General features: G+C 42.3%; 8 long non-coding RNA genes and 5 gene segments (V, D, J or C); 8 read left to right on the plus strand and 5 right to left on the minus strand.

Annotated features, from left to right (window-relative positions):
* The first annotated feature begins 3,643 nt into the window (after positions 1–3,643).
* LOC128321079 (immunoglobulin kappa constant-like) lies at positions 3,644–9,701 on the plus strand. The segment is given in 2 exon segments: positions 3,644–3,767; positions 9,246–9,701. Coding segments are annotated over 2 exon segments (429 nt in total).
* On the minus strand, positions 5,133–8,510 carry LOC117599550 (Ig kappa chain V region K29-213-like). The segment is given in 2 exon segments: positions 5,133–8,195; positions 8,294–8,510. Coding segments are annotated over 2 exon segments (420 nt in total).
* An 8,915-nt stretch (positions 9,702–18,616) lies between the features above and the next one.
* LOC128321097 (uncharacterized) lies at positions 18,617–20,029 on the plus strand. Its single transcript, XR_008304678.1, has 2 exons — positions 18,617–18,882; positions 19,562–20,029. It is a non-coding gene; the product is annotated as an uncharacterized LOC128321097 (long non-coding RNA).
* Positions 20,030–27,056: 7,027 nt separating this feature from the next.
* Positions 27,057–29,371, minus strand: LOC117599583 (Ig kappa chain V-III region MOPC 63-like). The segment is given in 4 exon segments: positions 27,057–27,377; positions 27,538–27,587; positions 28,875–29,198; positions 29,297–29,371. Coding segments are annotated over 4 exon segments (744 nt in total).
* A 27,122-nt stretch (positions 29,372–56,493) lies between these two features.
* Positions 56,494–57,687, plus strand: LOC128321191 (uncharacterized). The gene is made up of 2 exons (XR_008304784.1): positions 56,494–56,532; positions 57,220–57,687. It is a non-coding gene; the product is annotated as an uncharacterized LOC128321191 (long non-coding RNA).
* Positions 57,688–64,182: 6,495 nt separating this feature from the next.
* Positions 64,183–66,040, minus strand: LOC128321095 (uncharacterized). The gene is made up of 2 exons (XR_008304675.1): positions 65,838–66,040; positions 64,183–64,905 (listed from the first exon to the last, which is right to left on the minus strand). It is a non-coding gene; the product is annotated as an uncharacterized LOC128321095 (long non-coding RNA).
* A 141-nt stretch (positions 66,041–66,181) lies between these two features.
* Positions 66,182–67,614, plus strand: LOC117599562 (uncharacterized). Its single transcript, XR_004579962.2, has 2 exons — positions 66,182–66,475; positions 67,147–67,614. It is a non-coding gene; the product is annotated as an uncharacterized LOC117599562 (long non-coding RNA).
* A 9,298-nt stretch (positions 67,615–76,912) lies between these two features.
* On the plus strand, positions 76,913–106,534 carry LOC117599588 (uncharacterized). Of its 2 annotated transcripts, none has more exons than XR_008304821.1 (2): positions 76,913–77,043; positions 106,064–106,534. It is a non-coding gene; the product is annotated as an uncharacterized LOC117599588 (long non-coding RNA). The 2 variants fall into 2 exon arrangements; XR_008304820.1 differs by lacking the exon at positions 76,913–77,043 and adding an exon at positions 105,270–105,383.
* Positions 84,443–85,879, plus strand: LOC128321226 (uncharacterized). Its single transcript, XR_008304823.1, has 2 exons — positions 84,443–84,728; positions 85,412–85,879. It is a non-coding gene; the product is annotated as an uncharacterized LOC128321226 (long non-coding RNA).
* Positions 94,765–96,175, plus strand: LOC128321227 (uncharacterized). Its single transcript, XR_008304824.1, has 2 exons — positions 94,765–95,044; positions 95,708–96,175. It is a non-coding gene; the product is annotated as an uncharacterized LOC128321227 (long non-coding RNA).
* Positions 104,572–105,171, minus strand: LOC117599585 (Ig kappa chain V region 3381-like). The segment is given in 2 exon segments: positions 104,572–104,982; positions 105,081–105,171. Coding segments are annotated over 2 exon segments (420 nt in total).
* Positions 106,535–113,665: 7,131 nt separating the features above from the next.
* Positions 113,666–115,010, minus strand: LOC128321225 (uncharacterized). The gene is made up of 2 exons (XR_008304819.1): positions 114,808–115,010; positions 113,666–113,881 (listed from the first exon to the last, which is right to left on the minus strand). It is a non-coding gene; the product is annotated as an uncharacterized LOC128321225 (long non-coding RNA).
* An 8,206-nt stretch (positions 115,011–123,216) lies between these two features.
* On the plus strand, positions 123,217–124,975 carry LOC128321080 (immunoglobulin kappa constant-like). The segment is given in 2 exon segments: positions 123,217–123,274; positions 124,608–124,975. Coding segments are annotated over 2 exon segments (378 nt in total).
* The last annotated feature ends 19,025 nt before the right edge of the window (positions 124,976–144,000 follow it).

Raw genomic sequence — 144,000 nt, forward strand, 5'->3', positions numbered from 1 at the left:
CTACAGCAAGGGACTTCTGTATGTAGGTCACCATGGCCTCCTGCTCAGGACCAGTGAGATGATAAAGCCGACCGTGTAACTCCTGAGTAGTGAACAGGGGAGGCTGGTACCTGTAGGCCGCTTGGAAGGGTGAGAGACCCATGGCGGCTGACGGCAGAGAGTTGTGTGCGTACTCCACCCAGACCAGGTTCGAGGACCAAGATGCAGGTTCCTAGGAGCACAGGATGCATAGACCAGTCTCGTGTTCCTGGTTCAAACGCTCTGTATGGCCATTGGTCTGAGGGTGGAAGCCGGATGATAGATAATTGACATCCCCAGAAGCTGGCAGAACTCTTTCCAGGAGAGTGAGGTGAACTGGGGTCCCCGATCAGACACGATGCTGCGCGGTAGGCTGTGGAGACGGACGACATGCTGAACCAAGAGCTGGGCTGTCTCCTTGGCTGAGGGCAGCTTGGGCAGGGGAATGAAGTGCGCCAACTTCAAGAACCAGTCCACCACGGTGAGTATGGCAGTGTTTTCTGTGGATCGAGGTAAGCCCGTGATGAAGTCCATGGCTAGGCAAGACCAGGGCCTCTTGGGTGCAGGCAGAGGTCGGAGGAACCCAGCCGGCAGGGCATTGGAGAACTTCTGCTGGGCACAGACGGGACAGGCGGTTATGAACTCCCGAATGTACCTCCTCAGCGTGGGCCACCAGATGTGTTGCTGGACCAGGGCTTGAGTATGGGCGGTGCCAGGATGGCAGATCAACCTGGCAGCGTGGGTCCATTGCAGGACTTGAGAACGCATGTGATCGGGGACAAAGAGCTTACTCTCAGGGCAACCCTCCGGGATGGACTGGTTGGCAGCAGCCTGCTGCACCTTCCTTTCAATGTCCAGCCAGTGAGTTCGTACCAGGATGGAGGACAGGAGGATTCGTTCCTCTATAAGAGGGTGTTGGGCTTGCCATTCTTCGAGCCTGGGTGATACGATAGTGAAAAGTTGAAGCGTCCGAAGAAGAGTGGGCAACAGGCCTGTGTGGGATCCAGTCTCTTGGCGGCCCGGAGGTACTCGAGGTTCTTATGGTCCGTCCAGATGATGAACGGCTGCTTGGAGCCCTCCAACCAATGCAGCCATTCCTCAAGGACCAGGTTGACGGCAAGGAGCTCCCGTTCACCTGCTGCGTAGTTCCGCTAGGCCGGGGAGAGGCGGTGAGAGAAGGCACAGGGATGCAGGCAGTTGTCCTTGGTCGACCTCCAGGAAAGGAGGTTTCACATACAGATGGTTCTGCAGGAGCCTTTGAAAGACGGCCCGGACGTGGCGCTCGTGTTCCTCCATGGAGCGGGAGAAGATCAGGATGTCGTTGAGGTACACAAAGACAAACATGTTGAGCATATCCCGGAGAACATCGTTGACCGGGGCTTGGAAGACCGTGGGAGCGTTGGTCAGGCCGAACGGCATCACCAAGTATTTGTAGTGCCCCGTTGGGGTGTTTAACGCCATCTTCCATTCGTGCCCCTTTCGGATACAAACTAGATGATAGGCATTTCTGACGTCGAGCTTGATGAATATGGAGGCTCCCTGGAGAAGTTCGAAAGTGGAGGCCATCGGATGTAGGGGATACTGGTTCTATATTGTCATGGCGTTGAAGCCATGATAGTCAATGCATGGGCGGAGCGACTTGTCCTTCTTCTCAACAAAGAAAAAGCCAGCGCCGGCAGGTGAGGTGAAGGGGCGGATAATGCCTGCAGCAAGGGACTCCTGTATGTAGGTCACCATGGCCTCCCGCTCGGGACCAGTGGATGATAAAGCCGACCACGTGGCGGCATGATTCCAGGTAGGAGCTCAATTGCACAGTCGTAGGGTTGGTGTGGGGGCAACCAAGATACCTTGGCCTTGACAAGTCCCAGGTCATGATAAGCTGGCAGAATAGAACTGAGTTCTGGCGCTGGATCCTCCTTGGCAGGAGCTCGGGCCAGAAACAAGGAACCGAGGCAACTAGTGTGACAGTAGGTCCCCCAGTCCAATATTCTCCCACTTATCCAGTACACACGGGGGTTGTGCTTGCTTAACCAGGTGTAACCAAAGGTGATCAGGGCTTGGGGAGACAGGATTATGTAGAATGATAGCCATTCACAGTGGTGTGGCGACACGATGACTTGCAGCGGCTTCGTCCGGTGTCGGGCTCAGTGGAGGACATGGCCGTCTAGCACCTGAACCAGGAAGGCAGAAGAGAAAGACTCCATCTCAAGTTCTAGTCACCCGGCCAGCTCCTCTTCCATGAATTCAGAGTCGGCACCAGAGTCAAATGGCCAAATGGTGGTCTTGGTCGCCCACCCAAATCTGTGCCTTTGGCAGGGGTCTGGAGGGTGCAGGAATGGGCCGGCTCACCACTGGACTCTCCTTCAGTGCCGAGCCTTCTCTTTTCCCGGGCAGGTCCGAACCACATGTCCTGGGCCACTGCAGTAGAGACACAGGCCAGCAGAAGGCCAGGCCAATCTGCATGGGTTTGGGTGATGGGGATGGAGATGCCATGTCAGAGGGAGTCTGGATGGCCGCTTGAGTCTGGGTGTGCTGACTCGCCCTGCATGGTCTCTCGTGGCGACATTCTTTGAGTCAGTGGTCAATTCGTGTGGCCAGGTTGACGAGGCCGTTGAGGTGTTTGGGCAGCTCTCAGGCAGCGAGCTCATCCTTGACATCCACCGAGAGGCCTCTATAGAAGGTGTCGTAGAGCACCGCCAGGTTCCACTCGCTGTCTGCCGTCACCATTCTGAAGTCCACTGCATACTCTGTGACCGGGCAATCCCCTTGCACCATCTCAAACAAAGCCAGCGAGGCCTTGCTCTTGGAAGGGGTAGTGTCGAACACGTTATGAAGTTCCCGGGCAGAAGTGGTGATAGACAGTGAATGCAGCAGGTCCTGTAAATTCTGTGTGCCTGCTGGGTCCATGTCTTGCCAGATGGTACTGTCAGAGTGACTGAGTTGGACCCAAATGCAGGACATGGACAGGAGTACTAGTTTGAAAGTCTTCAATGAATTTAAGCAGTTCTCCAAAACAAAAGGTAGGGGCGTGCGCAACAGCAGTAGAGCAGTGAGTGGAAGGACAATGAGCTCAAAATAAAAAAACAGTTCACACTTACTGGTAGCAAGCACAGTGTCCATATAAGGGTTAATTCCAAAAGGAAAGCACAGTTCACCAGCTGGTTAAAGTCCACAAACTAATCCAAAGGGCAGGCTGAAATCCAGGTCGAGAACAGTATGAATGGTCAAATCCAGCAAACAACAAACAACAGCAGTACAAAGCAGACTTACACAAAAACAGGCAACAGGCAGGGTAAAAACCGGGAGAACAGACGAAAAAACAGGCGGGATAGCAACTCTAATATGCAAGGTAAACAGAGAAGACATGAGCACATGTTCTTAGAGTCCTTTTATAGTGCCGGGACACAAAATGGCTGCCACAGGAAGCATTTCTCCCAAAATGGCCGCTGACCCAGAAGTGCAATCGTGACAGTTTTAGCTGACAGAGGTTTTGATATCAGTGATAGTGTTGGATTTAGCTTTCAGCGTACTGTGTAGAGAACACAAGAAAAATAGCACATGTTCGTATTCACGTAGAACTTGTGATAGGACTTATTTGAAATAAATACAGATTCTGTCAGGCACCATGCCGATTAACTTTCTTCTGTTTCTTCTGTTAACTTTTGCTAATAGAGAGATCCCTGTGGTAGATAAAATCGCAACTGTGTCAGGTTCACTGACAAACTTGTTAATTGAGCATGAACTTGTATGTTGTCTATTCACAAGTGACAGTCCACTGATTGTAAAGATAGTCAGTGATGCATACATGTAATTACATACAGTACAACTATGGAGAACTGTAATTTCTCCACTCTACTTGGTGGAGTCTCCCCTTTGCTTCATCATAATGTTTATGAAAATATTTCATTATATACTGTATAAATGTATATACACAATATGTTTGGTTAATTGCAGGAAAGGTGGTAGTTATTCTGGTTTTGCTGATTACAACATTGTGTTTCCAACCAGAACTGTTAAGGCCTGGCCGATGGTGTACATATTCCTTCACCATTAAGTATTCACCTCCACCAGGGAGAGAGGAGAATTTAAAAATCACCATCACTGTACTGTATGTTAAGGGTCAGCCTCACCTACATTTTGCACTTGAGTGGCTCAGGATAAGTTGAGTTTTACCAACACATTGTCCTTTTATAGTAGCACAGACTAACAGAAGTTTGAACATGATCTACATTTTACGAGTGGCTTTACTTTTGTGTTCATGTTCTTTTCTCATGCAACTGTGTCATGTTTACTGAAGACGAGCTCGTGTGAATCTGTAATACCATTCAATACCTGTACATTGTTCATTTTACACAGTGGCCTGAGTAATAATCCAAGGATTTAGATTAATGTATATAAATTACATACATAACTTAAGTGAAGTACATATCAATGTTTTTACACTGTGTACATTTTCAGCAGTTTTAATTATTTGACTACAGATGAATTAACTACATTGTATTGTGAAAAACCTGCACAAATTCATCAAATATCATATCTGAGGGATCAAACAGCGCTGTTTCACTTGGGCCTAGACATAACTACTTAAACTTACAAGGCAAGTGTAATTCACCTGTTACAAGGGAAGTTTATGATTTTTCCCAAACCAAGCAGTTTAAAACAGTTCTTAAAGAAGCTTACAACAAGAATGTTCATAGAGTAAAGTGTAGCTTTTATTCATATAATATACAGTACATTCAGCATTTGAGGTGCAAAGTTACATTTTTATAAGATGAATAAATAAAAAAACCTTAGCAGTAAGGAGATGAAGAAATGTCAGTTGTTAAGTTCTGTGTGTTGAACATCTCTAACCAATCCACAAATAAACTCATTTTATGATTCGAGTGACTTGTATGCTTTCATTTGTTCCAAGGTATAAGCATTTTTCCCATTTACCAGGAGATTCATGATGTCTGGGTGTGTCAACAGTGGGAAAGATTCCATATCAGTTGACCAGTCCTTCATAGCAGTGTCTTCATATGGGTCTTTTCCACCTATTAATGCTAGTTAACTAGTTTTATTAAGTATCTTGCCTTTGAAACATCATATAAAGTGTCATTATATCTCACTTTCTCTTTCCTTTGTGTTTGCGATGCCATGTTTACACAGATTGACCCACAAAATGCCTCAGTGACACCCCTAGTGACCCGGAAGTAAACAAGTCTATAGCTAAAGGGAGACGCTTTTGAAAATATTACATTTTCTGACATTTTTTTTTAACCATCATCCCAGTGTCATATGATCTAACATTATACCTTTGTAGGGAGTGAAATTTAAGGTTAAAATTAATGTTCTGTAACTTTAAATAAGATCGTGAGAGCAGAGACCTGCGATTAGGATCGCGGGAGAGAATGGTTTTGCGCGCAGTGGTGGGAGCGTAGAGAGAGAGAGATGACGTGCACTGTGTAATCGGATGTGGCTAATTCATGATGTTCACCTCCTTATGTTTAATAAATCAAGTGTTATGATCTCCCGAGCTCCCTGTCGGTGTCCTCCTTGCAACAAAGCCAAGAACCCACGAGCCAGCGCTCGGTACGAACTGTGAAGCTTGCATATAGAAACTACGCGCGTTACACCTTCATACACAGCTTAACATCTCTCTTACACTATTCAGAAGCAAAAATTTAGAAATCCCAAACACAGGTAAAATGGTACCTCTTAGAGTCTCTGCTTATTGGAGCCTCTGCTTTTTCATGTGACACTGTCAAAGGGGGACACTTAATTTCTTTACCCTAAAAATCAGGAGTGATGGTTGGAATTTCATGTACATAGATTTCAGCATTATTTTGCTTGTAGTCTGCATGAATATTTAAAAAAAATCTTTTTATGTCATACAGGTGTGAAATATTTATCACAGCCCTTGACCCTCCTCTGTAGGATGGTTTAGACATTCCATGCTCTCACTATCATCCTAAGATGTTATTCCTCTCTCGTCCTCCTGTTTTCTACAGCTCCACTCCTCCTCTCACTTCACTGATTTAAACTTCTCTTTCTCACTGCACTTTTCTTCCCTGTCTGTTTTCTCATATCTCCCACTGTCTTTTCTTGTTTTTTATTATTTGATTCTAGAGTACACTTCAACTGTTATGCATTATGATGATAAGAAGAATATTCCCATTAGTAGTTGAAGAACCCGGTGTGCGTGTGTGTGTGCGTGTGTGTGTGTCTCTTTCTGTTTCTTTCTCTCTGGATCACCACAGACAAACAAAGCACACATGAGTAGACTGGCAGTAATCACACACAGGTGAGAATCATCATCGTTACCTGGGGGTTCGACCCGCCTCCTCTCTGTCTGCAGCATTGATTGTTACGTTGATTCCCATGAATCTCCTAGTTTTGAAATGATGTATGTCACTCTGCTGAAAGGGACATCACAGACACAGTGCTTGATTAATTTAAGCCTTTACTTCCCAAGCATGAACTCAGTAAGGAAGTTAGATCAGTGACGTGTATACACAGTAAGATACAGAGGTTCAAGCTTAATACACTTTACACTTTGTGCCACTTTAGCCATATTCACCCTACATAAGATACACAGGCGAGTGTGTAAACAATGTCGCTCGTGTTTCTGCTGCTTCTGCACGCGCACACAAAGTCATGTGTCAAGTATAAACCAGGCTCCTCTGCTTCATGACGAGTCGTATCACACCACCCCACCGTGGATTATTTTCCTATGTCAACATGCCCATTGTGTTTTATTCCCTCTATATGTATGTGACAGTGGAAAGAGATGCACCCTTTCAAACACACCTCCTGACTTTTTAAAAAGCTGTGTCAAGACATGCAAGTTCACTCCTCCCACTAGACTGGTAAACCAGTGCAAGGAATATTCCATTGGTTTTTATTCACTTACTTTACCCAAATGTAACTGATATAATAATATGTTCAAATTTTCCTGTAGTCCCAAATTGTAAATCTGGAATTTAAAAAATGTAGGTGGTGAAGGTTTGGGATTGCAGAAAATTCATAAAGGCCATTTGGGGTCGTTTACCAAAAAGTTTAGGAACCGGTCAGGAACTACTGGCCTAACTTCTCTGCAAACACAATCAGCTTTGCAAGTCGTAAGGAATGTTGTAAGGTAACATGGGTATTTTCAATATGTGTTGCTGTACTAAGCTAGTGTGCAAACCTGATTGTGTTTGCAGAGAAGTTTGATGATCTTGGTAAGTCTGATCATATCCATAATCAAATATGGAGGATAAAGGTGGCAAAAACACTGGCATGTTTGTTTGTTTATTTATTTATCTATTTATTTATTTATTTGTTAGATTTTACAGCTTTTAGAAATTTAATGTTTGTTTATTATATTAATTTATAAATTTTGTCATGCTTTTACATAATTCTCTGATTTATGCTGATTTGAGAATGCTAGACTGAATTAATCATTATCGAATGGTTTGTTAATAAGTAAAGAATTGTTCAGTTAAATGTCAGTCTCAGCTCCATAATGTGGATCTATTTAAGGAATATTATCATTAATATAGTAGAATATAGTAAAATATTAACTCTAATATAATAATAATATAAAGTAATATTAAAATACATGTAAAAATTATAAAAAATAATATAAAGAACTCTTTTGGTAAATCATATATTCAGGAAAATAAATATAAAAATACATAATAAATACTTTCTTAATTGTTTCAAATGGGATAAAGATGTGAGTGAGTTAGTGTGGTGTGTTTTCTCTCGTCCACAGTGTGTGTCATTGTGCTGTATCACATCCTCCCCCTCAGCACCTGCAGTCGCTCCCAGCTGCAGCAGTGCTTCTCTGTGCACTCTCACTGACCGAGGTTTTTGTACCACGCTCTAACACTGTGTGAACACCCTGCTACTACTGATAGAATGTACACTCTGACAGTAGTAATCTCCTGCATCTTCAGTCTGGACTCCACTGATGGTTAGAGTGAAGTCAGTATTAGATCCACTGCCTCTGAAACGAGCTGGAGTCCCTGACTGTAAGCTAGTAGCACTGTAGATCAGGAGTTTAGGAACTTCTCCAGGTTTCTGCAGGTACCAGGCTAGGTAGTTACCATTATACACACTGCTACTGGTTCTACAGTTGATGGTGACTGTGTTTCCTGGAACAACAGTTTGCACTGAAGGAGTCTGAGTCACAGTCACCTGACCTCTGGATCCTGAAGAGAAACATAGATTGTGTTTGTATGCTGTAATGTGGTGTAGAATTAGTATGAAATGAAGTGTGTGAGGCTGTGAGTTGATGTTAAAGTCTCACCTTGAGTCCAGAGGGCCAGTGTGCAGATGAAGACGCTGATCAAAGTCATGGTTGCTGTGGGTGAAGTTGCTGAGCAGCAGCTCTCAGTCATGAAGTGTTAAAGTCACAGGGCTATAAACACTCGCAGAGCACTGAAGCATGGACTGCCAATGCAAAGTGTGTGTGTGTGTGTGTGTGTGTGTGTGCACTGCAGTGTGATAGAGGTTTTTGTACGATGGTTTAATTAGAATGTATCACTGTGGTGCACTTTTGGTGGAGGCACCAAACTCATCGTGAACAGTAAGTGTGTTTTCTTCTTTTAAAACAAAATCCATTTAGTTCATTACTAATTACATGAATAAATAAACTTAATCTAAACAGATTATTTATGTTTTTAATTGATTTTTATTGTGTATTATTATGCTCTGATGAGGAATACATTTCAGTATCAGAACAGATCCCATATCAATGTTCTTGAACATTCAACAAATATACAATTATTTTTGTCAAATATGTAATAATTACACACTTGCTATATATTCGACATGCAATAACTCTGCAGTTACTCTATAATAAACATTTAATAAATATAGTTACTCTGTAAAATCCAGATGAAAGCTACTGTGTGTGTGTTAAACAATTAATATTTCTGTAATCAGCTACACTTGTATTTAGTGCAGTTAAATATGCTGAAGGTTTGAACTATAAAGTAATAAAACTTGTTATGAAAAATGATTTTTCTCAGATAAATTACAGTGTGGAACTTGTTTGTTTTGTCTATGAACTGAAACTGATGTCAAATAATAAAGTACTCAGTGAAACTCAGTCATGAAGTCAGACTTTATTAGACTTAATTACTCTGTAAGATCAGTCAGTTCCACAAAGTTACAGAAATATTTCATAATCATTTCTAATTGCGTGTGAATGACGTGTGTATGATGTGTGTGTTTCTCCTCTCCAGCGGGTCCCGCAGCTCCCTCCGTGTCTCTGCTCTCTCCGTCCCCTCTGCAGCTGTCTGAGGGATCGGCCTCGCTGCTCTGCCTGCTGTCTGGCTACTCTCCACAGGGGGCGCTGGTTAGCTGGACAGTGGACGGCTCAGAGGTGAAGAACGGGGTTCTGACCAGCGCAGAAGAAGAGAAGAACGGCCGTTACAGCCGCAGCAGCACCCTGACCCTCAGCAAAGACCTCTGGGAAAAGGGGGAGGAGTTCAGCTGTAAGGTCTCCCATAACAACGGCAATCATCCAGTCACGTTCAGAAAGAGTCAGTGTGAAGGCTAGTGGATCCAAGATAGAGTTTAACATAGAGCTGCTTCTGATCCATGTACAATAGAGTTTCAATTCTACACAATGCTTACATTTCTGTCTTTACTCTGTTCACTGTCCTGTTGCTCTTCCTGTAGTTTCTGCTGAAATAAATCTGAATTTTGGACGTTGTCTGTTCTTTTATTAGAGTTAATAGTGATGATCAGTGTGATGAGAGAGTGTGATTAGCTGTAGATTCAGTGCTGTGTGTTGTGCTTCAGTGAGTTTGACTGAAGGAAGTTGAACATCTGGTGAAGTTTCTGCTCTATTCTGGGAGAAATTAAACTATTCCGTCCTGCTAATGCAAATCTCACTTACACCTCACTGCTCTCTCTCTCTCTCTCTGTTTCAGTCTCTCTCTCTCTCTCTCTCTCTCTCTCTCTCTCTCTCTGCTAACAATGAGCCATAGTTAGAATAGTTTTAAAATGTGACAATCCTCTTCTCCTGGGTTCATTGTAATCTGGGTTCTGGAACTGGACACGGCCCTGAGCGTGCTACAGTTTCAATAATAAAATTATCATCAGGTGTGAGTTGACTCAAAGGGCATAAAATTTGTATATTTCCTTTGTATCTTGGCATCTTATTCCCCCCAGTGCTGAATGATTTGATACCACTTAAGTTTGACTCGTTATTTCAAACAATCGCATGTGCTGTCAGTAGATGGTTCATGTTTTACTCGTCTGAGTCTCAAGATTTATCCGTTTCAGTCGCTTCCCTTTCAAATTCCTCAAACTGTTTGCAGGATTTGCTAAAGGTCAGGAAGCCTCAGTGTATTATACAATGCTGACACAAACTATCAGTAATGAAGCCCTCTCAGCCCTTAAAAGGGTGTGGGGAAGAGATTTAAACTGAACACTGAAGGAGGAAGTATGGGATAGAGTATGTGAGAGCTCTGAAGAGGCAGGACAATTATCCTTAGGGGATGTAGGAGAGCAGGAACAGCATCATTTCCGGAATGGACTGCAGAGATGGACAAAGTAGCACCATATGAAAATCTGTCATATAAAATGTTTACCAGATTAGCCACATTGTATTTGTTAAAATACAGAAACATTTAATGACAAACAAATAATTATTTTTAATTAATTAAATATTAGGAATGTTTATAATTTGCTTGTATTGAACAAGAATACTAAGAACAAATACATAAAAGTGGATCACTGGACCCATTCATATTTTTCTTACTTAACCAATATTAAAACATCACAATTCATTATAAACACACGCCTCCGGGGCTGGGGGTCAATTCCCACTTCTGCCCTGTGTGCATGGAGTTTGCATTTTCTCCCTGCACTTCAGGGGTTTCCTCAGGGTACTCCGGGTTCCTCCCCCATGGGTTAACATGGATGATAAGCAGTTCAACAAACCTGTCGTTACATCATGCATTAAGAAACTCCACCTTTAATTTACTGACTTTTTACCTCAGTTAAGAAGTCAGTCTGCAGTCAGGAGAAGACTGTGAGCAGAGGAGGTGTGATATGAGCAGGGTACGAGACTAAGAAGAGGCTTACCTTAGAGAAATCATTTTTTTTAGATAAAATATAAATATAGACGTACAACCCTGAATGAAATAGTTTATCCATTCCATAACAACAAATAAAACTTTACTTAAAACATATTTGTGTGTGATGGTGCTACGGGGCTCACCACTTCGTGTGTATAAAAGTGCCGTATAGGGGGTGCTTGTCCGAGCGGACAATATATAACACTTAGCGGAACCAAGTGTGGGAGTGGGGAGGACGAGGAAGTGCACGCTAGCTGTCAAACAGCTCGGCCAAAACCGAACGCTTCAGCTGGGGCACAGACTGAGTAGCTTGAGTACACCACGCTGTAGCACTAGCCACCAAGCTAACTCTGGGGATAGTAGATGTGAGGGTAGTAGTGCTTATGTTACACTGTGAAGGATCAGAAATGTGGGAAGACAAGAGCCTACGGCTCAACACAAAAGCACCGCGGTGAGGAAGGGAACAACTCAAAATGGCCTTATCATTGGCTGAACTTAAAGGAACTAAATGATAAAGGAGCAATTCCTTCCTAGCTTAAAAGCTGAAGATTTATCTCAGAAACAGATTCCTCTTTCTAGCCTCCTCTTAGATCTCTTCCTTAATGGACTTTCTCTTTAGTTCTGTATTCCTTTCTTTCCATCAATGTTTTCTCTCTACCCAACGATTCCTTTTTTCTCCTTTCTCAATAAACTCTTCTGATTTTGAGTTCCTTTTCTTGCTAAACCTCAATATTCTCTTCTCTAATTCTAAACCTCAAATTACCAACCAGTGTAGCGTGAAGCTGCTCTGTTACCTGGCACAGATCTATGTCAGCACACGGAGTGAGGAATTCAGTGGATTATAAAGAGACGCGGCCAGGTGCAGCACGTTTAGACTGATTACCTGCACGAGGGCGTCACATTATAAAAGCCCGTGCAGGTGGCCGTGGATTTGCCTGAAACAGCACCTGCAGTGTCACTGATGTATTTCCATTCTTGTAGCTTATTTCAGACAGATGAAGCAGTGAGGTTGATGGCAGTCAGGCAGGACAGCAGCTTTCAGCAGCTAATCCATATTTAAAACCAGGTTATTGGTAAATGTGTTTATATTTTAATCTACAGACTGTTGTACTGTTTCAGCATTAACAGAGGAAATAATTTGATTCATGTACTTATTAGTGTAAGGATACAAAACTACTACCAGTTTTTCCAAAGCAAGGTTACACTTGGATGATCTGTCAAAGTAATCTGACAGCCACTGAGGTATATGTTTTCCATTAAAAATAAAGTATTTTATTTATTAAGCCATTCCATCAATCCCAGGGGCATTGTTTGAGCAACTTGGCTGTTTAAAGAGCACACTTTAAGGGAAGGTAGGAGGGTTGTAGGGAAGGTGGTAGCTGAGCAGACCTTTCCTCTCAGCGTAGCTGACTGTAGAAACATCAGTCTGAAGAAAACCTGCACTTGTACCCATCTGTCCACTTCATGACCAAGGTTTTATCTATGACACCAGTGTTAGTTGTTTTATTTTGCAGGGACATCATTTATTCATTCCTCTTTCTGTATTTTGATGAGACTCCTGTGCATTGTATGTTCTGTTTCTAGCACCTATAGAATAGGGCCTTTCGCACTGCTTTAGTTCCAGAACTAAATTTACAGTACTAAAGTACTGGGTGATTTTGCGCGAACTATTTCCCAGTACCATTGAAAGGGTTGCATTCGCACTGACAGTGGGCACTAGGAAGTGACGTAAGCCGGTTGACAGCCAAGTCATTTGTGTGCGGCGTTCAACAACGGAAACAAAGAAGAACAACGCAAACAACCGGAGGATGGAGTACGCTGTGATCGGAGCTGTGTTTTTGTTGTGTCTCACGGGTTTCACAATAATGGACATGGAATGTCGACGTATACGTAAAGCGATTGAAAGAACTGTATGTTTACATAGATAGTACCAGTTGTGCTGGTTAGACCCTGCTCTGGAGTAGGAGCTAATTTGGTTGTCGAAAAAGGCAGTGCGGTACTAAAATCGCACCCAGTTCCGGAGGTGCGAAAACGCCAAAAAGTGGGTAGTTCCACAATTAGTTCAAGTACTATGAAAAGGTTCCCGCGGTGCGAAAGGCCCTAATGATGTAACACTGTTTGGATCTTTATCAGGGCTGGATTATACAATGAGATGTAGATGCCACTGGCTGAGTCAGGGATTAGTGTTTACAGTGCAGTACAGGTGGGATTGATGTCAAATTATTTATTACTTATCAATTTTATTAAATTAGTGATAAAGGTGGCCGTGGTTAAATTATGTTGGTGTAGAACATGACATACAGTGCAGTCAAGTGAAAGATTGATACATTGCTATGCAACATATTCTTGTGCGAGAACATTGATATTCAACATATAGAAGGTGTTCCAAATAAGTTGCATGTAAACGTTTGTTCTGTGAGACTGGGTGAGGCGGGATTGGTCAGAGTTTGATCAGGAGCAGGTGGAATTATTCAGACTTTCTACATGGTTGTAGTATCACCCAGGTTGTTGACCATGCTGCTGATTTTTTTTTTGTTTTTGACGACTCTATACAGAAAATCATTATCTAATGGTTTATTAATAACTAAAGAAATCATATGTGCAACAAAAAATAAATATAATAAATATTAGCTTAATTATTTAAAATGAGATAAAAAATAATTACAAAGCAGTTAATGAGAATGATCAGGAATTGTTTGTATGTCCACAGCTGAGAAAGGTGGACTCCTCTCACAGATGTGTGTGTGTACATTAGTGAGTTAGTGTGGTGTGTTTTCTCTCATCCACAGTGTGTGTCATTGTGCTGTACCACATCCTCCCCCTCAGCACCTGCAGTCGCTCCCAGCTGCAGCAGTGCTTCTCTGTGGACTCTCACTGACCGAGGTTTTTGTACCACGCTCTAACACTGTGTGAACACATAGCTACTACTGATCTCATGGTAACTCTGACAGTAGTAATCTCCTGCATCTTCAGTCTGGACTCCACTGATGGTCAGAGTGAAGTCAGTATTAGATCCACTGCCTCTGAAACGAGCTGGAGTCCCTGAGTATAAGCTAGTAGCATAGTAGATCAAGAGTTTAGGAGCTTCTCCAGGTTTCTGCAGGTACCAGGCGAGGTAGCTACCAGCATACACCCTGCTACTGGTTCTACAGTTGATGGTGACTGTGTTTCCTGGAACAACAGTTTGCACTGAAGGAGTCTGAGTCACAGTCACCTGACCTCTGGATCCTGAAGAGAAACATAGATTGTGTTTGTATGCTGTAAAGTGGTGTAGAATTAGTATGAAATGAAGTGTGTGAGGCTGTGAGTTGATGTTAAAGTCTCACCTTGAGTCCAGAGGGCCAGTGTGCAGATGAAGACGCTGATCAAAGTCATGGTTGCTGTGGGTGAAGTTGCTGAGCAGCAGCTCTCAGTCATGAAGTGTTAAAGTCAGAGGGCTATAAACACTCGCAGAGCACTGAAGCATGGGCTGCCAATTGCTATTCTGGGAGAAATGAAACTATTCAGTCCTCTTAATGCAAATCTTACTTACACCTCACTGCTCTCTCTCTCTCTCTCTCTCTCTCTCTCTCTCTCACTGTTTAAACACTAAAACAGTCTGTTTGTGTGATGGTAAGTCTGTCTTGTACTTTACTTGAGTGCTTCATTTTTCCTACATTCAAGTTTGAGCTCCTTCACTGTCTGTGTGTCATAGTCACAGTTTCATAGTCAGACATAATCATAATCTTCTTGAGACATTTTAATCTGGTTTCAGAACTGGACCCTGCATTAAACAGCTCTGGATTTAATACCAAATTATCTTCTGATGTCTGACTCACATGAAATTACCTTTTCGTAAACCATATCATGTAGCGTATTCTGAGTTAATAATAACACTGACACAGGCAGTCATGAAATCAAGCAGAATTCATCACATTCTTTTAAATGTGGAACACAGACCAGGTCTTCAACACTACTACAGAAACACTCTCTGAAACTTTATAAGCAGACGGATTTACACTTTATTCACTTTATTTAGTCTGAGACATAGGAGCATCAGTACTAGGATGACAATCCCACAGATAGAGAGTATTCCTAATTTTGTGAAATTATAGCAAAATCGTCCAAACAAGCCCTGAGTCCAAGTGTCCATTGTGCATCATTAATCAATTTAATGGGCTACCTGGAGACACCTGAGAGGGTACGCCTGCAAGAAGTACCTGATGACTCCATAAATACTGCCACTGCCTGGACCTCAGGGTTGATATAAGTAGATCATGCAAAAACTAGGATCAGGATAGAAATGACCTTTGGGATTCTCAAGTCACAATTCAATTGTTAAAGACTGTAAAGTCTAAACCCAGTCAAGGCATGTGACATAACAGTACTGCACAGTATAAGCATGATTAGGAAGGAGAAACTCCCTGATTTGGTGCGTCCTGTACAGTAAATTTATGTTACTGTTGAAACACCACACATTAAACAGTGGACACAATCTTTATTTGTCCATTCATTATTTTTTTTTATTCAGTGATTTGTCTTTTCTGCAAAGGAGAAAAAAAATGCTACATTAAGGCATTAAGAATATTTGAGAAGTACATTAAAGCACATTTCAACATGGCAATACTATACCATTTATAAATCTGTTCAATTTACAGTTTAATTTATTTAATATGCAGGGGTTTATATTCCATGTCTAGTTCTAGGGTTCTTTTCTACAGCACCCTTACATTAAAAACCCCACACCTTGGACATGTTGAGTGTTGGATAATTCAGATTTTTTTTTAAATACTGATTTACCTCTGAGGTCACCCTGGTATGCCTACAGGTGGAGGTGCTAGGTTGGGAGTAAGGCTGTTACCCCATGGATTAAGCAGGAAAACATATTGCTAGTAGATAAATTTGAACATACAAGAATTTGTGTAGACCACTGTGGTAATTTAATATGAAAGCAGTGAGTGAGTTTACTCCCAAAGACCTCTCAGAGCACACAGAGATCATCTGTATATCAGGATTATGTTCAAAATCAGCTACAGTTAATGTATTGAATACACTAAAGTCACTTGTGCCCAGTACACAATAATCACCTCATGTGCAGTGCTGCCAGGCTCTAGCAGTCTTATTGAACAAAGAGGAAACACACAGCTTATTAATGCTTACACATCTATTTCAATTACATTTTATTTTAGTCCACTTTTACTCAATTTCTACAAAAGACTTTGATATGCTGGAGCCACCTGGGTCAGAAGAGGTATTTCAGAGCTATGGTCCTCCATTAAAGGGTCAATTCTTCAGCCAGTGTATAATCTGGAGGTGGAGGACCCCCGGCAGGGTTTTATTTTTTTTTCATTATTTCTCCTATTAGCTGTAAAAATATCATCAGAGCACTTTGTCAGAGGCAAAGCAATCAGACAATGAAGAGAGGAAACACATCAACTTTTAGACAAGTGGCCTACTTACCACGTTGTATAATATTTTTATATTTGGTCTTTTCTGCTGCCAAGATCGCCTAACACTGTTTGGATTGCAACTTAAGAGATTAATAATTACTAATAATTTATTGCTAATTATTTCATTTGTGATTACTTTTACATAAAGTACCATGTAAATTTAAATAAAATGATCTATTACAACTTATGCATTTACACAGTCAAGCACTTGAACCAGTGTGAGATCTGCTCTTTTTAAAGTGAACGTGCACAGGACTTGATGAGGAAAGCCTGGCTCAACTTAACGAGTTGTTAACCCACATCATGATACTAATGAACCCAGCTTATGAATGTTTGGTTAAGTGAAGTCGGCTATCATACTGAGATCACAAGTTTGTTGAGCTTGCTTGGTGGTACAGTCCTCAGGTGGGATTGATCAAACTTTGAACAGGAACAGGTGGAATTGGTCAGAATGTCTGTAGAAATGGATGTGATTGGTCAAGCTTTTTTCAAGAGTGGATGGGATTGGTAAAACTTTGCAGGAGTTGGTATGGTTTCTCAAATGTTCTGCTTAAGTGGACGGGATTGGTCAATTATTCTGCGGGAGCCTGTAAGATTGGTGAACTTTCTGCAGCAGTGGGTGGGAATGGCTAACAATTATGTGGGAGTGGGTGGGATTAGTCAAACATTCTGCAGAAGTGGGCGAGATTGGAGATCCTTTGAGCAGAAGTAGTTTGGGACTGGTCAGGAACAGGCAAGACTCATCAGACCTTCTGAGTGGTTGTTGTAGTGCTCAGGATGTTGACGATGCTGCTGATGTTGCAGTGATTTTGAAGAATTTCTACAGAAAATCAGGTTGTTACATTTTACATTGCAATAAAATCAGGAAACTGCAAAACAATGGTGTTGATAATGTAAAAATGAAACCTAATGCCTTACAGCTAATTAATGTCATCCAAGTAATTAAAAATAAAGAATAATACTGAATAATAATATATTATAATATAACTCAGTATCTTTGGGGCATATTTGAAATTAATGTATTGATTTTAAAAGCATTATTTAAATATTGAGGATTAAGCAAAACATTTACATGTTCATTTATGTATTACGTTTTACATGTTTTAGACATTTAAAATTTCTTTATTATATTAATTTATAAATATTTTCTTTCATTCTTTTAAATAATTCTCTGGTTTATACTGATTTGAGAATGCTAGACTGAATTATTGATTATCTCATGGTTTATTAATAATTAAAGAAATGTCCAGTTAAATTTCAGTCTCAGCTCCATAATGTGGATCTATTTAATGAATATTAATATTAAAATTATTATAATAAAAAATTAACTCTATAATAGTGTTTGATATTAACCATAAATACGTTTTTTGGTTAGAAATATATGTAACAAAATGCAAATAAATTCTTTCTTAAATTTTTAAAATGGGATAAAGATAATTACTAAGCAGTTAATCAGAATGATCAGGAATTGTTTGTATGTCCACAGCTGAGAAAGGTGGACTCCTCTAACAGATGTGTGTGTGTGTGCATTAGTGAGTTAGTGTGGTGTGTTTTCTCTCGTCCACAGTGTGTTTCATTGTGCTGTATCACATCCTCCCCCTCAGCACCTGCAGTCGCTCCCAGCTGCAGCAGTGCTTCTCTGTGCACTCTCACTGACCGAGGTTTTTGTACCACGCTCTAACAGTGTGTGAACACATAGCTACTACTGATAGAATGTACACTCTGACAGTAGTAATCTCCTGCATCTTCAGTCTGGACTCCACTGATGGTCAGAGTGAAGTCAGTATTAGATCCACTGCCTCTGAAACGAGCTGGAGTCCCTGACTGTAAGCTAGTAGCCCTGTAGATCAGGAGTTTAGGAGCTTCTCCAGATTTCTGCAGGTACCAGGCTAGGTAGTTACCACTATACACACTGCTACTGGTTCTACAGTTGATGGTGACTGTGTTTCCTGGAACAACAGTTTGCACTGAAGGAGTCTGAGTCACAGTCACCTGACCTCTGGATCCTGAAGAGAAACACAGATTGTGATTGTATGCTGTAAAGTGGTGTAGAATTAGTATGAAATGAAGTGTGTGAGGCTGTGAGTTGATGTTAAAGTCTCACCTTGAGTCCAGAGGGCCAGTGTGCAGATGAAGACGCTGATCAAAGTCATGGTTGCTGTGGGTGAAGTTGCTGAGCAGCAGCTCTCAGTCATGAAGTGTTAAAGTCACAGGGCTATAAACACTCGCAGAGCACTGAAGCATGGACTGCCAATGCAAAGTGTGTGTGTGTGTGTGTGTGCACTGCAGTGTGATGGAGGTTTTTGTACGATGGTTTCATTAGAATGTATCACTGTGGTGGACTTTTGGTGGAGGCTCCAAACTCATTGTGAACAGTAAGTGTGTTTTCTTCTTTTAACACAAAATCCATTTAGTTCATTACTAATTACATGAATGAATAAACTAAAAATATTATTTATGTTTTTAATTGCATAATTGATTTTTATTGTGTATGATTATGCTCTGATGAGGAATATATTTCAGTATCAGAACAGATCCCATATAAATGTTCTTGAACATTCAACAAATATACAGTTATTTATGTTAAATATGTAATAATTACACACTTGCTATATATTCGACATGCAATAACTCTGCAGTTACTGTATAATAAACATTTAATAAACATAGTTACTTTGTGCTGATGTAAAATCCAGATGAAAGCTTCTGTTTGTGTTTGTGTTAAACAATGAATATTTCTGTAATCAGCTACATTTGTATTTGCTGCAGTTAAATATACTAAAGGTTTGAACTACAAAGTAATAAAATGTCTTATGAAAAATAATTTTTCTCAGATAAATTACAGTGTGGAACTTGTTTGTTTTGTCTATGAACTGAAACTGATGTCAAATAATAAAGTACTCAGTGAAACTCAGTCATGAAGTCAGACTTTATTAGACTTAATTACTCTGTAAGATCAGTCAGTTCCACTAAGTTACAGAAATATTTCATAATCATTTCTAATTGTGTGTGAATGACGTGTGTATGATGTGTGTGTGTGTTTCTCCTCTCCAGCGGGTCCCGCAGCTCCCTCCGTGTCTCTGCTCTCTCCGTCCCCTCTGCAGCTGTCTGAGGGATCGGCCTCGCTGCTCTGCCTGCTGTCTGGCTACTCTCCACAGGGGGCGCTGGTGAGCTGGACAGTGGACGGCTCAGAGGTCAAGAACGGGGTTCTGACCAGTGCAGAAGAAGAGAAGAACGGCCGTTACAGCCGCAGCAGCACCCTGACCCTCAGCAAAGACCTCTGGGAAAAGGGGGAGGAGTTCAGCTGTAAGGTCTCCCATAACAACGTCAATCATCCAGTCACGTTCAGAAAGAGTCAGTGTGAAGGCTAGTGGATCCAAGATAGAGTTTAACATAGAGCTGCTTCTCATCCATGTACAATAGAGTTTCAATTCTACACAATGCTGACATTTCTGTCTTTACTCTGTTCACTGTCCTGTTGCTCTTCCTGTAGTTTTTGCTGAAATAAAGCTGAATTTTGGACGTTGTCTGTTCTTTTATTAGAGTTAATAGTGATGATCAGTGTGATGAGAGAGTGTGATTAGCTGTAGATTCAGTGCTGTGTGTTGTGCTTCAGTGAGTTTGACTGAAGGAAGTTGAACATCTGGTGAAGTTTCTGCTCTATTCTGGGAGAAATGAAACTATTCAGTCCTGCTAATGCAAATCTCACTTACACCTCACTTCTCACTCTCTCTCTCTTACATGAAATTACCTTTTCATAAACCATATCATGAACCTTATTCTGACTTAATAATAACACTGACACAGGCATCATGAAATTCTACCTGACTGTATGTCAAAACTCTTGAAGAAACACAGTTATTAGTTGGTTTAATTATTTCTGTCTGAACCACATTTTCCTTTCGGATCCAGCTGGATTACAGACTACAAACATGGCGTTCCACAAGGTTCACTTTTAGGGCCACTGTTTCTTTTATAATTGAAATGATTCTGTTCTGGCAGTTTATTAGGAGATATGAATCTGCACCAATGCAGGAGAAGTGGAAGAGTGGAAGATACTAACTGAAGTCTTCTTATTGATCCCTTTTACAGTATTAGTCGTGTGTAACAGAGTAAAATCATCCATTAAATAAACCATCAAACTTCATAATCTTCATTTTATTCTCCCTAATAGAGAAACAATACATCAAGCATAATTCCTCACATTCTTTTAAATGTGGAACACTGGCCAGGTCTCCAGCACTACTACTGAAAAACTGTCTATAACTTCATAAGCCGACAGATTTACACTTTACTTAGTCTCACTCCAAAAAATATCCATGTAATTGTACAGTGAAATACTGTTAAATAGCAACAGTGTAAAACTGTAAATGGAAAAATGGGGGTGGGAGGGAGCATGTCGAAACACCGGAAATAATAATACAAACCAATCCTGTTATTTTTACTGTAACAATTTATAAATCTAAACCAGTTCTGCTGTTTAAAATACTTTACCTTGAGTTTTACACTTAATCAATGGACTGTACATGACTAAATACTGTATTATAGAAACAAACCCAACTATATATCACTAATATTGTTAGTTGGTAGTTAAACACTATTATGTTAGAGTAGAAAGCTGCCCTTTGTTCAAATGACTGTTCATTTTATTTCATAATGTAGTTCTATTTCATTACTTGATTATTTTTAGAAGTTAATGGAAAGTTCCATTAGTGTGCTCTCTCTCTCTCTATCTCTCTCTCTCTGTGTGTGTGTGTGTGTGTGTGTGTGTGTGTGTGTGTAGGTTTTCATTCTAACCCAGCAGGACACACACCTGATTCCACCTGATTTAATCAGCTGATCTTGTGTTTCAAGGGAATATCTCATGTGACTCCTGCAGGCCGTTTTGAATATTTGTTAGAGTATTTTTTCATGTTTTCGTGTTTTTTTTTTTCTTTTTCCTTCCAAATCCTTAACAGCTACATAAGCTGATATTTGTTCTTTGTATCTTGATGAACCTTCACTACTGGAAATAAATGATGTATTTGTCATGCAGAAATGGTTGCTTTATTGGAGTCATAAGGACTCAACTTTATATTTTTAACACTACAAACTAATACTAATGAGGAAGAACTCTTATTACCAAGTAAACAGGAATTGTTGTGTAAATATTGTTGTTCTTGTACAGCTTCCTTTTGCACAGTTAGTTCTGGGTGTTTTTGTGTTATTTTGGCCTGGGCCAGCCTCAAGCAATACAGGTGACTGTAAAGAGTTTTTCTAAAGTATATCTCAGAAAAAGATAATTTGTGCCATTGTTCTCATTTTCACCCATATTTCATTTCTCATCTTTCTGTTATCAGCCCCAACCCTAGACTGGGGTGTAACCGCTGGTTATCTTTCTTTTTAGCAATTATATTTTGTTTCATTTCTCTTTATTCTCCATTGCTGTGATCCAGCAATAACCAATTCCATGTGACAGATTATCTACTGTCATGTACTGGAGGCGTAGATGGAAGCATTTGCAGGTAAGGCCGTTTAATGAAAAAACAAATCCAAATCAGCAATCAAGATCAAAGTCAGGAAACAGGCACAGGTCGATAGATCAGCAAACAGACTGAACTAGGCGAGGCAAAAATCAGAAACAATAAACAGGCTGAGTCAAAAACCAAGAAAAACAACAATAAACAAAGGCTTGGTAATGTCAGGTGTACGAGGAAAGCTGAGCATATACTTGAATGTGACTGAGAGTCTCTATATAAAGTGTTCTCTGTGTGTGTGTGTGTGTGTGTGTGTGTGTGTGTAATTGTGAACAGGTGTGCTCAATCAGAAGCTGGGTGACTGTGAACGAATGAGCATGTAAGTGATCTGGGAAGTGTAGTCCGAAGCAGCCATGTTTGTAGGCCGTGGTGTCTGATGGGAGTTGGAGTCCGTGATTTTCTGTGATATGACATCTACCTGCTCTGATAAATGACCTTGTAAGCAGTTGAGGTCATCCAGCCTCTCTATCTATATCCTGATCTTTCTTTCATTATATTTAAGGTGGGTTTTGTCTTGTTTGATTAAAAAATATATGTATACGAAATACAAACTGTACTTTGTCTTCCCTGGACACTTCTATTTAGTCTCAGATGCTCCAGCTTTGTTACAGGTGTGTGTACGACCCATATTGTTTAACCCAGTTGGCTACATGGTGCTATGTGAAGTTGGATAGATGGAGTGTGTCTGTATGCCTCCTTCTTCCCACAGACTGTTGAGACTCGATGTTTAGGTTATCAGACCACTCTCACCTCTACCATCAAGTCAGCATCGAATTTCTTCTAGTCTCAGCTCCGTATTAATCCAGAGACATGGACATCATCACTTTCATCATGATTAGTTTGTTTCATACTGTTTGTGTTTTGTACAGGATCGGTGCTGTTCTGTAATGACCTGTAATTTACCATTTCTGATCTGCTCATTCATGCTGTATGTCTAATATGAAACACTCTTCTTGGTATAGGCACAAGAAGAGCTGAACTGTATTATATTTATTATAATTTGTATATGATATCTGTTTAGGGTTTTATTTTTGTATATGCCAAATTTTAAAGAAAACCCCCATTCATATTTGCACATTTACATTTATGACATTTGGTAGATGTCCTTACCCAGAGCGACTTACAAAAGTGCTTTGAAGTCTCTACCAATAAATACATTCTGATACTGTTTCACAACATCAGGGACTAAGAATAGGTTCAAGGTTCAAGGTTCTTTATTTGTCACATACATTACATACATGTGTTGTATTAATGTAGTGAAATGTTTTTCCTTAGTGCCTCGTCCCACATTGCAACAGTGATACATAATAAAACAGAATATAATAACAGCAGAATATAATGAATAGAATAGAATAGAATCTGTTAGACAAAATATAGATGTTATATGTAAAAATATGTAAAAAAAAAAGTGTTTACCAGGTTGAAAAGAGGAATCTTAGCAGCTTTTTGAGGACGTAGTGTGCAAAAGATGCAAGAGTTTTTGTTTGTTCATAGTGCAACCATTTGTATATGTGTGTCTGTGTGTGAGGTAGTAATATGCAGACTTCTCAAGTATCCTCATTCAGTAGCCAGATTGCCTGAGAGTAGAAACTCCTCCTGAGTCTCCCTGTCTTGGTCCTCAGGATCCAGTATCGCTTCCCTGATGGGAGCACTGAGAAGAGACTGTTTCCGGGGTGGTGAGAGTCTTTTATGATCCTCCTGGCCCTGGTCTTGCATCACTGGTTGTAGATGTATGTGATGCAGGGGAGAGATGTCCTGATGGTCTTCTCCACTGCCCTCACCACTCTGGACAGTACATTCCGGTCCTTGGCCGTCATGCCTCCGAAACAGGTGGTAACGTTTCCGGTGAGAAGACTCTCCACAGCCCCAGTGTAGAAAGCCTTTAGCATGCTGGTGCGCTCTTGTCGCCAAGCTGTATTTGTGTGTAGTCCATGTCAGGTCTTCTGTGATGAGATGGACCCCAAGGTATTTGAAGCTGCTCACCCTCTCGACCATGGCCCCATTGATCAACAGGGGGCTGTAGTTCCTCACCTGCTTCTTCCTGTAGTCTGGAGTGAATACATAGACTGAATACCACCAGTCTATAAACTCTGTTGGGGAGGTAATATAGTAAAAAACACACAGAGAACACAAAGTGATTTTTTTCTTTTAAAGTGATAATTTAAGTACTTGAGGAAGAAGTAGGTCTTTAGACATCGTTTGAAGACTGCCAGTGACTCAGCTGTTCAGACATCTCGGGGAGGTTCATTCCACCACCTATGTACCAGAACAGAGAAGAGTCTTGATGCATGCCTTCCTTGTACCCTGAGAGATGGTGGGACCATTCGAGCAGTGCTAGAGAATTGGAGGGAGCGTGGTGCAGTGCGGGATGTGATAAGTGCTTTCAGTGTTTCAAATCTGATGCAGGCAGCTGCAGGAAGCCAGTGGAGGAAGTATAGCATTGGGGTGGTGTGGGAGAACTTAGGAAGGTTGAAAACCTGTGGTGAAGCTGCATTCTGGATCAGTTACAGAGGTCGAATGGCACTCAGAGGCAGACCTTCCAGGAGCGAGTTGCAGTAGTCCAGTCTCGAAAAGGCACCGAACAAGCACCTGTGTGACCTGAGTGGAAAGAAATGGATGAATCCTTCTGATGTTATAAAGAAGAAATCAGTATGAGTGTGTCAGATTAGCAATGTGAGAGGGAAAGGAGAGTTGATTGTCCATGGTTACCCCAAGGTTGCTTGCAGTAACTGAAGGTGAGATCAGAGAGTTGTCCAGGGAGATCGCAAGATCCTGACATGGCGTCTAGGATCCCGCTCATACATGCTGCCATACCGCGGGAACACAACTCTGCTCACCAAAAGCTGCCACCTGAGTCTGCAACGCCAAGCCCCTTCTTCTGGTGCCTGGCAATGCCGCACCCCGAAGACTAAATTCCCGCGCCTCCTCCTGCACTCTCACTCCACTTAAGTTACGTTTATTTACACACATACACACACACACCATCCACTTTCACTTTGTAAATAAAAGCACTGCTGTTTCCCTAACGTCATGCTGGTCTGTGTCTGTGTTCTGCCCATCACAGCTGCGAGTTGCTATACCTTTGCTCTATTAAATGCAGTTGGTACATGACCAGATGTTATGGAGCCATTGATGATAGTAGTGATGAAGGGGAGGAGGTCTTGTGAGATGGTCTGGAGTATTGTGGAAGGGATTGGATCCAATGACCAGGTGGTAGGTTTGCAGGACAAGATGACTTGCAGGATCTCTTCTGTTGCTAGTTTAGAAAAATGTGCCAGTGAAGGAGAAGGGGAATCTTGGATGCGTAGTGTAAGAGTTGGGTTAGAAATGAAGGTCTGGCAGATATTTTTTTAATATTCTCATCATAAAATGTGGCAAAGTGTTCAGCAGTCAAGTTGGACAGAGAAGGAGCTAGTAGGTTGTGTAGTGAAGAAAAGATATTGTGGAGCTTGCGTGGATCTTGTGCAGATGTTTCCAGCTTTTCTTTGTAGAAGGGAGTCTTAGCAGAAGTCACTTCAGATTAGAATTTGGACAGGAGAGCGCAGTAAGAGGCAAGATCTGTGTCAAGTTGTGATTTCTTCCACTTTCTCTCTGATGTTCTTAATTCTCTCCAACTGCTGTGTAACACATCCGATTGCCAAGGAACAGGGCAAGAAATCTTCTTGGATTTAGAAGATAGAGGGCAGAGGAGGGCCATGGATGTGGACAGTGAGAAGAGGAAAGTGTCTGTAGCTAACACCAATGGTAGGGGGGAAAAGGAGTCAGGGTCTGGAAGGGATGATAGGGTGCAGGAAGCTGTGGAGAAAGGGGAGACAGAGTGGATGTTTTGACTAGTGGGAGAGAAGTATTGATAGTTGGTTTTTGAGAACATGGTTGGTTACCTGGGTGAAGGGTCGCCCAGCCAGGTAATTTTTGAGCTCGTCCATGGCCCACTTGATGGCTATAGCCTCTCTCCATGGCAGCATAGTTCCTTTCCACGGGGGTCAGCTTTCGGCTCACGAAAAGGCCCGGGTGCTCCTCCCCGTTGAACACTTGTGAGAGGACAGCCCCCAGCCCTGTCTCTGATGCGTCTGTTTGGACGATGAAGTCGGGGTTTCGCAGTAACGCGGAGCTCGTCAGGGCCTGTTTCAACTCATCGAATGCCCACTCGGCCTCCCGATTCCATTGCACCCGGTCCGGTTGTCCTTTCCTGGTGAAATCTGAGAGGGGCAAGGCAATCGAGGAAGATTTGGGCACGAATTGTCTATAAGATCCAGCCAACCCCAAAAAGGCATGTACCTGTTTCTTGGTGGTAGGTTTTGGATACTCACACATGGCTTCTACCTTCTTTTCCTGCAGCATGAGGAGGCCCTGGCCGATGCGGTATCCCAGGCACTGTGCCTCGGTTAATCCCAGGTGGAACTTCCCAGTTGGCTGTCAGCCCAGACTTCCGGAGCTCCCCTAGGACCTCCCTGAGATGGTGCAGGTGGTCGGACCAGGTGGAGGAATGTATCACCATGTCGTCTAACTGGGCCACAGCATAGTGGCGGTGGGGCCATAGGACGACATCCATCACTTTGAAAGGTGGCTGGGGCCCCATGCAGCCCAAAGGGGAGGACTTGGTACTGCCAGTGGCCACTGGAGGTCGAGATGCCTGTCTTGGGTTTAGCTGCCAGACTCAGGGCCACCTGCCAGTACCCTTTGGTCAGGTCTAGCATGGATATGAAGCAGGCCCTCCCCAATAGCTCTTGGATGACTCTTGACTCTTCGATGGTGCCATCCCGGAGCATCCAGCTGACCTCCTCCTCGATTGCCTTGCGACGGGCCCCTGGGACGTGGTAGGGCCGCAGTCGGCCCATGACATGTGCTTACCTGGCTGCTGCAGGCAGTAGTTGATGGGGCCCATACTCTCGAAGACCGTGAACGAGCCCTGCCAGCGGGCCAGGAATTTGCAGGTGGTATCCGGGAGGAGGAGAAGGACCTTGTCACCTGGGTGAAACTCCCGGTTCTGAGCAGGTTGATTGTAAGCCCTGCTTCGTTCCTGCTGAGCAGCCTCAATTTGATCCCTGACGATCGACCTTGTCGATATGTTCCTGCATTTCCTGGACGTAGTCCACCAGGGTGCAATAGGGGGGAGGGCTGCTCTTCCCAGACCTCTCGGGCCACATCCAGCAGTCCTCGAGGCCACCGTCTGAAGAGCAGTTCGAAGGGGGTGAAACCGGTTGATGCTTGAGGGGTTTCTTGGACGGCGAAGAGGATGAGTTCCTTCCTTCCTCATCTACCACCCTCCAGAGCATCCTCTTCAGTGTTTGATTGAACCTCTCCACCAGCCCGTCTGTCTGGGGGTGGTAGATGGACGTCCTCAGGTGGGTCACCTGCAAAAACCAACACAGATCCGTCATTAATTTAGATGTAAATGGCATACCTTGGTCAGGGAGGATGTCCTTGGTGATCCCCACATGGCTGAAGAGGACAAGGAGCTCTCGAGCGATGTTTTGGGAGGTGGCCTTCCAAAGGGGGACAACCTTGGGGTACCGAGTGGTGTAATCCACGATGACCAAGATGTACTCGTGACCCCGAGCCAACTTTGGCAGCGGCCCTACCAGATCCATGGCGATCCTCTCGAAGGGGACGCTGAAAATGGAGAGAAGGATGAGTGGTGTGGGAGCAGGTTTGTAGGGGGTCATCCTCTGGCGTGGAGGGCACTGCTGGCAGAAGACCCGGACCTCAGCTTTTCGAGGGTGTTCCATGGCCCCAGGTGCCACCCCAGTGGGTGCGCATGGGCCAGGTGCATAAAGGCCTGGGGCGGCTGCGTGGCACCACCAGAAATTCGCAGGGCTGGTTCCAGTGTGCCATCTTGAGATATAGCAGGCTCCCTCGCACCAGAGAGTAGGTGGATCACAGCCGCTGGTCGGGTTGCTGGTGTACGCCCTCAATGACTTGCACCTGAGCCCAGCAGTTCTTCAGTTTAGCATCCTTCTTCTGCTCCCGGCCGAAATTTCCCTCTTGAGCGACCTGGGAATACACAGAGGACATGGGATTTGTCAGTGGGTGGTTTGGGCTCACCTGCGGAGGTCGCTGTGGCGTCTCCTTTGTCTTGGGCAAGGCACACCAGCTGGACACTTGCTCGCCTCGTCTTGGTCCTCCTCTTCTTCATGGTGCATGGGACTCTGGCTGTAGAGAATCCTTACCAGTCTCAGCCCAAAAGCAGAGGCACAGGGAGCTTAAGAATGAGGCCCACCAGGAGGTGACCTTCTCCAGTCACTTCCATTTAGTCTCAGGTGCTCCAGCTTTGTTACAGGCGTGTGTACAACCCATATTGTATCACCCTGTTGGCTACATGGTGCTTTGTGAAGTTGATGCTTAGGTTATCGGACCACTCTCCCCTCTACCATCAAATCAGCATCGACTTCCTCCTAGTCTCAGCTCCATGTTAATCCAGAGACATGGACATCATCAGTTTCATCTTGATTAGTTTGTTTCATACTGGTTGTGTTTTGTACAGGATCAGTGCTGTTCTGTAATGACCTTATGTCTTATATGAAACACTCTTCTTGGTACAGGCACAAGAAGAGCTGAACTGTATTATATATGCTATAATATGTATATGATACCTTTGTAGGGTTTTAATTTCGAATGTGCCAAATTTGAAAGAAAACCCCCATTCAAATTTCTGTTGTACAAGTTTCTTGTCAGAATCTCACAAGAATTTGTGTGTGCATTAGTGAGTTAGTGTGGTGTGTTTTCTCTCATCCACAGTGTGTCATTGTGCTGTATCACATCCTCCTCTTCAGCACCTGCAGTCGCTCGCAGCTGCAGCAGTGCTTCTCTGTGCACTCTCACTGACCGAGGTTTTTGTACCACGCTCTAACACTGTGTAAACACATAGCTACTACTGATCTCATGGAAACTCTGACAGTAGTAATCTCCTGCATCTTCAGTCTGGACTCCACTGATGGTCAGAGTGAAGTCAGTATTAGATCCACTGCCACTGAAACGAGCTGGAGTCCCTGAGTGTAAGCTATCAGCCAAGTAGATCAGGAGTTTAGGAGCTTCTCCAGGTTTCTGCAGGTACCAGGCGAGACGGTTACCACTATACACTCTGCTACTGGTTCTACAGTTGATGGTGACTGTGTTTCCCGGAACAAGAGTTTGCACTGAAGGAGTCTGAGTCACAGTCACCTGACCTCTGGATCCTGAAGAGAAACATAGATTGTGTTTGTATGCTGTAAAGCGGTGTAGAATTAGTATGAAAAGAAGTGTGTGAGGCCGTGAGTTGATGTTAAGCTCTCACCTTGAGTCCAGAGGGCCAGTGTGCAGATGAAGACGCTGATCAAAGTCATGGTTGCTGTGGGTGAAGTTGCTGAGCAGCAGCTCTCAGTCATGAAGTGTTAAAGTCACAGGGCTATAAACACTCGCAGAGCACTGAAGCATGGGCTACCAATGCAAAGTGTGTGTGTGTGTGTGTGTGTGTGCACTGCAGTGTGATGGAGGTTTTTGTGCGATGGTTTCATTAGAATGTATCACTGTGCACAGGGGGAGGGGTGGAGGGCCAGGTCCATGTGGAAGTGGAGGAACAGGGGACTGAGGCAGAGTCGGTGGAGCAGAGTCGGTGGAGCAGAGAGCCAGGGCGGAGCAGATGGAGCTGAAGGGCACCAGCGTGGAGCAGACGGAGCTGACGGGTACCAGGGCAGAGCTGGCGGAGCTGACGGGCACCAGGGCGGAGATGAAGGGCACCAGGGCAGAGCAGACGACCAACACAGCTGAGCAGATGGGTCCAAAGATCCTCACGGTGGAGCAGACGATCAAAACAGCAAAGCAGAGGAGAGCAAAGATCCCCACAGCGGAGCCGACAGCCACCACAGCAGAGCAGATGTCCACCAATGTAGATCTAACAAGGCAGGTACCCACCAAGGCTGATCAGGCTGGACTGGAACAGAGAGCACAGAGAGGTTGATAACGGCCTCTGCGGTCGAGACAGGACAGGCTGAGAGTTCAAAGACGGCCTCCTTGGCCGGGACAGGGCAGGCGAAGAGCTCGGAGACGGCCTCCTTGGCCATGACAGGGCAGTCAGAGGGTTCAGAAGTGGACACTGCCGACTCGGGAGGTTCTGCAGTGGAAACTGCCACCTCGGGAGGAGCTGGAGTGGATGCCGCCGATTTGAGAGGTTCTGCAGCAGGAGCTGCCACCTCAGGAGAAGCTGGAGCAGACGCAGACGACTTCGGAGGTTCTGCAGGGGGAGCTGCCACCTCAGGAGCTGATGCAGAGGCCGTCGACCTGGGAGGTTCTGCAGTGGGAGCTGCCACCTCAGGAGCTGATGCAGAGGCCGTCGACCTGGGAGGTTCTGCAGTGGGAGCTGCCACCTCCGGAGCTGGAGCGGGCTCTGGAGAGGATTCGAGGACTGGAGCGGGCTCTCGAGCGGATTCGAGGACTGGAGTGGACTCTGGAGCAGGCTCAGGAACAGATTCACCAACTGGATCAGACTCAGGGGTAGATTCACTTGCTTACATCCTACAGTTAACTCAAATTTTAGACCAATTTCCAATCTTCCGTTTCTATCGAAAATTTTAGAAAAAATAGTATTTTTGCAATTGCAAAACCATTTGAGTATTGGTAGTATTTCTGATGTTTTTCAGTCTGGTTTTAAAAGTTTGCACAGTACAGAGTCTGCCCTTCTGAAGGTTTTTAATGATATATTAATTACTACTGATGCGGGCTTTAGTGCTTTTAGACCTTAGCTCAGCATTTGATTTTGTTGACCACGGTATCCTGTTGTCTAGGTTGGAGCATTGCATAGGTATTAGGGGCACTGTATTTAACTGGTTTCGATCTTTTCTGTCCAACAGAAGATTTTCAGTTAGCATTGGTAAGTACTCCTCTTCTGTAGCGCAGTCTACATGTGGTGTTCCTCAGGGATCAATCTTGGCACCGATATTGTTTTCACTGTATATGTTACCCAAGGGATCTATATTTAGGAGATTTGGTGTATCATATCATTGCTACGCTGACGATACTCAGCTCTACTTACCACTTAAACGTGATGATAATTCTGCTGTAAATCAATTAACTGCCTGTCTCCTTGAACTGAAAACGTGGCTAGCAAATAATTCTCTACATCTAAATAATAAAACACAAGTTGTTTTGTTTGGATTAAATGGCAAAACTAATTTGAGCACAATTGATTTGGGGTCTCTTACCCCATATCAAGTCCACGACACTAAAAATCTGGGTTTTATAGTTGACTGCGAACTAAAGCTAGATAAACAAATTAATGCCACTGTGAGTTCCGGCTTCTACCATCTTCACAGATTAGCGAAGGTTAAACCCTTCCTGAGCAGGAAGAGTTTTGAGACTGTAATACATGCTTTCATCTCTTCGCGACTCGATTATTGTAACTCGCTTCATTATGGCTTGCCGGTCTCATCCATACAACGACTTCAGTTGGTTCAAAATGCGGCTGCCTGTTTGCTCACGGTCAGTCGCAAATGGGTACATATTACACCTATCTTACGCTCGCTGTACTATTTACCGTTGAAGTACCATATTGAGTTTAAAATTTTGCTTTTTGTGTACAAGGCTGTTAATTGTCTTGTTCCTCAATATCTTTCAGAGTTGCTCACTGTCCACAATCCTGTCAGATCACTCAGATCTCAGACTACACATATGTTGTGGATTCCCAGAACAAGATTAAAATGTAGGGGAGATAGAGCCTCCTCTGTTGCTGGTTCCAAACTATAGAACACTTTGCCTCTATCTATCAGAACTGCTTCTACAGTGTCTGAATTTAAATGTCTGTTAAAAACTCATCTTTTCTCCTGTGCTTTTAATGATAGGTGATTGGGTTGTTTTAAGGTTATATGGATTTTACTGCTGTATACAAGACTATGCAATACTAATGCAGCGATTAGGTCTGTGCATTTTTTAAATGCTGTAATTAGGTCTATGCTTTATGTACAGCACTTTGGTCAATGAAAGTTGTTTTAAATGTGCTTTATAAATAAATTGAAAATTGAAATCGAAGACCACTTTTCTTGTTGATTGTGACAGGAAGTGAATTTGAGACATTACTGCATCTACTCCTAATGCAGCTACGTCTACTTGAACAATGAAAGACTATGTAGGACCAGAGTGTTTGAGAATATGGGCAGTGGTGAAATCTGCTTGTTGCACTTTAGGATGCGAGGACTCCATTAAACAGAGCTCTCTCTCTCTTTCTCTCTCTTGATACACATGTTACTTCTGCTATCTGATGCACCTGACCCTGACTCCTTCTGCCCTCTGGACTCTCCTGGACCATTGTGATGCTCTACTTCTGCTTGGATCTTTCTTCACCTGAGAATAACACACTGCTGCTGAGGATGACCCACATGGATCACCTAAAGATTTCACTTCAGTCTCATTCTTTAAAGGGAAACTTCACTTGGTTACTAAAGATTTAAAGCTTACATCACTACAGAAATCACAAAAACCCTGATGTACATACTGTTTGACCTTATAGCATCCAGTTGGGGAAGAGTTGGAAGACACATAACCCCACTATCCGCTGTCAATCATTAGAAGATGGTTCCTTTTTGAGTCTGTTTCCTCTCAAGGTTTCCTCCTCATGTTGTTTCAGGGAATTTCTTTAGCTACTGTCACCTCTGGCTTGCTCGTTAGGGATTTAAATCTATGTCCGTATGTCTAGAAAAACAGGCTAGTGAAAGGTGAAAGAATAAGAGGTGAAATGATGACCAGTCTGACAGAATCAAAAGAGACAAACAGAAAGAGCAACACACTGAAAAACATTCCAAGATAATACATATCAAAAACAAACTGATGAGCAAAACAACACAGGTTTAGAAAAGACTCTAACAAGACTTAGCAAAGAGACTAACTACCAGAGGGGTGCACATACTATATTAAATGTGATGAACTGTAAACAGGTGAGAAGATCAGAAGGTGGGGAGCTGGAATGGGTATAATTGGTGGAAACTGGGGATGTGGGCGTGGCTACAGAATGAATCAGTTATGACATCATTACAAACAGTGACTACTAAATCTGAGTGTGTGTATTGCAGTGTTGTATAAAGAAGTGTGTCTTGTTCCGAAGATTATGAGCAGTGACATTAAATGATCTAGTGCTCATGGAGGACAACTGTGTGTGTGTGTGTGTGTGTGTGTGTGTGGGATGGTAAGTAGACCTGGAGAAGAACACAAAGATAAGCTAGGCCCAGTCCATTATTGTGTTCGATGTAATGGTGAGGAGTTTAAAAGACATTATTGGACATCAGTGTAATCCTAACTCTAACTGTATTAGATAGAGAATTTATATGTTTGTTTTAGAAAGTGTGAGATCAAAAGGAACAAAAATAAGTGCTTATGGAATCAGTGGTCAAATGAAGATCAGCAACCCTGCTATGAGCAGCTTTTGACCACACCAGCATGAGTTCTGTCTGACAGTACTGATGTCCTGCATATTCAAGTCAGTTATATAAATTCTGTCCCATAATCCACTACCACTGAAATGAGGTGGAATCCCATACTGATGCTGAGATACCTGGTGTATCAGGACTTTAGGAGCTTCTCCAGGTTTCTGTAAACAGCACTGAGCAAGACTATATAATCTATCCACAGCTGAGAAAGGTGGACTCCTCTAACAGATGTGTGTGTGCATTAGTGAGTTAGTGTGGTGTGTTTTCTCTCGTCCACAGTGTGTGTCATTGTGCTGTATCACATCTTCCCCCTCAGCACCTGCAGTTGCTCCCAGCTGCAGCAGTGCTTCTCTGTGCACTCTCACTGACGCTCTAACACTGTGTGAACACCGAGCTACTACTGATCACATGGAAACTCTGACAGTAGTAATCTCCTGCATCTTCAGTCTGGACTCCACTGATGGTCAGAGTGAAGTCAGTATTAGATCCACTGCCTCTGAAACGAGCTGGAGTTCCTGACTGTAAGCTAGTAGCAGTATAGATCAGGAGTTTAGGAGCTTCTCCAGGTTTCTGCAGATACCAGTCTAGTTCGTTACCATCATACACACTGCTACTGGTTCTACAGTTGATGGTGACTGTGTTTCCTGGAACAACAGTTTGCACTGAAGGAGTCACAGTCACCTGACCTCTGGACCCTGAAGAGAAACATAGATTGTGTTTGTATGCTGTAAAGTGGTGTAGAATTAGTATGAAATGAAGTGTGTGAGGCCGTGAGTTGATGTTAAAGTCTCACCTTGAGTCCAGAGGGCCAGTGTGCAGATGAAGACGCTGATCAAAGTCATGGTTGCTGTGGGTGAAGTTGCTGAGCAGCAGCTCTCAGTCATGAAGTGTTAAAGTCACAGGGCTATAAACACTCGCAGAGCACTGAAGCATGGGCTGCCAATGCAAAGTGTGTGTGTGTGTGTCTGTATTTGTGTGTGTGTGTCTCTCTCTCTCTTTGTGTGTGTGTGTAAGTTTTTATTCTAACCCAGCAGGACACACACCTGATTTAATAAGTTGATCTTGTGTTTCAAGGGAATATCTCATGTGACTCCTGCAGGCCATTTTGAGTATTTGTTAAAGTATTTTTTCATGTTTTGGTGTTTTTTTTTCTTTTTCCTTCCAAATCCTTAACAGCTACATAAACTGATATTTGTTCTTTGTATCTTGATGAACCTTCACTACTGGAAATAAATGATATATTTTTCATACAGAAATGGTTGCTTTATTGGAGTCATAAGGACTCAACTTTATATTTTTAACACTACAAACTAATACTAATGAGGAAGAACTCTTATTACCAAGTAAACAGGAATTGTTGTGTTGTGTAAATATTGTTGTTCTTGTACAGCTTCCTTTTGCACAGTTAGTTCTGGGTGTTTTTGTGTTATTTTGGCCTGGGCCGGCCTCAAGCAATACAGGTGACTGTAAAGAGTTTTTCTACAGTATATCTCAGAAAAAGATAATTTGTGCCAGTGTTCTCATTTTCACCCATATTTCTTTCTTTCTGATCTTTCTTTCATTATATTTAAGTTGAGTTTTGTCTTGTTTGATCAATATATATATATATATATATATATATATATATATATATATATATATATATATATATATATATATATATATATATATATACATATATGAAATACAAACTGTACTTTGTCTTCCCTGGTCACTTCCATTTAGTCTCAGATGCTACAGCTTTGTTACAGGTGTGTGTATAACCCATATTGTTTAACCCTGTTGGCTACATGGTGCTATGTGAATATGGAAAGAGGGAGTGTGTCTGTATGCCTGCTCCTTCCCACAGACTGTTGAGACTCGGTGTTTAGGTTATCGGACCACTCTCACCTCTACCATCAAATCAGCATCGACTTTCTCCTAGTCTCAGCTCCCTATTAATCCAGAGACATGGACATCATCAGCTTCATCTTGATTAGTTTGTTTCATACTGTTTGTGTTTTGTACAGGATCGGTGCTGTTCTGTAATGACCTGTAATTTACCATTTCTGATCTGCTCATTCATGCTGTATGTCTAATATGAAACACTCTTCTTGGTATAGGCACAAGAAGAGCTGAACTGTATTATATTTGTTATAATATGTATATGATATCTGTTTAGGGTTTTATTTTTGTATATGCCAAATTTTAAAGAAAACCCCCATTCATATTTGCACATTTACATTTATGACATTTGGTAGATGTCCTTATCCAGAGCGACTTACAAAAGTGCTTTGAAGTCTCTATCAATAAATACATTCTGATACTGTTTCACAACATCAGCGACTAAGAATAGGTTCAGGGTTCAAGGTTCTTTATTTGTCACATACATTACATACATGTGATGTATTGATGTAGTGAAATATTTTTCCTTAGTGCCTCGTCCCACATTGCAACAGTGATACATAATAAAACAGAATATAATAACAGCAGAATATAATGAATAGAATAGAATAGAATCTGTTAGACAAAATATAGATGTTATATGTAAAAATATGTAATAAAAATATGCTTAGCCGGTTGAAAAGAGGAATCTTAGCAGCTTTTTGAGGACTTAGTGTGCAAAAGATGCAAGAGTTTTTGTTTGTTCATAGTGCAACCATTTGTGTATGTGTGTCTGTGTGTCAGGTAGTAATATGCAGACTTCTCAAGTGTTCTCATTCAGTAGCCAGATTGTCTGAGGGTAGAAACTCCTTCTGAGTCTCTCTGTGTTGGTCCTCAGGATCCAGTAGCACTTCCCTGATGGGAGCACTGAGAAGAGACTGTTTCCAGGGTTGTGAGAGTCTTTTACGATCCTCCTGGCCCTGGTCTTGCATGGCTGGTTGTAGATGTATGTGATGCAGGGGAGAGATGTCCTGATGGTCTTCTCCACTGCCCTCACCACTCTGGACAGTACATTCCGGTCCTTGGCTGTGGTGCCTCCGAAACGGGTAGTAATATTTCCGGTTAGAAGACTCTCCACAGCCCCAGTGTAGAAAGCCTTCGGCACCCTGTGAGAGACCCTGAACCGGGCCAGACATTGTAGATGGTAGAGATGCTGTTGCACTCTTGTCGCCAAGCTGTATGTGTGTGTAGCCCATGACAGATCTTCTGTGAGATGGACCCCAAGGTATTTGAAGCTGCTCACCCTCTCAACCATGGCCCATTGATCAACAGGGGGCTGTAGTTCCTCACCTGCTTCTTTCCGTAGTGTAGACTGAATACATAGACTGAATACCACCAGTCTATAAACTCTGTTGGGGAGGTAATATAGTAAAAAACACACAGAGAACACAAAGTGATTTTTTTCTTTTAAAGTGCTAATTTAAGTACTTTAGGAAGAGGTAGGTCTTTAGACATCATTTGAAGACTGCCAGTGACTCACCTGTTCAGACATCTAGGGGAAGTTCATTCCACCACCTATGTACCAGAACAGAAAAGAGTCTTGATGCATGCCAGGAGGGAGTTGCAGTAGTCCAGTCTCGAAAAGGCACCGAACAAGCACCTGTGTGGCCTGAGTGGGAAGAAATGGATGAATCCTTCTAATTTTATAAAGGAGATATCAGTATGAGTGTGTCAGATTAGCAATGTGAGAGGAAAATGACAGTTGATTGTCCATGGTTACCCCAAGGTTGCTTGCAGTAACTGAAGGTGAGATCAGAGAGTTATCCAGGGAGATCGCAAGATCCTGACATGGGGATGAATCACCTTGGATGAACAACAGTTCAGTTTTGCTGGGATTAAGTTTGAGGTGATGAGCTGAAATCCTTGATGAGATGTCTGCCAGACATACTGAGATCTTAGTGAAAACATGAGTGTCTTAGAGAGGGAAGGAGTGGATGAGTTGAGTGTTATCCGCAGAGCAATGGTCTGAAAACGTCTCCAGGTTACGTATGTAACCATGGTTCCCCGAGGGAACGAGACACTGCGTCACGAAACGCTATGGGAACGCCCCCTCATGACCGCGCTCTGAATCATGTGTCTAATCCATCCAATGGATGGGCGAGACGTCACGCGGGGTGGCGTAGCGACCCGGAAGCATAAAAGCCCGAACGGCGAGCCCCGCGTTAGCTTACTGGAAAATGAAGCAAGCGCCGCAGGGACACCGGAAGTGTGGCACCAAGACGCAGCGTCTCGTTCCCTCGGGGAACCATGGTTACATACGTAACCTGGAGACGTTCCCCTTCAGGAACTCAAGCTGCATCACGAAATGCTATGGGAACGAGTATACCCACGCCGCCAGACTTACAAGTCCCTGCCTCCAGGAGGAGGCAAGCCTAAGGCACAAGGACAGAGGAGCCGGGAGTGGCTCGCGTATCCATGTCATAAAACCTGGCAAAGGTCAGGGGCGTGGACCATCCCGCAGCGTTGCAGATGTCCTGTAAGGACACACCTGCCAGAAAGGCCTTAGAGGCTGCCACCGCACGGGTAGAGTGAGCCTTGACCCCTAGGAGACTGGGGAGACCAGAGGACTCGAAAGCCAGAGAAATGGATTCTACAATCCACCGGCTGAGGGTCTGCTTAGAAGCAGGAAAACCCCTCTTAGGGGGACCAAAGCACACAAGTAATTGGTCCGCCTTTCTCCACAGGGCAGTTCCGTGGACGTACGCATCCAGTGCTCGCACTGGACACGTACAATTGAGCTTCCGATGGTCGGGCTCCCTGAAGGGAGGAGGACAGAAAGCCTGCAGCACGACCGGCCGTGGTGCTGAGGAGGGGACTTTCGGTACGTACCCCGCTCGGGGGTACAAGAACGCTTTGGCCAACCCAGGTGCAAAATCTAAATAGGAAGGGGCCACAGAGAGGGTCTGAAGATCCCCCACTCTCCTAAGAGAGGAAATTGCCAAGAGAAAGGCAGTTTTCGACGTCAGAAGATGGTCCGAAATCTCCTCAATGGGCTCAAAGGGGGGTTTGCAGAGAGCCTCTAAAACCACGGCCAGGTCCCACGAGGGGACCCGAGATCGAGCTGGAGGTCTGATCCTCAGCGCACTGCGGAGGAAACGTGTCACCCAGGGGTGTCTGCCCACTGATCGGCCATCGAGAGGGGCGTGGTAGGCCGCAATAGCCGCCACGTACACCTTCAGGGTGGAGTGGGTCAGCCCCGCGGAGAGGTGGGCCTGCAAGAACTCCAGCACTGTACCAACTGGGCAGTGAACAGGGTCAAGCCGGCGGTCTCCGCACCAGGAAGTGAAAAGTAGAGGGAGCTCTGGACTGGAGGATGGTCTCCACAACCTCGGTTGAGAGACTGGAAGCGCGGAGTTGTGAGAGGAGATCCCTCCTGATCGGAATCTCCCATGGGGAGCCGTCTAGGAGGGAAATCAGGTCCGAGAACCATACTCGGCCCGGCCAGAATGGGGCTACTAACAGTAGGCGAATTCTGTCTTGGCACACTCTCTCCAGAACTCCCGGGAGCAGAGCGACCGGAGGAAAGGCGTACAGATGCAGCCTCGGCCACGGCTTTACCATGGCATCCAGTCCAAGAGGAGCTGGATGAGTCAGAGAGAACCAAAGGGGACAGTGCAACGTCCCCTGCGTCGCAAACAGATCCACCTGGGCTCTGCCGAACATACGCCATATGAGCTCCACCACCTCGGGGTGGAGTCTCCATTCCCCGGGCACCGGCCCCTGCCTCGACAGGGCGTCCGCTCCCACGTTGAGATAACCAGGGATGTAGGCTGCTCTCAATGAGAGGAGCTTCCCCTGGGACCACACAAGGATCTGGCGTGCCAGCCTGTAAAGGGGGCGCGAACGCAGACCTCCTTGGCGGTTGATGTAAGAGACCACCGTCGTGTTGTCGGTGCGCACCAACACGTGGCAGCCTCTTAGGTCTGGGAGAAAGTGTTTCAGAGCCAGAAACATGGCCAGCATCTCCAGGCAGTTGATGTGCCAAGTGAGATGGCGGCCGCTCCACAGACCACGGGCAGGACGGCCACTCATGACCGCACCCCATCCGGTGAGGGATGCATCCGTCGCTAGCACTACACGGCGACCAGGAGCTCCCAGGACCGGGCCCTGAGACAAGAACCCAGGTTCTTTCCACACAGTTAAGGCACGGCGGCATCGATCATGCGGAGCGGGTTTCCTCTGTTTCGGAAAAACCCCCTGGTCTTGAGCCACCACTGTAGGGGTCTCATGTGCAGCAGGCCAAAAGGTATCACGTTGGACGCAGCTGCCAATAGGCCCAGCAGTCTCTGAAACTGCTTTAAAGTGAGTGACTGGCCTACTTTCACTCTCGCGACTGCTGTGAGGACCAACTCGATCCAAGCAGGAGACAAACGTGCCTGCATCGTGGTCGAATCCCACACGACGCCTAGATAAGCGGTTCTCTGAGATGGAGAAAGCACGCTTTTCTCGGTGTTTAGTCTTAACCCCAATTCCTTCATATGGGCGAGAACGACATCTCGATGCCGAGCCGCCATCTGCTCTGAATGAGCTAAAATCAACCAGTCGTCGATGTAATTCAGTATGCGGATGCCCTGGAGCCAAGGGAGCATCCACGCACTTCATGAAGGTGCGGGGTGAGAGTGCTAGGCCGAAGGGAAGAACCCGATACTGGTAGGCTTCGCCCCCGAAAGCGAACCTCAGGAACTTCCTGTGTGGGGGAAGGATGGAGATGTGGAAATACGCATTTTTTAGGTCGATCGTGACAAACCAGTCCTCGGACCTGATCTGAGACACTACCTGAGTGACCGTGAGCATCCTGAACTTCAGTTGTGCAACTGAGAGGTTCAATTGCCACAAGTCCAAAATGGGACGCAGCCCTCCCCCCCTTCTTGGGAACAATGAAGTACCGGCTATAGAACTGCTCTCTGTCGTGAGGAGGGACCACCTCGATGGCCTCCTTCCTCAGGAGAGTGTGTACTTCCTGCTCCAATACCAGAGCCTGCTCGGGACCCACCACAGTTGGAAGAACCCCAGAAAAATGAGGCGGAGGCGAGCCGAACTGAATTCGGTAGCCTCTTTCTACAGTATGCAGGACCCAATGAGACACATTCGGCAGAAGTTTCCACGCTGCCAGAAAGCTCACTAAGGGAATCAGTCTCTCGAGACTGACCTCTGGTGCAATAGAAGCGGTTAGCTGGGTGCCCTGAGGCGGCGAACCGACAGGAGGTAAATGAACTAACCTCTGCGAAGACCTCAGAAGAGGCCGCAAGCCTCCCAGACCCGCTACGTTGCCGGGCGAGAACTGGGAGAGGCGCTCGCCGGAGACCGCTGTGTCCTGAAGCACCATAGGTGGCAGGGTTGGCAGATCGACCTCCTGAGGACACTGGGGGGACCCGGGCACCGTGAGATGAGGTGTACGCCGCGTCGCCCCAGAGGGGCCCGCCCTCGGAAGCCCTGGGCCAAAACCGTCAGGGCTTCTTAGCTGCGGCCCTTCTGGACATGAGGACGGTCCTCAGATCCGCCTTAGCGCCCGAAGGGCCGGTGCCAGAGCGTCGTCGCGACTCCTGCTCCCGCCTCGGGGGAGCACGGGAGGCGACGCTCTGTTATTGGGCCTCCCTGTAGGAGGGGGCCGTACACGGAGGGGCCCCACGCAGCCCCACGAGCTAGAGAGCGACGGGGGAGGAACCGCTGGAACGCCGCCTGAGCACAGGCCTGCTGGTATCTCTTGACGACGGAGTCTACAGCGTCGCCAAACAGGCCCGAGGGAGTAAGCGGGGCGTCCATGAGCACGACCCTGTCCTTCTCTTTCATATCGGACAGGGTCAGCCAGAGATGCCTCTCCGCTGCCACCAGGACTGCCATAGACCGACCGATAGCACGGGCGGTCTCCTTGGTGGCGCGGAGGGACAGATCAGCAGCCCGCCTGAGCTCCACTACCTGCTCAGACGTCATCTCCCCGTGCTCATCCAGCTCTTTAAGCAGGTTGGCCTGGTATGCCTGTAACACCACCATGGTGTGCAGACACGCACCAGCCTGACCTGCTGCCGTGTACACCTTGCCTACCAGTGCTGAGGTGGTCTGCAGCGGCTTGGTAGGCAACGCCGGAGCCTTCAGGGACGATGCAGCAGCAGGGGACAGATAGCTGGCTAGCGTCTGTTCAACCCTGGGCATCGCCCTGTAACCGGAGTAGTCCAGCCCCGCTACATTAGCATAATGGGAGGAAGTGGGACTGAACAACCGAGCTGAAAAGGGCCTATTCCAGGACCTCGACACCTCAGTGTGGAGGTCTGGAAAAAAGGGCAGGCTCCAGGGCGGAGGTGGCGGCCTACTGCGCAACAAGCGCTCATCTAGCTTGGAGCACTGAGGCTCAGGCCGTGTCTCAGCGGGCCAGTCAATGCTCAGCTTAGCGACTGCCCGCGTAACCACCTCGAGCAGCTCCTCGTATTGAGGAGACTGCGGCTCTGGGTCGACGCTCTCCACATCGACCTCCTCGGAGGACGATAGGCGGAGCGCCGAGTCCGCTCCCCGGGGGGAAGAAACCGCAGAGCGTGCTTCCGAACCCAGGGAGGGGACAGTGGACCTGGAGGGTGAGGAAGGAGAAAGGGACGGGCCCGTCTCCATTCCCTCCGCCAGGTCCATCTGCGAGCCCCACGAGCGCAACCGCCGCTCTGCCTCGGCAGAAGCGGGGCCGGCACCGCGAGGCACGCTAGTGAGGGCTCCCTCCTCAAAGACAGCCCAACGGGAGTGGAGAATACGCAGCGGTAAATGCTCACAGTGTGCGCAGCCGGCTCCCTCAAGAGCCGACTGAGCGTGCTCCACTCCCAAACAGGCAACGCACAGAAGCGCTGCCCGCTCTCGCCCTTAGATTTGTCTTTGGCTTTTGGCATGCCGCCGACAAAACACAAAATAGACAGACAATAGACAAACGATAGACATAGAGCGCTTGCTGGAAAAAGGAAGCTAACGCAGGGCTCGCCGCTCGGGCTTTTATGCTTCCGGGTCGTTACGTCACCCCGCCTGTGACGTCTCGCCCATCCATTGGACGGATTAGACACGTGATTCAGAGCGTGGTCACGCGGGGGCGTTCCCATAGCGTTTTGTGACGCAGCTCGAGTTCTTGAAGGGGAACCCAGGGGATGATATGACTGCACTAAGAGTTAAAGTATAGAGGGAGAACAGAAGAGGACCGAACCCTGTGGGACACCAGCGTAGAGTCTGCAGGGAGCAGACTTCAGTATGGGAATAACCCTTCTTTACGGCACTCTCCCGTGCACGTGGAAGTGCACAGCTGGCAATTAATTACACCAAGCGCAGCTCTTCTCCTTCCCCAAGGTCACAGGAGAGTATAAGAGGGCACAGTGAAAGCAGGTGAGCCAGTTGTCTCCATTCCAAAACGCTGAGCTCCCTTTCTGTAATTTCAGACACAGATGCCAGCATTGAGGATCCCGCTCATACATGCTTCCAAGCCAATGGAACACAACTCAGCTCACCAAAAGCTACTGCCTGAGTCTGCAACTCCAAGCCCCTTCTGCTGCTGCCTGGCAATGCCATACTACATTCCCACGCCACCTCCTGCACTCTCACTCCACTTAAGTTACGTTTATTTCTCACTCCCACATACATACACACACACACACACCATCCACTTTCACTTTGTAAATAAAAGCACTGCTGTTTCCCTAACTTCATGCTGGTCTGTGTCTGTGTTCTGCCCATCACAGCTGCGAGTTGCTATACCTTTGCTCTCTTAAATGCAGTTTGTACATGACCAGATGCTATGGAGTCATTGATGATAGTAGTGATGAAGGGGAAGAGGTCTTGTGAGATGCTCTGGAGCATTATGGAAGGAATTGGATCCAATGAGCAGGTGGTAGGTTTGCAGGACAAGATGACTTGCAGGATCTCTTCTGTTGCTAGTTTAGAAAAATGTGCCAGTGAAGGAGAAGGGGAATCCTGCATGTGTAGTGTAGGAGTTGGGTTAGAAATGAAGGTCTGGCAGATTTTTTTTTTAATCTTCTCATCATAAAGGTGGCAAAGTCTTCAGCAGTCAAGTTGGATGGAGGAGCCAGTGGGTTGAGTAGTGAAGAAAAGATGTTGTAGAGCTTGCGAGGATCTTGTGCAGATGTTTCCAGCTTTTCTTTGTAGAAGACAATCTTAACACAAATCAGTTAAAGATGAGAATTCGGACAGGAGAGCGCGGTAGGAGGCAAGATCTGTGTAGAGTTGTGATTTCTTCCACTTTCTCTCTGCTGTTCTTAATTCTGTCCGACTGCTGCGTAACACATCCAATAGCCAAGGAACAGGGCAAGAAATCTTCCTGGGTTTAGAAGATCCAGGGCAGAGGAGGGCCATGGATGAGGAAAGTTAGGAGAGGAAAATGTCTGTAGCTAACCCCAATGGTAGGGAGGAAAATGAGTCAGGGTCTGGAAGTTGTGGAGGAAGGGGAGATAGAGTGGAGGTATCGACGAGTGGGAGAGAAGTGTTGATAGCTGGTTTCAGACAGGATAGAGAGAGTGATGGTGAAGGATACCAAGTGATGATCGGAGATGTGCAGTGGGGTAGCACTGATGTCTGTAGCTAGAGAGGGGATTTCTGTTGTACAAGTTTCTTTTCATTGAAGTGTGGGAGTCAAATTAGGAAAATAGTCTACCGTAAGTCTAAGTAACTTGTGTTGTGACTATATTTAATATTTGCCACTGTAGTAATTTGTTTTTAATTTGTTTTGCTGTTTCTTTACAGAAAATACGTTTAAAGGTTTTTCAATCACACTAAAATGGCTGTAGTTATAGAAAAATGCTGATATATAGAGTACGGCAATACTGTTTTTTATCCAGTACATCTCTGGCAACCACAGCTGCCAGCATTTTACTGTAAAATACACAGAAAAATTATGTTTAATGTACAGCAATACCACATATTTAACAGTAATACTATAAAGCAAAGACAAGGTTTTAATTTTACAGAAAAATCTGACCTTCAATTTATAGCAGTGTCTTTCGTGTTATTCTACACTGTAAATAAACAACAGTTTTAAGTGTAAAATACACAGACCGGGAACGATTTAATCACAATGCAATTAATGTTTCTACCAAACTTTTTACAGTAATGTTCTGGCAACCACAGCTGCCAGTTTTTACTGTAGATTTAACAGAATTCTTTACAGTGTAGGAGCATCAGTACTAAGATGATAATACCAGACATACAGATTATTCCTAACTTTGTGAAATTCTACCAAAATAGTCGAAACAAGCCCTGGATTTAGCTGGAATCATGAACCCTATTTTACATGGAATTTCCAGCTGTTTAGGAGCTGCCTGATTTCAGCACTGAATGTATTTATGGTGTCTCACTGCACCCTGGTGCTGAATGAATCGTGGAAATGTAGACACTATGGGCAAAATATTCAGGAGAAAAAAGCTTGATTATTTATTCCAAGCCTTTATATCTTTAGAGTAAATGTTGGTATCAATTCAGTTCTGTTTAAAGAGATGGAGCAACTGCTCACAATCAGGCAAAGTTTGAAGGCTTTATATATAATAAATATTCTGTGTATGAGTAAACAAACACAGATAAAAACATCTGATGGAATAAAAATGGCATAAAGCTTTTACAGATGGCAAAAAATTATCGGTAAATGCAACAAATCCTCTGTGAATGAAACCCCCCTCCACTGTCACAACACTTTCTGCAACCCCCAAAGTTTCAGACTACAACTCCCATGATCCTGAGCCTGTGACCTCATCACATCACCTCCAGTCAAGCTTCTGTCCACATTCAGTAGCACTTTGGTTTGTCTGCTACACTGGGTTTAATGAAAACAGGAAACCTGCACTTGTATCCATCTGTCCACTTCATGACCAAGGTTTTATTTATGACACCAGTGTTAGTCAGAGTTTGTTTTATTTTGCAGGGACATCATTTATTCATTCCTCTTTCCCACTGTATTTTGATGTGAGACTCCTGTGCATTGTATGTTCTGTTTCTAGCAGCTATAGAATAATGTAACACTGCTTGGATCTTTATCAGGGCTGGATTATACAATGAGATGTAGCACAGCGCTGCCACTGGCTGGGTCAGGGATTAGTGTTTACAGTGCAGTACAGGTGGGATTGATGTCAAATTATTTATTACATATCAATTTTATTAAAATAGTGGTAGAGGTGGGCGTGGTTAAATTATGTTTGTGTAGAACGTGACATAGAGACCAGTCAAGTGAAAGATTGATACATTGCTATGGAACATATTCTTGTGCCAGAACATTGATATTCAACATATAGAAGGTGCTGCAAATAAGTTGCATGCAAACGTTTGTTCTGTGAGACTGGGTGAGGCGGGATTGGTCAGAGTTTGATCAGGAGCACATGGGATTATTCAGACTTTCTGCAAGACCTTGGGGGATTATTCAGACTTTTTGTTTTTGACGACAGTGTACAGAAAATCATTATCTAATGGATTATTAATAATTAAAGATATGTTCAGTTAAATTTCAGTCTCAGCTCTATAATGTGGGTCTATTTAATGAATATTAAAGTTATTTTTAAAAATAAAAAATCTTTAAAAATGTTTCATATAATGAATAATAATGAATGACAGTTTTGGTAAAATTAATATGCAACAAAATATCAATATAATAAATACTTTCTTAATAATTTAAAATGGGATAAAGATAATTACTAAGCAGTTAATCAGAATGATCAGGAATTGTTTGTATGTCCACAGCTGAGAAAGGTGGACTCCTCTAACAGATGTGTGTGTGTGTGTGTGTGCATTAGTGAGTTAGTGTGGTGTGTTTTCTCTCATCCACAGTGTGTCATTGTGCTGTATCACATCCTCCCCCTCAGCACCTGCAGTCGCTCCCAGCTGCAGCAGTGCTTCTCTGTGCACTCTCACTGACCGAGGTTTTTGTACCACACTCTAACACTGTGTGAACACATAGCTACTACTGATCTCATGGTAACTCTGACAGTAGTAATCTCCTGCATCTTCAGTCTGGACTCCACTGATGGTCAGAGTGAAGTCAGTATTAGATCCACTGCCTCTGAAACGAGCTGGAGTCCCTGAGTATAAGCTAGTAGCCCAGTAGATCAGGAGTTTAGGAGCTTCTCCGGGTTTCTGCAGGTACCAGGCGAGATGGTTACCATACTCCACCCTGCTACTGGTTCTACAGTTGATGGTGACTGTGTTTCCTGGAACAACAGTTTGCACTGAAGGAGTCTGAGTCACAGTCACCTGACCTCTGGATCCTGAAGAGAAACATAGATTGTGTTTGTATGCTGTAAAGTGGTGTAGAATTAGTATGAAAAGAAGTGTGTGAGGCTGTGAGTTGATGTTAAAGTCTCACCTTGAGTCCAGAGGGCCAGTGTGCAGATGAAGACGCTGATCAAAGTCATGGTTGCTGTGGGTGAAGTTGCTGAGCAGCAGCTCTCAGTCATGAAGTGTTAAAGTCACAGGGCTATAAACACTCACAGAGCACTGAAGCATGGGCTGCCAATTGCTATTCTGGGAGAAATGAAACTATTCAGTCCTCTTAATGCAAATCTCACTTACACCTCACTGCTCTCTCTCTCTTTCTCTCTCTCTCTCTCTCTCTCTGTTTTACTGGTTAAACACTAAAACAGTCAGTTTGTGTGAAGGTAAGTGTGTATTGTACTTTGCTTGAGTGCTTCATTTTTCCAGTCTGAGCTCCTTCACTGTCTGTGTTTCATAGTCACAGATTCATAGCGAGACATAATCATAATCTTCTTGAGACATTTTAATCTGGCTTCAGAACTGGACCCTGCACTTAAACAGCTCTGGATTTAATACCAAATTATCTTGTGATGTCTGACTCACATGAAATTACCTTTTCATTAACCATATCATGTACCTTATTCTGAGTTAATAATAACAGTGACACAGGCAGTCATGAAATCAAGCAGAATTCATCACATTCTTTTAAATTTGGAACACTGACCAGGTCTTCAACACTACTACAGAAACACTCTCCGAAACTTTATAATCAGACAGATTTATACTTTATTCACTTTATTTAGTCTGAGACATAGGAGCATCAGTACTAGGATGACAATCCCACAGATACAGAGTATTCCTAATTTTGTGAAATTATACTAAAATACTCCAAACAATCCCTGGATCCCAGATTTCAAACATTTTTATAGTTTTTTTTTAATTATTATTATTATTTCATAGCATATAAGTCAATTAACAGAACAATCATTTTATTATTATATGTTTTATAAAGTGTCTGTAGACTATTAGGATTTCTCAGAGTAATCACTGCATTACACTGCATACACATCACTATTAGAGCATCCCTGTGAGTGCAGGAATCTGACTATATTAAAAGCAAGTGAGTGCATAGCATCAGTGTTCAGGTAGACTATTAATTTTCACACTTCCTGAAATATCTAGTAGTAACTGGGATTTAACAGAACATGAATATAGAACTCATTAAGCCCTTTTTCCTGTTTACACGACCTGTGATCAGTCTCTGACTACCAGCATTAAGGCAAATGGCCTGGGTCAGTTCATGACTCGTATTCTCAGGGAGTGTACAGTATATCACCATGTAGAGCTTGGTATGAATGCTGACTACATTACTGTATATGGTTTTGCTCTGAATTTTTTTTTTCTTCTGAAATGCTAGTACCCATTGTGCATCATTAATCAATTTAATGGGCTACCTGGAGACACCTGAGAGGGTACGCCTGCAAGAAGTACCTGATGACTCGATATCCACTGCCACTGCCTGGACCTCAGGGTCGATTTAAGTAGATCATGCAAAAACTAGGGTCAGAATAGAAATGACTTTTGGGATTCTCAAGTCACAATTCAATTGTTTAAGACTGTAAAGTGTAAACCCAGTCAAGGCATGTGACATAACAGTGCTGCACAGTATAAGCATGATTAGGAAGGAGAAACTCCCTGATTTGGTGTGTCCTGTCACCATGGACCAATCAGAGGGCAGGGCTGTGAGCCACGCCTTTACTGAACAATTACTTTGTTACTTAATAAATTTATGTTACTGTTGAAACACCACACATTAAAGAGTGGACACAATCTTTATTTGTCCATTTATTATTTTTTAACTCAGTGATTTGTCTTTTCTGTAAAGGAGAAAAAATGCTACATTAAGGCATTAAGAATATTCGAGAAGTACATTAAAGCAGATTTCAACATGGCAATACTATACCATTTATAAATCTGTTCAATTTACAGTTTAATTTATTTAATATGCAGGGGTTTATATTCCATGTCTAGTTCTAGGGTTCTTTTGTACAGCACCCTTACATTATAAACCCCACACCTTGGACGTGTTAGAGTGTTGGATAATTCAGATTTTTTTTAAAATACTGATTTACCTCTGAAGTCACCGTGGTATGCCTACAGGTGGAGGTGCTAGGTTGGGAGGAAGGCTGTTACCCAGTGGATTAAGCAGGAAAACATATTGCTAGTAGATAAATTTGAACATACAAGACTTTGTGTAGACCACTGTGGTAATTTAATATGAAAGCAGTGAGTGAGTTTACTCCCAAAGACCTCTCAGAGCACACAGAGATCATCTGTATATCAGGATTATGTTCAAAATCAGCTACAATTAATGTATTGAATACACTAAAGTCACTTGTGCCCAGTACACAATAATCACCTCATGTGTAGTGCTGCCAGGCTCTAGCAGTCTTATTGAACAAAGAGGAAACACACAGCTTATTAATGCTTACACATCTATTCAATTCAATTCAATTCAATTTTATTTGTATAGCGCTTTTAACAATGGACATTGTCACAAAGCAGCTTTACAGAAATAAATGGATTCACAAAAATATATTGTAAATATTTAAATTTATCACTGTGAATTTATCCCTAATGAGCAAGCCAGTGGCGACTGTGGCAAGGAAAAACTCCCCGAGATGATATGAGGAAGAAACCTTGAGAGGGACCAGGCTCAAAAGGGAACCCATCCTCATCTGGGTGCAACGGATAGTGCAATTATAAATAAATCCCTTCTATTGTGTACTATATGGACAAATAGTGCAATTGTGCAACCAATAAATTCATCACAGTATTTGCAAGAGGTCCGGCTGGTTAAAATCTATCCACTGTCCACTGATGGAGTCCTGAGTACGAAGCTGCTCGTGGCAACTGCAGCCCCAAAGCCACTACAGCAATCGCAGTCCCAAGCCATTACAGTACAGCTCCCCATATGTGATCCCCAAGCCATCTCCACAGCCCCCAGGTGGCACCATCCCCAGCAATCCAAACAGTTCTTCAGGCAGTCCATATGGGGCTACCCCCAGCAGCAGCGAGCGAACTCAACCGATGAGAACTCCAACCAGAAGTAGGGCATCAGGATGGGTCAGGCAGCGAGGAGGAGCAGAAGGGGTCAGGATCACTGGCATCACTGGCATCTCAGAAGTAGCATGTGTAGCTCGACAGAGAGTGAGGAAGAGAGAGAGATGGAGAGAAAGGAAGAGATTGTTAGGTGAGCTTTTGTCCTCTAATGGTTAAGCACGATGTACTTTGCATGCAGAGTGCAAGCAGGGACTCCAGCAAGACTAGCTATGACAGCATAACTGAAAGGGAGAGCCAGAAGCTAACACAGACATGAGGGCACCCTGGGACATAAGGCAGCCAGCCACTCCACCGTCGACAAACCTGAGTGAACGCGTGAGAGTGGGGGGGCGACAGCATCCAAACATCTATTTCAATTACATTTTATTTTAGTCCACTTTTACTCAACTTCTACAAAAGACTTTGATATGCTGGAGCCACCTGGGTCAGAAGAGGTATTTCAGAGCTATGGTCCTCCATTAAAGGGTCAATTCTTCAGCCAGTGTATAATCTGGAGGTGGAGGACCACCGGCAGGGTTTTATTTTTTTTTCATTATTTCTCCTATTAGCTGTAAAAATATGGGCGACATCTAGTGGGAAAAAAAAAATAACACAACAAAAAACACAGAAAAAGGACCAAAACTCTGACAGGACCCCCCCCCCAGGAACGGCTGATCCCAAGAACTGGACCTGGGTTACGTGCAAAATCGCATTTCTCCGGCTTTACGTACAGGTGGTTGTCCAGAAGGCATCTGAGGACTTTGCTGACATGGGTGACATGCTCCTGCAGAGAGCTCGAGAAAATGAGGATGTCATCCAGCTACACGAAGACGAATGTGTTGAGCATGTCCCTAAGTACGTCGTTGACCAGGGTTTGAAAAACCGCAGGAGCATTAGTGAGGCCAAAAGGCATAACCAGGTATTCATAGTGCCCCGTCGGCGTGTTGAAGGCCGTCTTCCATTCGTCACCCGGTCGGATACGCACCAGGTGGTAAGCATTACGCAAGTCCAGTTTGGTAAAAATCAAGGCCTCTTGAAGGACCTCAAAAGCGGTGGCCATGAGAGGTAGGGGATAGCGGTTGCGCACAGTGATCTTGTTGAGCCCCCTGTAATCAATACACGGCCAAAGGCCCCCGTCCTTCTTCCCAACGAAAAAGAACCCCGCCCCAGCCGGGGAAGTGGAAGGACGAATAATCCCGGCTGCAAAGGACTCTTCAGTGCTTCGAGAGGCTCGTCATGAGGCACATCAAGACCCTGCTGCCTCCCTCACTGGACCCCCTGCAATTCGCTTACCGCCCCAACCGCTCAACAGATGACGCCATCACCACCACCCTCCATCTGGCCCTCACCCACCTGGACAATAAAGACACTTATGTTAGAATGCTGTTCATAGACTTCAGTTCAGCATTCAATACAATCATTCCTCAGCACCTGATTGGAAAGCTGAACCTGCTGGGCCTGAACACCTCCCTCTGAAACTGGATCCTGGACTTCCTGACTGGGAGACCTCAGTCAGTCCGGATCGGGAACAGCATCTCCAACACCACCACACTGAGCACTGGAGCCCCACAGGGCTGTGTGCTCAGTCCATTGCTGTTCACTCTGCTGACTTACGACTGTATAGCAATGCACAGCTCAAATCACATCATCAAGTTCGCCGATGACACGACCATGGTGGGTCTTATCAGCAAGAACGACGAGTCAGCATACAGAGATGAGGTGCAGCGGCTAACGGACTGGTGCAGAGCCACAACCTGTCCCTGAATGTGGACAAAACTAAAGAGATGGTTGGACCACTCTCCGCTGAACATTGGCGGCTCCTCCATGGAGATCGTCAAGAGCACCAAGTTTCTTGGTGTTCACCTGGCGGAGAACCTCACCTGGTTGCTCAACACCAGTTCCATAATGAAGAAAGCCCAGCAGCGCCTGTACTTTCTGTGAAGGCTGAGGAAAGAACATCTCCCACCCTCCATCCTCACCATGTTCTACAGAGGAACTATCGAGAGCATCCTGTGCAGCTGCATCACTGCCTGGTTTGGGAATTGCACTGTCTCAGATTGCAAGACCCTGCAGCGGATAGTGAGTACAGCTGAGAAGATCATCGGGGGCTCTCTTCCCTCCATCTCTGACATTTACACCTCTCGCTGCATCCGCAAAGCCACCAGCATTGTGGATGACCCCACACACCCCTCTCACACACTCTTCACCCTCCTGCCGTCTGGTAAACGGTACCGGAGCATTTGGGCCCTCACAACCAGACTGTGCAATAGTTTCTTCCCTCATGCCATCAGACTCCTCAATACCTAGAACTGGACTGAAGGAAGGAACACACACACACACACACATACATATACACACATACACACAACTGAACATCCTCCATGCACGTGTTACACGTTTTGCACATGTTTTATGCTGCTGCTGATACTATTATATTTACATATAATACAATACCATTATGTTTACATTACTTCAGCTATTTATATCAAACTCTGTATTATTTGCACTACTGTCACTTGGCCACTTTCAAACAGAACTCTGTGAAACTCTGTAAACTCTGTAGAACTCTGTAAAACTCTGTATTATTTGCACTATTGTCACTTGGCCACTTTCAAACAGAACTGCGTACTGGTTGGCGTTGTAGTTATTGTACTGTCTTGTTCTGTCTTGTGCATCCGCACGTTTGCACTTGTGCACTTTATGTTTAATTTATGTAGTCCCTGTAGCTCTGTGTTGTTCTGTGTTGTCTTATGTAGCACCTTGGTCCTGGAGAAACGTTGTTTCGTTTCACTATGTACTTGTATATGGCTGAAATGACAATAAACTCCACTTGACTTGACGCAATGTACTCGTTCATGGCGGCCCTTTCAGGAGGGGACAACGAGAAGATGCAACCTCTAGGGACTGGAGTCTGGGACGAGGTCTATAGTGCAGTCGTAGGGGCGATGAGGAGGCAATGAGGTGGATTTCCTCTTACTAAAAACTGTCTTGAGGTGGTGGTACTGTGGGGGAATACGAGACAGATCAGGGTCAGGGTCTCTCTGGCCCAAGCAGGTAGTCTGGCACGACGCACCCCAACTGAGAATTGCCCCCGTGGACCAGTCGACGCGTGGGTTGTGCTGGAGGAGCCTGGGGTACCCAAGGATGATGGGAATCTCGGGAGACTCGATAAGGTAAAAACAGACCTCCTCCTGGTGCTGGTGGACGGCAAGCTGAAGGGATGAGGTAAGATGGGTTATTTCCCCAGGGGCTAGCGGCCTTCCATCCAACGCTGTGGCAGTCATGGGAGCAGGAAGAGAGTTCCTGGGGATCTGGAGTCTCTGGGCTAGGGGAATGTCCATAAAGTTCCCAGCAGCGCCGGAGTCAATTAAGGCCTGGAGTGGGTGTTGCTGGTGACTCCAGGTGAGAGTGATGGGAAGGACCAGCCCGGAGTCAGAGGGAGCGGCAGTGCGAGTTACTCCCGTGACAGTCCTGCCTCGCCTGTACGGGACTGGGCGTTTCCCGAAAGCTCGGGGCAAGAGGTACGGAACTGGCCAGACCGACCACAATATACAGTAGGACTTGGGGATCAGAGCGCCCCTGAACCGCAATAGGGCTGGCCGGCTGGGTGGGAGCAGGGGAACGGCTCTGGTCTCTCTCTCCGGCGATTATCCAGCTGGACAGCCTGGTCAATGAGGACCTCAAGGTCCCAGGCAGGCTCTCTAGTAGCCAGGTCGTCCTTGATTGCCACAGATAGCCCGTTCAAGAAGCAAACCATGAGGGCTTCGTCGTTCCAGCCACTGCCAGCGGCTGTGGTCCGGAACTTGATGGCATATTCAGCAGCACTGCTGAATATGCCATCATATTGCCTTGCCTGGTAGAGGTTTGCCAGCCACTCAGAGGGTGGTCAAACACTCGCTTGAATTCCTCTACAAACGCAGAGTAGCTTGCACAGAACGGGGCTTGCACCTTCCAGACAGCCGTAGCCCACGAGAGAGCCTTTCCAGAGAGAAGGGTAATCACATAGGCGATCTTGGCCCAATCAGACGGGAAGGAGGAGGGCTGCAGCTCGAACAGATGGGAACACTGGCAGAATGAATTATAGGCCTTTGTACAATTCCAGCCCGGGAAAGGAACAAGACCACTTTTCCTGTTGATTGTGACAGGAAGTGAATTTGAGACATCTACTCCTAATGCAGCTACATCTACTTGAACAATGAAAGACTATGTAGGACCAGCGTGTTTGAGAATATGGGCAGTGGTGAAATCTTCTGTAATGGGGTGAAAAGCCTGATCTGCTTCTTTCTTCCACTTGATGGTACAAAATCTCCATTAAGTAGAGCTTTTTCTCTCTCTGTCTCTCTCTCTCTATCTGTCTCTTTCTCTTTCTCGCTACATGTTACTCCTGCTGTCTGATGTCGGTACCTGACCCTGACTCATTCTGCCCTCTGGACTCTCCTGGATCATCGTGATGCTCTACTTCTGCTTGGATCTTTCTTCACCTGAGAATCGCTCGCTGCTGCTGAGGATGACCCACATGGATCACCTAAAGATTTCACTTAGTGAAAGCTATTTTGGTGCAAGTCTCATCAATTCTTTGAAGGGAAACTTCACTTGGTTACTAAAGATTTAAAGCTTACATCACTACAGAAATCACAAAAACCCTGATGTACATACTGTCTGACCTTATAGCATCCAGTTGCGGAAGAGTAATGACTCCTAATCCCACTATCTGCTGTCAATCATTAGAAGATAGGTTTCTGTTTGAGACTGGTTCCTCTCAAGGTTTCCTCCTCATTTTGTCTCAGGGAGGTTTTTTTTTTTTTTTTTTTTTTTTTTGCTACTATCACCTCTGGCTTGCTCTTTAGGGGTCTAGTAAAACAGGCTAGGGAAAAGGTGAAAGAAAAAGAGGTGAAATGATGACCAGTCTGACAGACTCAAAAGAGACAAACAGAAAGCACAACACACTGAAAAACAGAGCAAAGATAATACATATTAAAAACAAACTGATGAGCAAAACAACACAGGTTTAGAAAAGACTCTAACAAAATTTAGCAATGAGACTAACTACCAGAGGGGTGCACATACTATATTAAATGTGATGAACTGGAAACAGGTGAGAAGATCAGAAAGTGGGGAGCTGGAATGGGTGTAATTGGTGGAAACTGGGGATGTGGGCGTGGCTACAGAATGAATCAGTTATGACATCACCACAAACAGTGCCTACTAAATCTGAGTGTGTGTATTGCAGTGTTGTGTAAAGAATTGTGTGTTGTTCCAAAAAATATGAGCAGTGGCATTAAATGATCTAGTGCTCATGGAGGACAACTGTGTGTGTGGGTGTGTGTGTGTGTGTGTGTGGGATGGTAAGTAGAACTGGAGAAGTACACAAAGGTAAGCTAGGCCCAGTCCATTATTATGTTCGATGTAATGGTGAGGAATTTAAAAAACATTATTGGGCGTCAGTGTAATCCTAACTCTAACTGTATTAGATACAGAATTTATATATTTGTTTTAGAAAGAATGAGATCAAAGTGAACAAAAATCAGTGATTATGGAATCAGTGGTCAAATGAAGATCAGCAACCCTGCTATAAGCAGCATTTGACCACACCAGCATGAGTTCTGTCTGACAGTACTGATGTCCTACATATGCAAGTCAGTTATCTAAATTCTGTCCCATAATCCACTACCACTGAAATGAGGTGGAATCCCATGCTGAGATACCTGGTGTATCAGGACTTTAGGAGCTTCTCCAGGTTTCTGTAGGTTCAGACAATATGCACACTGGTCCACACACTGGCAGCTGATAATAACAGTCTCTTCTGGAGAAACACACAGAGACTCTGGAGACTGAGGGAGAATGAGAGAGGAGTCTCAGTGTCTCAGCAGTAGAGTCAGTACTTTATGGTTTTATCTAACTGCATTATGTGGCCATCAGTGTCACTGTGCCATAAGCATGGAGAGCTGAGTAAAGAGCACTGAGCAAGACTAAAATATAATCTATCCACAGCTGAGAAAGGTGGACTCCTCTAACAGATGTGTGTGTGCATGTGTGGTGTGTTTTCTCTCATCCACAGTGTGTGTGATTGTGCTGTATCACATCCTCCCCCTCAGTACCTGCAGTCGCTCCCAGCTGCAGCAGTGCTTCTCTGTGCACTCTCACTGACCGAGGTTTTTGTACCACGCTCTAACACTGTGTGAACACCCAGCTACTACTGATCACATGTGCACTCTGACAGTAGTAATCTCCTGCATCTTCAGTCTGGACTCCACTGATGGTCAGAGTGAAGTCAGTATTAGATCCACTGCCTCTGAAACGAGCTGGAGTCCCTGACTGTAAGGTAGTAGCATGGTAGATCAGGAGTTTAGGAACTTCTCCAGGTTTCTGCAGGTACCAGGCGAGACGGTAACCATCATCCACTCTGCTACTGGTTCTACAGTTGATGGTGACTGTGTTTCCTGGAACAACAGTTTGCACTGAAGGAGTCTGAGTCACAGTCACCTGACCTCTGGATCCTGAAGAGAAACATAGATTGTGTTTGTATGCTCTAAAGTGGTGTAGAATTAGTATGAAATGAAGTGTGTGAGGCTGTGAGTTGATGTTAAAGTCTCACCTTGAGTCCAGAGGGCCAGTGTGCAGATGAAGACGCTGATCAAAGTCATGGTTGCTGTGGGTGAAGTTGCTGAACAGCAGCTCTCTGTCATGAAGTGTTAAAGTCACAGGGCTATAAACACTCGCAGAGCACTGAAGCATGGGCTGCCAATGCAAAGTGTGTGTGTGTGTGTGTGTGTGTGTGTGAGTGTGTGTGTGCACTGCAGTGTGATGAAGGTTTTTGTACGATGGTTTCATTAGAATGTATCACTGTGGTGGCCTTTTGGTGGAGGCACCAAACTCATCGTGAACAGTAAGTGTGTTTTCTTCTTTTAAAACAAAATCCATTTAGTTCATTACTAATTACATGAATAAATAAACTTAAACTAAACAGATTATTTATGTTTTTAATTGCACAATTGATTTTTATTGTATATTATTATGCTCTGATGAGGAATATATTTCAGTATCAGAACAGATCCCATATCAATGTTCTTGAACATTCAAGAAATATACAATTATTTTTGTTAAATATGTAATAATTACACACTTGCTATATATTCGACATGCAATAACTCTGCAGTTACTCTATAATAAACATTTAATAAATATAGTTACTTTGTGCTGATGTCAAATCCAGATGAAAGCTTCTGTGTGTGTGTGTGTGTTAAACAATTAATATTTCTGTAATCAGCTACATTTGTATTTGCTGCAGTTAAATATGCTGAATGTTTGAACTATAAAGTAATAACACTTGTTATGAAAAAATATTTTTCTCAGATAAATTACAGTGTGGAACTTGTTTGTTTTGTCTATGGACTGAAACTGATGTCAAATAATAAAGTACTCAGTGAAACTCAGTCATGAAGTCAGACTTTATTAGACTTAATTACTCTGTAAGATCAGTCGGTTCCACTAAGTTACAGAAATATTTCATAATCATTTCTAATTGTTTGTGAATGACGTGTGTATGATGTGTGTGTGTGTTTCTCCTCTCCAGCGGGTCCCGCAGCTCCCTCCGTGTCTCTGCTCTCTCCGTCCCCTCTGCAGCTGTCTGAGGGATCGGCCTCGCTGCTCTGCCTGCTGTCTGGCTACTCTCCACAGGGGGCGCTGGTTAGCTGGACAGTGGACGGCTCAGAGGTGAAGAACGGGGTTCTGACCAGCGCAGAAGAAGAGAAGAACGGCCGTTACAGCCGCAGCAGCACCCTGACCCTCAGCAAAGACCTCTGGGAAAAGGGGGAGGAGTTCAGCTGTAAGGTCTCCCATAACAACGTCAATCATCCAGTCACGTTCAGAAAGAGTCAGTGTGAAGGCTAGTGGATCCAAGATAGAGTTTAACATAGAGCTGCTTCTGATCCATCTACAATAGAGTTTCAATTCTACACAATGCTTACATTTCTGTCTTTACCCTGTTCACTGTCCTGTTGCTCTTCCTGTAGTTTTTGCTGAAATAAAGCTGAATTTTGGACGTTGTCTGTTCTTTTATTAGAGTTAATAGTGATGATCAGTGTGATGAGAGAGTGGGATTAGCTGTAGATTCAGTGCTGTGTGTTGTGCTTCAGTGAGTTTGACTGAAGGAAGTTGAACATCTGGTGAAGTTTCTGCTCTATTCTGGGAGAAATGAAACTATTCAGTCCTGTTAATGCAAATCTCACTTACACCTCACTGCTCTCTCTCTCTCTCTCTCTCTCTCTCTCTCTCTCTCTCTCTGCTAACAATGAGCCATAGTTAGAATAGTTTTAAAATGTGACAATCCTCTTCTCCTGGGTTCATTGTAATCTGGGCTCGGAACTGGACACGGCCCTGAGAGTGCTGCAGTTTCAATAATAAAATTATCAGTTGAATCAAATGGCATAAAAACCTATATTTATTATATTAAATGCAGTATTTGACCATTTCATATTTTTACGAACTGTCTTCACCTTTTCCTAACATTGCAGTAACGCCTACATCTCTTCACATGTTAGACAGAGTAACAACATGAAAGCTCAGGGTTTTAACACAAAAATCAACACATGACTTTTAAAAATTGACTGTTGGCAGATCATGTATCGGAAGTCGTCTATGTGTAAGCTGTTCTTCATTCAATTCATTAGATTTGGCCATAGTGATAGACAGAGGTGTGCATCAGGACTGGACTCCCACACAACTCAACAAAATGTTCCAGGAGCAGTTTTTACTCTCATGCAGGCAGGAGACATGAAGCTTTAAACGTTCTGCAGGAGCAGGCAGGATTGATCAAACTTTCAGGAGAAGCAGGTGGGATTAGTAAACTTTCTGCAGGAGCAGGAGGAATTGGTCAAACCTTCCTCTGTATCTTGGCATCTTATTCCTCCCAGTGCTGAATGATTTGATACCACTTAAGTTTGACTCGTCATTTCAAACAATCACATGTGCTGTCAGTAGATGGTTCATGTTTTACTCGTCTGAGTCTCAGAGAAGGTGAACACTCTGAAACTGAATTGTATTCCCAAGATTTATCCGTTTCAGGCGCTTCCCTTTCAAATTCCTCAAACAGTTTGCAGGATTTGCTAAAGGTCATGAAGCCTCAGTGTATTATACAATGCTGACACAAACTATCAGTAATGAAGCGCTCTCAGCCCTTAAAAGGGTGTGGGAAAGAGATTTAAACTGAACACTGAAGGAGGAAGTATGGGATAGAATATGTGAGAGCTCTGAAGAGGCAGGACAATTATCCTTAGGGGATGTAGGAGAGCAGGAACAGCATCATTTCCGGAATGGACTGCAGAGATGGACAAAGTTGCACCATATGAAAATCTGTCATATAAAATGTTTACCACTGGACCCATTCATATTTTTCTTTCTTAACCAATATTAAAACATCACAATTCATTATAAACACATGCCTCCGGGGCTGGGGGTCAATTCCCACTTCTGCCCTGTGTGCATGGAGTTTGCATGTTCTCCCTGCACTTCAGGGGTTTCCTCAGGGTACTCCGGGTTCCTCTCCATGGGTTAACATGGATGATAAGCAGTTCAACAAACCTGTAGGTACATCATGCATTAAGAAACTCCACCTTTAATTTACTGACTTTTTACCTCAGTTAAGAAGTCAGTCAGCAGTCAGGAGAAGACTGTGAGCAGAGGAGGTGTGATATGAGCAGGGTACGAGACAAAGAAGAGGCTTACCTTAGAGAAATCATTTTTTTTTAGATAAAATATAAATAAAGATGTACAACCCTGAATGAAATAGTTTATCCATGCCATAACAACAAATAAAACTTTACTTAAAACATATTTGTGTGTGATGGTGCTACGGGGCTCACCGCTTCGTGTGTATAAAAGTGCTGTATAGGGCCCGCTTGTCCGAGCAGACAATATATAACACTTAGTTGAACCAAGTGTGGGAGTGGGGAGGACGAGGAAGTGCACGCTAGCCGTCAAACAGCTCGGCCAAAACCGAACGCTTCAGCTGGGGCACAGACTGAGTAGCTCGAGTATACTACGCTGTAGCACTAGCCACCAAGCTAACTCTGGGGATAGTAGATGTGAGGGTAGTAGTGCTTATGTTACACTGTGAAGGATCAGAAATGTGGGAACACAAGAGCCTACGGCTCAACACAAAAGCACCGCAGTGAGGAAGGGAACAACTCAAAATGGCCTTATCATTGGCTGAACTTAAGGGAACTAAATGATAAAGGAGCAATTCCTTCCTAGCTTAAAAGCTGAATATTTATCTCAGAGAAAGATTCCTCTTTCTAGCCTCCTCTTAGATCTCTTCCTTAATGGACGTTCGGTTTAGTTCTGTATTCCTTTCTTACCATCAATGTTTTCTCTCTACACTACGATTGCTATTTTTCTCAATAAACTCTTCTGATTTTGAGTTCCTTTTCTTGCTAAACCTCAATATTCTCTTCTCTAATTCTAAACCTCAAATTACCAACCAGTGTAGCGTGAAGCTGCTCTGTTACCTGGCACAGATCTATGTCAGCACACGGAGTGAGGAATTCGGTGGATTATAAAGAGACGCGGCCAGGTGCAGCACGTTTAGACTGATTACCTGCACGAGGGCGTCACATTATAAAAGCCCGTGCAGGTGGCCGCGGATTTGCCTGAAACGGCACCTGCGGTGTCACAGATGTATTTCCATTCTTGTAGTTTATTTCAGACAGATGAAGCAGTGAGGTTGATGGCAGTCAGGCAGGACAGCAGCTTTCAGCAGCTAATCCATATTTAAAACCAGGTTATTGGTAAATGTGTTTATATTTTAATCTACAGACTGTTGTACTGTTTCAGCATTAACAGAGGAAATAATTTGATTCATGTACTTATTAGTGTAAGGGTACAAAACTACTAGCGGTGTTTCCCACACGAGGTTACACTTGGATGATCTGTCAAAGTAATCTGACAGCCACTGAGGTATATGTTTTCCATTAAAAATAAAGTATTTTATTTATTAAGCTATTCCATCAATCCCAGGGGCATTGTTTGAGCAACTTGGCTGTTTAAAGAGCACACTTTAAGGGAAGGTAGGAGGGTTGTAGGGAAGGTGGTAGCTGAGCAGACCTTTCCTCTCAGCATAGCTGACTGTAGAAACATCAGTCTGAAGAAAACCAGCATGTGGAGGGGAGAAACCCAATGAACTCACTTGATGAATTCACACTGTTGTTCTTACACATCAGTTAATCCTGATATTTACTCGTAAGGGTTTGCCATGATTAAACCATGAATAAATCAATATGGAAATATTTTAAGGCATTTTAGACAGCTTGAGAAAAGTCAGCTAAGTCCTCTGGGGGCTGATCCCCTCATACCTTAAAGTTCTAGAAACGCCCTTGTCTGATACACTGAGTTTAATTAACACAGAAAACCTGGACTTGTATCCATCTGTCCACTTCATGACCGAGGTTTTATTTATGACACCAGTGTTAGTCAGAGTTTGTTTTATTTTGCAGGGACATCATTTATTCATTCCTCTTTCCCTCTGTATTTTGATGTGAGACTCCTGTGCATTGTATGTTCTGTTTCTAGCAGCTATAGAATGATGTAACACTGCTTGGATCTTTATCAGGGCTGGATTATACAATGAGATGTAGAACAGCGCTGCCACTGGCTGAGTCAGGGATTAGTGTTTACAGTGCAGGACAGGTGGGATTGATGTCCAATAACTTGTTACATAAAAATTTTATTCAATATATATAGAAGGTGCTGCAAATAAGTTGCATGCAAACGTTTGTTCTGTGAGACTGGGTGAGGCGGGATTGGTCAGAGTTTGATCAGGAGCAGGTGGGATTATTCAGACTTTCTGCAAGACCTTGTGGGATTGATCAGAGTTTCTGCATGGTTGTTGTAGCACTCAGGTTGTTGAACGTGCTGCTGATTTTTTGTTTTTGACGACTCTATACAGAAAATCATTATCTAATCGTTTATGAATAACTAAAGAAATGTTCAGTTAAATGTCAGTCTCAGCTCTATAATGTGGGTCTATTTAATGAATATTAAAGTTCTTATAATAAAATATTAACTCAATAATAGTGATTGATATTAACAATGAAGAACTGTTTTGGTAAATAATATATCCAACAAAATATAATAAATACTTTCTTAATAATTTAAAATGAGATAAAGATAATTACTAAGCAGTTAATCAGAACGATCAGGAATTGTTTGTATGTCCACAGCTGAGAAAGGTGGACTCTTCTCACAGATGTGTGTGTGCATCATTGAGTTAGTGTGGTGTGTTTTCTCTCGTCCACAGTGTGTGTCATTGTGCTGTATCACATCCTCCCCCTCAGCACCTGCAGTCGCTCCCAGCTGCAGCAGTGCTTCTCTGTGCACTCTCACTGACCGAGGTTTTTGTACCACGCTCTAACACTGTGTGAACACATAGCTACTACTGATCTGATGTAAACTCTGACAGTAGTAATCTCCTGCATCTTCAGTCTGGACTCCACTGATGGTCAGAGTGAAGTCAGTATCAGATCCACTGCCTCTGAAACGAGCTGGAGTCCCTGAGTATAAGCTAGTAGCCCAGTAGATCAGGGGTTTAGGAGCTTCTCCAGGTTTCTGCAGGTACCAGGCTAGTTCATTACCATCATACACCCTGCTACTGGTTCTACAGTTGATGGTGACTGTGTTTCCTGGAACAACAGTTTGCACTGAAGGAGTCTGAGTCACAGTCACCTGACCTCTGGATCCTGAAGAGAAACATAGATTGTGTTTGTATGCTGTAATGTGGTGTAGAATTAGTATGAAATGAAGTGTGTGAGGCTGTGAGTTGATGTTAAACTCTCACCTTGAGTCCAGAGGGCCAGTGTGCAGATGAAGACGCTGATCAAAGTCATGGTTGCTGTGGGTGAAGTTTCTGAGCAGCAGCTCTCAGTCATGAAGTGTTAAAGTCACAGGGCTATAAACACTCGCAGAGCACTGAAGCATGGGCTGCCAATTGCTATTCTGGGAGAAATGAAACTATTCAGTCCTCTTAATGCAAATCTCACTTACACCTCACTGCTCTCTCTCTCTCTTACTTGTTAAACACTAAAACAGTCTGTTTGTGTGATGGTAAGTCTGTCTTGTACTTTACTTGAGTGCTTCATTTTTCCAACATTCAAGTTTGAGCTCCTTCACTGTCTGTGTGTCATAGTCACAGTTTCATAGTCAGACATAATCATAATCTTCTTGAGACATTTTAATCTGGTTTCAGAACTGGACCCTGCACTTAAACAGCTCTGGATTTAATACCAAATTATCTTCTGATGTCTGACTCACATGAAATTACCTTTTCATAAACCATATCATGTACCTTATTCTGAGTTAATAATAACAGTGACACAGGCAGTCATGAAATCAAGCAGAATTCATCACATTCTTTTAAATGTTGAACACTGACCAGGTCTTCAACACTACTACAGAAACACTCTCTGAAACTTTATAAGCAAACGGATTTACACTTTATTCACTTTATTTAGTCTGAGACATAGGAGCATCAGTAATAGGATGACAATCCCACAGATACAGGGTATTCCTAATTTTGTGAAATTATACTAAAATACTCCAAACAATCCCTGAATCCCAGATTTCAAACATTTTTATAGTTTTTTTTAAAAATTATTATTATTATTTCATAGCAAGTAAGTGAATTAACAGAACAATCATTATATCATTATATGTTTTATAAAGTGTCTGTAGACTATTAGGATTTCTCAGAGTAATCACTGCATTACAATGCATACACATCACTATTAGAGCATCCCTGTGAGTGAAGGAATCTGACTATATTAAAAGCAAGTCAGTGCATAGCATCCGTGTTCAGGTAGACTATTAATTTTCACACTTCCTGAAATATCTAGTAGTAACTGGGATTTAACAGAACATGAATATAGAACTCATTAAGCCCTTTTTCCTGTTTACACGACCTGTGATCAGTCTCTTACTACCAGCATTAAGGCAAATGGCCTGGGTCAGTTCATGACTCGTATTCTCAGGGAGTGTACAGCATATCACCATGTAGAGCTTGGTATGAATGCTGACTACATTACTGTATATGGTTTTGTGCTGAATTTTTTTTTCTTCTGAAATGCTAGTGCCCATTGTGCATCATTAATCAATTTAATGGGCTACCTGGAGACACCTGAGAGGGTACGCCTGCAAGAAGTACCTGATGACTCCATATCCACTGCCACTGCCTGGACCTCAGGGTCGATTTAAGTAGATCATGCAAAAACTAGGATCAGAATAGAAATTACCTTTGGGATTTTCAAGTCACAATTCAATTGTTTAAGACTGTAAAGTGTAAACCCAGCCAAGGCGTGTGACATAACAGTGCTGCACAGTATAAGCATGATTAGGAAGGAGAAACTCCCTGATTTGGTGTGTCCTGTCACCATGGACCAATCAGAGGGCAGGGCTGTGAGACAGGCCTTTGCTGAACAATTACTTTGTTACTTAATAAATTTATGTTACTGTTGAAACACCACACATTAAAGAGTGGATACAAACTTTATTTGTCCATTTATTCTTTTTTAATTCAGTGATTTGTCTTTTCTGCAAAGGAGAAAAAATGCTACATTAAGGCATTAAGAATATTTGAGAAGTACGTTAAAGCACATTTCAACATGGCAATACTATACCATTCATACAGATTTTTTTAAAATACTGATTTACCTCTGAGGTCACCCTGGTATGCCTACAGGTGGAGGTGCTAGGTTGGGAGTAAGGCTGTTACCCCATGGATTAAGCAGGAAAACATATTGCTAGTAGATAAATTTGAACATACAAGACTTTGTGTAGACCACTGAAGTAATTTACTATGAAAGCAGTGAGTGAGTTTACTCCCAAAGACCTCTCAGAGCACACAGAGATCATCTGTATATCAGGATTATGTTCAAAATTGACTACAATTAATGTATTGAATACACTAAAGTCACTTGTGCCCAGTACACAATAATCACCTCATGTGTAGTGCTGCCAGGCTCTAGCAGTCTTACTGAACAAAGAGGAAACACACAGCTTATTAATTCCTACACATCTATTTCAATTACATTTTATTTTAGTCCACTTTTACTCAACGTCTACAAAAGGCTTTGATATGCTGGAGCCACCTGGGTCAGAAGAGGCATTTCAGAGCTATGGTCCTCCATTAAAGGGCCAATTCTTCAGCCAGTGTATAATCTGGAGGTGGAGGACCACCGGCAGGGTTTTATTTTTTCACTCTTTCTCCTATTACCTGTAAAAATATCATCAGAGCACTTTGTCAGAGGCAAAGCAATCAGACAATTAAGAGAGGAAACACATCAACATAGTTAAAAGAATAATACTGACACATTTCACACAAACTCCTGTACAACTCAGTATCTTTGGGGCATATTTGAAATTAATGTATTGATTTTAAAAACATTGTTTAAATATTGAGGATTAAGTTGACAAAAACATTTACATGTTCATTTATGTATTACATTTTACATGTTTTATACAATTAAAATTTGTTTATTATATTAATTTATGAATTAATTTCGTCATGCTTTTAAATAATTCTCTGGTTTGTACTGATTTGAGAATGCTAGACTGAATTAATCATTATCTAATAGTTTGTTAATAATTGAAGAAACGTTCAGTTAAATGTCAGTCTCAGATCTATAATATGGCTCTATTTAAGGAATATTAAAGTTATTTTTAAAAATATTAACTCTATAACTAATGTTTCCTACTAATAATGAGCAACTGTTATGGTAAATCATATATTCAACAAAATATAAATATTATGAATACGTTCTTAATAATTTAAAATGGGTTAAAGATAATTACTAAGCAGTTAATCAGAATGATCAGGAATTGTTTGTATGTCCACAGCTGAGAAAGGTGGACTCCTCTAACAGATGTGTGTGTGCATTATTGAGTTAGTGTGGTGTGTTTTCTCTCGTCCACAGTGTGTGTCATTGTGCTGTATCACATCCTCCCCCTCAGCACCTGCAGTCGCTCCCAGCTGCAGCAGTGCTTCTCTGTGCACTCTCACTGACCGAGGTTTTTGTACCACGCTCTAACACTGTGTGAACACATAGCTACTACTGATATAATGTCGACTCTGACAGTAGTAATCTCCTGCATCTTCAGTCTGGACTCCACTGATGGTCAGAGTGAAGTCAGTATTAGATCCACTACCTCTGAAACGAGCTGGAGTCCCTGAGTTTAAGTTAGTAGCCTCATAGATCAGGAGTTTAGGAACTTCTCCAGGTTTCTGCAGGTACCAGTGTAGTTCGTTACCATAATACACCCTGCTACTGGTTCTACAGTTGATGGTGACTGTGTTTCCTGGAACAACAGTTTGCACTGAAGGAGTCTGAGTCACAGTCACCTGACCTCTGGATCCTGAAGAGAAACATAGATTGTGTTTGTATGCTGTAAAGTGTTGAAGAATTAGTATGAAATGAAGTGTGTGAGGCTGTGAGTTGATGTTAAAGTCTCACCTTGAGTCCAGAGGGCCAGTGTGCAGATGAAGACGCTGATCAAAGTCATGGTTGCTGTGGGTGAAGTTTCTGAGCAGCAGCTCTCAGTCATGAAGTGTTAAAGTCACAGGGCTATAAACACTCGCAGAGCACTGAAGCATGGGCTGCCAATGCAAAGTGTGTGTGTGTGTGTATGTGTGTATGTGTGTTTGTGTGTGTGCATGTGTGTGTGTGTGTGTGTGTGTGTGTGTGTGTGTGTGCACTGCAGTGTGATAGAGGTTTTTGTACGATGGTTTCATTAGAATGTATCACTGTGGTACACTTTTGGTGGAGGCTCCAAACTCATCGTGAACAGTAAGTGTGTTTTCTTCTTTTAACACAAAATCCATTTAGTTCATTACTAATTACATGAACAAATAAACTTTAACTAAGCAGATTATTTACATTTATAATTGCATAATTGATTTTTATTGTGTATTATTATGCTCTGATGAGGAATACATTTCAGTATCAGAACAGATCCCATATCAATGTTCTTGAACATTCAAGAAATATACAATTATTTTTGTTAAATATGTAATAATTACACACTTGCTATATATTCGACATGCAATAACTCTGCAGTTACTCTATAATAAACATTTAATAAATATAGTTACTTTGTGCTGATGTAAAATCCAGATGAAAGCTGCTGTGTGTGTGTTAAACAATTAATATTTCTGTAATCAGCTACATTTGTATTTGCTGCAGTTAAATATGCTGAAGGTTTGAACTACAAAGTAATAAAACTTGTTAGGAAAATGATTTTTCTCAGATAAATTACAGTGTGGAACTTTTGTCTATGAACTGAAACTGATGTCAAATAATAAAGTACTCAGTGAAACTCAGTCATGAAGTCAGACTTTATTAGACTTAATTACTCTGTAAGATCAGTCAGTTCCACAAAGTTACAGAAATATTTCATAATCATTTCTAATTGTGTGTGAATGACGTGTGTATGACATGTGTGTGTTTCTCCTCTCCAGCGGGTCCCGCAGCTCCCTCCGTGTCTCTGCTCTCTCCGTCCCCTCTGCAGCTGTCTGAGGGATCGGCCTCGCTGCTCTGCCTGCTGTCTGGCTACTCTCCACAGGGGGCGCTGGTTAGCTGGACAGTGGACGGCTCAGAGGTTAAGAACGGGGTTCTGACCAGCGCAGAAGAAGAGAAGAACGGCCGTTACAGCCGCAGCAGCACCCTGACCCTCAGCAAAGACCTCTGGGAAAAGGGGGAGGAGTTCAGCTGTAAGGTCTCCCATAACAACGTCAATCATCCAGTCACGTTCAGAAAGAGTCAGTGTGAAGGCTAGTGGATCCAAGATAGAGTTTAACATAGAGCTGCTTCTGATCCATCTACAATAGAGTTTCAATTCTACACAATGCTGACATTTCTGTCTTTACTCTGTTCACTGTCCTGTTGCTCTTCCTGTAGTTTTTGTTGAAATAAAGCTGAATTTTGGACGTTGTCTGTTCTTTTATTAGAGTTAATAGTGATGATCAGTGTGATGAGAGAGTGTGATTAGCTGTAGATTCAGTGCTGTGTGTTGTGCTTCAGTGAGTCTGACTGAAGGAAGTTGAACATCTGGTGAAGTTTCTGCTCTATTCTGGGAGAAATGAAACTATTCAGTCCTGTTAATGCAAAACTCACTTACACCTCACTGCTCTCTCTCTCTATCTATATACATATATATATTTAACAAGAAATTACCTTTTTATAAACCACATCATGAACCTTATTCTGACTTAATGATAACACTGACACAGGCATCATGAAATTCTACCTGACTGTATGTTAAAACTCTTGTAGAAACACAGTTATTAGTTGGTTTAAATTATTTCTGTCTGAACCACATTTTCCTTTCGGGTCCAGCTGGATTACAGACTACAAACATGGCGTTCCACAAGGTTCACTTTTAGGGCCACTGTTTCTTTTATAATTGAAATGATTCTGTTCTGGCAGTTTATTAGGAGATATGAATCTGCACCAGTGCAGGAGAAGTGGAAGAGTGGAAGAGACTAATTGAAGGCTTCTTATTGATCCCTTTTATTTACCATGTGGAACAAAGATCCACAAATCCACAAAAATCCATAAAATAAATTTTAAATACAAATAAATACAAATAATTTATTTTTAATTAAAAATAAATGCAATCATTGAATGTATGAAAACTAATAAAAATAATTCTGTGTAAGATTAAACACAGGTTAAAAAAACTTTTATAAATGACACAACCATTTGACAGATCACAGCACAAACTACGTGAACTTAATAAATTCCAGAAATCTATTATTGTGCTTATGCAGTTGAGGTTGAATTTCCCAATTCAGGACATTGCATAGAGATTTATTGCTGGTACATCAACTATATCAAGGATAATTTGGATGTAATGTGTATAAGAATGAAGATTTAATCTACTGGCCAGTGAGAGAAGAAGTGAGTAAGACAATGCCAGTGGATTTTCACAGAAACTTTGAACTGAAGTTTGCATTCATAATTGATTGGTTTGAAATCTTTACTGAAAGAACATCAAATTTATTTCCACATGCTCAGACCTGGTCCTCTCATAAACACAGCAATAATGTAAAGTATGTAATGTGCTTAACACCTCAAGGCTGTATTTCTTTTTTGTCGACTGACTGTGTAGGTTGAACAAGTGCTACATTCATTACTGAAAACTGTGGTTTCCTCGACAAACTTTTACCAGGTGACATTGTGTAACCCTCCTGAGAGGTATAATGGCACTCAGCTAAACAGCAAGACCTGGAGTCCCAGCAGTTGAATGGTGAACAGGCTAGATTTTATATAACGCACTGCCTCCAATTAGGAAAACTATACTCAAATTTGCTTAGGTACTTTGTTGTTCCTAATAAAATGAAAAAGGTTGTGAACTGGTTTCTTTCCCTTTGTATTACCAGTGTTTGTAAAAATTCACTTATGAGCACGAGGTAGCAAGTAAAAGGAGAACAAATATTTATTTTTAACTTAATTAAACTTATCCAAACTAAATAAATATTTGCTTTTAGATTAAACAAAACAATAAAATACTTAAACCTCCTGTTGTCTTCTACAGAAAAAAATAAAATAAGAAACAAGGAAAGGGGGGGAAAGAATAGAAATAAAGAATTCAAAAGATTCAAAAACGGTAAAAGAAGTCAATTAAAAAAAAACAGATTTGGCTCACTAAGGCATTAACAATAACAAGCTCACCTTATGTACCTCAACAATCAAATGGTTCAGATGCTCAGTAACTAAATGTTCACCCTCTGATTAATTATAAAATGTTCATGAACCAAGAGCTTGGATTTCCGTTGGGGCCCATACGCGTTGGTGCACATACGATTCATCAATACAATCGGGTATTAAGTGTTTATCACCTCTCAGGACCGAATGATTACTCACGCAACCCAGAACTCTGTCCAAGCGCTGATCCTCTGAACACACCCAGGGTGAGGAAAACCAGGAATGATCATCCAGAGTAGGGATGAGTCGTGAACAAGAAAATGGCAGATGCGGTGCAGCAGGGAGTCCGACTAGCCGAAAGCCTAGCCTAGTCTCCCGAGGCTTCTCTCTGGCAGACGGCACCCCATCAGTGTCCCTTGTAGGAAACGAATGCCTATCCGTTTCCTTTACTGAACTTCTTGGCACTAAAGCCATAAAAGTTGACTTTGCTAAGACAAAGTAAGAAAGTTCCCTTCATCTGACACAATGTTAACCTTGAATGTCCAACAGTTTTAATCCAAAAACACACTCACTTAGCAATAACAGGATGCGCTGAGTATTGTCCCAGACCTCGGTACAGTCACCAAAAATAGTCCTAACCATGAATAACTCAGTTTTTCTTCCTTTTTCTCAGCAGTTAACGGAATAAGCCCTGCATGCTCAACCACCACCTTTGCGTGCTCTCCCATTTTTTTTTTACTCCCTGCGGAGCCTCCCTCACTCCTGATTGGGTGATGACATTCCAATTAACCCAAACTGAAACATCTTATTGGTTAATTTGAAACAAGTTGAGAACACAATCACATACAATATTCCAGTTTTAACGTATGCATGAAACACACTCCAATACATTAAACCATTTTATGAACAACCATAAAAAAAATAAAAACAGAAATATTGAGTGGTTTACAATTGTTTTTGTCAGACTGTCTGAGTTGGACCCAAATGCAGGACATGGACAGGAGTACTAGTTTGAAAGTCTTTAATGAATTTAAGCAGTTCTCCAAAACAGATGGTAGGGGTGTGCGCAACGGCAGTAGAGCAGGGAGTGGAAAGACAATGAGCTTTGATATGAAAAAAAAAAAACAGTTCACACTCACTGGTAGCAAGCACAAAGTCCATACTAGGCTTAATTCCAAAAGGAAAGCACAGCTCACCAGCTGGTTAAAGACCACTAAGCAAAATCTGAAACAAACTAATCCAAAGGGCAGGCTGAAATCCAGGTTGAGAACAGTCCGAATGGTCAAATCCAACAAACAACAAACAACAGCAGAACAAAGCAGACTTACACAAAAACAGGGAACAGGCAGGGTCAAAACCTGGAGAACAGACAAAAAAACAGGTGGGATAGCAACTCTAATACGCAAGGTAAACAGAGAAGACCATCTGGCGATGAGCACATGTTCTTAGAGTCCTTTTATAGTGCCGGGACACTAATGAGCAGGGCTTGGACGGGCTTGAGCTTGGACACGTGGAAGGTCGGGTGGATCCGCAGGGTTCTGGGGAGCTTCAGATGTACAGCCACTGGGTTGAGCACCTTGGATATCGGGAAGGGTCCCACAAAGTGGGGGGACAGCTTCCGGCAGGCCATCTTGACAGGCAGGTCTTTGGTGGCCAGCCACACTCTCTGGCCGACGTGGTAGGGTGGAGTGCTGTGCCGTTTGCGGTTAGCCCACCTGACGTAACTCCTGGAGCTTCTTAGCAGGGCGAGGCGAGCTTTCCTCCAGGTGCAGCAACACCGCTTCACGAAGGCCAGGGCTGACAGAACAGAGGCCTCTAACTCCTGAGTAGTGAACATGGGAGGATGGTACCCGTAGGCAGCTGATGGCAGGGAATTGTGTTCGTACTCCACCCAGACCAGGTTCGAGGACCAAGATGCAGGTTCCTGGGAGCACAGGATGCGTAGACTGGTCTCGAGTTCCTGGTTCAAACCCTCTGTCTGGCCATTGGTCTGAGGGTGGAAGCCAGATGATAGGCTAATTGAGATCCCCAGAAGCAGGGCAGAGCTCTTTCCAGAAGATTGAGGTGAACTGGGGTCCCAGATCAGACACGATGCTGCGCGGTAGGCCGTGGAGACAGAAGACATGCTGAACCAAGAGCTGGGCTGTCTCCTTGGCCGAGGGCAGCTTGGGTAGGGGAATGAAGTGCGCCAGCTTTGAGAACCGGTCCACCACGGTGAGTATGGCGGTGTTTCCTGCGGATCGAGGTAACCCCGTGACGAAGTCCATGGCCAGGCAAGACCAGGGCCTCTTGGGTGCAGGTCGAGGTCGAAGGAACCCGAGCAGCCGAACTCCCGAACGTCCCTCCTCAGCGTGGGCCACCAGAAGCGTTGCTGGACCAGGGCTTGAGTACGGGTGGTGCCGGGATGGCAGAACAACCTGGATGTGTGGGACCATTGCAGGACTTGAGAACGCATGTGATGAAGAGCTTACTATCAGGGCAACGCTCCAGGATGGACTGGTTGGCAGAGGTCTGCTGCACCTTCCTTTCAATGTCCTGCTGGAGAGCTCATACCAGGATGGAGGATGGGAGGATTCGTTCCTCTATGGGTTCTTCTCCTGGGGGCGTGAACTGGTGTGAGAGGGCATTGGGCTTGCCATTCTTTGAGCCAGGGTGATACGATAGTGAAAAGCTGAAGCGCCCGAAGAAGAGTGGCCAACAGGCCTGTCTGGGGTTCAGTACCTTGGCCGACCGGAGGTACTTGAGGTTCTTATGGTCCGTCCAGACGATGAACAGCTGCTTGGAGCCCTCCAACCAGTGCTCCCAATCCTAACGGACCATCTTGATGGTGAGGAGCTCCCGTTCAATCACAGCGTAGTTCCGCTCGTGTTCCTCCAAGGAGCTGGAGAAGACCAGGATGTCGTCAAGGTACACAAAGACAAACAATCTGAGCATATCCCGGAGGACGTCGTTGACCAGGGAGCATTGATCAGGCCGAACGGCATCACCAAGTATTCGTACTGCTCAGTTGGGGTGTTGAATGCCGTCTTCCATTTGTCCCCCTCTCGGATACGAACCAGATGATAGGCAGTTCTGAGGTCGATCTTGGTGAGTATAGTGGCTCCCAGGAGAATGTGGAGGCCATCAGGAGTAGGGGATGCAGGTTCTTTGTGATGGCGTTGAGTCCACGATAATCAACGCATGGGTGGAGCGACTTGTTCTTCTTCTCAACAAAGAACAAGCCAGCGCCGGCAGGTGAGGTGGACGGGTGGACAATGCCTACAGCAAGGGACTTCTGTATGTAGGTCACCATGGCCTCCTGCTCAGGACCAGTGAGATGATAAAGCCGACCGTGTGGCTGTCAATCGCACATGCGTAGGGTCGGTGTCGGGGCAACGAAGACGCCTTTGCCTTGCTGAATACAAGTCCCAGGTTGTGATAAGCTGGCGGAACAGAACCGAGGTCGGCTGCTGGTTCCTCCTTGGCAGGAGCTCGGGCCAGAAACAAGGAGCCAAGGCAACTAGTGTGACAGTAGGTCCCCCAGTCCAATATTGTGACACAATGACTTGCAGTGGCTTCGTCCGTCGTTGGGCTCTGTGGAGGATATGGCCGTCTAGCACCAGAACCAGGAGGGCAGAAGGAAGAGGCTCCATCTCAACACCTAGTTGCCTGGCCAGCTCCTCATCCATGAATTTGGAGTCGGCACCAGAGTCAAGGAGGATGGCCAAATGGTGGTCTTGGTCGCCCACCCGAATCTGTGCCTTCAGCAGGGGTCTGGAGGGTACAGAAACCGGCCGGATCGCCACTGGACCCTTCTTCAGTGCCGGGCCTTCTCTTTTGCCGGGCAGGTCCGAACCACATGTCCTGGACCACTGCAGTAGAGACACAGGCCAGCAGAAGGCCAGGCCAATCTACATGGGTTAGGGTGATGTGGATGGAGATGCCTTGTCAGAGGGAGTCTGGCCGCTTGAGTCCAGGTACGCTCACTCGTGGTGACGCTTTTTGAGTCAGCGGTCAATTTGTGTGACCAGGTTGACAAGGCTCTTGAGGTGTTCGGGCAGCTCTCGGGTGGCTAGCTCATCCTTGACTTCCGCCGAGAGGCCTCTGTAGAAGGCATCGTAGAGCACCGTCGGGTTCCACTCGCTGTCCGCAGCCACTGTTCTGAAGTCCACTGCATACTCCGTGACTAGGCGATCCCCTTGCGCCATCACAAACAAAGCCAGAGAGACCTCATGCTTGGAAGGGGTAGTGTCGAACAGGTTATGAAGTTCCCGGGCCGCAGTGGTGATAGACAGTGAGTGCAGCAGGTCCTGTAAATTCTGTGCCCCTGCTGGGTCCATGTCTGGCCAGATGTTACTATCAGAGTGACTGAGTTGGACCCAAATGCAGGACACTGACAGGAGTACTAGTTTGAAAGTCTTCAATGAATTTAAGCAGTTCTCCAAAACAAAAGGTAGGGGCGTGCGCAACGGCAGTAGAGCAGGGAGTGGAAGGACAATGAGCTCAAAATAAAAAAACAGTTGACACTCACTGGTAACAAGCACAAAGTCCATACAAGGGTTAATTCCAAAAGGAAAGCACAGTTCACCAGCTGGTTAAAGTCCACAAACTAATCCAAAGGGCAGGCTGAAATCCAGGTCGAGAACAGTATGAATGGTCAAATCCAGCAAGCAACAAACGACAGCAGAACAAAGCAGACTTACACAAAAACGGGCAACAGGCAGGGTCAAAACCGGGAGAACAGACGAAAAACAGGTGGGATAGCAACTCTAATACGCAAGGTAAACAGAGAAGTCCATCTGGCGATGAGCACACGTTCTTAGAGTCCTTTTATAGTGCTGAGACACAAAATGGCTGCCGCAGGAAGCGCTCCTCCCAAAATGGCCGCTGACCCAGAAGTGCAATCATGACAGTTTTAGCTGACAGAGGTTTTGATATCAGTGATAGTGTTGGATTTAGCTTTCAGCGTACTGTGTAGAGAACACAAGAAAAAAAGCACATATTCGTATTCATGTAGAACGTGTGATAGGACTTCTTCAAAATAAATACCAGATTCTGTCAGACACCATGCCAATTGACTTTCTTCTGGTTCTTCTGTTCATTTTTGCTAATAGTGAGACCCCTGTGGTAGATAAAATTGCAACTGAGTCAATTTCACTGACAAACTTGTTAATTGAGCATGAACTTGTATGTTCTCTAATCACAAGTGACAGTGCACTGATTGTAAAGATAGTCAGTGATGCATACATGTAATTACATACAGTACAATTATGGAGAACTGTAATTTCTCCACTCTGCTTGGTGGAGTCTCCCCTTTGCTTCATCATAATGTTTATCAAAATATTTTGTTATATACTGTATAAATGTATGTACACAATATGTTTGGTTAATTGCAGGAAAGGTGGTAGTTGTTCTGGTTTTGCTGATTACAACATTGTGTTTCCAACCAGAACTGTTAAGGCCTGGCCCGTGGTGTACATATTCCTTCACCATTACGTATTCACCCCCACCAGGGAGAGAGAAGAATTTAAAAATCACCATCACTGTACTGTATGTAAAGGGTCAGCATCACCTAAATTTTGCACTTGAATGGCTCAGGATAAGTTGAGTTTTACCAACACAGTAGCACAGACTAACAGAAGTTTTAGGTGAACATGATCTACATTTTACATGAGTGGCTTTACTTTTGTGTTCAGGTTCTTTTCTCATGCAACTATGTACATTTACACTGTGTATATTTTCAGCAGTTTTAATTATTTGACTACAGATGAATTAACTACATTCCATCATGAAAAACCTGCACAAATTCATCAAATACCATATCTGCAGGATCAAACAGCGCTATTTCACTTGGGTCTAGATATAACTACTTAAACTTACAAGGCAAGTGTAATTCACCTGTTACAAGGAAACTTTATGATTTTTCCCAAACCAAGCAGTTTAAAACAGTTCTTAAAGAAGCTTACAACAAGAATGTTCATAGAGTAAAGTGTAGCTTTTATTCATATAATATACAGTACATTCAGCATTTGAGGTGCAAAGTTACATTTTTATAAGATGAATAAAAAAAAACCTTAGCAGTAAGGAGATGAGGAGATGTCAGTTGTTATGTTCGGTGTGTTGAACCTATTAACTCAAGTTTTGTTAAGTATCTTGCCTTTGAAACACCATCTAAAGTCTCAATATATCTCACTTTCTCTTTCTTTTGTGTTTAAAGTGCCATGTTTACACAGATTGACCCACAAAATGCCCCAGTGACACCCCTAGTGACCCGGAAGTAAACAAATTTATTGCTAAAGGGGGACACCACTTCACCATGGATTATTTTCCTATATCAACATGCCCAATGTGTTTTATTCCCTCTATATGTATGTCACAGTGGAAAGAGATGCACCCTTTATAGGGATATTGGCATGTTTATTTATTTATTTATTAGATTTTAGAGCTTTTAGAAATTTATTATATATATATTATATTAAATTATAAATTAATTTTGTTATACTTTTAAATAATTCTCTGGATTATTTGATTTGAACATGCTAGACTGAATTAATCATTATCTAATTGTTTGTTAATAAGTAAAGAAATGTTCAGTTAAATGTCAGTCTCAGCTTTATAATGTGGGTCTATTTAAGGAATATTAATATTATAATTATTATAATAAAATATTAACTCTATAATAGTGTTTGATATTAACCATAAAGATGTTTTTTGGTTAGAAATATATGCAACAAAATGTAAATATAATAAATACTTTCTTAAATATTTAAAATGGGATAAAGGTAATTACTAAGCAGTTAATGAGAATGATCAGGAATTGTTTGTATGTCCACAGCTGAGAAAGGTGAACTCCTCTAACAGATGTGTGTGTGCATTAGTGAGTTAGTGTGGTGTGTTTTCTCTCATCCACAGTGTGTGTCATTGTGCTGTATCACATCCTCCCCCTCAGCACCTGCAGTCGCTCCCAGCTGCAGCAGTGCTTCTCTGTGCACTCTCACTGACCAAGGTTTTTGTACCACGCTCTAACACTGTGTGAACACCCAGCTACTACTGATCTCATGTCCACTCTGACAGTAGTAATCTCCTGCATCTTCAGTCTGGACTCCACTGATGGTCAGAGTGAAGTCAGTATCAGATCCACTGCCTCTGAAACGAGCTGGAGTTCCTGACTGTAAGCTAGTAGCCCAGTAGATCAGGAGTTTAGGAGCTTCTCCAGGTTTCAGCAGGTACCACTGTATATTGCCACCACCGTGCACTCTGCTACTGGTTCTACAGTTGATGGTGACTGTGTTTCCTGGAACAACAGTTTGCACTGAAGGAGTCTGAGTCACAGTCACCTGACCTCTGGATCCTGAAGAGAAACATAGATTGTGTTTGTATGCTGTAAAGTGGTGTAGAATTAGTATGAAATGAAGTGTGTGAGGCTGTGAGTTGATGTTAAAGTCTCACCTTGAGTCCAGAGGGCCAGTGTGCAGATGAAGACGCTGATCAAAGTCATGGTTGCTGTGGGTGAAGTTGCTGAGCAGCAGCTCTCAGTCATGAAGTGTTAAAGTCACAGGGCTATAAACACTCGCAGAGCACTGAAGCATGGGCTGCCAATGCAAAGTGTGTGTGTATGTGTGTGTGTGTGTGTGCGCACTGCAGTGTGATGGAGGTTTTTGTACGATGGTTTCATTAGAATGTATCACTGTGGTGGACTTTTGGTGGAGGCTCCAAACTCATTGTGAACAGTAAGTGTGTTTTCTTCTTTTAACACAAAATCCATTTAGTTCATTACTAATTACATGAATAAATAAACTTAATCTAAGCAGATTACTTATGTTTATAATTGCATAATTGATTTTTATTGTGTATGATTATGCTCTGATGAGGAATACATTTCAGTATCAGAACAGATCCCATATAAATGTTCTTGAACATTCAACAAATATACAGTTATTTATGTTAAATATGTAATAATTACACACTTGCTATATATTCGACATGCAATAACTCTGAAGTTACTCTATAATAAACATTTAATAAATATAGTTACTTTGTGCTGATGTAAAATCCAGATGAAAGCTACTGTGTGTGTTTGTGTTAAACAATGAATATTTCTGTAATCAGCTACATTTGTATTTGCTGCAGTTAAATATGCTGAAGTTTTGAACTACAAAGTAATAAAATGTCTTATGAAAAATGATTTTTCTCAGATAAATTACAGTGTGGAACTTGTTTGTTTTGTCTATGAACTGAAACTGATGTCAAATAATAAAGTACTCAATGAAACTCAGTCATGAAGTCAGACTTTATTAGACTTAATTACTCTGTAAGATCAGTCAGTTCCACAAAGTTACAGAAATATTTCATAATCATTTCTAATTGTGTGTGAATGACGTGTGTATGATGTGTGTGTGTTTCTCCTCTCCAGCGGGTCCCGCAGCTCCCTCCGTGTCTCTGCTCTCTCCGTCCCCTCTGCAGCTGTCTGAGGAATCGGCCTCGCTGCTCTGCCTGCTGTCTGGCTACTCTCCACAGGGGGCGCTGGTTAGCTGGACAGTGGACGGCTCAGAGGTGAAGAACGGGGTTCTGACCAGCGCAGAAGAAGAGAAGAACGGCCGTTACAGCCGCAGCAGCACCCTGACCCTCAGCAAAGACCTCTGGGAAAAGGGGGAGGAGTTCAGCTGTAAGGTCTCCCATAACAATGTCAATCATCCAGTCACGTTCAGAAAGAGTCAGTGTGAAGGCTAGTGGATCCAAGATAGAGTTTAACATAGAGCTGCTTCTGATCCATCTACAGTAGAGTTTCAATTCTACACAATGCTGACATTTCTGTCTTTACTCTGTTCACTGTCCTGTTGCTCTTCCTGTAGTTTTTGCTGAAATAAAGCTGAATTTTGGACGTTGTCTGTTCTTTTATTAGAGTTAATAGTGATGATCAGTGTGATGAGAGAGTGTGATTAGCTGTAGATTCAGTGCTGTGTGTTGTGCTTCAGTGAGTTTGACTGAAGGAAGTTGAACATCTGGTGAAGTTTCTGCTCTATTCTGGGAGAAATTAAACTATTCAGTCCCTTTAATGCAAATCTGATTTACATCTCACTGCTCTCTCTCTCTCTCTCTCTCTGTTACATGAAATTACCTTTTCATAAAAACCTTATTCTGACTTAATAATAACACTGACACAGTCATCATGAAATTCTACCTGACTGTATGTCAAAACTCTTGTAGAAACACAGTTATTAGTTGGTTTAATTATTTCTGTCTGAACAACATTTTCCTTTCGGGTCCAGCTGGATTGCAGTCTACAAACATGGCGTTCCACAAGGTTCACTTTTAGGGCCACTGTTTCTTTTATAATTGAAATGATTCTGTTCTGGCAGTTTATTAGGAGATATGAATCTGCACCAATGCAGGAGAAGTGGAAGAGTGGAAGATACTAACTGAAGGCTTCTTATTGATCCCTTTTACAGTATTAGTCGTTTTTAACAGAGTAAAATCATCCATTAAATAAACCATCAAACTTAATAATCTTCATTTTATTCTCCCTAATAGAGAAACAATACATCAAGCATAATTCCTCACATTCTTTTAAATGTGGAACACTGGCCAGGTCTTCAGCACTACTACTGAAAAACTGTCTATAACTTCATAAGCAGACAGATTTACACTTTATTTAGTCTCACTGCAAAAAATATCCATGTAATTGTACAGTGAAATACTGTTAAATAGCAACAGTATAAACTGTAAATGGAAAAATGGGGGTGGGAGGGAGCATGTCGAAACACCGGAAATAATAATACAAACCAATTCTGTTATTTTTACTGTAACAATTTATAAACCTAAACCAGTTCTGTTGTGTAAAATACTTTACCTTCAGTGGTAATCAATGGACTTTTCATGAATAAATTCTGTATTATAGAAACAAGCCCAACTATATTTCACTAATATTGTTAGTTGGTAGTTAAACACTATTATGTTAGAGTAGAAAGCTGCCCTTTGTTCAAATGACCGTTCATTTTATTTCATAATGTAGTCCTATTTTATTACTTGATTATTTTTATAAGTTAGTGGAAAGATCCATTAGTGCTCTCTCTCTCTCTCTCTCTCTCTCTCTCTGTGTCTGTGTGTGTGTGTGTTTGTGTGTAGGTTTTCATTCTAACCCAGCAGGACACACACCTGATTCCACCTGATGTAATCAGCTGATCTTGTGTTTGATGGGAATATCTCATGTGACTCCTGCAGGCTGTTTTGAATATTTGTTAAAGTATTTTTTCATGTTTTCGTGTTTTTTTCATTTTCCTTCCAAATCCTTAACAGCTACATAAGCTGATATTTGTTCTTTGTATCTTGATGACCCTTCACTACTGGAAATAAATGATATGTTTTTCATGCAGAAATGGTTGCTTTATTGGAGTCATAAGGACTCAACTTTATATTTTTAACACTACAAACTAATACTAATGAGGAAGAACTCTTATTACCAAGTAAACAGGAATTGTTGTGTTGTGTAAATATTGTTGTTCTTGTACAGCTTCCTTTTGCACAGTTAGTTCTGGGTGTTTTTGTGTTATTTTGGCCTGGGCCTGCCTCAAGCAATACAGGTGACTGTAAAGAGTTTTTCTACATACAATCTCAGAAAAAGATAATTTGTGCCATTGTTCTCATTTTCACCCATATTTCATTTCTCATCTTTCTGTTATCAGCCCCAACCCTAGACTGGGGTGTAACCGCTGGTTACTTTTCTTTTTAGCAATTATATTTTGCTTGGTTTCTCTTTATTCTCCATTGCTGTGATCCGGCAATAACCAATTCCATGTGACAGAAGATTATCTACTGTCATGTACTGGAGGCGTAGACGGAAGCAATTGCAGGTAAGGCCGTTTAATGAAAAAACAAATCCAAATCAGCAATCAAGATCAAATTCAGGAAACAGGCACAGTTCGATAGATCAGCAAACAGACTAAACTAGGCGAGGAAAAAATCAGAAACAATAAACAGGCTGAGTCAAAAACCAGGAAAAACAACAATAAACTAAGGCTTCGTAACGTCAGGTGCACGAGGACAAAACTGAGCATATACTTGAATGTGACTGAGAGTCTCTATATAAAGTGTTCTCTCTCTCTCTCTCTCTCTCTGTGTGTGTGTGTGTGTGTGTGTGTAATTGTGAACGAGTGTGCTCAATCAGAAGCTGGGTGACTGTGAACGAATGAGCATGTAAGTGATCTGGGGAGTGTAGTCCGAAGCAGACATGTTTGTAGGCCGTGGTGTCTGATGGGAGTTGGAGTCCGTGATTTGCTGTGATATGACATCTACCTGCTCTGATAAATGACCTTGTAAGCACTTGAGGTCATCCAGCCTCTCTGTCTATACCCTGATCTTTCTTTCATTATATTTAAGTTGAGTTTTGTCTTGTTTGATTAAAAAATATATATTGATGAAATACATACTGTACTTTGTCTTCCCTGGTCACTTCCATTTAGTCTCAGATGCTCCAGCTTTGTTACAGGTGTGTGTATAACCCATATTGTTTAACCAGTTGGCTACATGGTGCGATGTGAAGTTGGAAAGAGGGAGTGTGTCTGTATGCCTCCTCCTTCCCACAGACTGTTGAGACTCGATGTTTAGGTTATCGGACCACTCTCACCTCTACCATCAAATCAGCATCGACTTTCTCCTAGTCTCAGCTCTGTATTAATCCAGAGACATGGACATCATCACTTTCATCTTGATTAGTTTGTTTCATACTGTTTGTGTTTTGTACAGGATCGGTGCTGTTCTGTAATGACCTGTAATTTACCATTTCCGATCTGCTCATTGATGCTGCATGTCTAATATGAAACACTCTTCTTGGTATAGGCACAAGAAGAGCTGAACTGTATTATATTTGTCATATGTAATATGTATATGATACCTGTGTAGGGTTTTATTTTTCTATATGCCAAATTTTAAAGAAAACCCCCATTCATTTTTCTACATTTACATTTGTAAAGTAGAATTACATTTACAAAAGCTCTTTGAAGTCTCTATCAATAAATGCATTCTGTTTCTGTTTTGCTAGGTCAGGGACTAAGAATACCACCAGTCTAAAAATTCTGTTAAGGAGGTAATATAGTGAGAACACAATGTGTTTTTTTTTTTTGTATTAAAGCAATGCGGTGGTGTGGAAGAACTTAGGAAGGTTGAAAACCAGTAGCCCAGTCTCGAAATGACAAGGGACTGAAGAGTCTTGTGGTTCACTGTGTCAAATGCTGCTGAAAGGTCGAGGAGGATGAGGACTGATGACAGTTTGGCTGATCTAGCAGCATGTAGCTTCCCAGTGACGGCCAAAAGGGCGGTCTCTATGGAATGTGCCGCTTTGAAAACAGACTAGTTAGGATCTTGGGGGTTGTTCTGTGAGAGATAGAGTGACAGTTGATCGTAGATTGTAGTTCAGTTGAGGATTTTAGAAAGAAAAGAGAGAAGTGATACCGGTTAGTAGTTGCTGATGACAGAGGGATCCAGAATGGGTTTCTTCAGTATGAGAATAACCCTTTGTGATGGCAGGCCGTCCTCCCGTGCATGCGGAAGTGCAAGCGCTCCTCGCCTAACTATTGTGGAAAGCATGGGAGCACATGGCTGCAATGCGGGGTGGCAGAGCAGGACATGGCTAGCAATTGCACCAAGCGCAGCTCTTATCCCTCAATGAGGTGACGGGAGAGTGTAAAAGTTTGCGGCAAAAGCAGCAAGGTGAGCCGGTTGTCTCCATTCCAAAACGCTGAGCTCCCTTTCTGTAATTTTAGACACAGATGCCAGCATTGAGGATCCTGCTCATACATGCTGCCACACTGCTGGACCGCGATGCTGCTCCCCAAAAGCTGCGACCTGAGTCCGCAAAGTAAGTTACATTTATTTCTCACTCACACAAATAAAAGCACTGCTGTTTCCCTAACTTCATGCTGGTCTGTGTCTGTGTTCTGCCCATCACAGCTGCGAGTTGCTTTACCTTTGCTCTTTTAAATGCATTTGGTACATGACCAGATGTTATGGAGTCATTGATGATAGTAGTGATGAAGGGGAGGAGGTCTTGTGAGATGGTCTGGAGCATTGTGGATGAGATTGGATCCAAAGAGCCCGTGGTTGGATTGCAGGACAAGATGACTTGCAGGATCTCTTCCGTTGCTAGTTTAGAAAAATGTGCCAGTGAAGGAGAAGGGGAATCCTGGGTGTGTAGTGTAGGAGTTGGGTTAGAAATGAAGGTCTGGCAGATTTTTTTTTTAAGCCCTGGATCCAGCTGGAATCATGAACCCTATTTTACATGGAATTTCCAGCTGCCTGATTTCAGCACTGAATGTATTTATGGTGTCTCACTGCACCCTGGTGCTGAATGAATCATGGAAATGTAGACACTATGGGAAATATATTCAGGGGAAAAAAAATTATTTATTTATTCCAAGTCTTTATATCTTCAGAGTAAATGTTGGTATCAATTCATTTCTTTTTAAAGAGATGCAGCAACTGCCCACAAGCAGGCAAAGTTTGAAGGCTTTATATCTAATAAATATTCTGTGTATGATTAAACAAACACAGATAAAAACTTCTATAAATGGCATAAAACAAATCCTCTGCGAATGAAACCCCCCTCCACTGTCATAACACTTCCTGCAACCCCCAAAGTTTCAGACTACAACTCCCATGATCCTCAGCCTGTGACCTCATCACATCACCTCCATTCAAGCTTCTGTCCACATTCAGTATTGTCTAGCACTTTGGTTTGTCTGCTACATTGGGTTTAATGAAAACAGAAAACCTGCACTTGTATCCATCTGTCCACTTCATGACCGAGGTTTCATTTATGACACCAGTGTTAGTCAGAGTTTGGTTTATTTTGCAGGGACATCATTTATTCATTCCTCTCTCCCTCTTTTCTAATTAATGTCACCCAATTAGTTAAAAATAAAGCATCATATTGACATATTTCATATGTCATGGAAAACAAACGCTTGAAGTGGGCTACATTGAATATGTTTAAAAAAGAGGGAAAATTATTTATTACATATCAATTTTATTAAAATAGTGGTAGAGGTGGGCGTGGTTAAATTATGTTGGTGTAGAACGTGACATAGAGACCAGTCAAGTGAACGATTGATACATTGCTATGCAACATATTCTTGTGCCAGAACATTGATATTCAACATATAGAAGGTGCTGCAAATAAGTTGCATGCAAACGTTTGTTCTGTGAGACTGGGTGAGGCGGGATTGGTCAGAGTTTGATCAGGAGCAGGTGGAATTATTCAGACTTTCTGTAAGGCTTTGTGAGATTGATCAGACTTTCTGTTGTTGTGCTCAGGTTGATGAACGTGCTGCTGATTTTTTTTTTTGTTTTTGATGACTCTATACAGAAAATCAAATTGTTTATTAATAACTAAAGAAATCACATGTGCAACAAAATATAAATATAATAAATTTGATCTTATTTTTTTTAAGATGGCATAAAGATAATTACTAAGCAGTTAATCAGAATGATCAGGAACTGTGTGTATGTCCACAGCTGAGAAAGGTGGACTCCTCTCACAGATGTGTGTGTGTGCATTAGTGAGTTAGTGCGGTGTGTTTTCTCTCGTCCACAGTGTGTGTCATTGTGCTGTATCACTTCCTCCCCCTCAGCACCTGCAGTCGCTCCCAGCTGCAGCAGTGCTTCTCTGTGCACTCTCACTGACCGAGGTTTTTGTACCACGCTCTAACACTGTGTGAACACATAGCTACTACTGATATAATGGAAACTCTGACAGTAGTAATCTCCTGCATCTTCAGTCTGGACTCCACTGATGGTCAGAGTGAAGTCAGTATTAGATCCACTGCCTCTGAAACGAGCTGGAGTCCCTGACTGTAAGCTAGTAGCAGCATAGATGAGGAGTTTAGGAACTTCTCCAGGTTTCTGCAGGTACCAGGCTAGGTAGCTACCACCATGCACACTGCTACTGGTTCTACAGTTGATGGTGACTGTGTTTCCTGGAACAACAGTTTGCACTGAAGGAGTCTGAGTCACAGTCACCTGACCTCTGGATCCTGAAGAGAAACATAGATTGTGTTTGTATGCTGTAAAGTGGTGTAGAATTAGTATGAAAAGAAGTGCGTGAGGCTGTGAGTTGATGTTAAAGTCTCACCTTGAGTCCAGAGGGCCAGTGTGCAGATGAAGACGCTGATCAAAGTCATGGTTGCTGTGGGTGAAGTTGCTGAGCAGCAGCTCTCAGTCATGAAGTGTTAAAGTCACAGGGCTATAAACACTCGCAGAGCACTGAAGCATGGGCTGCCAATGCAAAGTGTGTGTGTGCGTGCGTGTGTGTGTGTGTGTGTGTGTGTGCACTGCAGTGTGATGGAGGTTTTTGTACGATGGTTTCATTAGAATGTATCACTGTGGTACACTTTTGGTGGAGGCTCCAAACTCATCGTGAACAGTAAGTATGTTTTCTTCTTTTAACACAAAATCCATTTAGTTCATTACTAATTACATGAATAAATAAACTTAATCTAAGCAGATTACTTATGTTTATAATTGCATAATTGATTTTTATTGTGTATTATTATGCTCTGATGAGGAATACATTTCAATATAAGAACAGATCCCATATAAATGTTCTTGAACATTCAACAAATATACAATTATTTATTTTAAATATGTAATAATTACACACTTGCTATATATTCGACATGCAATAACTCTGCAGTTACTCTATAATAAACATTTAATAAATATAGTTACTTTGTGCTGATGTAAAATCCAGATGAAAGCTGCTGTGTGTGTGTTAAACAATGAATATTTCTGTAATCAGCTACATTTGTATTTGCTGCAGTTAAATATACTAAAGGTTTGAACTACAAAGTAATAAAATGTCTTATGAAAAATGATTTTTCTGAGATAAATTACAGTGTGGAACTTGTTTGTTTTGTCTATGAACTGAAACTGATGTCAAATAATAAAGTACTCAGTGAAACTCAGTCATGAAGTCAGACTTTATTAGACTTAATTACTCTGTAAGATCAGTCAGTTGCACAAAGTTACAGAAATATTTCATAATCGTTTCTAATTGTGTGTGAATGACGTGTGTATGATGTGTGTGTGTGTGTTTCTCCTCTCCAGCGGGTCCCGCAGCTCCCTCCGTGTCTCTGCTCTCTCCGTCCCCTCTGCAGCTGTCTGAGGGATCGGCCTCGCTGCTCTGCCTGCTGTCTGGCTACTCCCCACAGGGGGCGCTGGTTAGCTGGACAGTGGACGGCTCAGAGGTGAAGAACGGGGTTCTGACCAGCGCAGAAGAAGAGAAGAACGGCCGTTACAGCCGCAGCAGCACCCTGACCCTCAGCAAAGACCTCTGGGAAAAGGGGGAGGAGTTCAGCTGTAAGGTCTCCCATAACAACGTCAATCATCCAGTCACGTTCAGAAAGAGTCAGTGTGAAGGCTAGTGGATCCAAGATAGAGTTTAACATAGAGCTGCTTCTGATCCATCTACAATAGAGTTTCAATTCTACACAATGCTGACATTTCTGTCTTTACTCTGTTCACTGTCCTGTTGCTCTTCCTGTAGTTTTTGCTGAAATAAAACTGAATTTTGGACGTTGTCTGTTCTTTTATTAGAGTTAATAGTGATGATCAGTGTGATGAGAGAGTGGGATTAGCTGTAGATTCAGTGCTGTGTGTTGTGCTTCAGTGAGTTTGACTGAAGGAAGTTGAACATCTGGTGAAGTTTCTGCTCTATTCTGGGAGAAATGAAACTATTCAGTCCCTTTAATGCAAATCTCATTTACACCTCACTTCTCTGTCTCTCTCTCTCTCTCTCTCTCTCTCTCTCTTTCTCTCTCTGCTAACAATGAGCCCTAGTTAGAATAGTTTTAATATGTGACAATCCTCTTCTCCTGGGTTCATTGTAATCTGGGTTCTGGAACTGGACACGGCCCTGAGTGTGCTGCAGTATCAATAATAAAATTATCATCAGGTGTCAGTTGACTCAAAGGGCATAAAATTTGTATATTTATTATATTAAATGTAGAATTTTACAATTAAATAATAATGAACTGTCTACACCTTTTCCTAACATTGCAGTAAAGCCTACCTCTCTTCACATGTTAGACAGAGTAACAACATGAAAGCTCAGGGTTTTAACAGAAAACTCACCACATGACTTTTAAAAATTGACTGTTGGCAGATCGTGTATCGGAAGTCGTCTATGTGTAAGCTGTTCTTCATTCAATTCATTAGATTTGGCCATAGTTATAGACAGAGGTGTGCATCAGGACTGGACTCCCACACAACTCCACAAAATGTTCCAGGAGCAGTTTTTACTCTCATGCAGGCAGGAGACATGAAGCTTTAAACGTTCTGCAGGAGCAGGCAGGATTGATCAAACTTTCAGGAGAAGCAGGTGGGATTAGTAAACTTTCTGCAGGAGCAGGAGGAATTGGTCAAACCTTCCTCTGTATCTTGGCATCTTATTCCCCCCAGTGCTGAAAGATTTGATACAACTGAAATTTGACTCGTTATTTCAAACAATCACATGTGCTGTCAGTAGATGGTTCATGTTTTACTCATCTGAGTCTCAGAGAAGGTGAACACTCTGAAACTGAATTGTATTCCCAAGATTTATCCGTTTCAGTCGCTTCCCTTTCAAATTCCTCAAACTGTTTGCAGGATTTGCTAAAGGTCATGAAGCCTCAGTGTATTATACAATGCTGACACAAACTATCAGTAATGAAGCCCTCTCAGCCCTTAAAAGGGTGTGGGAAAGAGATTTAAACTGAACACTGAAGGAGGAAGTATGGGATAGAATATGTGAGAGCTCTGAAGAGGCAGGACAATTATCCTTAGGGGATGTAGGAGAGCAGGAACAGCATCATTTCAGGAATGGACTGCAGAGATGGACAAAGTAGCACCATATGAAAATCTGTCATATAAAATGTTTACCAGATTAGCCACATTGTATTTGTTAAAATACAGAAACATTTAATGACAAACAAATAATATTTTTAATCAATTCAATATTAGGAATGTTTATAATTTACTTGTATTGAACAAGAATACTAAGAACAAATACATAAAGGTGGATCACTGGACCCATTCATTTTTTTCTTACTTGACCAATATTAAAACATCACAATTCATTATAAACACATGCCTCCGGGGCTGGTGGTCAATTCCCACTTCTGCCCTGTGTGCGTGGAGTTTGCATGTTCTCCCTGCACTTCAGGGGTTTCCTCAGGGTACTCCGGGTTCCTCTCCATGGGTTATCATGGATGATAAGCAGTTCAACAAATGTGTAGGTACATCATGCATTAAGAAACTCCACCTTTAATTTACTGACTTTTTACCTCAGTTAAGAAGTCAGTCTGCAGTCAGGAGATGACTGTGAGCAGTGGAGGTATGATATGAGCAGGGTACGAGACAAAGAAGAGGCTTATCTTAGACAAATCATTTTTTTTTTAGATAAAATATAAATAAAGACGTACAACCCTGAATGAAATAGTTTATCCATGCCATAACAACAAATAAAACTTTACTTAAAACATATTTGTGTGTGATGGTGCTACGGGGCTCACCGCTTCGTGTGTATAAAAGTGCCGTATAGGGGGTGCTTGTCCGAGCGGACAATATATAACACTTAGCGGAACCAAGTGTGGGAGTGGGGAGGACGAGGAAGTGCACGCTAGCCGTCAAACAGCTCGGCCAAAACCGAACGCTTCAGCTGGGGAGCAGACTGAGTAGCTCGAGTATACTACACTGTAGCACTAGCCACCAAGCTAACTCTGGGGATAGTAGATGTGAGGGTAGTAGTGCTTATGTTACACTGTGAAGGATCAGAAATGTGGGAACACAAGAGCCTACGGCTCAACACAAAAGCACCGCAGTGAGGAAGGGAACAACTCAAAATGGCCTTATCATTGGCTGAACTTAAGGGAACTAAATGATAAAGGAGCAATTCCTTCCTAGCTTAAAAGCTGAATATTTATCTCAGAGAAAGATTCCTCTTTCTAGCCTCCTCTTAGATCTCTTCCTTAATGGACGTTCTGTTTAGTTCTGTATTCCTTTCTTACCATCAATGTTTTCTCTCTACACTACGATTCCTTTTTCTCAATAAACTCTTCTGATTTTGAGTTCCTTTTCTTGCTAAACCTCAATATTCTCTTCTCTAATTCTAAACCTCAAATTACCAACCAGTGTAGCGTGAAGCTGCTCTGTTACCTGGCACAGATCTATGTCAGCACACTGAGTGAGGAATTCAGTGGATTATAAAGAGACGCGGCCAGGTGCAGCACGTTTAGACTGATTACCTGCACGAGGGCGTCACATTATAAAAGCCCGTGCAGGTGGCCGCGGATTTGCCTGAAACGGCACCTGCGGTGTCACAGATGTATTTCCATTCTTGTAGTTTATTTCAGACAGATGAAGCAGTGAGGTTGATGGCAGTCAGGCAGGACAGCAGCTTTCAGCAGCTAATCCATATTTAAAACCAGGTTATTGGTAAATGTGTTTATATTTTAATCTACAGACTGTTGTACTGTTTCAGCATTAACAGAGGAAATAATTTGATTCATGTACTTATTAGTGTAAGGATACAAAACTACTACCAGTTTTTCCGAAGCAAGGTTACACTTGGATGATCTGTCAAAGTAATCTGACAGCCACTGAGGTATATGTTTTCCATTAAAAATAAAGTATTTTATTTATTAAGCCATTCCATCAATCCCAGGGGCATTGTTTGAGCAACTTGGCTGTTTAAAGAGCACACTTTAGGGGAAGGTAGGAGGGTTGTAGGGAAGGTGGTAGCTGAGCAGACCTTTCCTCTCAGCATAGCTGACTGTAGAAACATCAGTCTGAAGAAAACCTGCACTTGTATCCATCTGTCCACTTCATGACCAAGGTTTTATCTATGACACCAGTGTTAGTTGTTTTATTTTGCAGGGACATCATTTATTCATTCCTCTTTCTGTATTTTGATGAGACTCCTGTGCATTGTATGTTCTGTTTCTAGCACCTATAGAATAGGGCCTTTCGCACCGCTTTAGTTCCAGAACTAAATTTACAGTAGTAAAGTACTGGGCGATTTTGCGCGAACTATTTCCCAGTACCATTAAAAGGGTTGCATTCGCACCGACAGTGGGCACTAGGAAGTGACGCAAGCCGGTCGACAGCCAAGTCATTTGTGTGCAGCGTTCAACGACGGAAACAAAGAAGAACAACGTAAACAACCGGAGGATGGAGTACGCTGTGATCGGAGCTGTGTTTTTGTTGTGTCTCACGGGTTTCACAATAATGGACATGGAATGTTGACGTATACGTAAAGCGATTGAAAGAACTGTATGTTTACATGGATAGTACCAGTTGTGCTGGTTAGACCCTGTTCTGGAGTAGGAGCTAATTTGGTTCTTGAAAAAGGCAGTGCGGTACTAAAATCGCACCCAGTTCCGGAGGTGCGAAAACGCCAAAAAGTGGGTAGTTCCACAATTAGTTCAAGTACTATGAAAAGGTTCCCGCGGTGCGAAAGGCCCTAATGATGTAACACTGTTTGGATTTTTATCAGGGCTGGATTATACAATGAGATGTAGATGCCACTGGCTGAGTCAGGGATTAGTGTTTACAGTGCAGTACAGGTGGGATTGATGTCAAATTATTTATTACTTATCAATTTTATTAAATTAGTGATAAAGGTGGCCGTGGTTAAATTATGTTGGTGTAGAACATGACATACAGTGCAGTCAAGTGAAAGATTGATACATTGCTATGCAACATATTCTTGTGCCAGAACATTGATATTCAACATATAGAAGGTGCTGCAAATAAGTTGCATGCAAACGTTTGTTCTGTGAGACTGGGTGAGGCGGGATTGGTCAGAGTTTGATCAGGAGCAGGTGGAATTATTCAGACTTTCTACATGGTTGTAGTATCACCCAGGTTGTTGAACGTGCTGCTGATTTTTTTTTTTCTTCCCCTTTAGGAACTCGAGCTGCGTCGAAACACTATGGGAACGCCCCCAGCATGACCACGCTCTAATGAAACGATCTAACGATCTAATGGTTTATTAATAACTAAAGAAATCATATGTGCAACAAAAAATAAATATAATAAATATTAGCTTAATTATTTAAAATGAGATAAAAATAATTACGAAGCAGTTAATCAGAATGATCAGGAATTGTTTGTATGTCCACAGCTCAGAAAGATGGACTCCTCTAACAGATGTGTGTGTGCATTATTGAGTTAGTGTGGTGTGTTTTCTCTCGTCCACAGTGTGTGTCATTGTGCTGTATCACATCCTCCCCCTCAGCACCTGCAGTCGCTCCCAGCTGCAGCAGTGCTTCTCTGTGCACTCTCACTGACCGAGGTTTTTGTACCACGCTCTAACACTGTGTGAACACATAGCTACTACTGATCTCATGGTAACTCTGACAGTAGTAATCTCCTGCATCTTCAGTCTGGACTCCACTGATGGTCAGAGTGAAGTCAGTATTAGATCCACTGCCTCTGAAACGAGCTGGAGTCCCTGACTGTAAGCTAGTAGCATCATAGATCAGGAGTTTAGGGGCTTCTCCAGGTTTCTGCAGGTACCAGTGTAGGTAGCTACCAGCATACACTCTGCTACTGGTTCTACAGTTGATGGTGACTGTGTTTCCTGGAACAACAGTTTGCACTGAAGGAGTCTGAGTCACAGTCACCTGACCTCTGGATCCTGAAGAGAAACATAGATTGTGTTTGTATGCTGTAAAGTGGTGTAGAATTAGTATGAAATGAAGTGTGTGAGGCTGTGAGTTGATGTTAAAGTCTCACCTTGAGTCCAGAGGGCCAGTGTGCAGATGAAGACGCTGATCAAAGTCATGGTTGCTGTGGGTGAAGTTGCTGAGCAGCAGCTCTCAGTCATGAAGTGTTAAAGTCACAGGGCTATAAACACTCGCAGAGCACTGAAGCATGGGCTGCCAATTGCTATTCTGGGAGAAATGAAACTATTCAGTCCTCTTAATGCAAATCTCACTGCTCTCTCTCTCTCTCTCTCTCTCTCTCTCACTGTTTAAACACTAAAAGAGTCTGTTTGTGTGATGGTAAGTCTGTCTTGTACTTTACTTGAGTGCTTCATTTTTCCTACATTCAAGTTTGAGCTCCTTCACTGTCTGTGTGTCATAGTCACAGTTTCATAGTCAGACATAATCATAATCCTCTTGACACATTTTAATCTGCTTTCAGAACTGGACCCTGCACTTAAACAGCTCTGGATTTAATACCAAATTATCTTCTGATGTCTGATTCACATGAAATTACCTTTTCATAATCCATATCATGTACTTTATTCTGAGTTAATAATAACACTGACACAGGCAGTCATGAAATAAAGCAGAATTCATCACCTTCTTTTAAATGTCGAACACTGACCAGGTCTTCAACACTACTACAGAAACACTCTCTGAAACTTTATAAGCAGCCGGATTTACACTTTATTCACTTTATTTAGTCTGAGACATAGGAGCATCAGTACTAGGATGACACTCACAGATCTCACAGATACAGAGTATTCCTAATTTTGTGAAATTACAGCAAAATACTCCAAACAAGCCCTGGATCCTGGATTTTAAACATTTTTATAGTTTTTGTTATTATTATTATTTAATAGCAGGTGACTGGATTGACAGACTATTGGTGGTTAATGTGTTATTTGTTTTATAAAGTGTCTGTAGACTATTAGGATTTCTCAGAGTAATCACTGCATTACACTGCACACACATCACTATTAGAGCATCCCTGTGAGTGAAGGAATCTGACTATATTAAAAGCAAGTCAGTGCATAGCATCAGTGCTCAGGTAGACTATTAATGTTCACACTTCCTGAAATATCTAGTAGTAACTGGGATTTAACAGAACATGAATATCGAACTCATTAAGCCCTTTTTCCCTGTTTACACGACCTGTGATCAGTCTCTGACTACCAGCATTAAGGCAAATGGCCTGGGTCAGTTCATGACTCGTATTCTCAGGGAGTGTACAGTATATCACCATGTAGAGCTTGGTATGAATGCTGACTACATTACTGTATATGGTTTTGCTCTGAATTTTTTTTTTCTTCTGAAATGCTAGTGTCCATTGTGCATCATTAATCAATTTAATGGGCTACCTGGAGACACCTGAGAGAGTACACCTGCAAGAAGTACCTGATGACTCCATATCCACTGCCACTGCCTGGACCTCAGGGTCAATTTAAGTAGATCATGCAAAAACTAGGATCAGGATAGAAATGACCTTTGGGATTCTCAAGTCACAATTCAATTGTTTAAGACAGTAAAGTGTAAACCCAGCCAAGGCATGTGACATAACAGTGCTGCACAGTATAAGCATGATTAGGAAGGAGAAACTCCCTGATTTGGTGTGTCCTGTCACCATGGACCAATCAGAGGGCAGGGCTGTGAGACAGGCCTTTGCTGAACAATTACTTTGTTACTTAATAAATTTAGGTTACTGTTGAAACACCACACATTAAAGAGTGGACACAATCTTTATTTGTCCATTTATTCTTTTTTAATTCAGTGATTTGTCTTTTCTGCAAAGGAGAAAAAATGCTACATTAAGGCATTAAGAATATTTGAGAAGTACGTTAAAGAACATTTCAATATGGCAATACTATACCATTCATACAGATTTTTTTAAAATACTGATTTACCTCTGAGGTCACCCTGGTATGCCTACAGGTGGAGGTGCTAGGTTGGGAGGAAGGCTGTAACCCCATGGATTAAGCAGGAAAACATATTGCTAGTAGATAAATTTGAACATACAAGACTTTGTGTAGACCACTGTGGTAATTTACTATGAAAGCAGTGAGTGAGTTCTCTCAGACCTCTCAGAGCACACAGAGATCATCTGTATATCAGGATTATGTTCAAAATCAGCTACAGTTAATGTATTGAATACACTAAAGTCACTTGTGCCCAGTACACAGTAATCACCTCATGTGTAGTGCTGCCAGGCTCTAGCAGTCTTATGGAACAAAGAGGAAACACACAGCTTATTAATGCTTACACATCTATTTCAATTACATTTTATTGTAGTCCACTTTTACTCAACGTCTACAAAAGGCTTTGATATGCTGGAGCCACCTGGGTCAGAAGAGGTATTTCAGAGCTATGGTCCTCCACTAAAGGGCCAATTCTTCAGCCAGTGTATAATCTGGAGGTGGAGGACCACCGGCAGGGTTTTATTTTTTCACTCTTTCTCCTATTACCTGTAAAAATATCATCAGAGCACTTTGTCAGAGGCAAAGCAATCAGACAATTAAGAGAGGAAACACATCAACATAGTTAAAAGAATAATACTGACACATTTCACACAAACTCCTGTACAACTCAGTATCTTTGGGGCATATTTGAAATTAGTGTATTGATTTTAAAAACATTGTTTAAATATTGAGGATTAAGTTGGCAAAAACATTTACATGTTCATTTATGTATTACATTTTACATGTTTTATACAATTAAAATTTGTTTATTATATTAATTTATGAATTAATTTCGTTATGCTTTTAAATAATTCTCTGGTTTGTACTGATTTGAGAATGCTAGACTGAATTAATCATTATCTAATAGTTTGTTAATAATTAAAGAAATGTTCAGTTAAATGTGAGTCTCAGATCTATAATATTTAAGGAATATTAAAGTTATTTTTAAAAATATTAACTCCATAAATAATGTTTCCTATTAATAATGAGCAACAGTTATGGTAAATCATATATTCAACAAAATATAAATATAATGAATACGTTCTTAATAATTTAAAATGGGTTAAAGATAATTACTAAGCAGTTAATGATCAGGAATTGTTTGTACTAAGAGAGAATGATCAGGAATTGTTTGTATGTCCACAGCTGAAAAAGGTCGACTCCTCTCACAGATGTGTGTGTACATTAGTGAGTTAGTGTGGTGTGTTTTCTCTCGTCCACAGTGTGTGTGATTGTGCTGTATCACATCCTCCCCCTCAGCACCTGCAGTCGCTCCCAGCTGCAGCAGTGCTTCTCTGTGCACTCTCACTGACCGAGGTTTTTGTACCACGCTCTAACACTGTGTGAACACTCCACCACTATGGTAACTCTGGCAGTAGTAATCTCCTGCATCTTCAGTCTGGACTCCACTGATGGTCAGAGTGAAGTCAGTATTAGATCCACTGCCTCTGAAACGAGCTGGAGTCCCTGAGTATAAGCTAGTAGCAGTATAGATGAGGAGTTTAGGAACTTCTCCAGGTTTCTGCAGGTACCAGGCTAGTTCATCACCACCATAGACCCTGCTACTGGTTCTACAGTTGATGGTGACTGTGTTTCCTGGAACAACAGTTTGCACTGAAGGAGTCTGAGTCACAGTCACCTGACCTCTGGATCCTGAAGAGAAACATAGATTGTGATTGTATGCTGTAAAGTGGTGTAGAATTAGTATGAAATGAAGTGTGTGAGGCTGTGAGCTGATGTTAAAGTCTCACCTTGAGTCCAGAGGGCCAGTGTGCAGATGAAGACGCTGATCAAAGTCATGGTTGCTGTGGGTGAAGTTGCTGAGCAGCAGCTCTCAGTCATGAAGTGTTAAAGTCACAGGGCTATAAACACTCGCAGAGCACTGAAGCATGGACTGCCAATGCAAAGTGTGTGTGTGTGTGTGTGTGTGTGTGTGTGTGTGCACTGCAGTGTGATGGAGGTTTTTGTACGATGGTTTCATTAGAATGTATCACTGTGGTGCACTTTTGGTGGAGGCACCAAACTCATCGTGAACAGTAAGTGTGTTTTCTTCTTTTAAAACAAAATCCATTTAGTTCATTACTAATTACATGAATAAATAAACTTAATCTAAACAGATTATTTATGTTTTTAATTGATTTTTATTGTGTATTATTATGCTCTGATGAGGAATACATTTCAGTATCAGAACAGATCCCATATCAATGTTCTTGAACATTCAACAAATATACAATTATTTTTGTCAAATATGTAATAATTACACACTTGCTATATATTCGACATGCAATAACTCTGCAGTTACTGTATAATAAACATTTAATAAATATAGTTACTCTGTAAAATCCAGATGAAAGCTACTGTGTGTGTGTGTTAAACAATTAATATTTCTGTAATCAGCTACACTTGTATTTAGTGCAGTTAAATATGCTGAAGGTTTGAACTATAAAGTAATAAAACTTGTTATGAAAAATGATTTTTCTCAGATAAATTACAGTGTGGAACTTGTTTGTTTTGTCTATGAACTGAAACTGATGTCAAATAATAAAGTACTCAGTGAAACTCAGTCATGAAGTCAGACTTTATTAGACTTAATTACTCTGTAAGATCAGTCAGTTCCACTAAGTTACAGAAATATTTCATAATCATTTCTAATTGCGTGTGAATGACGTGTGCATGATGTGTGTGTTTCTCCTCTCCAGCGGATCCCGCAGCTCCCTCCGTGTCTCTGCTCTCTCCGTCCCCTCTGCAGCTGTCTGAGGGATCGGCCTCGCTGCTCTGCCTGCTGTCTGGCTACTCTCCACAGGGGGCGCTGGTTAGCTGGACAGTGGACGGCTCAGAGGTGAAGAACGGGGTTCTGACCAGCGCAGAAGAAGAGAAGAACGGCCGTTACAGCCGCAGCAGCACCCTGACCCTCAGCAAAGACCTCTGGGAAAAGGGGGAGGAGTTCAGCTGTAAGGTCTCCCATAACAACGTCAATCATCCAGTCACGTTCAGAAAGAGTCAGTGTGAAGGCTAGTGGATCCAAGATAGAGTTTAACATAGAGCTGCTTCTGATCCATCTACAGTAGAGTTTCAATTCTACACAATGCTTACATTTCTGTCTTTACTCTGTTCACTGTCCTGTTGCTCTTCCTGTAGTTTCTGCTGAAATAAATCTGAATTTTGGATGTTGTCTGTTCTTTTATTAGAGTTAATAGTGATGATCAGTGTGATGAGAGAGTGTGATTAGCTGTAGATTCAGTGCTGTGTGTTGTGCTTCAGTGAGTTTGACTGAAGGAAGTTGAACATCTGGTGAAGTTTCTGCTCTATTCTGGGAGAAATGAAACTATTCACTCCTGTTAATGCAAATCTCACTTACACCTCACTGCTCTCTCTCTCTCTCTCTGTTTCAGTCTCTCTCTCTCTGTTTCAGTCTCTCTCTCTCTCTCTCTCTCTCTCTCTCTCTCTCTCTGCTAACAATGAGCCATAGTTAGAATAGTTTTAAAATGTGACAATCCTCTTCTCCTGGGTTCATTTTAATCTCTTTTGAGAACTGGACACGGCCCTGAGTGTGCTACAGTTTCAATAATAAAATTATCATCAGGTGTGAGTTGACTCAAAGGGCATAAAATTTGTATATTTCCTTTGTATCTTGGCATCTTATTCCCCCCAGTGCTGAATGATTTGATACCACTTAAGTTTGACTCGTTATTTCAAACAATCGCATGTGCTGTCAGTAGATGGTTCATGTTTTACTCGTCTGAGTCTCAAGATTTATCCGTTTCAGTCGCTTCCCTTTCAAATTCCTCAAACAGTTTGCAGGATTTGCTAAAGGTCATGAAGCCTCAGTGTATTATACAATGCTGACACAAACTATCAGTAATGAAGCCCTCTCAGCCCTTAAAAGGGTGTGGGGAAGAGATTTAAACTGAACACTGAAGGAGGAAGTATGGGATAGAGTATGTGAGAGCTCTGAAGAGGCAGGACAATTATCCTTAGGGGATGTAGGAGAGCAGGAACAGCATCATTTCCGGAATGGACTGCAGAGATGGACAAAGTAGCACCATATGAAAATCTGTCATATAAAATGTTTACCAGATTAGCCACATTGTATTTGTTAAAATACAGAAACATTTAATGACAAACAAATAATTATTTTTAATTAATTAAATATTAGGAATGTTTATAATTTGCTTGTATTGAACAAGAATACTAAGAACAAATACATAAAAGTGGATCACTGGACCCATTCATATTTTTCTTACTTAACCAATATTAAAACATCACAATTCATTATAAACACACGCCTCCGGGGCTGGGGGTCAATTCCCACTTCTGCCCTGTGTGCGTGGAGTTTGCATTTTCTCCCTGCACTTCAGGGGTTTCCTCAGGGTACTCCGGGTTCCTCCCCCATGGGTTAACATGGATGATAAGCAGTTCAACAAACCTGTCGTTACATCATGCATTAAGAAACTCCACCTTTAATTTACTGACTTTTTACCTCAGTTAAGAAGTCAGTCAGCAGTCAGGAGAAGACTGTGAGCAGAGGAGGTGTGATATGAGCAGGGTACGAGACTAAGAAGAGGCTTACCTTAGAGAAATCATTTTTTTTAGATAAAATATAAATATAGACGTACAACCCTGAATGAAATAGTTTATCCATGCCATAACAACAAATAAAACTTTACTTAAAACATATTTGTGTGTGATGGTGCTACGGGGCTCACCACTTCGTGTGTATAAAAGTGCCGTATAGGGCCCGCTTGTCCGAGCGGACAATATATAACACTTAGCGGAACCAAGTGTGGGAGTGGGGAGGACGAGGAAGTGCACGCTAGCTGTCAAACAGCTCGGCCAAAACCGAACGCTTCAGCTGGGGCACAGACTGAGTAGCTTGAGTACACCACGCTGTAGCACTAGCCACCAAGCTAACTCCGGGGATAGTAGATGTGAGGGTAGTAGTGCTTATGTTACACTGTGAAGGATCAGAAATGTGGGAAGACAAGAGCCTACGGCTCAACACAAAAGCACCGCGGTGAGGAAGGGAACAACTCAAAATGGCCTTATCATTGGCTGAACTTAAAGGAACTAAATGATAAAGGAGCAATTCCTTCCTAGCTTAAAATTAGCTGAATATTTATCTCAGAAACAGATTCCTCTTTCTAGCCTCCTCTTAGATCTCTTCCTTAATGGACTTTCTCTTTAGTTCTGTATTCCTTTCTTTCCATCAATGTTTTCTCTCTACCCAACGATTCCTTTTTTCTCCTTTCTCAATAAACTCTTCTGATTTTGAGTTCCTTTTCCTGCTAAACCTCAATATTCTCTTCTCTAATTCTAAACCTCAAATTACCAACCAGTGTAGCGTGAAGCTGCTCTGTTACCTGGCACAGATCTATGTCAGCACACGGAGTGAGGAATTCAGTGGATTATAAAGAGACGCGGCCAGGTGCAGCACGTTTAGACTGATTACTTGCACGAGGGCGTCACATTATAAAAGCCCGTGCAGGTGGCCGCGGATTTGCCTGAAACGGCACCTGCGGTGTCACTGATGTATTTCCATTCTTGTAGCTTATTTCAGACAGATGAAGCAGTGAGGTTGATGGCAGTCAGGCAGGACAGCAGCTTTCAGCAGCTAATCCATATTTAAAACCAGGTTATTGGTAAATGTGTTTATATTTTAATCTACAGACTGTTGTACTGTTTCAGCATTAACAGAGGAAATAATTTGATTCATGTACTTATTAGTGTAAGGATACAAAACTACTAGCAGTATTTCCCACACGAGGTTACACTTGGATGATCTGTCAAAGTAATCTGACAGCCACTGAGGTATATGTTTTCCATTAAAAATAAAGTATTTTATTTATTAAGCCATTCCATCAATCCCAGGGGCATTGTTTGAGCAACTTGGCTGTTTAAAGAGCACACTTTAAGGGAAGGTAGGAGGGTTGTAGGGAAGGTGGTAGCTGAGCAGACCTTTCCTCTCAGCGTAGCTGACTGTAGAAACATCAGTGTGAAGAAAACCTGCACTTGTATCCATCTGTCCACTTCATGACCAAGGTTTTATCTATGACACCAGTGTTAGTTGTTTTATTTTGCAGGGACATCATTTATTCATTCCTCTTTCTGTATTTTGATGAGACTCCTGTGCATTGTATGTTCTGTTTCTAGCACCTATAGAATAGGGCCTTTCGCACTGCTTTAGTTCCAGAACTAAATTTACGGTACTAAAGTACTGGGTGATTTTGCGCTAAATATTTCCCAGTACCATTAAAAGGGTTGCATTCGCACTGACAGTGGGCACTAGGAAGTGACGTAAGCCGGTTGACAGCCAAGTCATTTGTGTGCGGCGTTCAACAACGGAAACAAAGAAGAACAACGCAAACACCCGGAGGATGGAGTACGCTGTGATCGGAGCTGTGTTTTTGTTGTGTCTCACGGGTTTCACAATAATGGACATGGAATGTCGACGTATACGTAAAGCGATTGAAAGAACTGTATGTTTACATGGATAGTACCAGTTGTGCTGGTTAGACCCTGTTCTGGAGTAGGAGCTAATTTGGTTGTCGAAAAAGGCAGTGCGGTACTAAAATCGCACCCAGTTCCGGAGGTGCGAAAACGCCAAAAAGTGGGTAGTTCCACAATTAGTTCAAGTACTATGAAAAGGTTCCCACGGTGCGAAAGGCCCTAATGATGTAACACTGTTTGGATCTTTATCAGGGCTGGATTATACAATGAGATGTAGATGCCACTGGCTGAGTCAGGGATTGGTGTTTACAGTGCAGTACAGGTGGGATTGATGTCAAATTATTTATTACTTATCAATTTTATTAAATTAGTGATAAAGGTGGCCGTGGTTAAATTATGTTGGTGTAGAACATGACATACAGTGCAGTCAAGTGAAAGATTGATACATTGCTATGCAACATATTCTTGTGCGAGAACATTGATATTCAACATATAGAAGGTGTTCCAAATAAGTTGCATGTAAACATTTGTTCTGTGAGACTGGGTGAGGCGGGATTGGTCAGAGTTTGATCAGGAGCAGGTGGAATTATTCAGACTTTCTACATGGTTGTAGTATCACCCAGGTTGTTGACCATGCTGCTGATTTTTTTTTTGTTTTTGACGACTCTATACAGAAAATCATTATCTAATGGTTTATTAATAACTAAAGAAATCATATGTGCAACAAAAAATAAATATAATAAATATTAGCTTAATTATTTAAAATGAGATAAAAAATAATTACAAAGCAGTTAATGAGAATGATCAGGAATTGTTTGTATGTCCACAGCTGAGAAAGGTGGACTCCTCTCACAGATGTGTGTGTGTACATTAGTGAGTTAGTGTGGTGTGTTTTCTCTCATCCACAGTGTGTGTCATTGTGCTGTACCACATCCTCCCCCTCAGCACCTGCAGTCGCTCCCAGCTGCAGCAGTGCTTCTCTGTGGACTCTCACTGACCGAGGTTTTTGTACCACGCTCTAACACTGTGTGAACACATAGCTACTACTGATCTCATGGTAACTCTGACAGTAGTAATCTCCTGCATCTTCAGTCTGGACTCCACTGATGGTCAGAGTGAAGTCAGTATTAGATCCACTGCCTCTGAAACGAGCTGGAGTCCCTGAGTATAAGCTAGTAGCATAGTAGATCAAGAGTTTAGGAGCTTCTCCAGGTTTCTGCAGGTACCAGCCGAGGTAGCTACCAGCATACACTCTGCTACTGGTTCTACAGTTGATGGTGACTGTGTTTCCTGGAACAACAGTTTGCACTGAAGGAGTCTGAGTCACAGTCACCTGACCTCTGGATCCTGAAGAGAAACATAGATTGTGTTTGTATGCTGTAAAGTGGTGTAGAATTAGTATGAAATGAAGTGTGTGAGGCTGTGAGTTGATGTTAAAGTCTCACCTTGAGTCCAGAGGGCCAGTGTGCAGATGAAGACGCTGATCAAAGTCATGGTTGCTGTGGGTGAAGTTGCTGAGCAGCAGCTCTCAGTCATGAAGTGTTAAAGTCAGAGGGCTATAAACACTCGCAGAGCACTGAAGCATGGGCTGCCAATTGCTATTCTGGGAGAAATGAAACTATTCAGTCCTCTTAATGCAAATCTTACTTACACCTCACTGCTCTCTCTCTCTCTCTCTCTCTCTCTCTCACTGTTTAAACACTAAAACAGTCTGTTTGTGTGATGGTAAGTCTGTCTTGTACTTTACTTGAGTGCTTCATTTTTCCTACATTCAAGTTTGAGCTCCTTCACTGTCTGTGTGTCATAGTCACAGTTTCATAGTCAGACATAATCATAATCTTCTTGAGACATTTTAATCTGGTTTCAGAACTGGACCCTGCATTAAACAGCTCTGGATTTAATACCAAATTATCTTCTGATGTCTGACTCACATGAAATTACCTTTTCGTAAACCATATCATGTAGCGTATTCTGAGTTAATAATAACACTGACACAGGCAGTCATGAAATCAAGCAGAATTCATCACATTCTTTTAAATGTGGAACACAGACCAGGTCTTCAACACTACTACAGAAACACTCTCTGAAACTTTATAAGCAGACGGATTTACACTTTATTCACTTTATTTAGTCTGAGACATAGGAGCATCAGTACTAGGATGACAATCCCACAGATAGAGAGTATTCCTAATTTTGTGAAATTATAGCAAAATCGTCCAAACAAGCCCTGAGTCCAAGTGTCCATTGTGCATCATTAATCAATTTAATGGGCTACCTGGAGACACCTGAGAGGGTACGCCTGCAAGAAGTACCTGATGACTCCATAAATACTGCCACTGCCTGGACCTCAGGGTTGATATAAGTAGATCATGCAAAAACTAGGATCAGGATAGAAATGACCTTTGGGATTCTCAAGTCACAATTCAATTGTTAAAGACTGTAAAGTCTAAACCCAGTCAAGGCATGTGACATAACAGTACTGCACAGTATAAGCATGATTAGGAAGGAGAAACTCCCTGATTTGGTGCGTCCTGTACAGTAAATTTATGTTACTGTTGAAACACCACACATTAAACAGTGGACACAATCTTTATTTGTCCATTCATTATTTTTTTTTATTCAGTGATTTGTCTTTTCTGCAAAGGAGAAAAAAAATGCTACATTAAGGCATTAAGAATATTTGAGAAGTACATTAAAGCACATTTCAACATGGCAATACTATACCATTTATAAATCTGTTCAATTTACAGTTTAATTTATTTAATATGCAGGGGTTTATATTCCATGTCTAGTTCTAGGGTTCTTTTGTACAGCACCCTTACATTAAAAACCCCACACCTTGGACATGTTGAGTGTTGGATAATTCAGATTTTTTTTTAAATACTGATTTACCTCTGAGGTCACCCTGGTATGCCTACAGGTGGAGGTGCTAGGTTGGGAGGAAGGCTGTTACCCCGTGGATTAAGCAGGAAAACATATTGCTAGTAGATAAATTTGAACATACAAGAATTTGTGTAGACCACTGTGGTAATTTAATATGAAAGCAGTGAGTGAGTTTACTCCCAAAGACCTCTCAGAGCACACAGAGATCATCTGTATATCAGGATTATGTTCAAAATCGGCTACAATTAATGTATTGAATACACTAAAGTCACTTGTGCCCAGTACACAATAATCACCTCATGTGTAGTGCTGCCAGGCTCTAGCAGTCTTATTGAACAAAGAGGAAACACACAGCTTATTAATGCTTACACATCTATTTCAATTACATTTTATTTTAGTCCACTTTTACTCAATTTCTACAAAAGACTTTGATATGCTGGAGCCACCTGGGTCAGAAGAGGTATTTCAGAGCTATGGTCCTCCATTAAAGGGTCAATTCTTCAGCCAGTGTATAATCTGGAGGTGGAGGACCCCCGGCAGGGTTTTATTTTTTTTTCATTATTTCTCCTATTAGCTGTAAAAATATCATCAGAGCACTTTGTCAGAGGCAAAGCAATCAGACAATGAAGAGAGGAAACACATCAACTTTTAGACAAGTGGCCTACTTACCACGTTGTATAATATTTTTATATTTGGTCTTTTCTGCTGCCAAGATCGCCTAACACTGTTTGGATTGCAACTTAAGAGATTAATAATTACTAATAATTTATTGCTAATTATTTCATTTGTGATTACTTTTACATAAAGTACCATGTAAATTTAAATAAAATGATCTATTACAACTTATGCATTTACACAGTCAAGCACTTGAACCAGTGTGAGATCTGCTCTTTTTAAAGTGAACGTGCACAGGACTTGATGAGGAAAGCCTGGCTCAACTTAACGAGTTGTTAACCCACATCATGATACTAATGAACCCAGCTTATGAATGTTTGGTTAAGTGAAGTCGGCTATCATACTGAGATCACAAGTTTGTTGAGCTTGCTTGGTGGTACAGTCCTCAGGTGGGATTGATCAAACTTTGAACAGGAACAGGTGGAATTGGTCAGAATGTCTGTAGAAATGGGTGGGATTGGTCAAGCTTTTTTCAAGAGTGGATGGGATTGGTAAAACTTTGCAGGAGTTGGTATGGTTTCTCAAATGTTCTGCTTAAGTGGACGGGATTGGTCAATTATTCTGCGGGAGCCTGTAAGATTGGTGAACTTTCTGCAGCAGTGGGTGGGAATGGCTAACAATTATGTGGGAGTGGGTGGGATTAGTCAAACATTCTGCAGAAGTGGGCGAGATTGGAGATCCTTTGAGCAGAAGTAGTTTGGGACTGGTCAGGAACAGGCAAGACTCATCAGACCTTCTGAGTGGTTGTTGTAGTGCTCAGGATGTTGACGGTGCTGCTGATGTTGCAGTGATTTTGAAGAATTTCTACAGAAAATCAGGTTGTTACATTTTACATTGCAATAAAATCAGGAAACTGCAAAACAATGGTGTTGATAATGTAAAAATGAAACCTAATGCCTTACAGCTAATTAATGTCATCCAAGTAATTAAAAATAAAGAATAATACTGAATAATAATATATTATAATATAACTCAGTATCTTTGGGGCATATTTGAAATTAATGTATTGATTTTAAAAGCATTATTTAAATATTGAGGATTAAGAAAAACATTTACATGTTCATTTATGTATTACGTTTTAAAATTTCTTTATTATATTAATTTATAAATATTTTCTTTCATTCTTTTAAATAATTCTCTGGTTTATACTGATTTGAGAATGCTAGACTGAATTATTGATTATCTCATGGTTTATTAATAATTAAAGAAATGTTCAGTTAAATTTCAGTCTCAGCTCCATAATGTGGATCTATTTAATGAATATTAATATTAAAATTATTATAATAAAAAATTAACTCTATAATAGTGTTTGATATTAACCATAAATACGTTTTTTGGTTAGAAATATATGCAACAAAATGCAAATAAATTATTTCTTAAATTTTTAAAATGGGATAAAGATAATTACTAAGCAGTTAATCAGAATGATCAGGAATTGTTTGTATGTCCACAGCTGAGAAAGGTGGACTCTTCTCACAGATGTGTGTGTGTGCATTAGTGAGTTAGTGTGGTGTGTTTTCTCTCGTCCACAGTGTGTCATTGTGCTGTATCACATCCTCCCCCTCAGCACCTGCAGTCGCTCCCAGCTGCAGCAGTGCTTCTCTGTGCACTCTCACTGACCGAGGTTTTTGTACCACGCTCTAACACTGTGTGAACACATAGCTACTACTGATCACATGTGCACTCTGACAGTAGTAATCTCCTGCATCTTCAGTCTGGACTCCACTGATGGTCAGAGTGAAGTCAGTATTAGATCCACTGCCTCTGAAACGAGCTGGAGTCCCTGACTGTAAGCTAGTAGCATAGTAGATCAGGAGTTTAGGAGCTTCTCCAGGTTTCTGCAGGTACCAGGCTAGGTAGTTACCATTAAGCACACTGCTACTGGTTCTACAGTTGATGGTGACTGTGTTTCCTGGAACAACAGTTTGCACTGAAGGAGTCTGAGTCACAGTCACCTGACCTCTGGATCCTGAAGAGAAACATGGATTGTATTTGTATGCTGTAAAGTGGTGTAGAATTAGTATGAAATGAAGTGTGTGAGGCTGTGAGTTGATGTTAAAGTCTCACCTTGAGTCCAGAGGGCCAGTGTGCAGATGAAGACGCTGATCAAAGTCATGGTTGCTGTGGGTGAAGTTGCTGAGCAGCAGCTCTCAGTCATGAAGTGTTAAAGTCACAGGGCTATAAACACTTGCAGAGCACTGAAGCATGGGCTGCCAATGCAAAGTGTGTGTGTGCGTGCGTGTGTGTGTGTGTGTGTGTGTCTGTGTGTGTGTGTGCACTGCAGTGTGATGGAGGTTTTTGTACGATGGTTTCATTAGAATGTATCACTGTGGTTGACTTTTGGTGGAGGCTCCAAACTCATCGTGAACAGTAAGTGTGTTTTCTTCTTTTAACACAAAATCCATTTAGTTCATTACTAATTACATGAATAAATAAACTTTAACTAAGCAGATTATTTACATTTATAATTGCATAATTGATTTTTATTGTGTATTATTATGCTCTGATGAGGAATACATTTCAGTATCAGAACAGATCCCATATCAATGTTCTTGAACATTCAAGAAATATACAATTATTTTTGTTAAATATGTAATAATTACACACTTGCTATATATTCGACATGCAATAACTCTGCAGTTACTGTATAATAAACATTTAATAAACATAGTTACTTTGTGCTGATGTAAAATCCAGATGAAAGCTGCTGTGTGTGTTTGTGTTAAACAATGAATATTTCTGTAGTCAGCTACATTTGTATTTGCTGCAGTTAAATATGCTGAAGGTTTGAACTATAAAGTAATAACTTGTTATGAAAAATGATTTTTCTCAGATAAATTACAGTGTGGAACTTGTTTTTTTGTCTATGAACTGAAACTGATGTCAAATAATAAAGTACTCAGTGAAACTCAGTCATGAAGTCAGACTTTATTAGACTTAATTACTCTGTAAGATCAGTCAGTTCCACAAAGTTACAGAAATATTTCATAATCATTTCTAATTGTGTGTGAATGACGTGTGTATGATGTGTGTGTGTTTCTCCTCTCCAGCGGGTCCCGTGGTGAAGCCGTCCGTGTCTCTGCTCTCTCCATCCCCTCTGCAGCTGTCTGAGGGATCGGCCTCGCTGCTCTGCCTGCTGTCTGGCTACTCTCCACAGGGGGCGCTGGTTAGCTGGACAGTGGACGGCTCAGAGGTGAAGAACGGGGTTCTGACCAGCGCAGAAGAAGAGAAGAACGGCCGTTACAGCCGCAGCAGCACCCTGACCCTCAGCAAAGACCTCTGGGAAAAGGGGGAGGAGTTCAGCTGTAAGGTCTCCCATAACAACGTCAATCATCCAGTCACGTTCAGAAAGAGTCAGTGTGAAGGCTAGTGGATCCAAGATAGAGTTTAACATAGAGCTGCTTCTGATCCATCTACAATAGAGTTTCAATTCTACACAATGCTGACATTTCTGTCTTTACTCTGTTCACTGTCCTGTTGCTCTTCCTGTAGTTTTTGCTGAAATAAAACTGAATTTTGGACGTTGTCTGTTCTTTTATTAGAGTTAATAGTGATGATCAGTGTGATGAGAGAGTGTGATTAGCTGTAGATTCAGTGCTGTGTGTTGTGCTTCAGTGAGTTTGACTGAAGGAAGTTGAACATCTGGTGAAGTTTCTGCTCTATTCTGGGAGAAATGAAACTATTCAGTCCCTTTAATGCAAATCTCATTTACACCTCACTTCTCTGTCTCTCTCTCTCTCTGCTAACAATGAGCCCTAGTTAGAATAGTTTTAATATGTGACAATCCTCTTCTCCTGGGTTCATTGTAATCTGGGTTCTGGAACTGGACACGGCCCTGAGTGTGCTGCAGTTTCAATAACAAAATTATCATCAGGTGTCAGTTGAATCAAAGGGCATAAAATTTGTATATTTATTATATTAAATGTAGAATTTTACAATTAAATAATAATGAACTGTCTACACCTTTTCCTAACATTGCAGTAAAGCCTACCTCTCTTCACATGTTAGACAGAGTAACAACATGAAAGCTCAGGGTTTTAACAGAAAACTCACCACATGACTTTTAAAAATTGACTGTTGGCAGATCGTGTATCGGAAGTCGTCTATGTGTAAGCTGTTCTTCATTCAATTCATTAGATTTGGCCATAGTGATAGACAGAGGTGTGCATCAGGACTGGACTCCCACACAACTCAACAAAATGTTCCAGGAGCAGTTTTTACTCTCATGCAGGCAGGAGACATGAAGCTTTAAACGTTCTGCAGGAGCAGGCAGGATTGATCAAACTTTCAGGAGAAGCAGGTGGGATTAGTAAACTTTCTGCAGGAGCAGGAGGAATTGATCAAACCTTCCTTTGTATCTTAGCATCTTATTCCCCCCAGTGCTGAAAGATTTGATACAACTGAAATTTGACTTGTTATTTCAAACAATCACATGTGCTGTCAGTAGATGGTTCATGTTTTACTCGTCTGAGTCTCAGAGAAGGTGAATACTCTGAAACTGAATTGAATTCCCAAGATTTATCCGTTTCAGTCGCTTCCCTTTCAAATTCCTCAAACAGTTTGCAGGATTTGCTAAAGGTCATGAAGCCTCAGTGTATTATACAATGCTGACACAAACTATCAGTAATGAAGCGCTCTCAGCCCTTAAAAGGGTGTGGGAAAGAGATTTAAACTGAACACTGAAGGAGGAAGTATGGGATAGAATATGTGAGAGCTCTGAAGAGGCAGGACAATTATCCTTAGGGGATGTAGGAGAGCAGGAACAGCATCATTTCCGGAATGGACTGCAGAGATGGACAAAGTTGCACCATATGAAAATCTGTCATATAAAATGTTTACCAGATTAGCCACATTGTATTTGTTAAAATACAAAAACATTTAATGACAAACAAATAATTATTTTTAATCAATTCAATATTAGGAATGTTTATAATTTACTTGTATTGAACAAGAATACTAAGAACAAATACATAAAAGTGGATCACTGGACCCATTCATTTTTTTCTTACTTAACCAATATTAAAACATCACAATTCATTATAAACACATGCCTCCGGGGCTGGGGGTCAATTCCCACTTCAGCCCTGTGTGCATGGAGTTTGCATGTTCTCCCTGCACTTCAGGGGTTTCCTCAGGATACTCCGGGTTCCTCTCCATGGGTTATCATGGAAGATAAGCAGTTCAACAAACGTGTAGGTACATCATGCATTAAGAAACTCCACCTTTAATTTACTGACTTTTTACCTCAGTTAAGAAGTCAGTCAGCAGTCAGGAGAAGACTGTGAGCAGAGGAGGTATGATATGAGCAGGGTACGAGACAAAGAAGAGGCTTACCTTAGAGAAATAATTTTTTTAGATAAAATATAAATATAGACGTAGAACCCTGAATGAAATAGTTTATCCATGCCATAACAACAAATAAAACTTTACTTAAAACATATTTGTGTGTGATGGTGCTACACCGCTTCGTGTGTATAAAAGTGCCGTATAGGGCCCGCTTGTCCGAGCAGACAATATATAACACTTAGTGGAAACAAGTGTGGGAGTGGGGAGGACGAGGAAGTGCACGCTAGCCGTCAAACAGCTCGGCCAAAACCGAACGCTTCAGCTGGGGAGCAGACTGAGTAGCTCGACTACACCACGCTGTAGCACTAGCCACCAAGCTAACTCTGGGGATAGTAGATGTGAGGGTAGTAGTGCTTATGTTACACTGTGAAGGATCAGAAATGTGGGAACACAAGAGCCTACGGCTCAACACAAAAGCACCGCGGTGAGGAAGGGAACAACTCAAAATGGCCTTATCATTGGCCGAACTTAAAGGAACCAAATGATAAAGGAGCAATTCCTTCCTAGCTTAAAAGCTGAATATTTATCTCAGAGACAGATTCCTATTTCTAGCCTCCTCTTAGATCTCTTCCTTAATGGACGTTCTGTTTAGTTCTGTATTCCTTTCTTACCATCAATGTTTTCTCTCTACACTACGATTGCTATTTTTCTCAATAAACTCTTCTGATTTTGAGTTCCTTTTCTTGCTAAACCTCAATATTCTCTTCTCTAATTCTAAACCTCAAATTACCAACCAGTGTAGCGTGAAGCTGCTCTGTTACCTGGCACAGATCTATGTCAGCACACTGAGTGAGGAATTCAGTGGATTATAAAGAGACACGGCCAGGTGCAGCACGTTTAGACTGATTACCTGCACGAGGGCGTCACATTATAAAAGCCCGTGCAGGTGGCCGTGGATTTGCCTGAAACGGCACCTGCGGTGTCACAGATGTATTTCCATTCTTGTAGTTTATTTCAGACAGATGAAGCAGTGAGGTTGATGGCAGTCAGGCAGGACAGCAGCTTTCAGCAGCTAATCCATATTTAAAACCAGGTTATTGGTAAATGTGTTTATATTTTAATCTACAGACTGTTGTACTGTTTTTGGATTAACAGAGGAAATAATTTGATTCATGTACTTATTAGTGTAAGGATACAAAACTACTAGCGGTGTTTCCCACACGAGGTTACACTTGGATGATCTGTCAAAGTAATCTGACAGCCACTGAGGTATATGTTTTCCATTAAAAATAAAGTATTTTATTTATTAAGCCATTCCATCAATCCCAGGGGCATTGTTTGAGCAACTTGGCTGTTTAAAGAGCACACTTTAGGGGAAAGTAGGAGGGTTGTAGGGAAGGTGGTAGCTGAGCAGACCTTTCCTCTCAGCATAGCTGACTGTAGAAACATCAGTCTGAAGAAAACCAGCATGTGGAGGGGAGAAACCCAATGAACTCACTTGATGAATTCACACTGTTGTTCTTACACATCAGTTAATCCTGATATTTACTCGTAAGGGTTTGCCATGATTAAACCATGAATAAATCAATATGGAAATATTTTAAGGCATTTTAGACAGCTTGAGAAAAGTCAGCTAAGTCCTCTGGGGGCTGATCCCCTCATACCTTAAAGTTCTAGAAACGCCCTTGTCTGATACACTGAGTTTAATTAACACAGAAAACCTGGACTTGTATCCATCTGTCCACTTCATGACCGAGGTTTTATTTATGACACCAGTGTTAGTCAGAGTTTGTTTTATTTTGCAGGGACATCATTTATTCATTCCTCTTTCCCTCTGTATTTTGATGTGAGACTCCTGTGCATTGTATGTTCTGTTTCTAGCAGCTATAGAATGATGTAACACTGCTTGGATCTTTATCAGGGCTGGATTATACAATGAGATGTAGAACAGCGCTGCCACTGGCTGAGTCAGGGATTAGTGTTTACAGTGCAGGACAGGTGGGATTGATGTCCAATAACTTGTTACATAACAATTTTATTAAATATTCAATATATATAGAAGGTGCTGCAAATAAGTTGCATGCAAACGTTTGTTCTGTGAGACTGGGTGAGGCGGGATTGGTCAGAGTTTGATCAGGAGCAGGTGGGATTATTCAGACTTTCTGCAAGACCTTGTGGGATTGATCAGAGTTTCTGCATGGTTGTTGTAGCACTCAGGTTGTTGAACGTGCTGCTGATTTTTTGTTTTTGACGACTCTATACAGAAAATCATTATCTAATCGTTTATGAATAACTAAAGAAATGTTCAGTTAAATGTCAGTCTCAGCTCTATAATGTGGGTCTATTTAATGAATATTAAAGTTCTTATAATAAAATATTAACTCAATAATAGTGATTGATATTAACAATGAAGAACTGTTTTGGTAAATAATATATCCAACAAAATATAATAAATACTTTCTTAATAATTTAAAATGAGATAAAGATAATTACTAAGCAGTTAATCAGAACGATCAGGAATTGTTTGTATGTCCACAGCTGAGAAAGGTGGACTCTTCTCACAGATGTGTGTGTGCATCATTGAGTTAGTGTGGTGTGTTTTCTCTCGTCCACAGTGTGTGTCATTGTGCTGTATCACATCCTCCCCCTCAGCACCTGCAGTCGCTCCCAGCTGCAGCAGTGCTTCTCTGTGCACTCTCACTGACCGAGGTTTTTGTACCACGCTCTAACAGTGTGTGAACACATAGCTACTACTGATCTGATGTAAACTCTGACAGTAGTAATCTCCTGCATCTTCAGTCTGGACTCCACTGATGGTCAGAGTGAAGTCAGTATCAGATCCACTGCCTCTGAAACGAGCTGGAGTCCCTGAGTATAAGCTAGTAGCCCAGTAGATCAGGGGTTTAGGAGCTTCTCCAGGTTTCTGCAGGTACCAGGCTAGTTCATTACCATCATACACCCTGCTACTGGTTCTACAGTTGATGGTGACTGTGTTTCCTGGAACAACAGTTTGCACTGAAGGAGTCTGAGTCACAGTCACCTGACCTCTGGATCCTGAAGAGAAACATAGATTGTGTTTGTATGCTGTAATGTGGTGTAGAATTAGTATGAAATGAAGTGTGTGAGGCTGTGAGTTGATGTTAAACTCTCACCTTGAGTCCAGAGGGCCAGTGTGCAGATGAAGACGCTGATCAAAGTCATGGTTGCTGTGGGTGAAGTTTCTGAGCAGCAGCTCTCAGTCATGAAGTGTTAAAGTCACAGGGCTATAAACACTCGCAGAGCACTGAAGCATGGGCTGCCAATTGCTATTCTGGGAGAAATGAAACTATTCAGTCCTCTTAATGCAAATCTCACTTACACCTCACTGCTCTCTCTCTCTCTTACTTGTTAAACACTAAAACAGTCTGTTTGTGTGATGGTAAGTCTGTCTTGTACTTTACTTGAGTGCTTGATTTTTCCAACATTCAAGTTTGAGCTCCTTCACTGTCTGTGTGTCATAGTCACAGTTTCATAGTCAGACATAATCATAATCTTCTTGAGACATTTTAATCTGGTTTCAGAACTGGACCCTGCACTTAAACAGCTCTGGATTTAATACCAAATTATCTTCTGATGTCTGACTCACATGAAATTACCTTTTCATTAACCATATCATGTACCTTATTCTGAGTTAATAATAACAGTGACACAGGCAGTCATGAAATCAAGCAGAATTCATCACATTCTTTTAAATGTTGAACACTGACCAGGTCTTCAACACTACTACAGAAACACTCTCTGAAACTTTATAAACACATGGATTTACACCTTATTCACTTTATTTAGTCTGAGACATAGGAGCATCAGTACTAGGATGACAATCCCACAGATACAGAGTATTCCTAATTTTGTGAAATTATACTAAAATACTCCAAACAATCCCTGAATCCCAGATTTCAAACATTTTTATAGTTTTTTTTTTTAATTATTATTATTATTTCATAGCAAGTAAGTGAATTAACAGAACAATCATTATATCATTATATGTTTTATAAAGTGTCTGTAGACTATTAGGATTTCTCAGAGTAATCACTGCATTACACTGCATACACATCACTATTAGAGCATCCCTGTGAGTGAAGGAATCTGACTATATTAAAAGCAAGTCAGTGCATAGCATCCGTGTTCAGGTAGACTATTAATTTTCACACTTCCTGAAATATCTAGTAGTAACTGGGATTTAACAGAACATGAATATAGAACTCATTAAGCCCTTTTTCCTGTTTACACGACCTGTGATCAGTCTCTGACTACCAGCATTAAGGCAAATGGTCTGGGTCAGTTCATGACTCGTATTCTCAGGGAGTGTACACTATATCACCATGTAGAGCTTGGTATGAATGCTGACTACATTACTCTATATGGTTTTGTGCTGAATTTTTTTTTCTTCTGAAATGCTAGTGCCCATTGTGCATCATTAATCAATTTAATGGGCTACCTGGAGACACCTGAGAGGGTACGCCTGCAAGAAGTACCTGATAACTCCATATCCACTGCCACTGCCTGGACCTCAGGGTCGATTTAAGTAGATCATGCAAAAACTAGGATCAGAATAGAAATTACCTTTGGGATTTTCAAGTCACAATTCAATTGTTTAAGACTGTAAAGTGTAAACCCAGCCAAGGCGTGTGACATAACAGTGCTGCACAGTATAAGCATGATTAGGAAGGAGAAACTCCCTGATTTGGTGTGTCCTGTCACCATGGACCAATCAGAGGGCAGGGCTGTGAGACAGGCCTTTGCTGAACAATTATTTTGTTACTTAATAAATTTATGTTACTGTTGAAATACCACACATTAAAGAGTGGACACAATCTTTATTTGTCCATTTATTCTTTTTTAATTCAGTGATTTGTCTTTTCTGCAAAGGAGAAAAAATGCTACATTAAGGCATTAAGAATATTTGAGAAGTACGTTAAAGCACATTTCAACATGGCAATACTATACCATTCATACAGATTTTTTTTAAATACTGATTTACCTCTGAGGTCACCCTGGTATGCCTACAGGTGGAGGTGCTAGGTTGGGAGTAAGGCTGTTACCCCATGGATTAAGCAGGAAAACATATTGCTAGTAGATAAATTTGAACATACAAGACTTTGTGTAGACCACTGAAGTAATTTACTATGAAAGCAGTGAGTGAGTTTACTCCCAAAGACCTCTCAGAGCACACAGAGATCATCTGTATATCAGGATTATGTTCAAAATTGACTACAATTAATGTATTGAATACACTAAAGTCACTTGTGCCCAGTACACAATAATCACCTCATGTGTAGTGCTGCCAGGCTCTAGCAGTCTTATTGAACAAAGAGGAAACACACAGCTTATTAATGCTTACACATCTATTTCAATTACATTTTATTTTAGTCCACTTTTACTCAACGTCTACAAAAGGCTTTGATATGCTGGAGCCACCTGGGTCAGAAGAGGTATTTCAGAGCTATGGTCCTCCATTAAAGGGCCAATTCTTCAGCCAGTGTATAATCTGGAGGTGGAGGACCACCGGCAGGGTTTTATTTTTTCACTCTTTCTCCTATTACCTGTAAAAATATCATCAGAGCACTTTGTCAGAGGCAAAGCAATCAGACAATTAAGAGAGGAAACACATCAACATAGTTAAAAGAATAATACTGACACATTTCACACAAACTCCTGTACAACTCAGTATCTTTGGGGCATATTTGAAATTAATGTATTGATTTTAAAAACATTGTTTAAATATTGAGGATTAAGTTGACAAAAACATTTACATGTTCATTTATGTATTACATTTGACATGTTTTATACAATTAAAATTTGTTTATTATATTAATTTATGAATTAATTTCGTCATGCTTTTAAATAATTCTCTGGTTTGTACTGATTTGAGAATGAGAATTAATCATTATCTAATAGTTTGTTAATAATTGAAGAAACGTTCAGTTAAATGTCAGTCTCAGATCTATAATATGGCTCTATTTAAGGAATATTAAAGTTATTTTTAAAAATATTAACTCTATAACTAATGTTTCCTACTAATAATGAGCAACTGTTATGGTAAATCATATATTCAACAAAATATAAATATTATGAATACGTTCTTAATAATTTAAAATGGGTTAAAGATAATTACTAAGCAGTTAATCAGAATGATCAGGAATTGTTTGTATGTCCACAGCTGAGAAAGGTGGACTCCTCTAACAGATGTGTGTGTGCATTATTGAGTTAGTGTGGTGTGTTTTCTCTCGTCCACAGTGTGTGTCATTGTGCTGTATCACATCCTCCCCCTCAGCACCTGCAGTCGCTCCCAGCTGCAGCAGTGCTTCTCTGTGCACTCTCACTGACCGAGGTTTTTGTACCACGCTCTAACACTGTGTGAACACCCAGCTACTACTGATCTCATGGTAACTCTGACAGTAGTAATCTCCTGCATCTTCAGTCTGGACTCCACTGATGGTCAGAGTGAAGTCAGTATTAGATCCACTACCTCTGAAACGAGCTGGAGTCCCTGAGTTTAAGTTAGTAGCCTCATAGATCAGGAGTTTAGGAACTTCTCCAGGTTTCTGCAGGTACCAGTGTAGTTCGTTACCATAATACACCCTGCTACTGGTTCTACAGTTGATGGTGACTGTGTTTCCTGGAACAACAGTTTGCACTGAAGGAGTCTGAGTCACAGTCACCTGACCTCTGTATCCTGAAGAGAAACATAGATTGTGTTTGTATGCTGTAAAGTGTTGAAGAATTAGTATGAAATGAAGTGTGTGAGGCTGTGAGTTGATGTTAAAGTCTCACCTTGAGTCCAGAGGGCCAGTGTGCAGATGAAGACGCTGATCAAAGTCATGGTTGCTGTGGGTGAAGTTGCTGAGCAGCAGCTCTCAGTCATGAAGTGTTAAAGTCACAGGGCTATAAACACTCGCAGAGCACTGAAGCATGGGCTGCCAATGCAAAGTGTGTGTGTGTGTGTGTGTTAAATTGTTAAATATGTAATAATTACACATTTGCTATATATTCGACATGCAATAACTCTGCAGTTACTCTATAATAAACATTTAATAAATATAGTTACTTTGTGCTGATGTAAAATCCAGATGAAAGCTGCTGTGTGTGTTTGTGTTAAACAATGAATATTTCTGTAATCAGCTACATTTGTATTTGCTGCAGTTAAATATGCTGAAGGTTTGAACTACAAAGTACTTGTTATGAAAAAATATTTTTCACAGATAAATTACAGTGTGGAACTTGTTTGTTTTGTCTATGCACTGAAACTGATGTCAAATAATAAAGTACTCAGTGAAACACAGTCATGAAGTCAGACTTTATTAGACTTAATTACTCTGTAAGATCAGTCAGATCCACAAAGTTACAGAAATATTTCATAATCATTTCTAATTGTTTGTGAATGACATGTGTATGATGTGTGTGTGTTTCTCCTCTCCAGCGGGTCCCGCAGCTCCCTCCGTGTCTCTGCTCTCTCCGTCCCCTCTGCAGCTGTCTGAGGGATCGGCCTCGCTGCTCTGCCTGCTGTCTGGCTACTCTCCACAGGGGGCGCTGGTTAGCTGGACAGTGGACGGCTCAGAGGTTAAGAACGGGGTTCTGACCAGCGCAGAAGAAGAGAAGAACGGCCGTTACAGCCGCAGCAGCACCCTGACCCTCAGCAAAGACCTCTGGGAAAAGGGGGAGGAGTTCAGCTGTAAGGTCTCCCATAACAACGTCAATCATCCAGTCACGTTCAGAAAGAGTCAGTGTGAAGGCTAGTGGATCCAAGGTAGAGTTTAACATAGAGCTGCTTCTGATCCATCTACAATAGAGTTTCAATTCTACACAATGCTGACATTTCTGTCTTTACTCTGTTCACTGTCCTGTTGCTCTTCCTGTAGTTTTTGCTGAAATAAAGCTGAATTTTGGATGTTGTCTGTTCTTTTATTAGAGTTAATAGTGATGATCAGTGTGATGAGAGAGTGGGATTAGCTGTAGATTCAGTGCTGTGTGTTGTGCTTCAGTGAGTTTGACTGAAGGAAGTTGAACATCTGGTGAAGTTTCTGCTCTATTCTGGGAGAAATGAAACTATTCAGTCCCTTTAATGCAAATCTCACTTACACCTCACTTCTCTCTCTCTCTCTCTCTCTCTCTCTCTCTCTTACATGAAATTGCCTTTTCATAAACAATATCATGAAGTTATTCTGACCTAATAATAACACTGACACAGGCATCATGAAATTCTACCTGACTGTATGTTAAAACTCTTGTAGAAACACAGTTATTAGTTGGTTTGAATTATTTCTGTCTGAACCACATTTTCCTTTCGGGTCCAGCTGGATTACAGGCTACAAACATGGCGTTCCACAAGGTTCACTTTTAGGGCCACTGTTTCTTTTATAATTGAAATGATTCTGTTCTGGCAGTTTATTAGGAGATATGAATCTGCACCAATGCAGGAGAAATGGAAGAGTGGAAGATACTAACTGAAGTCTTCTTATTGATCCCTTTTACAGTATTAGTCGTGTGTAACAGAGTAAAATCATCCATAAAATAAATCATTAAACTTCATAATCTCCCTTTTATTCTCCCTAATGGAGAAACAATACATCAAGCATAATTCCTCACATTCTTTTAAATGTGGAGCACTGGCCAGGTCTTCAGCACTACTACTGAAAAACTGTCTGAAACTTTATAAGCCGACAGATTTATACTTTATTTAGTCTCACTGCAAAAAATATGCATGTAATTTATAGTGAAATACTGTTAAATAGCAACAGTATAAACTGTAAATGGAAAAATGGGGGTGGGAGGGAGCATGTCGAAACACCGGAAATAATAATACAAACCAATCCTGTTATTTTTACTGTAACAATTTATAAACCTAAACCAGTTCTGTTGTGAAAAATACTTTACCTTCAGTTTTACACTAAATCATTGGACTGTTCATGAATAAATTCTGTATTATAGAAACAAACCCAACTATATATCACTAATATTGTCAGTTGTTAGTTAAACACTATTATGTTAGAGTAGAAAGCTGCCCTTTGTTCAAATGACCGTTCATTTTATTTCATAATGTAGGCCTATTTCATTATTTGATTATTTTTAGAAGTTAATGGAAAGTTCCATTAGTGTGCTCTCCCTCTCTCTCTCTCTCTTTCTCTCTGTGTGTGTGTGTGTGTGTGTGTGTGTGTGTGTAGGTTTTCAATCTAACCCAGCAGGACACACAACTGATTCCACCTGATTTAATCAGCTGATCTTGTGTTTGATGGGAATATCTCATGTGACTCCTGCAGGCCGTTTTGAATATTTGTTAGAGTATTTTTTCATGTTTTGGTGTTTTTTTTTTCTTTTTCCTTCCAAATCCTTAACAGCTACATAAACTGATATTTGTTCTTTGTATCTTGATGACCCTTCACTACTGGAAATAAATGATATATTTTTCATACAGAAATGGTTGCTTTATTGGAGTCATAAGGACTCAACTTTATATTTTTAACACTACAAACTAATACTAATGAGGAAGAACTCTTATTACCAAGTAAACAGAAATTTTTGTGATGTGTAAATATTGTTGTTCTTGTACAGTTTCCTTTTGCACAGTTAGTTCTGGGTGTTTTTGTGTTATTTTGGCCTGGGCCGGCCTCAAGCAATACAGGTGACTGTAAAGAGTTTTTCTACAGTATATCTCAGGAAAAGATAATTCATGTCATTGTTCTCATTTTCACCCCTATTTCATTTCTCACCTTTCTGTTATCAGCCCCAACCCTAGACTGGGGTGTAACCGCTGGTTACTTTTCTTTTTAGCAATTATATTTTGTTTGATTTCTCTTTATTCTCCATTGCTGTGATCCAGCAATAACCAATTCCATGTGACAGAAGATTATCTACGGTCATGTACTGGAGGCGTAGACGGAAGCAATTGCAGGTAAGGCCATTTAATGAAAAAACAAATCCAAATCAGCAATCAAGATCAAAGTCAGGAAACAGGCACAGGCCGATAGATCAGCAAACAGACTAAACTAGTGGAGGCAAAAATCAGAAACAATAAACAGGCTGAGTCAAAAACCAGGAAAAACAACAATAAACTAAGGCTTGGTAACGTCAGGTGTACGAGGACAAAGCTCAGCTTATACTTGACTGTGACTGATAGTCTCTATATAAAGTGTTCTCTCTGTGTGTGTGTGTGTATGTGTGTAATTGTGAACGGCATCGCTCTTGGGATCACAGGACCACGGAAGCCTCTCCACCACGACAAGGTGGTAATCCCCCAGAGAGGGGTGTCCTGTATCACGTGGTGTCCTGTGATCCCAAGAGCGATGCCGTCTGGAGCTATGCTCCTGGTAGGGTCACCCATGGCAGTAAGGTCAAGGGGGAGGTTCCCTGACAAAGAGCAATCCAACCAAGACCTCAACGGCAGTGCAGGTGGAGGATGATGGCTGGCCTTACAACCTCCAACTATAACAGAGGTTCAAGACGCCATCAGGAGCCTTAAGAACAACAAGGCTGCCGGTCCGGTTGGGATCCCAGCCGAGATCCTAAAGGAAGGCGGTTTGGAGCTCCTGTACCACATTCATGCCCTACTCCTCAAAGTCTGGGAAAAAGAAGAACTTCCCTCAGAACTCAGGGATGCTCTAATAGTGACCATATTTAAGAAGGGAGACAAGGCTGAATGTGGAAATTACAGGGGCATCTCACTCCTGTCAACAACAGGCAAAGTTCTCGCTCGTGTTCTTGCAAACCGACTACTACCACTGTCTGAGGAAATACTCCCAGAATCACAATGTGGCTTCCGCCCATTCAGAGGTACAGCAGACATGATATTCACAGCACGGCAACTGCAGGAAAAATGCGGTGAACAAAGGCAGCCTTTGTACATGGCCTTTATAGACCTGACAAAGGCTTTTGACACGGTAGACCGCCAGGCTCCGTGGAGCATACTATCAAGGTACGGCTGTCATGACAAGTACATTAGAATACTGAGCCTCCTACATGACGGCATGTCAGCCACAGTGCTCAGCAATGGCGGCTCCGAGTCTGAGCCTTTTACAGTGGAATCACGGGTCAAACAGGGATGCATCATTGCACCCATCCTATTTGCCATCTTCATTGCAGCCATACTCCACCTCATTGGCGAAGAGCTGCCACAGGGGATTCCAATCATGTACAGAACTGATTGCAGACTCTTCAATCTTAACAGGTTTAAGGCCAAGAGTAAAGTCAGCTGCACCACAATTACAGTTACAGTACGCGGATGATAATGTCATCGCCGCACACTCCGCAGAAGACCTCCAGGGCATTCTGAATGCTTTTGCCAAGGCGTACAGAGCCCTGGGCCTAAAATTAAACATCAAGAAGACACAGGTCCTCTATCAATCTCCACCTAACCAGCCAGCTATCCAGCCAAACAAAAAAGTGTACAACATGACCAGCATCACCACTACTATAATGCAGCACCAACTTCGATGGACAGGCCATGTCATCCGCATGCCCAATACACGTCTCCCAAACAGATTCTGTACTCTCAGCTGAAGGAAGGTAGTCGAGCAACTGGTGGACAAAAGAAATGTTATAAGGACAACATCAAGGCCATTTTGAAGAAATTCCATATTACTTTGAACACTTGGGAACACATTGCACTGGACAGAAGCTCCTGGAAGAAATCCGTGCAGGATGGTGCAGCACATCATGAAACAGAACTCCGCCGTGCCACAGAGATAAAGTGACAGCTTCGCAAGGAGAAAGATAAAAAGGCTGAACCATCATCAACGATTACCACTCTCTCCTGTCCACATTGCACCAAAGTATGCGGATCACGGATTGGCCTCTACAGCCATCCGAAGTCCCACAAGTAGACCCAAAAGAGAGGACAGTCATACTCGTTTCGAGTGACCGCCGATGATGCCTCAATCAGAAGCTGGGTGACTGTGAACGAATGAGCATGTGAGTGATCTGGGGAGTGTAGTCCGAAGCAGCCATGTTTGAAGGCCGTGGTGTCTGATGGGAGTTGGAGTCCGTGACTTGCTGTGATATGACATCTACCTGCTCTGATAAATGACCTTGTAAGCAGTTGAGGTCATTCATATATATATATGTAATACATACTGTACTTTGTCTTCTCTGGACACTTCCATTTAGTCTCAGATGCTCCAGCTTTGTTACAGGTGTGTGTACGACCCATATTGTATCACCCTGTTGGCTACATGGTGCTATGTGAAGTTGGAAAGAGGGAGTGTGTCTGTATACCTGCTCCTTCCCACAGACTGTTGAGACTCGATGTTTAGGTTATCGGACCACTCTCACCTCTACCATCAAATCAGCATCGACTTTATCCTAGTCTCAGCTCCGTATTAATCCAGAGACATGGACATCATCAGTTTCATCTTGATTAGTTTGGTTCATACTGGTTGTGTTTTGTACAGGATCGGTGCTGTTCTGTAATGACCTGTAATTTACCATTTCTGATCTGCTCATTCATGCTGTATGTCTAATATGAAACACTCTTCTTGGTATAGGCACAAGAAGAGCTGAACTGTATTATATTTGTTATAATTTGTATATGATACCTGTCTAGGGTTTTATTTTTGTATATGCCAAATTTTAAAGAAAACCCCCATTCATATCTGCACATTTACATTTATGACATTTGGTAGATGCCCTTATCTAGAGCGACTTACAAAAGTGCTTTGAAGTCTCTACCAATAAATAGATTCTGATACTGTTTCGCTAGGTCAGGGACTAAGAATAGGTTCAAGGTTCAAGGTTCTTTATTTGTCACATACATTACATACATGTGATGTATTAATGTAGTGAAATGTTTTTCCTTAGTGCCTCGTCCCACAGTGCAACAGTAACACATAATAAAATAGAAAATAATAAAAGCTGAATATAATAAAAGCAGAATATAATGAATAAAATAGAATAAAATCTATTAGACAAAATATAGATGTTATATGTAAAAATATGTAAAAAAAAATATGTTTAGCAGGTAAATAAGAATTTTAGCAAAAGAGGAATCTTAGCAGCTTTTTGAGGACGTAGTGTGCAAAAGATGCAAGAGTTTTTGTTTGTTCATAGTGCAACCATTTGTGTATGTGTGTCTGTGTGTGAGGTAGTAATATGCAGACTTCTCAAGTGTCCTCATTCAGTAGCCAGATTGCCTGAGGGTAGAATCTCCTCCTGAGTCTCTCTGTGTTGGTCCTCAGGATCCAGTATCGCTTCCCTGATGGGAGCACTGAGAAGAGACTGTTTCTGGGGTGGTGAGAGTATTTTACGATCCTCCTGGCCCTGGTCTTACATCGCTGGTTGTAGATGTATGTGATGTCCTGATGGTCTTCTCCACTGCCCTCACCACTCTGGACAGTACATTCCGGTCCTTGGCTGTGGTGCCTCCGAAACAGGTGGTAATGTTTCCGTAGAGAACACTCTCCACAGCCCCAGTGTAGAAAGCCTACAGCACCCTGTGAGAGACCCTGAACCTGGCCAGATGTTGTAGATTGTAGAGACGCTTGTGCACTCTTGATGCCAAGCTGTATGTGTGTGTAGTCCATCACAGGTCTTCTTCATTTTTTTTAGTAGATTGATGTGATATACCTGAGTGTCTGTGTGCTTACCTGGCTGCTGCAGGCAGTAGTTGATGGGGCCCATCCTCTAGAGGACCGCGAACGGGCCCTGCCAGTGGGCCAGGAATTTGCAGGTGGTATCCGGGAGGAGGAGAAGGACCTTGTCACCTGGGTGAAACTCCCGTTTCTGAGCAGGTTGATTGTAAGCCCTGCTTCGTTCCCGCTGAGCAGCCTCAATTTGATCCCTGATGATCGACCTTGTCGATATGTTCCTGCATTTCCTGGACATAGTCCACCAGGGTGCAATAGGGGGGAGGGCTGCTCTTCCCAGACCTCTTGGGCCACATCCAGCAGTCCTCGAGGCCACCGTCCGAAGAGCAGTTCGAAGGGGGTGAAACCGGTTGATGCTTGAGGGGTTTCTTGGACGGCGAAGAAAACGTAGGGGAGGAGAAGGTCCCAGTTCCTATCTTTCTCATCTACCACCCTCCAGAGCATCCTCTTCAGTGTTTGATTGAACCTCTCCACCAGCCCGTCTGTCTGGGGGTGGTAGACAGACGTCCTCAGGTGGGTCACCTGCAAAAACCAACACAGATCCATCATTAATTTAGATGTAAATGGCATACCTTGGTCAGGGAGGATGTCCTTGGCGATCCCCACATGGCTGAAGAGGAGAAGGAGCTCTCAAGCGATGTTTTGGGAGGTGGCCTTCCAAAGGGGGACAACCTTGGGGTACCGAGTGGTGTAATCCACGATGACCAAGATGTACTCGTGACCCTGAGCCAACTTTGGCAGCAGCCCTACCAGATCCATGGCGATCCTCTTGAAGGGGACGCTGATAATGGAGAGAAGGATGAGTGGTGTGGGAGCAGGTTTGTAGGGGGTCATCCTCTGGCGCAGAGGGCACTGCTGGCAGAAGACCCAGACCTCAGCTTTTCGAGGGTGTTCCATGGCCCCAGGTGCCCCCCCAGTGGGTGCACATGGGCCAGGTGCATAAGGGCCTGGTGCGGCTGCGTGGCACCACCAGAAATTCGCAGGGCTGGTTCCGGTGTGTCATCTTGAGATATAGCAGGCTCCCTCGCACCAGAAAGTAGGTGGCTCACAGCCACTGGTCGGGTTGCTGGTGTACGCCCTCAATGACTTGCACCTGAGCCCAGCAGTTCTTCAGTCTAGCATCCTCCTTCTGCTCCCGGCCGAAATTTCCCTCTCGAGCGACCTGGGAATACACAGAGGACACGGGATTTGTCAGTGGGTGATTTGGGCTCACCTGCGGAGGTCGCTGTGGTGTCGCCTTTGTCTTGGGCGAGGCACACCAGCTGGACGCTTGCTCGCCTCGCGTCTTGGTCCTCCTCTTCTTCATGGTGCATGGGACTCTGGCTGTAGAGAATCCTTACCAGTCTCAGCCCAAAAGCAGAGGCACAGGGAGCTCAAGAATGAGGCCCACCAGGAGGTGACCTTCTCCAGTCACTTCCATTTAGTCTCAGATGCTCCAGCTTTGTTACAGGCGTGTGTACAACCCATATTGTATCAGCCTGTTGGCTACATGGTGCTTTGTGAAGTTGGATAGATGGAGTTTGTCTGTATGCCTGCTCTTTTCCAAAGACTGTTGAGACTCGATGCTTAGGTTATGGGACCACTCTTCCCTCTACCATCAAATCAGCATTGACTTTCTCCTAGTCTCAGCTCCATGTTAATCCAGAGACATGGACATCATCAGTTTCATCTTGATTAGTTTGTTTCATACTGGATGTGTTTTGTACAGGATCGGTGCTGTTCTGTAATGACCTTATGTCTTATATGAAACACTCTTCTTGGTATAGGCACAAGAAGAGCTGAACTGTATTATATATGCTATAATATGTATATGATACCTTTGTAGGGTTTTAATTTTGAATGTGCCAAATTTGAAAGAAAACCCCCATTCAAATTTCTGTTGTACAAGTTTCTTGTCAGAATCTCACAGATGTGTGTGTGTGCATTAGTGAGTTAGTGTGGTGTGTTTTCTCTCGTCCACAGTGTGTGTCATTGTGCTGTATCACATCCTCCCCCTCAGCACCTGCAGTCGCTCCCAGCTGCAGCAGTGCTTCTCTGTGCACTCTCACTGATCGAGGTTTTTGTACCACGCTCTAACACTGTGAGAACACATAGCTACTACTGATCTCATGTACACTCTGACAATAGTAATCACCTGCATCTTCAGTCTGGACTCCACTGATAGTCAGAGTGAAGTCAGTATCAGATCCACTGCCACTGAAACGAGCTGGAGTCCCTGAGTGTAAGCTATCAGCCAAGTAGATCAGGAGTTTAGGAGCTTCTCCAGGTTTCTGCAGGTACCAGTGTAGTTCGTTACCATCAGCCACTCTGCTACTGGTTCTACAGTTGATGGTGACTGTGTTTCCTGGAACAAGTGTGTTTTCTTCTTTTAACACAAAATACATTTAGTTCATTACTAATTACATGAATAAATAAACTTAAACTAAACAGATTATTTACATTTATAGTTGCATAATTGATTTTTATTGTGTATTATTATGCTCTGACGAGGAATACATTTCAATATCAGAAAAGATCCCATATCAATGTTCTTGAAAAGTACTCAATGAAACTCAGTCATGAAGTCAGACTTTATTAGACTTAATTACTCTGTAAGATCAGTCAGTTCCACAAAGTTACAGACATATTTCATAATCACTTCTAATTGTGTGTGAATGAAGTGTGTATGATATGTGTGTGTGTTTCTCCTCTCCAGCGGGTCCCGTGGTGAAGCCATCCGTGTCTCTGCTCTCTCCGTCCCCTCTGCAGCTGTGTGACGAATCGGCCTCGCTGCTCTGCCTGCTGTCTGGCTACTCTCCACAGGGGGCGCTGGTTAGCTGGACAGTGGACGGCTCAGAGGTGAAGAACGGGGTTCTGACCAGCACAGAAGAAGAGAAGAACGGCCGTTACAGCCGCAGCAGCACCCTGACCCTCAGCAAAGACCTCTGGGAAAAGGGGGAGGAGTTCAGCTGTAAGGTCTCCCATAACAACGTCAATCATCCAGTCACGTTCAGAAAGAGTCAGTGTGAAGGCTAGTGGATCCAAGATAGAGTTTAACATAGAGCTGCTTCTGATCCATCTACAGTATAGTTTCAATTCTATACAATGCTGACATTTCTGTCTTTACTCTGTTCACTGTCCTGTTGCTCTTCCTGTAGTTTTTGCTGAAATAAAGCCTATGGGAGGTTTATGTTGTGTGTTTTAGTCCTTTAGGCATCAGCCAGTAGGGGAAGGCCTATCCTTGAACTACAGAAGTAATTATTACTTGGAATTATGGAAAATCTGTCAGACTTTGGTAAACCTTTTAGATATGACTGCAGGCTGTAGACAAAAATTAAGGTTTTATTAGAATCACTGTAATAAGATAAATTACATGTAAATGAGTAATTCAAAGGCCCGACAACAAGGTCAAAGAGCATGAAGCCAAATGCTAACTGATCTGACAAAGCCACAAGGGTGAAACTGAAAAAGCAACAGCTCCAGAGCAAGGATAATACACTGAAACAGCAAAGAAGACTTAGCAGCTGTGACAGTACACTAATCCCCACCTCAGGAAGAGTCTGAGCGAGGACTCTTTTCACTCAGTGCTATAACTTTCACATCATACTTTCCATCACTCCACCCTTCACCCCGTTCTCTTAACTGTCTTGTGATGTTTTTTTTCTGACTCTTTACATTTTGTACATGTGTTATTTAAGAATTGTTTATCATCCTTATGTAATGATACCTTGGGTTTGAGAAAGGCGCAATATAAATAATAATAATAATAATAATAATAATAATAGTATTGTGACAGGATGGGTAATTGTGGACCCAATCACAGAGTTAAAACCCCTGCTTGATCATGAGTGAATGGGCAAACAGGCTTTATAGAAGTGAATAATAAGGTTACAGGGACAGTGTGTGTGTGTGTTTAGTGCACTTTGACGAGGCAGCCCCAAGCAAAGCCCAAAGCAGGAATCTCTGTGCTTCAAGGCATGTGCTCTACCACCACACCACTGGGTGGAACAACTACAGATGGAGCAGCCACACCTACAAAGCAGTGACGGAATAAACCAAACCAAACAAATTAACCCTTCAGGGAGGGTAGTTTTCTCTTATATATGAGCATTTTTGGTTTTAATTCTCACTTATTCCTTCTTTTTCTATGTGTTTTATCCGTTTTTTCAAATTTCAGTTTATTCTCTTTCTAACTTATTACTTTTTCTTCTTAGTTTCATCTCAACTAAAATCCTGACATACCAGTCACTCCTCTACAAAGGTGCACTGAAGAACAGCATCACAGGCTGGCCTTAAATATCCTGCCTCGCAGCTGCAGGCAATCCAGGTTAAGCAGCCTGCAGGATTCTGGACAACTGAGTTCTCCAGAATGAGTTTCTCTCACTGTGCACAGCTGCCACTCTCTGCTGGCTGCAGTGTAGCGTGGCCTCCTTATTATTATTATTATTATTATTATTATTATTATTATTACCTAATAAATCTAATTCTATCCGCGCTGGCAGATCTATGATATCGCTGGCAGGCGACGGCGGAGAAGACGTGGAAGACGCGCAGGTGTTGCTGTGAGGTTAAAGAAGGCTCTGGATTCGGGCTGCTCTCTTCGTGCCATGACGGCCCGGTATTCGCTAGATGCGGACTGGTGTCTGCTGACATCGCAGTGATCACAGAGATACATTAGGTGTATTCAACCAGATTCGACGGATTCATCTGATTGGCCTCTGCGATGCATCTCTCCACGGATTCGGCGAAGGAAGGCTGACAGTCACTCTCTGCGTTCACTTTGCAGATTTTCGCCGGCCCAGCAAGAACTCCCCCAGCTCAGGATGGCTCTTGCCAATGCTTGCTCTCTAGTCAACAAAACCTTCATTTGTAATGACTTTATTGGCTTTAACATGTTGGATTCTTTCTTCGTGACGGAGACCTGGATAAAACAAGGTGACTTAACTCCTTTTTCTGAATTAGTGCCTCTCGGTTTTGAATTTTTTAATACTCCCCGTCTAACTGGTCGAGGAGGAGGACTGGTGATGATTTTTTAAAAATACGCTGCAATGCAAATTGTTATTCTCATCAAATTTTACTAGTTTTAAGGCACAGTTAATCCATTTGGACTCTTTTAGACCTGTTTTGATCATTTTAATTTATCGATCACCAGCAACCAATTGCAAATTTATCGATGAATTTGCTGATTTTTTGGGTGAAATTTTGATTAAATATGATAATATTTTAATGCTGGGTCATTTTAACATCCATGTCTGCTGTGCTGCTAATGCCTTGGCTAAGGACTTTTTAAATCTTATGTCCTCTCTGAACTTGTGCAATGGGTAAAGGGCCCCACTCACTGCCTCGGTCATACATTAGATTTGGTCTTGACTTGTGGTCTGTCTATCGCTGATATTGAGACATATAATACCCCTCTTTCTGATCATATACCTGTATTGTTCACAGCTTTGTTGCCTTCTCCACCATGTACTACATCAATTCAGGAGTGCTGGTCGCTGGTGTTTTAACTGCACAGTCCAGTAATGATTTCTCTAATATGTACCTGGAGGCTCACCAACCTCTTACTTTAAATCCTGTTATTTCTAACATGAATGTTGAGGATCAGGTGCATTTTTTAAATAACAGGTGTTCGAATATTTTAGACCTTATTGCACCACGCAAGCTTATTAATTTAAAGCACAAATCACAGCCATGGATAAATAGTGATATTCGGGCGCTTAGACAACAATGTCGCCAATGTGAACGCACGTGGAAGAAAGACAGTCTTCAAGTGTCCTATGAAATGCTGAGGGACACACTGCGCACATTTCAGAAGGCTGCTAAGGCAGCCAAGGCAAAACATTTGTCAGAAATCATTGCCAAAAATTCTCATTGTTCCAGAACACTATTTTCAACTATTGATTCTGTGTTAAATCCCCAAGTGCAGACATTGCCAGAGTTTTCTCCTTTATTATGCAAAAATTTCCTCAAGTATTTTGTAGATAAAGTAAAGGCTCAGTTAGCTATTATGGTAAGCCCTGTCTTAGATCCTGTTTTATCCAATATTCAGTGGAGTGAATTTGAATTAGTCTCTGTCGACTTGTTAAACAACCTTTGGAGACTATTTGTAACTTAGAGGGGTCGTGACAATGGAGTTGGAGATCCAAGTGCAAGGCTTTATTAACAAACGTTGTCAAAACAGGCAGGGTCGAGCACCAGCAAACAGTACAATCCAAGGCAGAGACAAAAGAGTAATCCAGTACACAGGCAATGGTCAGGGCAGGCAGCAAACAATCAAAAATAAGGAAAACAGTCCACAGATCAAAAACACAGGGAAACAGGGAAACTCAGAAACTAGGAATGTCTATAAACATAATAACAATCAGCCAACTAGGAGCGTGGGTGAGCAACTCTTATACAGGACCGGGAGAACACATGACAAAGCGAACCAATGAGAACATGACACATGAAACACATGAACCAATCAGAAGATAACACACAAACAAGGGTAGCACATGACACAGGTGGGGCAAGGAACACATGGGAAATGGAGTCCTGAGAACAATGGCAAGAGTCTGGGGTGGAGTGCCCTCTAGTGGAGTTCATGGGCACTCCAGCTGGCGATAGTAACATAGCTCTAAGGAGCAGCTTCCAGAAGATCCTCAACAGGAATAGACATGAGTCCAGGAGGGGGGGTGGAGCAGAGGCGGAACAGGGGGAGGGGTGGAGGGCCAGGTCCATGTGGAAGTGGAGGAACAGGGGACTGAGGCAGAGCCAGTGGAGCAGAGAGCCAGGGCGGAGCAGATGGAGCTGAAGGGCACCAGGGTGAAGCAGACGGAGCTGACGGGCACCAGGGTGGAGCTGACGGGCACCAGGGCGGAGCTGACGGGCACCACAGCTGAGCAGATGGGTCCGAAGATCCCCACGGCGGAGCAGACGACCACCACAGCTGAGCAGATGGGTCCAAAGATCCCCATGGCAGAGCAGACAACCACCACAGCTGAGCAGATGGGTCCAAAGATCCCCACGGCGGAGCAGACAACCACTACAGCAGAGCAGATGTCCACCAATGTAGATCTAACAAGGCAGGTGCCCACCAAGGCTGATCAGACTGGACTGGAACAGAGAGCACAGAGAGGTTGATAACTGCCTCTGCGGTCGAGACAGGACAGGCTGAGAGTTCAAAGATGGCCTCCTTGGCCGTGACAGGGCAGTCAGAGGGTTCAGAAGTGGACACCGCTGACTCGGGAGGTTCTGCAGTGGAAACTGCCACCTTGGGAGGAGCTGGAGCGGACGCCGCCGATTTGAGAGGTTCTGCAGAGGGAGCTGCCACCTCAGGAGCTGATGCAGAGGCCGACGACCTGGGAGGTTCTGCAGTGGGAGCTGCCACCTGCGGAGCTGGAGCGGGCTCTGGAGCAGATTCGAGGATTGGAGTGGGCTCTGGAGCGGATTTGAGGACTGGAGTGGACTCTGGAGCAGGCTCAGGAACAGATTCACGGACTGGAGCAGACTCGGGGGTAGATTCACGGACTGGAGCAAGAACAGAGCAATATGTAGCCCAAACACACAGGATGGCGACCGCCATTACAGGGAGCACTAAGGATAGGGGAAGTGTCTCTGTGACAACCAGTGCTGAAGCTCTTGGAATGCCTGCTGCACGCACCGACATCAACAGTAGGTCTGCCAGACTGGACACCAGCCTCAAAAGCCCTTGGAACACCTTGGTGTCTTCAAACGCAACATCCACGATGCTCGGGAATACAGGAGTGGCATCCGTGATGGCTGAAGACTGAGCCTTGACATCCATAATGGCTGGAGGCTCTGGTGTGACAGGCATCTTGGGAAGTGGCTCTGGGCAGGCGGCCATCTTGGAAAGAAGCTCCGAACTGGTGGCCATCTTGGAAAGAGACTCTGAACTGGTGGCCATCTTGGAAAGAGACTCTGAACTGGTGGCCATCTTGGAAAGAGACTCTGAACTGGTGGCCATCTTGGAAAGAGACTCTGAACTGGTGGCCATCTTGGAAAGAGACTCTGGACTGGGGATCACAGAACAAGAAGGTGCAGGAAACACAGGAGTGGCGACCATAATCACAGGACCTGCTGGTGGCCATGATGGGTCAAGCTCCACTGCTGCCGGAGCTTGCCGCTGTTGGCCCCCCCAAAAAATTCTTTGGGGTTTCAAACTCCTCTGCCTCTCCCACAGTAAAAGGAGAGCCATATGACAACAGTGCATAGTCCATAAAGTCTCTTAAACTACAATTAAACTCCCCTCCAGGTAACAATGACTTTGTTGACTCATTGAGACCAAAACAGAACAAGTCCTTAAACAAAATCTCAACATAAATTGGTACTCGATATGACAACTCACAGAACAGATGAACATATTCCTCAATGGATAGGTTCTTTTGCCGAAGGTGCAGTAGTTGATCGACTGGGTCCATGATTGGCCTGGAATGCACAAAAAAGCCGCTGGATCCGGGTGTGGCTGATTATTCTGTAACGCAGAGGGGTCGTGACAACGGAGTTGGGGATCCAAGTGCAAGGCTTTATTAACAAACGTGGTCAAAACAGGCAGGGTCGAGCACCAGCAAACAGTACAATCCAAGGCAGAGACAAAAGAGTAATCCAGTACACAAGCAATGGTCAGGGCAGGCAGCAAACAATCAAAAACAAGGAAAACAGTCCACAGATCAAAAACACAGGGAAACAGGGAAACAGGGAAACAGGGAAACTCGGAAACTCGGAAACTCGGAATGGCTATAAACATAATAACAATCAGCCAACTAGGAGCGTGGGTGAGCAACTCTTATACAGGACTGGGAGAACACATGACAAAGCCAACCAGTGAGAACATGACACATGAAACACATGAACCAATCAGAAGATAACACACAAACAGGTAGCACATGACACAGGTGGGGCAAGGAACACATGGGAAATGGAGTCCTGAGAACAATGGCAAGAGTCTGGGGTGGAGTGCCCTCTAGTGGAGTTCATGGGCACTCCAGCTGGCGATCGTAACACTATTGGTCCAGATTTAGTGACTATTATAAAACAGTTGTCTTCTAACAGGGGTTGTAACGGATTGTTTTAAATTAGCGTCTATATTACCTATCGGTAAGAAGCCTTCACTTGCCTACATCCTGCAGTTCACTCAAATTTTAGAACAATTTCCAATCTTCCGTTTCTATCAAAAATTTTAGAAAAAATAGTATTTTTGCAATTGCAAAACCATTTGAGTATTGGCAGTATTTCTGATGTTTTTCAGTCTGGTTTTAAAAGTTTGCACAGTACAGAGTCTGCCCTTCTGAAGGTTTTTAATGATATATTAATTACTACTGATGCGGGCAATATTATGGCTTTAGTGCTTTTAGACCTTAGCTCAGCATTTGATTTTGTTGACCACGGTATCCTGTTGTCTAGGTTGGAGCATTGCATAGGTATTAGGGGCACCGTACTTAACTGGTTTCGATCTTTTCTGTCCAACAGAAGATTTTCAGTTAGCATTGGCAAGTACTCCTCTTCTGTAGCGCAGTCTACATGTGGTGTTCCTCAGGGATCAATCTTGGCACCGATATTGTTTTCACTGTATATGTTACCCAAGGGATCTATATTTAGGAGATTTGGTGTATCATATCATTGCTACGCTGACGATACTCAGCTCTACCTACCACTTAAACATGATGATAATTCTGCTGTAAATCAATTAACTGCCTGTCTCCTTGAATTGAAAACGTGGCTTACAAATAATTTTCTACATCTAAATAATAAAACACAAGTCGTTTTGTTTGGATCAAATGGCAAAACTAATTTGAGCACAATTGATTTGGGGTCTCTCCACGACACTAAAAATCTGGGTTTTATATTTGACTGCGAACTAACGCTAGATAAACAAATTAATGCCACTGTGAGTTCCGGCTTCTACCATCTTCACAGATTAGCGAAGGTTAAACCCTTCCTGAGCAGGAAGAGTTTTGAGACTGTAATACATGCTTTCATCTCTTCGCGACTCGATTATTGTAACTCGCTTCATTATGGCTTGCCGGTCTCATCCATACAACGACTTCAGTTGGTTCAAAATGCGGCTGCCTGTTTGCTCACGGTCAGTCGCAAATGGGTACATATTACACCTATCTTACGCTCGCTGCACTGTTTACCGTTGAAGTACCGTATTGAGTTTAAAATTTTGCTTTTTGTGTACAAGGCTGTTAATTGTCTTGTTCCTCAATATCTTTCAGAGTTGCTTACTGTCCACAATCCTGTCAGATCACTCAGATCTCAGACTACACATATGTTGTGGATTCCCAGAACAAGATTAAAATGTAGGGGAGATAGAGCCTTCTCTGTTGCTGGTTCCAAACTATAGAACACTTTGCCTCTATCTATCAGAACTGCTTCTACAGTGTCTGAATTTAAATGACTGTTAAAAACTCATCTTTTCTCCTGTGCTTTTAATGATAGGTGATTGGGTTGTTTTAAGGTTATATGGATTTTACTACTGCAGCGATTAGGTCTGTGCATTTTTTAAATGCTGTAATTAGGTCTATGCTTTATGTACAGCACTATGGTCAGTGAAAGTTGTTTTAAATGTGCTTTATAAATAAATTGAAAATTGAAATCGAAGACCACTTCTCTTGTTGATTGTGACAGGAAGTGAATTTGAGACATTAAAGCATCTACTCCTAATGCAGCTACGTCTACTTGAACAATGAAAGACTATGTAGGACCAGAGTGTTTGAGAATATGGGCAGTGGTGAAATCTGCTTGTTGCACTTTAGGATGCGAGGACTCCATTAAACAGAGCTCTCTCTCTCTCTTTCTCTCTCTTGATACACATGTTACTCCTGCTATCTGATGCACCTGACCCTGACTCCTTCTGCCCTCTGGACTCTCCTGGACCATTGTGATGCTCTACTTCTGCTTGGATCTTTCTTCACCTGAGAATAACACACTGCTGCTGAGGATGACCCACATGGATCACCTAAAGATTTCACTTCAGTCTCATTCTTTAAAGGGAAATTTCACTTGGTTACTAAAGATTTAAAGCTTACATCACTACAGAAATCACAAAAACCCTGATGTACATGCTGTTTGACCTTATAGCATCCAGTTGGGGAAGAGTTGGAAGACATAACCCCACTATCCGCTGTCAATCATTAGAAGATGGTTCCTTTTTGAGTCTGTTTCCTCTCAAGGTTTCCTCCTCATGTTGTTTCAGGGAATTTCTTTAGCTACTGTCACCTCTGGCTTGCTCATTAGGGATTTAAATCTATGTCCGTATGTCTAGAAAAACAGGCTAGGGAAAAGGTGAAAGAATAAGAGGTGAAATGATGACCAGTCTGACAGAATCAAAAGAGACAAACAGAAAGAGCAACACACTGAAAAACATTCAAAGATAATACATATCAAAAACAAACTGATGAGCAAAACAACACAGGTTTAGAAAAGACTCTAACAAGACTTGAGTCTTGCAATGAGACTAACTACCAGAGGGGTGCACATACTATATTAAATGTGATGAACTGTAAACAGGTGAGAAGATCAGATGGTGGGGAGCTGGAATGGGTGTAATTGGTGGAAACTGGGGATGTGGGCGTGGCTACAGAATTAATCAGTTATGACATCATTACAAACAGTGACTTCTAAATCTGAGTGTGTGTATTGCAGTGTTGTATAAATAAGTGTGTCTTGTTCTGAAGATTATGAGCAGTGGCATTAAATGATCTAGTGCTCATGGAGGACAACTGTGTGTGTGGGTGTGTGTGTGTGTGTGTGTGTGTGGGATGGTAAGTAGACCTGGAGAAGAACACAAAGATAAGCTAGGCCCAGTCCATTATTGTGTTCGATGTAATGGTGAGGAGTTTAAAAGACATTATTGGACATCAGTGTAATCCTAACTCTAACTGTATTAGATAAAGAATTTATATGTTTGTTTTAGAAAGTGTGAGATCAAAATGAACAAAAATAAGTGCTTATGGAATCAATGGTCAAATGAAGATCAGCAATCCTGCTATGAGCAGCTTTTGACCACACCAGCATGAGTTCTGTCTGACACTACTGATGTCCTGCATATTCAAGTCAGTTATATAAATTCTGTCCCATAATCCACTACCACTGAAACGAGGTGGAATCCCATACTGATGCTGAGATACCTGATGTATCAGGACTTTAGGAGCTTCTCCAGGTTTCTGTAAACAGCACTGAGCAAGACTATATAATCTATCCACAGCTGAGAAAGGTGGACTCCTCTCACAGATGTGTGTGTGCATTAGTGAGTTAGTGTGGTGTGTTTTCTCTCGTCCACAGTGTGTGTCATTGTGCTGTATCACATCCTCCCCCTCAGCACCTGCAGTCGCTCCCAGCTGCAGCAGTGCTTCTCTGTGCACTCTCACTGACCGAGGTTTTTGTACTATGCTCTAACACTGTGTGAACTCATTTCTACTACTGATATAATGGTAACTCTGACAGTAGTAATCTCCTGCATCTTCAGTCTGGACTCCACTGATGGTTAGAGTGAAGTCAGTATCAGATCCACTGCCTCTGAAACGAGCTGGAGTCCCTGAATATAAGCTAGTAGCATCATAGATCAGGAGATTAGGAACTTCTCCAGGTTTCTGCAGGTACCAGTGTAGGCTGTTACCACTATACACCCTGCTACTGGTTCTACAGTTGATGGTGACTGTGTTTCCTGGAACAACAGTTTGCGCTGAAGGAGTCTGAGTCACAGTCACCTGACCTCTGTATCCTGAAGAGAAACATAGATTGTGTTTGTATGCTGTAAAGTGGTGTAGAATTAGTATGAAATGAAGTGTGTGAGGCTGTGAGTTGATGTTAAAGTCTCACCTTGAGTCCAGAGGGCCAGTGTGCAGATGAAGACGCTGATCAAAGTCATGGTTGCTGTGGGTGAAGTTGCTGAGCAGCAGCTCTCAGTCATGAAGTGTTAAAGTCACAGGGCTATAAACACTTGCAGAGCACTGAAGCATGGGCTGCCAATGCAAAGTGTGTGCGTGTGTGTGTGTGTGCGCACTGCAGTGTGATGGAGGTTTTTGTACGATGGTTTCATTAGAATGTATCACTGTGGTGGCCTTTTGGTGGAGGCTCCAAACTCATCGTGAACAGTAAGTGTGTTTTCTTCTTTTAAAACAAAATCCATTTAGTTCATTACTAATTACATGAAAGTAATAAACAGATTATTTATGTTTATTACTTAATAATTGATTTTTATTGTGTATTATTATGCTCTGATGAGGAATACATTTCAGTATCAGAACAGATCTCATATCAATGTTCTTGAACATTCAACAAATCTACAATTATTTATGTTAAATATGTAATAATTACACACTTGCTATATATTCGACATGCAATAACTCTGCAGTTACTCTATAATATACATTTAATAAATATAGTTACTTTTTGCTGATGTAAAATCCAGATGAAAGCTACTGTGTGTGTTTGTGTTAAACAATGAATATTTCTGTAAATATTTCTGTAATGCTGAAGGTAATAACACTTGTTGTAAAAAATTATTTTTCTCAGATAAATTGCAGTGTGGAACTTGTTTGTTTTGTCTATGAACTGAAACTGATGTCAAATAATAAAGTACTCAGTGAAACTCAGTCATGAAGTCAGACTTTATTAGACTTAATTACTCTGTAAGATCAGTCACTTCCACAAAGTTACAGAAATATTTCATAATCATTTCTAATTGCATGTGAATGACGTGTGTATGATGTGTGTGTGTTTCTCCTCTCCAGCGGGTCCCGCAGCTCCCTCCGTGTCTCTGCTCTCTCCGTCCCCTCTGCAGCCGTGTGACGAATCGGCCTCGCTGCTCTGCCTGCTGTCTGGCTACTCTCCACAGGGGGCGCTGGTTAGCTGGACAGTGGACGGCTCAGAGGTGAAGAACGGGGTTCTGACCAGCGCAGAAGAAGAGAAGAACGGCCGTTACAGCCGCAGCAGCACCCTGACCCTCAGCAAAGACCTCTGGGAAAAGGGGGAGGAGTTCAGCTGTAAGGTCTCCCATAACAACGTCAATCATCCAGTCACATTCAGAAAGAGTCAGTGTGAAGGCTAGTGGATCCAAGATAGAGTTTAACATAGAGCTGCTTCTGATCCATCTACAATGCTGACATTTCTGTCTTTACTCTGTTCACTGTCCAGTTGCTCTTCCTGTACTTTTTGCTGAAATAAAGCTGAATTTTGGACGTTGTCTGTTCTTTTATTAGAGTTAATAGTGATGATCAGTGTGATGAGAGAGTGGGATTAGCTGTAGATTCAGTGCTGTGTGTTGTGCTTCAGTGAGTTTGACTGAAGGAAGTTGAACATCTGGTGAAGTTTCTGCTCTATTCTGGGAGAAATGAAACTATTCAGTCCCTTTAATCCAAATCTCATTTACACCTCACTTCTCTGTCTCTCTCTCTCTCTCTCTCTCTCTCTCTCTCTCTCTCTCTTTCTCTCTCTGCTAACAATGAGCCCTAGTTAGAATAGTTTTAATATGTGACAATCTTCTTCTCCTGGGTTCATTGTAATCTGGGTTCTGGAACTGGACACGGCCCTGAGCGTGCTGCAGTTTCAATAATAAAATTATCATCAGGTGTCAGTTGACTCAAAGGGCATAAAATTTGTATATTTATTATATTAAATGTAGAATTTTACAATTAAATAATAATGAACTGTCTACACCTTTTCCTAACATTGCAGTAAAGCCTACATCTCTTCACATGTTAGACAGAGTAACAACATGAAAGCTCAGGTTTTTAACAGAAAAATCACCACATGACTTTTAAAAATTGACTGTTGGCAGATCACGTATCGGAAGTCGTCTATGTGTAAGCTGTTCTTCATTCAATTCATTAGATTTGGCCATAGTTATAGACAGAGGTGTGCATCAGGACTGGACTCCCACACAACTCAACAAAATGTTCCAGGAGCATTTTTTACTCTCATGCAGGCAGGAGACATGAAGCTTTAAACGTTCTGCAGGAGCAGGCAGGATTGATCAAACTTTCAGGAGAAGCAGGTGGGATTAGTAAACTTTCTGCAGGAGCAGGAGGAATTGATCAAACCTTCCTCTGTATCTTGGCATCTTATTCCCCCCAGTGCTGAAAGATTTGATACCACTGAAGTTTGACTCATTATTTCAAACAATCACATGTGCTGTCAGTAGATGGTTCATGTTTTACTCATCTGAGTCTCAGAGAAGGTGAATACTCTGAAACTGAATTGTATTCCCAAGATTTATCCATTTCAGTCGCTTCCCTTTCAAATTCCTCAAACTGTTTGCAGGATTTGCTAAAGGTCATGAAGCCTCAGTGTATTATACAATGCTGACACAAACTATCAGTAATGAAGCGCTCTCAGCCCTTAAAAGGGTGTGGGAAAGAGATTTAAACTGAACACTGAAGGAGGAAGTATGGGATAGAATATGTGAGAGCTCTGAAGAGGCAGGACAATTATCCTTAGGGGATGTAGGAGAGCAGGAGCAGCATCATTTCAGGAATGGACTGCAGAGATGGACAAAGTAGCACCATATGAAAATCTGTCATATAAAATGTTTACCAGATTAGCCACATTGTATTTGATAAAATACAGAAACATTTAATGACAAACAAATAATATTTTTAATCAATTCAATATTAGGAATGTTTATAATTTACTTGTATTGAACAAGAATACTAAGAACAAATACATAAAGGTGGATCACTGGACCCATTCATTTTTTTCTTACTTGACCAATATTAAAACATCACAATTCATTATAAACACACGCCTCCGGGGCTGGTGGTCAATTCCCACTTCTGCCCTGTGTGCGTGGAGTTTGCATGTTCTCCCTGCACTTCAGGGGTTTCCTCAGGGTACTCCGGGTTCCTCTCCATGGGTTATCATGGATGATAAGCAGTTCAACAAATGTGTAGGTACATCATGCATTAAGAAACTCCACCTTTAATTTACTGACTTTTTACCTCAGTTAAGAAGTCAGTCAGCAGTCAGGAGAAGACTGTGAGCAGAGGAGGTGTGATATGAGCAGGGTACGAGACAAAGAAGAGGCTTACCTTAGAGAAATCATTTTTTTTTAGATAAAATATAAATAAAGATGTACAACCCTGAATGAAATAGTTTATCCATGCCATAACAACAAATAAAACTTTACTTAAAACATATTTGTGTGTGATGGTGCTACGGGGCTCACCACTTCGTGTGTATAAAAGTGCCGTATAGGGCCCGCTTGTCCGAGCGGACAATATATAACACTTAGTTGAACCAAGTGTGGGAGTGGGGAGGACGAGGAAGTGCACGCTAGCCGTCAAACAGCTCGGCCAAAACCGAACGCTTCAGCTGGGGAGCAGACTGAGTAGCTCGACTACACCACGCTGTAGCACTAGCCACCAAGCTAACTCTGGGGATAGTAGATGTGAGGGTAGTAGTGCTTATGTTACACTGTGAAGGATCAGAAATGTGGGAACACAAGAGCCTACGGCTCAACACAAAAGCACCGCAGTGAGGAAGGGAACAACTCAAAATGGCCTTATCATTGGCTGAACTTAAAGGAACTAAATGATAAAGGAGCAATTCCTTCCTAGCTTAAAAGCCGGATATTTATCTCAGAGACAGATTCCTCTTTCTAGCCTCCTCTTAGATCTCTTCCTTAATGGACGTTCTGTTTAGTTCTGTATTCCTTTCTTACCATCAATGTTTTCTCTCTACCCCACGATTCCTTTTTCTCAATAAACTCTTCTGATTTTGAGTTCCTTTTCTTGCTAAACCTCAATATTCTCTTCTCTAATTCTAAACCTCAAATTACCAACCAGTGTAGCGTGAAGCTGCTCTGTTACCTGGCACAGATCTATGTCAGCACACTGAGTGAGGAATTCAGTGGATTATAAAGAGACGCGGCCAGGTGCAGCACGTTTAGACTGATTACCTGCACGAGGGCGTCACATTATAAAAGCCCGTGCAGGTGGCCGCGGATTTGCCTGAAACGGCACCTGCGGTGTCACAGATGTATTTCCATTCTTGTAGTTTATTTCAGACAGGTGAAGCAGTGAGGTTGATGGCAGTCAGGCAGGACAGCAGCTTTCAGCAGCTAATCCATATTTAAAACCAGGTTATTGGTAAATGTGTTTATATTTTAATCTACAGACTGTTGTACTGTTTCAGCATTAACAGAGGAAATAATTTGATTCATGTACTTATTAGTGTAAGGATACAAAACTACTAGCAGTTTTTCCGAAGCAAGGTTACACTTGGATGATCTGTCAAAGTAATCTGACAGCCACTGAGGTATATGTTTTCCATTAAAAATAAAGTATTTTATTTATTAAGCCATTCCATCAATCCCAGGGGCATTGTTTGAGCAACTTGGCTGTTTAAAGAGCACACTTTAAGGGAAGGTAGGAGGGTTGTAGGGAAGGTGGTAGCTGAGCAGACCTTTCCTCTCAGCGTAGCTGACTGTAGAAACATCAGTCTGAAGAAAACCTGCACTTGTATCCATCTGTCCACTTCATGACCAAGGTTTTATCTATGACACCAGTGTTAGTTGCTTTATTTTGCAGGGACATCATTTATTCATTCCTCTTTCTGTATTTTGATGAGACTCCTGTGCATTGTATGTTCTGTTTCTAGCACCTATAGAATAGGGCCTTTCGCACTGCTTTAGTTCCAGAACTAAATTTACAGTACTAAAGTACTGGGCGATTTTGCGCGAACTATTTCCCAGTACCATTAAAAGGGTTGCATTCGCACTGACAGTGGGCACTAGGAAGTGACGTAAGCTGGTTGACAGCCAAGTCATTTGTGTGCGGCGTTCAACAACGGAAACAAAGAAGAACAACGTAAACAACCGGAGGATGGAGTACGCTGTGATCGGAGCTGTGTTTTTGTTGTGTCTCACGGGTTTCACAATAATGGACATGGAATGTCGACGTATACGTAAAGCGATTGAAAGAACTGTATGTTTACATGGATAGTACCAGTTGTGCTGGTTAGACCCTGCTCTGGAGTAGGAGCTAATTTGGTTGTCGAAAAAGGCAGTGCGGTACTAAAATCGCACCCAGTTCCGGAGGTGCGAAAACGCCAAAAAGTGGGTAGTTCCACAATTAGTTCAAGTACTATGAAAAGGTTCCCGCGGTGCGAAAGGCCCTAATGATGTAACACTGTTTGGATCTTTATCAGGGCTGGATTATACAATGAGATGTAGATGCCACTGGCTGAGTCAGGGATTGGTGTTTACAGTGCAGTACAGGTGGGATTGATGTCAAATTATTTATTACTTATCAATTTTATTAAATTAGTGATAAAGGTGGCCATGGTTAAATTATGTTGGTGTAGAACATGACATACAGTGCAGTCAAGTGAAAGATTGATACATTGCTATGCAACATATTCTTGTGCGAGAACACTGATATTCAACATATAGAAGGTGTTCCAAATAAGTTGCATGTAAACGTTTGTTCTGTGAGACTAGGTGAGGCGGGATTGGTCAGAGTTTGATCAGGAGCAGGTGGAATTATTCAGACTTTCTACATGGTTGTAGTATCACCCAGGTTGTTGACCATGCTGCTGATTTTTTTTTTGTTTTTGACGACTCTATACAGAAAATCATTATCTAATGGTTTATTAATAACTAAAGAAATCATATGTGCAACAAAAAATAAATATAATAAATATTAGCTTAATTATTTAAAATGAGATAAAAAATAATTACAAAGCAGTTAATGAGAATGATCAGGAATTGTTTGTATGTCCACAGCTGAGAAAGGTGGACTCCTCTCACAGATGTGTGTGTGTACATTAGTGAGTTAGTGTGGTGTGTTTTCTCTCATCCACAGTGTGTGTCATTGTGCTGTACCACATCCTCCCCCTCAGCACCTGCAGTCGCTCCCAGCTGCAGCAGTGCTTCTCTGTGGACTCTCACTGACCGAGGTTTTTGTACCACGCTCTAACACTGTGTGAACACATAGCTACTACTGATCTCATGGTAACTCTGACAGTAGTAATCTCCTGCATCTTCAGTCTGGACTCCACTGATGGTCAGAGTGAAGTCAGTATTAGATCCACTGCCTCTGAAACGAGCTGGAGTCCCTGAGTATAAGCTAGTAGCATAGTAGATCAAGAGTTTAGGAGCTTCTCCAGGTTTCTGCAGGTACCAGGCGAGGTAGCTACCAGCATACACTCTGCTACTGGTTCTACAGTTGATGGTGACTGTGTTTCCTGGAACAACAGTTTGCACTGAAGGAGTCTGAGTCACAGTCACCTGACCTCTGGATCCTGAAGAGAAACATAGATTGTGTTTGTATGCTGTAAAGTGGTGTAGAATTAGTATGAAATGAAGTGTGTGAGGCTGTGAGTTGATGTTAAAGTCTCACCTTGAGTCCAGAGGGCCAGTGTGCAGATGAAGACGCTGATCAAAGTCATGGTTGCTGTGGGTGAAGTTGCTGAGCAGCAGCTCTCAGTCATGAAGTGTTAAAGTCACAGGGCTATAAACACTCGCAGAGCACTGAAGCATGGGCTGCCAATTGCTATTCTGGGAGAAATGAAACTATTCAGTCCTCTGAGTAAGATTTGTAAGTAAGATGCAAATCTTACTTACACCTCACTGCTCTCTCTCTCTCTCTCTCTCTCTCTCTCACTGTTTAAACACTAAAACAGTCTGTTTGTGTGATGGTAAGTCTGTCTTGTACTTTACTTGAGTGCTTCATTTTTCCTACATTCAAGTTTGAGCTCCTTCACTGTCTGTGTGTCATAGTCACAGTTTCATAGTCAGACATAATCATAATCTTCTTGAGACATTTTAATCTGGTTTCAGAACTGGACCCTGCATTAAACAGCTCTGGATTTAATACCAAATTATCTTCTGATGTCTGACTCACATGAAATTACCTTTTCATAAACCATATCATGTATCTTATTCTGAGTTAATAATAACACTGACACAGGCAGTCATGAAATCAAGCAGAATTCATCACATTCTTTTAAATGTGGAACACTGACCAGGTCTTCAACACTACTACAGAAACACTCTCTGAAACTTTATAAGCAGACGGATTTACACTTTATTCACTTTATTTAGTCTGAGACATAGGAGCATCAGTACTAGGATGACAATCCCACAGATAGAGAGTATTCCTAATTTTGTGAAATTATAGCAAAATCGTCCAAACAAGCCCTGAGTCCAAGTGTCCATTGTGCATCATTAATCAATTTAATGGGCTACCTGGAGACACCTGAGAGGGTACGCCTGCAAGAAGTACCTGATGACTCCATAAATACTGCCACTGCCTGGACCTCAGGGTTGATTTAAGTAGATCATGCAAAAACTAGGATCAGGATAGAAATGACCTTTGGGATTCTCAAGTCACACTTCAGTTGTTTGAGACTGTAAAGTCTAAACCCAGTCAAGGCATGTGACATAACAGTGCTGCACAGTATAAGCACGATTAGGAAGGAGAAACTCCCTGATTTGGTGTGTCCTGTACAGTAAATTTATGTTACTGTTGAAACACCACACATTAAACAGTGGACACAATCTTTATTTGTCCATTCATTATTTTTTTTTATTCAGTGATTTGTCTTTTCTGCAAAGGAGAAAAAAAATGCTACATTAAGGCATTAAGAATATTTGAGAAGTACATTAAAGCACATTTCAACATGGCAATACTATACCATTTATAAATCTGTTCAATTTACAGTTTAATTTATTTAATTTGCAGGGGTTTATATTCCATGTCTAGTTCTAGGGTTCTTTTGTACAGCACCCTTACATTAAAAACCCCACACCTTGGACGTGTTAGAGTGTTGGATAATTCAGATTTTTTTAAAATACTGATTTACCTCTGAAGTCACCCTGGTATGCCTACAGGTGGAGGTGCTAGGTTGGGAGGAAGGCTGTTACCCCGTGGATTAAGCAGGAAAACATATTGCTAGTAGATAAATTTGAACATACAAGACTTTGTGCAGACCACTGTGGTAATTTAATATGAAAGCAGTGAGTGAGTTTACTCCCAAAGACCTCTCAGAGCACACAGAGATCATCTGTATATCAGGATTATGTTCAAAATTGGCTACAATTAATGTATTGAATACACTAAAGTCACTTGTGCCCACTACACAATAATCACCTCATGTGTAGTGCTGCCAGGCTCTAGCAGTCTTACTGAACAAAGAGGAAACACACAGCTTATTAATGCTTACACATCTATTTCAATTACATTTTATTTTAGTCCACTTTTACTCAACATCTACAAAAGACTTTGATATGCTGGAGCCACCTGGGTCAGAAGAGGTATTTCAGAGCTATGGTCCTCCATTAAAGGGCCAATTCTTCAGCCAGTGTATAACCTGGAGGTGGAGGACCACCGGCAGGGGTTTATTTTTTCATTCTTTCTCCTATTAGCTGTAAAAATATCATCACAGCACTTTGTCAGAGGCAAAGCAATCAGACAATGAAGAGAGGAAACACATCAACTTTTAGACAAGTGGCCTACTTACCACTTTGTATAATATTTTTATATTTGGTCTTTTCTGCTGCCAAGATCACCTAACACTGTTTGGATTGCAACTTAAAAGATTAATAATTACTAATAATTTATTTCTAATTACTTCATTCGTAATTACTTTTACATCAATTACCATGTAAATTTAAATAAAATGATCTATTACAACTTATGCATTTACACAGTCAGCTATTTTTTGCCACTCACCTTGGCAGCAGTGACAGTATTGCTTTTTGCTGTTATTATTTATCTTGAATTCTTGTTTTTCTGCAGTAAAATATACAGCCTTAGACTGATCCATCTCTAGCTTTTCCAACAAGCATCTGAACCAGTGTGAGATCTGCTCTTTTTAAAGTGAATGTGCACAGGACTTGATGAGGAAAGCCTGGCTCAACTTAACGAGTTGTTAACCCACATGATGATACCAATGAACCCATCTTATGAATGTTTGGATAAGTGAAGTCAGCTATCATACTGAGACCGCAAGTATGTTGAGCTTGCTTGGTGGTACAGTCCTCAGGTGGGATTGATCAAACTTTCTGCAGAAACAAGTTTGATTGTTCAAACTTTGAACAGGAGCAGGTGGAATTGGTCAAACTGTCTGTAGAAATGGATGGGATTGGTCAAACTTTCTTCAAG

The sequence above is a fragment of the Pangasianodon hypophthalmus genome, chromosome 18, assembly GCF_027358585.1.
Source record: "Pangasianodon hypophthalmus isolate fPanHyp1 chromosome 18, fPanHyp1.pri, whole genome shotgun sequence".
NCBI lineage: Eukaryota > Metazoa > Chordata > Actinopteri > Siluriformes > Pangasiidae > Pangasianodon > Pangasianodon hypophthalmus.